Genomic DNA, 144179 nt, shown 5'->3' on the forward strand with positions numbered 1-144179 from the left:
AGAGCATTGAAATGGATGAAATAAAATTTACATTAATATATGGCTCTCTCTCTCTCTCTCTCTCTCTCTCTCTCTCTCTCTCTCTCTCTCTCTCTCTCTCTCTCTCTCTCTCTCTCTCTCTCTCTCTCTCTCTCTCTCTCTCTCTGTGGACTTAGTGATTGAGCCTTTAAAGTTCAAGGGAATATTAAGGGAACACATGCATATTAGTTTAGCAACAACTCAATCCTCTGCTTCATGCATCTCTTCATATGTAATATACTCACAACTACACAATACTAGCAAGGAATTAGAGATTCATTCTTGCGAAGCTCTTTGACATTGCCTTGATCCCATGTGAGGTTTAATATGCCACTTTGAAGCTCTTGATGACCAAGGCTGATTTTACCTTTCACATGTGTGAGGAATCTGATATTGTGCCATTACGAACACACATACACACACACACATCTCTCTCTCTCTCTCTCTCTCTCTCTCTCTCTCTCTCTCACACACACACACACATGTAGATGCACATGCACATGCACACACACACAGTGATTTATCCTTTAAATTCAAGGGAATATTATGGGATTGAATGTTACAAGTCCCTTAAAATTATACAATTATCTAGCCTGCATCAACAACCACCTTTCATGTATAATTCAATCATACAAATTTGAACATTCCATTGATTTATTTTATATTGTGCACATTGTGTGAGGTCAACATAGAAGAGACCCATGACATGTATATTTTGATATAATAATATGAAAGAGCATTGAAATGGATAAAATAAGATTTACATTAATATATGGACCTCTCTCTATCTCTCTCTCTCTCTCCCCCCTCAATGATTAAGCCTTTAAAATTAAAGGGAATAATAAGGGAAGACATGCAAATTAGTTATGTCTATCTTAGTAGCAACCCAACCCTCTGCTTCGTGCATCTCTTCATATATAATATACTCACACCTACACAAGACAAGCAAGGAATTCGAGATTCATTCTTGCAAAGCTCTTTGTTGCCTTGATCGGCCATGTCAAGCTTAATATACCACTTTCAATTTTGTAATAATCACCAAGGTGATTCACATTGAGTAGATTTAAAGTATTCACAAGGAGACTTTGAAACACAACTTGTTGATTTATTACAAGTATTCACAAGGAGACTTTGAAACACAAGTTGTTGATTTTCTACAATCATATCAAATTATTGACATACAAGTGCAAAGAATCCAAGTTTGGGATTGGGACAAAATCATCCCAAAGGCTCTTGAACCTCATAATATTACATGTCAAACCTTTCTTAACTCGAGAGAAAAGTTGGATATTTTGTCTTGGTCATTAAATTATATATGTATATATATACATAATTTTATATCATAGCATCTCGACACTTAGGCATCATGACATTGTAGGGATTAGTATTTTATTAAAGCTCTTGATGACCAAGACTAATTTTACCTTTTGCATGTAGTGTGAGGAATCTTAGATTGTGCCATTGTGCATGTACACACACACACACACAATTATACACCCTCCCATTGAGGATGGGACTAGGAAATACCTATTGTATAGGTATTTTACCAGCATAGAGGAATATGAGTAAAAATATCCTTCATACTAAATCCCGGATATGAGGAGTAGTGATGGAACCAAAAGTGTAGATGGTTAGAAGATTTATTCAGAGATGTATCAATTGAAGGTCTAGATATATGAATAAGGGAGTTGTGTGGTTATAGATTAATGCATCCATGCATATAATATTGGGGATATATTTATATTCACAATTATAGCTAAACAAATAGAATTAGATATATATAGACAATAAAGTGAATTTCATTGTAGGGATATAAAATTATTTTATGTTGCTATGGGTCATCCATGATATACCAATATGGAGATGTATCCTACTATTGAACTAGGTATCATCAACTGTAATAATATTGCTAAGGATTAACAAATGATAGTCACAAAGGAACTATACCATATAGAATAGCAAGGCTTAACCATTGGGAAGATATAGACTAGTTGATGGTAACCATGGAAGTAAAGTAATGGAATAGTTGATGAAGCCCTCTGATTCAAACCATCGAGGGGTCAAGAAATCCCTATCTACAGAGATGGAGACTTTAATAGCTCCATTCCAAATTATCCCCTAAGCCATAGAGGCGCACCTTAAGTGTATTAATGGGCAGTATGATACACAATGCTTGAGCTGAAAATAGGAGGTTTTGTGGCACTGGCAACGGAACTGGAGATGAGCAGTCATGAATTAATTTTGTGCAATACTGAGAGGCAGCACTGTAGAGTACGCATCATCCATTGCTTGCTAAGGGGGGTATCCAAGGCATATGCTGAGAAATGAGGCAAGAGACACTAATTGCATTGCATGTGAAGGACGAATCTCACAAGCGGGCTATCACAGTAGCTAAGGAACAAAGAGAGAGTGAGAGACTTTTGACCCAGAAATCAGAGCACCTGCACTCCATTCAATCCTCAAGTGTGAGATTTGATGGACTCCTCACACGTAAGCATGTGACCTTGTGAGGCTCACTAGGATTATAATGGTGGAAGTCTGCATTGTTAGAGTCCCCAGGCCAGTAGATTGCATGATGAAGAGATGTTGCTCACGCTCACGTTGATGGTTTTTTTCTCTATATTCATCGTGAACTACATATTAGCTACTATTAGTCTTGTTGCACAATGTTCAATCATTTTGCTCAATATTTTTGAATCTGGTAAACCAAAGAATGTATGGATTTTACTTGCTTGGAAGGGTGTGCTGCTCATGTATGATGATTCTTTCATGCTCCTTAGCAGTAGGAGTTTTGTTTATAAACTGGATGATGTCTCTTCTGAGCCCCTTAACAGTGGAAGTTTCATCTCTAAAATGAGGTATATCCACTATTAGTCTTGTTGTCATGAATATAGAGACTTACATGCCTTTCTTTCACATCGCTCAGATTTTCGGAGGCTGATAGACTAGAGAGCGAGTGTTTTACGTGTTTAAAAGGGAGTGCTACTCAAGTGCGATGATTTTTTTGAGCATCTCTGAACTGTGCGCTTTGGTCCAATGTATGGGTATATGGAGATATGAGTCCTCAATCATACAGGGCTGCCACCTTTTACGAAACGTTGATGCCCACTGGGGACTAACACTCAATAGCATGTGGAGTCCCACTATATATAATGAATAGACGAGGGAAGGACGCATATAGAAGAAGATCCTTGTTTAAATGGTGTTTTCATTTCTTACGCAAAGTCTAGTGCCCAATATGCAAATACACGGATGAGTTATGGATTACAAGAAGGTGAGCCCCTCTTTCACATGTGTATTACTGAGGGAGGAGCAAGGAAATGCTGTTACAACATAGTGAGCTCCTCTGTATAGACTGGCATTCTCTCTGTGTTAGACTCTGGCATTGGATACGAGCACACGAAGCACTATGATATGTGACACAAGAAAAGCGATACTAGTTGACGTCTATTACCAGTCATTTAAATACGTCAAAGATCATGAATTTCCTCTACTTCTCCGAATACATTATATCCTGACTTCTATCTGTGTATACCGCATGCTTAAGTACACTATCCAACAAGCTTATATGATTTACATTGATCAATGTTGACATATTATCGGTGATATTTGATAGTTTTCACGTGATACTCTATACGTGCTATTTGCAAGCTCAATGTGGAAGTACTAGGAAGACTGATAGATATTGTACATGGTTTAACGTCAAGCTACGATTTGATTATGGGCTCTATCTGTGAAGCTAGAAAGGTTATGGCGAGCATTAGTTTTCTCAAGGATCCCTTATCATTGTAAGCCACAAACATGATAATGATGAGATTTTACTAGAAACATGTTCTTTCGGATAAGTAAGCAAGGTCGCGGAGGGATGTATATAAGAATGAGACCCATGTGATGTATTTTGGGAGGCCTATGAATCTCTATCAGACTCCTTCTCCTTGTTATAAAAGAAGGAATTTGGTATGAAGTTGGCTAGCATCAACCACCAACAGTGCCCTTTACACCCCTGCACATCCCTTTTATGTATATATGAGGGCTTGTTTTGGTCATGAACGTGATGTGCGCCTCACTTTTGACCACCCATGCAAGTGGAAGATCAACTATCTAATAAGGAGTAGTGTTTGAGGTAGAAATAATGGTGGTGATGACAGCATAATGTTCACTACTCGATTGAGTAATTGAACGACTTTTTCTCTTACAAGATGTTCACTTTGAGTTCTCATTAAGGTGAACAAAGTTATTACTGCTCGCCTTGAATTTTTCTATTATTTCATTATTGTCCCAAGGGAAAGAATAAGGCGAACAACTTTATTACTATTTTTCTCCTCGAGTTTTTATGCTATGTTATTACTATTTGAACTTTTATACAGTTTCATTAATGTTCTAAGGGGAACAAGTTTATGAAGTTCCCAAAGTTTATAAGATAGGAAATCACTAACTTTTATCAGGGAGAAAAAGCAGGGACCATCATTGATGGGCACCTTTGGTATTGTTTTCAAGAAGCCTCTTCAAGGACCATATTCCATATCTATTTTTGAAGATCTCATAAATGTTTTATTTCTATAATTTAAGGCGGAAGAAGAATCCAAATAAGATGGATAAATATACATCTATTAACATTTTCTAATTTTTGAAGATTTAATTACCTATGGTAAATTTTGCGGTGACATGGATAACAACTGTGTGCCAGCATAGAGGTCTGCAGCCCTGTTAAATTACACAGTGCAGCGGAACAAAAACTAAACAAAGAATAGACAATACACAGCAAACTAGAGATGAAAAAAATTTTCCTTCAATATGGATGTAGTACAGATGATGGCTCCATCCACCCATGCGCTCCCACAGTGGAGCTTAAGATAGCAATCTAGATAGATACTAGGCGAAGAGCTACTAGCTGGAAGATCTTTGCTGGAAGATCTAATCTGGTACAATGGACTGAGGAGGTCGCCTCTTTATAGCTATGAGGGCGGTAGTCAGATCAACGTAGTTGGTGGAACCGACCAATCAACCTAGTCGGTGAAGCCGACCAGTCAACCTAGTCAACGGAACTGACTAGTCATCCATGGAATATTTAAAGAATATTCCCTATGGCCCCTAGGCCCCAGCAAGAATAAGGGGCTCCCACACAATCACCTTTCTACCATCAACGGTCTCATTGCTAGACCTCATCTGACATGTAAGTCACAATCCATCTAGTGTCCCAGGCTCACACATGGCTTCTCCTCATATGGGGCCCTTACAACTTGAGCACCTTGGGCCATTGGTGGTTATCAAGAGGGTGGGGCATTGAGCATATCTAACAAGTCCCACATTTAAAGGTTTTGGTTCTAACTTGTCCTTTGTGTGGATGGATGCAGGTGAATTGGCACGCTTCTCAACCAGATTTGCAGTCGACTATTTTTGAAAATAGGGGGAAGGGGACAGAAAATTAGGGGAAATTTTGGGTTAGTTAGGAGAGTTAGGAGAAACATGGTAAAATAGGGGAAGTAAAGGAAAAAAGGGGGGTTGAATTTGGAAAAAAAAATGAATAGAAGGATTTTAAGAAAGGAATTTAAATATGGAAAAGGGGGGTTTCTAAGGAGAGGAAATTAGGGGAAAATGAGAAAAATTTTTTAGGGGTTATTTTGGGGTAGTTAATGGATAGTTTAGTTGAGTTTTAGGGACTTTACACAAATAAATAAAGGAAATGAAAAGGACGTTGATGAATATAAAGGAAGAATGGAAGAGAGGTGAGAAAAGGATAGTGGATTAAAGAAAATAAGGAAATATATAAAGGGAAACATTAAAGAAAATTGGGGGGGCAAGGGGGGGGGAAGGGAGAAAATGTAAACTAAATGTAAAGGGGGGAAAGAATAGGAAGTGTGTGTGTGTGACACGTACATGCATATATATATATATATATATGTGTGTGTATGTATATGTATATGTATATGTATATATATATATGTATATATGTATATATATATGTATATGTATATGTATATGTATATATATATATGTATATGTATATGTATATATATATATATGTATATATGTATATATATGTATGTATATATGTATACATGTATGTATATATGTATACATGTATGTATATATGTATGTATGTATATATATATATATATATATATACATAAATTTATTTGATCTCTACAATGTCATGATGCCTGAGTGTCTAGATACAATTATATATATTATATATGTGTGTATAATATTAATGTCCAAGATAAAATATCCAAATTTTTCGCCTTTGATTCCAATTCCTGACCTCTTCATTGGATACCAAGAAAATAATTAAATCTAGGTGCATGCATGCAGTCAACCTTCTCTCCATAGATCTCGAATGGATGCTCTGATACCAGCTGTTAAACACTTATTCAATAATAACTACAACCTATTGAAACAATACTCAGCACCAAAGCAAGCTTTATTCATGAACGTAGTGAATGAAAGAAAGCTACATCTCGAGAATGCAAGAGTTCTGAAGCACATGAGCCACATGAAGTAGATATCTAGATTGATAACTGCTACAGAAAACATCACCACCAACAACCTCTTGAAGCCGCCCTAATCTTTGCATGTAGGTGTCCATGCATGAAGAAGTCAATGTGCCAAACTAACCATCCCCCCTCAAGACCATCAACTATGGCTTGGTTCCAACAAAACCTTTCTTGAGGGAGAAAAGTTAGATATTTTGTCTTGGACATTAATATTTTGTACACCCCCACACACACACACACCCCATAATATATCATAGTATCTAGACACTTAGGAATCATGACATTGTAGGGATCAGAATTTTATTAAAGCTAGAGTTGATGACCAAGACTGATTTTTCCTTTCACATATGTGAGGAATCTGAAGTCATGACATATAAGTACTAAAAGATTGATAATTGATATATTATATATACATATATACTACACATGTACGGATCAAGATTTTAAAGCCAATGATGACTAAGATTGATTTTACCTTGCATATGTGTGACGTTGACATTTAAGAGACCATGACATGTATTTAGATGTATAAAAGGAAAAAATTGATCAAATAAATAAATATATGTGTGTGTGTGTGTGTGTGTGTGTGTGTGTATCATATTACATACATCCATGCATGCATGATGAACACACACACACACACATGCACATATACGCACGCACATGCACACGCACACACACACACACACACATCTCTCTCTCTCTCTCTCTCTCTCTCTCTCTCTCTCTCTCTCTCAATGATTTAGCCTTTTAAATTCAAGGGAATATTAAGGGATTGAATATTACAGATCCCTAAAAATTATACAATTATCTAGGCATCAACAACAACATTTCTTGTATAATTTGATCATACATTGAACCCCCCTTCTACTCTATTTTCTGATTATTCCCTAATTTACCTTACTCTCCCCTATTTTCCCCTATTTTCCCTAATTCCCCCCCCCCTTTTTTCCCTTTCCTTCCTAATTTTCCCCTATTTACCTAAATCTCCCCTTATTTTTCTATTTTTAAGTAACCCCACCTGTGTGCTCACTTATTAGCTACAATGCTACTAATAACCCACACCCCTCCTTGTCCTTAGCATCCCTTGACTGCCCACCTTCCCAAAAAATCTAAACCTCCAACCTACCCGATGCTCTCGTCCTCGACTACCCCGCCCTCCTTTCGTATAAATAGACTACCTCTAAGCTATTATTATACCCCCGCAGTCTAGACTCCACAGACTCTCCACTACTCTGCCTCATGCCTTGTGCCCCAAAATTCCCCGCTGCTAGCTTTCGTTCTCTACGACTCTATGGCTGTCTGCCCTTGCCTTTCGACTACCTAAAGCTCTATACCTACGATCCCCTCTCCTCTAACCGTCGTTCCATGCTGTCCTTGCGATGGCTCTGCTCCCCTCCTCTTCGGTCAGTGCCATCACATCACCGTTCCCGTCAGCAGCTTCATGCTCCTCCACCTTACTATGGACTCTCAGGTTTCTCTAAAATCTCTTTATATTTGTTTAATCACCCCCCCCCTCTTTTTTATTTCCCCTCTCACGTGTTTATTGGCCCCTCTCTAATTGTTTTCTCCCTTCCTTTACTATAAGTTCTCCCTACCCTTTACCCTCCCTCCCCCCCCCCCTTCCCCCCTTTTTTCCTTCCCCCTTTACTCTATTTTTAAACCCCCTTCCCCCGCCTTTTCCCTCAATTTCTAGACACTTTTTAGCACGTGTCTGTAGTTTTTCTTATTCCTCCTCACCCTTAACTTTTTTGCAATTTCCCACGTTATTTCCTAACTTATCTTTCTAAATTCCCCCTCTATTTCTTACCATTTTCTCTCCCTCCTTACCCTCAATTTTTCTGCAAATCCCCCTCTAATTTCTTTTAAACCTAACTCTCTATTTCTTCCTAATCTTTCTATCTCCCTTAACCCACCCCCCCGACACACTATTTCTTTATGTTTTAAACTCTCTCTTTCCCACTTCTCCCCCCTCCTTCCCTCTTTAAACTCATTCCAAATTTCCCCCTCTTACTTATTTTCTTTCCCACCTATCACACATTCACCTAACCCCCCAATTCACTACCCTTCCCCTAAAAGTTTTCTAAATGTGCTCTCCTAACATTTTTTCCCTCCCTACGTTCTATATGCTCATAACGATATTTTTATTTATTAAACTTAGTTTCTCTTTCAGTTTGTGGATATGCTTCACTTCTAGTGATCATACCATTACTCCATACTAACTTTGCACTCATAATTTCTCTAACTTGCTTTGTAAGTCAGTTGTCAAGTGTTTATTTTTATTATGACTCCTATAACAAGGGAGGGGTGTTTATGACACACGTCTTCCTAACTAAGGTTTAACTGGTTCTCACCACATTTTTCTTATTGGATGGAGGTAGGTAGGCAGACTCCCCTCTTCAATAAAAGTGATGCTATCATCCACTCATCAAAGCTCTACTGCTCACATTTCCTCTTTTAGAAAAAATTGTTCATCCTTTAATGATGCTACTTCATTTTTTGTGGATATTTATTTCAAAAGTTTATCTATTAAACATTTCTCTTTCCTACTCCAAATTTGTCTACTCTTCACTATGGAAAGGGGTGTTGTAAATGTCTTCTACACACACACACACACACACACTATCCCTTCCTCCATTGGTTTTTGCCACTTGCTCATTAGAGCTCCCCTCGACAACCCCCCTTAATTTCCCTAATTTCTCTTCCCTCAAACTCCCTTATTCTCCGCTTAATTTCTCCCTAATTTTCCCCCCCTTTTTTTTAAAGTTTCCCTAATATTTGTCTTCTTTTATTTTTTATCATTTCTCCTATTACCTTTTTTCATTAAACCCCCTTTATTTTTTCTTGTTTTGCCTAATTATTTCTTGTTCTCCTTAATTGTCTCTTATTTTTTCCTTTTTTCCTTATTCCTTCCTTATTTTTTTTCATTTTCCTTAACTTTCCTTAAGATTTTCCTTATTTTTTCTTTGTTTTCCTTAATTTTTCCTTAAATCTCTATTTTTTTTTCCTTTTTGTTATTCTCTTTAATTCTTCCTTATTTCTTCATTTTTATCCTTAATGTTTTCTTAGTTTCCCCCTCATTAAACTCTTACCCCGACCTTTTCCTCCTTTTTCATAATTTTTCAATTTAGTCATATTTTATGCCCCCTCGCCTCTCTCTATCTATCTCTCTCTCTCTCTCTCTCCTGTTTTTCTTAATTTTTTCCTTATTGTCCCCTTAATTTTTCTTTGATTTTCCTTTTTCCCTTTTTATTTTCTTTAAATTATTAATCTTTTAAAATGTGTTATTACTATTCCCTCCCATTTTTCTTTTTTCCTCCAACCCCCTTTTCATTTCTTTACTATTGTTTTTAATTACTCCGGTCTGTCCTTATACTTTCTAATTATCATATTTCTTTCTTGATTAACTCTAGCTAATTAACTATAATATCTTATAAAGTCATGATTCCCTAACCTTATAAAATACTCAAGTAAACTATCTTTCCTTACTCTTTTTTTTTTTTTTACTTCTAGATTCTAACTTCATTTTTTAGCAAGGGCCCAACTTAGTGGCCTACCCTCAATCAGTTCCCCCTCCTCGCTTAAAGCTTTGGTCTAGTCACCCACTGACTACCCGCCATCTCACACTCTCATGCACTTTGGTGTAGAAGGACAATTTCCCCCTGTCTCCCAAGGTAGTCCCTAACTGCCCGCCTCTCAGCTCCCCGACTAAACCCCCCTGCCCCCTTATATATAATCTATTCTACCCTTTGTCAAAACCCACTTCATGCGCTACTCTCTGCCTACTTCTACCTCCCTTCCTTCTCCCCAAACACTACTGCAGGCTGCTGCGGCCACCCCTGCAGTCTATGCTCAGTCGTGCGACTTATGTACTTCCAAGTACTAGAGACACCCATCGCCCACCCATGCGACCTCAATCCTATCTACCTCTAGTACTCTAAATTCTCCCTTGCTTCCCATCTATTGAACTCCCCGGTCGCTTCGCGACGGCGGTCTGGCTCTTGGCATGACTCGCACGACTCTCGGTACCGCCCTTCACCATTATACTATACCTCGCCCTTTGAGCACCGATCCATTTAACTCTCACAAGTGTACTTAGTACACACACGTGTAACCTCCTTTCAAGTTTTTGTTACTTCATTTCCCCCCTTTTTTATGTGGATTTTTCTCGTCTTTTATTAAAAGCCCCCAAACCCCCCCCCCCGCCCCCCCTCCCTCTCCCTCTCCCTCTCCCTCTAGTTTAAAGAATCCCTTTGTATTTTCCCCTCCAAAGTTCCCCCCCCCTTTTTACCCCCCTCTTCAAAGTGTTGCTCTTTATCTCCCCTCTTTTGTCTATATATTTATTATTTCCCCTTTTAAATCTTAGTGTAATTAAACACTCTCATTACCACTTTAATCCTCGCTTTTCAAATTTTATTCTTAACCCTTCTTAAGATTTTATTTGATTATCCAGAAAAAGTTGTTTCTTATAATCCTTATCCCATCAAAGACCTTGCCCCCTCCCCCCCCCCCCTTTTTTTCATTTTCTTTACCTAATATTTTAAAATATTTCAGCTTCTTTAATTTTTTCTTCTCAGATTACCTTTACTTACATTAATTTTTTCTAACCCATTCCTTAACCATTCTTTCCCCATTACTTCTAAACTCCCCCCCCCCCTTTTTTTCAAAGGTTCATTATTTTCTCTCCTTAACCTCTAGACTGATCATGCTCCCCAAACAATTCTTATATTTACATTTAGCTTGATAAGTATATGACCAAGCATTGATTTTTATTGTGAATTTGATAACAAGGGAGGGGTGTTTATGACACCTGTCTTCCCAACTAAAGTTAAAATTGGTTCTCACTATTTTGCTTGTTGGATGGTGGCAGGTATGCAAACTCCCCTCTTCAATAAAAGTGATGCTTGCTAGGACTTATCTAAGCTCAACTTCTATACAGTTTCCACAAAGCCATTTCTACAAAAGTGCCCACTGCTACTTTCCTTTATAAACAAGGTTTCACTGACTTGTACAAACTTTTCTGTTACTTAGTCCTATTTCATTGTCTTTCTTCGCTCTTTTGTCTTTTCACTATGCAAAGGGGTGTTGTAAAGTCTTCCACACACACACACACACATGGCCAAGAGGACCTAGTTGACCACCTCAACTCTTGAGGCAAGATCCAACTTGGCTGAGCTCCAAAAAAGGAGCTTCCTTCTGATGCTCTCCAACACGGGAGCAAACTGCTGCATGGAAGAAATATGCAACCTGACCTGGCAGCCTATGCTCATGACAGAATTGTTGTGCAGGAGATGGCGAATGCGAGAAGGTGTATTGAGGCACATGGGAAGGACGAGGAAAGCGAGGAGTGCAAGGAGGAGTTGTTGTGGGCATATAGGGCTGCGAAAGAGTGTAAGCAGTTGGTGAGTAGAGTGTGTAATGAGATATGCAATAGTGCAATACACTGGCCATTCGATCGGTCTCCGCCTTCTATAGAGAGCTTTGTGGGATAATTGAGAGTTTGGAGATTTTTTGACTGTGGGTGTATTATCAATATATAATAAATTGTAACCGTTTATCAATATATACTCAATGTCTTCTTTTCCTTAGCTTGTCACTTTCCTTGATTGCTCCCTCTCTTCTCCTTAGCATGCATGTGCTTCACACGTGTTCATACTCTAACACCCCCATGGCTGCTTTTGTCTAGGTCTTGTCAGTTGAATAGGTCTCAAATTTCTCTGTTTTGACTACGTTGGTGAGGAGAATACAATTATTTGTAGAAAACAAGCTTCTGTTGCAAGTTGAGATAGATACAATAGATTCATAAGAAAAATGGAATCACCTTCAATACAATTCTAGTGCAAGGCGTTTGAGTTAATACGTAATTCCCATCTTAAACTGATTAGGGAAAGGGAGAATTGTGCGATTGAAAGCTAGGGACATGCGAAAGCTGTCGGGCTTTTCATTGTTTGTATGATGCCATGAGGAGTACCTTTGTCTTGTAACATGGACGGTGAGGCCTTAATTAGATTCAATGGAATTTTGCCAAATCACGTGTAAAAATTCATTGCTTTAGAACTTTTCTCTTGCTTCTATCTTCTCTTGTGTGTTCTATCGAATCAAACATCAACAACATTTCTTGTTTTTGATCATACATAGTGAAAGCTATATTCGATCAAAAATGGTCTTGAATTCAAAAGCTGGGGACATGTGAAAGTTGTTGGGCTTTTTTGTTTTTCATATGATGTAGTGAGGGGTATCTTTGTCTTGTAACATGGATAGTGAGGCCTTCCTTATCGCTGGGGTTTTGCTAGATCACGTGTAAAACTTCCTTGCTTTAGCCCTTTTCTCTCACTTTCTGTCTTCTCTTGTGTGTTCTGCCAAATCAGGCATCAACAATATTTCTTGTATTATGAACCTAGGGCTGAAATCTTGAAACAATAATTAGGTGTTACTATTCAAGAGCATAGTAAATTTATTGTTGTTTCATTGGTAATTATAACACAATAGTGACCATAAACTAAGATGCAGATATTAATCGAACATTTCAAAGTTTGCCTGATCCCTTAATAATACAAGTAGAAATATTATCATCTACATTCAATTTGGAATATAATTGCTTCAACATGTCACTCTATTGCAAACTATTTCTTAGTTGTAGTCCACCTTGATGCATAAACATGATGCAATGTAGTCCACCTCATAAAAGATATTATAAGTCATTGGACCATGACTTAGTACACCATCTAGGCTGAGCATTAAAGCATATAGCATTTCACCTTCATAAACTTCAATGATCGACCCTTAAATATTTTTTAGGAGCAAACTATAATCATTTGTATGAATTATTGAGCCAGTATACATAATAATATTTTCATGTTTTGAAGTAACTAATCTTTTATTTGGATTGACCCCTCGTAGCTCTCTATCTATTTGTCTGTCTATCTCTCTCTCTCAGCCAAGACAAGGCTGTATTGTAGAGCTTCAGAGATGAAACTAAAGACAAGCCAAGGCTAGAGATCATAATAAGGAATTGAAACAATTATATGAAGGCTCAATGCTACGTGCTATAATTGCACATTCCTAGAGCAATTACAACTAGATGATGTACTAGGTCTTGGTCCAATAACTTTATAGTTACTAGTACCCTTTATTGTAATAATGTCCTATAATAATGTATAATAGGGTTTAGGGTTTAGGCTATAGAGAATATTAGGGTAATATAGGGTTTAGGACATAAGGTTTGTGGTATAGGGTTTAGGGTTTACAATATAGGGTTTAGGGTTTTAGGGAAACTTAAGGTTTTAGTTTGAGGATAATATATGGTATATGACTAAGCATTTTGGTCTACATAAGAAGGTTTTTAGTTAGAGAGGATAGAGTATAGGTGTTTCAATTTGAGGACATAAGCTATCAATAACTTAACATTTTGGTCGAAATCAGACGAAAATTTATTCTAATTAATTATTTTTTTATGATTATAGTTTATGTATATAACTTTTATAGTTTGTATTTTAGTAATATATGAATAGAGTTTAAATATAGTTTATTTGTGATCATTTATATGTAAATTATACTAACTTATGATTATAGTTTAAAGTGAGCTCCAAGTGAGATTTTCTGAGTGAAGAAAAAACCGAGCAAAACCCTCCAATAGAAGTAAATTGAGTTTCCTTTCAAAGATATATGTACAAGAAGCACCAAAAAATGTGCAAGTATTGTTATAGCTCTAGAGTAATTGGGTTTGACATGCTAGAAGAATTACTTAAAAGTTCAACATCCTTAAACACTTGTGCTTGCACTCCCCCCAAATATTGTAGTATTGTTTGCAAACCTTTTTTATGAAAATGAAGCTATTATAGCATGTGGCACTGTTGCATGACAAGTACACAGCATGTAGGTTGACTTTCCTCTTTCAAATATTTTCATAACCATCTAAGCATACTCAAATAATGTGCATACATGGATTGAAATGATTGCAAAAGAAATATTCAGTGGCCTCGTGAATAACAGTTGCTTCCAATGGCTGGCCTTTCTCTCTGCTTTCAAAGAATTCCACACCTCATCTCACCTTCTCATCCTCCCAAGCCAACCATGTGGAGTCTTCTTTAAAGAATGTGATTCTTTAGATATATTGAAGCTATGATGATGGGAATATAGTAATTATGTGAACCATATCCCCAATCACTTTTATTCCAAACCTTTCATTCACTGATATTGAATTTGATTCTTTAGAGATATTGAATATCTGACTATGGGAATATAATAATTATGTCAACCATATCCCCAATCATTGTATGTGCTTGCAAGGTTTAGGGATTAGGATTTAGGGTTTTTAATCTCTTATTATTAAAATCAGTCAACAAAATATTACACATTTGTTGACTAGACTTGAAAATTTGGACTTGTTAGCTTGGTCCATCAATAACTGTAGCAACATGACAATATTATTACATTGTACATTCTTTAGTACAAATGATTACAATGTGCTCCTCATAAATATTTGATAGATCATTGAACATCAAGTTTGAGGTCCAATGCTACAAGTTCGTGCTTATTTGCAAAAGACCTCATTTACAAAATATCTCCTAGACTTACTCTAAAATCCAAAGAGATGCTCTTTGTATTCTTGGTGACGTCTGTTGGATAAGTGTCATTTCTGTCCCATGCAATAAATGATATGTTGGATGTATTATAGGGCATAAGATCTCCAAGTATTTCCATATCCCCACATTTATGCGTTACCTCAATATGTGCGCTAAGAATCTTCAATACAATAACTTCCACCATGTCTTTGCTAAGTCTTCTAGCATGATGAAGTGAATTTTGATCACTATCATGGATCTTAGGAAATGCAACTACTTCTCTTTTATAACTTAAAATCAACTCCATCCAAGAAACAAACCATGTAGCCATTTCCTTTGCGAGCTTCATTTTCTTTACAAGCTGTAGCAACAATAATAAAAAACATTAGTCTCTACTTAATAATCTATAAATTGGTTGAATTTTGGGTTTAGAGTATAGGGTTCAGGGTCTTAGGTATAGGGTTTAGGTATAGGGTATAGGGTATAGGGTATAGGGTTAAGGGTTTAGGGTCTTGGGTATAGGATTTAGGTCTATGGTATAGGGTTTTGGGTATAGGATTTAGGTGTAGGGTTGAGGGTTTAGCGTCTTGGGTATAGGATTTAGGTATATGGTGTAGGGTTCAAGGTATAGGGTTTAGGGTCTTGGGTATAGGCTTTAGGGTATCAAATTTAGGGTATAAGGTATAGGGTTTCTAGGGTTTAGCGTATAGGGTATAGGGTGTAGGGTTTTTGGTACTATAGTATATAGAGTTTAGGGTTTACAATATCACTTAGGTATGGGTTTTTGGGTCTTGGGTATGGGGTTTAGGGTTTAGGGTTTAGGGCTTTGGATCTAGGGTATACGCTTTAGGGTTTATAGTATAAGGTATAGTGTATAGGGTTTAGGGTCTTTGGTATAGGGTTTAAGGTACTATAGGATTTAGGGTATAGAATATAGTGTTGGAAGAAGATGGAGAGAGGAGTGAGACACAAGATTGCTCCCAATTCAGTAGTAGTGTATTCATGTAGCATGGACATATAAATAGTTGAGGATTAGGTTGAGTTAAGACGAGCTATATATAGCTCCAATACCCCAGCTCAAACTAGGCCCTCTGGCTACAGATGAAAAAACCCTTGCGGAGTACAAGGGAAAAACCCGAGACACTATATAAATATCCAAGTAAAATGTACAATAGTGGTCATAGACCTTGTTTGAGATATATATATAGTGCAGATTGTGAAGTACATCATGGTATAGTGCATATATATACAGTGCAATTTGTGAAGTGCATTGTCGTATAGTGGAGGTATATACAGTGCATATTGTGAAGTACATCATGGTACAGTCCAATTCCAATAGTGTTATGGTAGCCATAGTGTTGTAGTAGTTACCATGATCCAGATCTACAACCCTGAAAGAATTAGACAAATGGAGCAGGCATCCAAAATACCACAACATCCGAGCATCCAAAATACCAAAACATCTGGGCATTTGGAATACCACAAAATCCGAGCATCCGAAAAACCACCATATCCAGGAATCCGGATTACCAAAACATCTGGGCATACAGAATACCAAAACATTCGGGCATCCGTCGGGAACACAAGCATCTGAGTATCTGGAAGTATAGATTTTTTGGAAATCCAAAAACCCCTATTTTACCTTTTGAAAGAACTCGAACCTTCACTAAGACCTTTCCTAAAGGGCAGGCCAAAAATGGTGAGTGGTAGTAGTGTGGCAAGACGTATGGTGAAGGTAGTCGTGTGGCAAGACGTATGGTGAAGGACTTATGCTCCAAATTAATTGATTATCTTTGGCATGGGCAATGGGGCATTGCTAATAACTATCAATTATTGTTTTGTTTTATAACCGTTAGTCATATTTATGTTTGCTTTGTCATGGAGTTGTTGTCATTTTGGACATTTGTCCTTGCTTCTTAAACATACCCTTTTGTTGAAAAAAACAAAAGAAGGAAAAAGAAGATTAAATAGAGAGACGGAACCTTTGAATTTGGCCAACCTTTTTGTTAATATATGATCATAGAAGTGAGTTTCATTCAGGGAGCGGTTCCTTCTTGTAAGTTGTCATCAAGGCCACCAACAAGGAGGAAAGGCATGCTGACTCTCACGAATCACGAAGACTGTTGCTGTGTGTATGTGGAGAGTCCTGGAGTAACTCCCGCTAAGAACCGTCTTTCATAGGACCAGTCACCAGGTCATTATGGGTACACGACGACATGCAAGCGCATTTGATGCGTGCCGCGATAAGTGGAGCGAATGTTCCTTCGAAAGAGCTTTCACAAACGACGAGCAGCTGTCTATTTGCCTGAAATCGAGCGAATGAGGCGTTGTTATTTTTAAACCAGAATCTTCGGACTGTGGCCATGGCGGTACGATGGAATTGCTTCTAGCCGAAGCTTTTCAGCTTCTGTAGCGGTGGATCGATTGGCCGACCGCTAACAGCCCGAGTCTACAGAGATCTCCGATTCTCCTGGCCAGATGGATCACGAGTCAGTAGCTACTCCAGCCGATCCGAATGCGTGAGCTTCAATCTCGCTCATTGCCGGTTAGATATGCCAATACCAGCAGGCTTGCGTACTAGTCAAAACTCAGTTCGTTCCGTGGTGCCAGGGGCTTATCACACAGATGATTTGAGCATATAGAATTTGTGAAACGCACTATGCTATGGTTTACGCTTTCAACGGGGCACATGGCCATGTGACAATCACGGTGGCTATCTGACAATCACACTAAAGCATACATCGTTTGGGACGTCTTTATTGGAATATTTACCCATTTCTATCCGGCACATTTGCATAGAAGGGTAGTTAATGGTTAGGCTGATGAAGTTCACGGAGAGATCGCTTTATTTACCTACGCTCGTGGAAAAACGGCATGCTTTTCTTATTATATGTTTGGTTTTGCGATGGGAATGCGATCGACCTATTCCAGTGATCCTCCCCTCTTATTGAATACTTCCCATCACGAACATGGAGAGGTGAATTTGTTCATAGAGTCTCCTACTCCAGCACAAGCCGACTACGCACAACTCTATAATAAGGCAAACAAATTGGTACGCAATGCGTATACCGCTCGCTCTCGGTAAGCAATCAGGAAATATCCACATTCAACCTCCCGTTACACGAAGAAGGTGGACTAGGTTTCTTGTTCTCCATCTTGAAATATGATCTGTATCTTTGGATGCCTACTCGTTTTACATTGGTTGGTTCAAGAGGTTCCCTCGGTACAAGGTCTATGACCAAAGAGAAACAACGCACGTTAGAATCTTATTTGCAACAAATGCATACGAAATACATCTAAAGAAAGCTCGTTGACGTCTCGCATTCCGCGAAGAACATAGGCCATGTTTTGCTTGCTGATTATCATAACATCGCTGCATTGTGTACCTCCATCTTCTAGACATTTCGCAATCCGCCAAGAACATAAGCCAGTTTTGCTTAGTTCTCTCCAAATTTTGTGTTCATTCCTACTCCATCTTCTTGTGTGTTTTCCTTCTGTTCCATCTTCTTGTTTGGTCACGGTGTGTCGAATGAGGCCATTAAACTTGCAAAATTGACGAACGATGTTCGGGGCTCTCCCATTTGGAGACACCCTTTGAGAAAGTGTTCATCTGATCGTCTTTCGGCGCAAACGATAGGCAGGTGTGAGCCGCAATTCTAAACCGCTTCGTCTGCAGACTACCAAGGCTCAAGCAGTGTGCCCGCCGTGACCATAGTGCTTGCGAGCCATCAAACAGCTTTTACGTTTTTCACCAAAAGCTTGAAAATGCGCACGATCCTTACTGGGCCCGAGTCCCCAGGCCTGATTAGGCGAGGCGCCGCCATTTGCAAAATTGCTACTTGATAAGGGCCAAAATTCCTCTATCATATGGCGGGACGACTATAATACGAGACCAGGGATGAGAATGTGAGGAAGATGTGCGAGGCAGTAGGGGGGTGAGGGATGGAAGCAGCGGAAATCGAGGGAGGGACACGTGCTTGGAGGTGGTGTGGAGGGGGCGTGAAAAGGCAAAATGGAGCGTTTGGGGGGATGTGAATGGAGAGAGGGAGATAAAAGGGTTGACGAGGGGCGAAGAATTCTGCTGAAAGGGAGGGAGATAGAAGAGGGGAAGGAGAAGGAGTTAGAAGGAGGGGACTTCTGCTGAAACGGAGGTTAAAACGGTCGATGAAGAAGAAGAAGAAGCTGAAGACGAAGACGACAAGCAAATTTTGATAAATTACGGTTTGGACGTGTGTGGCGGCGGCGGGAACGTGGAGTTAGGTTTTTTCACGTGAAATTGTGTCTCATCACTGTGTGTCGTATTATTTACCGCCAAAAATGAAGGGGGTGGTGCTAATCTAGCGGCGAGCGTCAAAACTGGAGCTAACAGCCAAAAAACGAATTTGGCAGAGCATTGCGCTCCACATGGTGCTCCTCCATTTTCGCACCTACTCCTGCTGCGGCCTCTGGGGCCTCTAAAACCGCCAGCCTCCAGAGTGTATCAGGAGCCTCTGGGCTCATCATCTTCAACACAAGAACCTCTTCTTCCATACTCTTTTGGCCGACTTCTCTCTTTCTCTCGCTCTCTTTGTCTCTCTGTCAGTATCATCGCTCATCAGACTATACCTTCCCAGCACCACCCTCCTCTTCCTCGTCCACCCTCTCCCTAGATCTCCGGTAGCTCCCTCATCACTACCTATCCTCCTCGCTTCCTCTTCTCGCCTCCCTTTGCCGCCCTCCTCCCTCCTCCTCCTCCTCCTCCACCTTCCTTCTCCACCGCCATCCTTCTCCTCCTCCTTCACCCCCATCCTCCCTCACCCGCCACGCCTCCCCAACATGGTCCCCCCCCCCCCTCCCCCGCTTCCTTCCCCGCTCCATTTCCTACCAGCTCCGGAATCGATCCACCCAGGTCAGTTACCTCCCGGCCCCTCCCCCAGCTCTCTCCTTTCCTCAGATAATCACCTCGCCGTGTCTTACTCTTTCTGTTCTCAATCTACCGCTTCCAGTCGAGAGAGAAAGGAGTGATAGAAAGAAAGAGAGTGTTCATAGCCTGTCGTGATATCCACGACCTCTTGTTTTCACCAAGTTGCGTTCTTTGCTCTTTTGCAGTCGCTGTAAGATAGCCCTCTCCACTTTTCATCACACAGCTAGCGCGAGCAGCTCCGGCTGGCCGACAATACATCGGGTTTCCTCCATGTCTGATTCTGATTCCGACGAAGCACTGAGGCTCACTTTATCTCCGCCAGGATCGCATTCTTATCCCGACAGGCCAGAAAGCTCTCACCAAGGTCCGTCTGGATCACATTCCCTTTCTGACAGATCAGAAATTGCCCAACAGCCGTCTTTGACGGATGAATCCGAGCGCGGATATCGACGGCCAAGACGAGGTTCTGGCGATCGGTCCTCCACATTAAAGCAGAAGGAAGACCGTATTTCTCCTCCATATCCTTGGTCAACCGATAGGCGTGCTGTTGTGCAATCTCTAGATTGGATGATGGCCAACGGGATAACTCGCATTTATGGAGAGGTCACCTGCAAAAAGTGTGGCACACATATGGTCGACGTTGATCTCGAACCAACATTTTATCGATTGAGCACTTATTTTTTGGCGAATAGAGACACTATGCATGACCGGGCTCCAAGGCATTGGACAAATCCCCAGCTTCTGAGATGCCGTATCTGCCAACAGACCGACCACGTAAGGCCAGTCGTCAATGCGAAGAAAAGGAGTATCAATTGGCTGTTTCTGCTTCTCACAGAGACACTAGGTATCTGCACCTTGGAACAGTTGAAATATTTCTGCAAACATACGCGCAAACACAGAACTGGTGCAAAAGATAGAGTGCTGTATCTCACTTATGCAGGGTTGCTGAAGCAGTTGAATCCAGCTGGACCTTACGAATAACGGGATCGCGTCCCTTAAGAACTGGCAGGTCGGTTCAGCAGAGTCTAAGGTCGGATGTCCTACACTCCTCCTTTTCGAGTTCACGTCGATTTAGACAACTGTGTGCTTTATATTGTTTGGGGATTGAGTGCAGTATTTGCAGCTTTCGGTTTAGCATTTGTCTAGGGTTTCCTGCAAAATTTTTTGTATGGGCAAGGCGGTCTCTTGGTATGTTGGCTCTTATCATGTCTAGTTACTCACAGCCAACCACGTCAAACTTCAAAACTCACTGCCGAATTTGACTTTCTGTGACTAGCTCGAATCGGTGCCTTCTTAAATCCAGCAACGTTTCGATTAATCAATGATCAGTTCAAAATCGGGTAGGAAACGTCCCGGTATAATTTTCCACCAATAGAAATACGACCCCCTATTTCAGCACACAAATTTGAAATTGTTAGCTAGTGCTTTTGCAATCTATCTGTGTTTTCATAGAAATTCTGATTTCCATTATCTAATTGTCGTTAAGGAAAGTTTTACAGTTTCTCATCTGAACTATCATCGTCCATTTAGGTCTGTGTCTAGGTTTACATCTGGACTTGTATATATTGTTAGTTTTGTTGTCTTAGTATTGCAATGCAGTTAAGGTCATCCCTGATAAACGGTCGCTTTGTCGGTTTTGCCATTTAATCGTTCGCCCCCTTCTCCCTCCCTCTCCGCATGAGTGTGCATGGTTTTTTGCCGTACATGATTCTCCTTCGTTTATGAACTAAGTGTAACTTTCTCACTAGTAGGAAAAACCAGAATTCTGTTGAGATTTTATGCGCTTTACTATAGGGTGAGTGTTCTTTACAGTCAGTATGGTTCCCAGCTTTTTCTAGTTGCATATGCACACCTATTGTGTTGATATAAACTTCAAAGTTGTATCGTTGGACATTTTTTAATAAGCTTAGGTGGATAACGCACTTATCTTTTCTTCTCCCACTCCTTTTCTTGAGATGTGTAGCATGTTAATTTGCTCCTATCGCGAAAAGGGTTATGGGCATTTAATATATGGATGGTGGTTGATTGATCTAGAACTTTGCTAATTGTACTTAAAACTTTGATTTGAGAATGTTTACATGCATGCAAGTATGCATGTTTGTATTGCTGAATTTCATGGTGGATGTTGGGAGATTGAGATTGAGATGGAGATGGAGATGGAGATTGAGAGAGAGAGAGAGAGAGAGAGAGAGATTTACCTCATGGGTCTATGAGACAAGTACAAACACCGAAAAGTGACTTACTACATTTGGATAGCCATAGAATTAGGGGAGTACACAAGGCAGCTCCTTCCGAGTTATTGTAGGGCATAGCTACATTTTAATACTATCATAAGGGGGCCTATGCAACATCAGTTTAAGAGAGAGAGAGAGAGAGAGAGAGAGAGAGAGAGAGAGATTTAACATATGCAGAAGACCTCTATGAGACAACTACAAACACCAAAAAGTGACTTACTACATCTAGATAGCTAGAAAATGAGGGGAGTGCACAAGGCAGCTCCTCCCAAGTTATTATAGGGCATAGCTACATTTTAATACTATCATAAGGGGGCCTATGTAACATGAGAGAGAGAGAGAGAGAAGATTGCTCCCAAAGATCATTGTCCTATTATTTATCATAGGTTTATATAGGGGAGGCCTTAGATAGAGCCAGAGTGAGCTACATATAGCTTGAGTATATTCCCCCCAAATTAAGGTCTGTGGTGTGGATGAAAAGCCCTTGGGCAATATAATGGAAGCAGCTTATCCCCCTTATGTATCTATGATGACACTTATTTCCAATGATGGTCATAGGTCCAAGGCTTCAAGAAGGTGAACAATAGCATGTGTTGTGTATTGCACATAGCATGACATATATGCTATAAGATATGTACGTCAATGAATGAGATTGTGAAGATGGAATGAAGCGTGAAGTTTTTAAAAGTTAGGTTGATTTCTTTTGGCAAGATTAGACTCCATAGCTCCTGCACTTAGTGTGATGCAATTAAGGTGGATTGCAATTGACTTGTAGAAATTCAAGAGAGAGACTATGAGAGTGTGTTCATTGTGCTTGCTAAAGTGGTCATCTACTCCAATGTATTGCATGTTCGAATAAGGGTTTACTTCAACTACTTGACAATGAATGCGATTGTGAGAATGGAGTGATGGGTCAGCTTTTCAATATTTGTTTTTCTTGAGAAGTTATATTGGTTTCTTTTGGCAAGATTGCAGTCCATAGTTCCTGCATCTAGTGTGATGGGGTAAGGTGGACCACAATTGAGTCACAAGTATCTAAGATAGGAAGAATGCAAGAGAGTGAATGTTCATTGTACTTCGAAGATTTGCAAAATGTGGTTGATTGTTGTGTTTTGCTTAAAGGTTTACAACAACCACTAGGTAGTGAATCTGATCGTGAACATGGAGTGTTCACAATCACATTCATTGTCTTGAGAGGTTTCCAATATTTGTGAACAAGATGGGTGAGGTTTCCACTTGTAATTGGGAGCTACTTTTGGTAGTAGTGAGCCTACTATGAACAGTAAGAAAAAAATTTGTTGGTGGTAACAGTGGTAGTGCCTGTACTTGCTAGTGGTAGTCATGCCATTATCTATGGTAATCTATAATTTTAGGTAATTGCAACCAATCGAAGGTTTTTGTGTGCACCATTGTGCACGCCATTTCATGAAATATTCATATGCATAAATCATTCCATGGATGGGGCGATAGGGAGTGACTATTTTAAGATGTAATCCCCAATTACATTGGATTTCACAAATTTGTGAAATGGATTTGAGTCCAAGGTTGTGTTCCTTAACATATATCGCCAATGCATGCACCCTTACATGTATCGTTGACTAAGCAGACAAACTTTTGAACGGGGAAGATATGATAATTGTGAAGCCATTGGGATTGATGATTCATATTTTTGGTGGCACTAGAATCAATGCGGATGTGCCACCACTGCGAACAAGCAATGCTGATTAAATAAGTATGTAGTCCCTAATAACATTGGATTTCACAAATTTACAAAACACAACTTGGGATCTAAGTGGAAAGTTGTGTTCACAAATATCGATCACCAATGCCCATTACCTTAGGTATTGTATCATCTGCTAAGTGTAAGACAAACTTCTAAAAACCTCTAAATGGGCAAGCTATGAAAATTTTGAAACCATTGGATGACTTGATGAAACATATTTTTGGTGGCACCAAAATCAATCAGGAAAGTGGTGCCACTATGAACAAGCAACACTTGATCATCCAATGTAATGATGGACACAATTCACCTTCTTATGATGAATGTTCTTCATGTTGATAGTCGATAATATAGGATCCGCTTCATTGGTAATCATACTTTTTCTTCAAACACGGATTAACATCATGCTTTCTCGGCCACAATAGCTGCATGTCAAAATTTGGTTATCACTTGACTTCTTCTTGGATAAAGGAAGCCCATGGTTTTGATCATGTAACTTGGCATAAACAGTCAGATTCATAGTGCCAAATCTTGTGACAATAAGTCCTTCGGGCATGATTGTGAATCAAAATATCCACCATGATGAGATCAATGATCACCATGAAAGGAATGTGAAAAGAGACACTTTCTAGAAGAAATAGAAGCAACTTATGAGGATCCTAGGCCATGTGTAAGAAGAGCTATTCTAGAGTGTTCCATCCGATATTCATGATATTCATGACATTGGCGGCATGGTCTAAATCAATGCCATCTTCATTAGAGATAATGGTGACAATATTTTCATATTTATCATTCTTAATGGTGTGAAGAAATTGTGTGAAGAGTGGGGAGCATGCACTAGGAGCCCCGATGGTTGCTAGTTGATTGGAAATATACTTAAAAGCTTCAATGTGAGAGGTCATGGGGGTAGATTCTTGGGGGGTGCACCACTAAGAAATCCTAGGTATCACGTGCGTTCATGGGCTATTTAAAAAACCCCTCAACTAAAATTTCCCCCCCAATAAAACCACTCCTCTTTACTTATGAACTAACGGATTTTTTTCTAAAGTTGAGTTAAAAAGCCCCTTTTGTTATTGTAATACAGTTAAAATTTTCCCAAAAGTGGGATTAAAATACCCCTCCTTTTGAATGCATGTGGTACACTAAAATTTTTGGAGGTGAACCCCCGAGGGTGGATTTCTTATATTGTAACCTATCTAGCATGTTGCAAAGATGAAGCACTTTAGTAAAATTTTATTCTTAGTGGTCAAGACATCCAAATATCCTTAGATATTTAGAGATGGAATATGTCCGACATGATGAGTAGCTCTATCCCTCTAGGCTCTTTGTCCACTTTTCCAAGTGTGTTTGCCAAAAATCTAAAAGATGACATATGATGGCTAAACTACCGTCATCATGCATAGGCTACTTTAGCCATGTTGATGTTCCATGGACAATATCATAAAGGTCATCTTCTTCGCGCATCAGTATCATCCTCCCTTTCCAACAAGGGGAACCACGTGTCTAGAAAATAGAAATAGAATGTCGGTCAGAAGGATACTCATTGATAAGTACATTGTTTTCCATAATGAGGATAGTAATTTGAACTTGTAGAAAGTTTTGAAAGATCTCCATGAAGGAATGAAATACTTCCTTATGGATGGAGCTAATTATAGCAAAAGATCAAGTGGAATCATAATCACTATTAAAAAGAATATTAATCTTTGACATATTACAAGGCATAATCAATATTAATCTACCTCCATATTAATATGTGAGTACAAGAAAATCATTGTAGATTTATGAATATGGAGGTAATATACACATCTTTGAAGCAACATGTCTACAGTCGTGGAGAATACAAAAAGCAAACCTAGGTGTAAGTCAATGTGAGTATGTAAACATAATCATGTACTTCAGCACAGCATCATGTAAAGGATGACTGAAGCAAGGATATAACTAGAGTTCGCATGTATGTTTCATCTATATATATAACCTATGTGATATATAACCCATGTGATATATAACCTACGTGCAAAATAATAACCCATATGTACATGACTAAAGGAATGTGTAGAATAAGGCCCATGTGTAGATAACTTACCACAGAAAGCACCTACAGTCTTTCAAGTTGAGCATCTTGAGACAATTCAAAGTATAATCCACTATTAGAAAGTTTGACATAAGCTTCCCATTTCCTTATGTCAACATTGATTGTGTGTGCTCATAACTCGCATCAAATCTCTCTCACGAATGCAAACTTTTGTAGGGTAACTTATGTCAATAGTCAAGGATACAAGCAAAACTATATATACGTAATGATATCACTCATTTATGTGATGTGATTAGATCGTACATGATGATATTCTTGATGATCTATAACATGAACTTGCAAAACTCCATTTTCTCAATCAACATCAATCGCTTGAAGCTTGATCACGTATGCAATGCATACGCTCTAGCGATCCATCAATCATCCCTAGCTTTGTTACATGTTGAATTTCATGATGGAGGTCCAGGATTACACGAGAGAGCGAGACCGAGAGAGAGAGAGGATTGCTCCCAAAGATCATCATTCTAATATTGATTATCATAGGTGTATATAGGTGAGGCCTTATATAAATCTAGGGCAAGTTACATATAGCTCTAACATGTATGTATGTATCTATGTAGTGCATTTTAAGCTTGGGGGTGTTCACATCATAGAATGTTAGTGGACCACTTACATTCAAAAGGAGGGGTTTTTTAATTGTAAGTGAAAAAATTTAATGAGACTACAAGAATAAGAGGGATGTTTAACTTCAACTTTAGGAAAAAAATCCATTAAGTTTACAAATAAAGGGGAGTGGTTGTATTGGGGGGGAAAGGCCCCAATAAAAAATTAAATTTTAATGAGATTACAAAAACAAGGAGGGTTGTTTAAATTCAACTTTTAGAAAAAAAATTCCATTAGTTTTTATAAATAAAGAGGAGTGGCTTTATTGGGGGAGAAATTTAGGGGCTCTTCTGAGGTAGCAGCAATAACTCTCACAAGGATGGGGTGAGCTATTTGCATTCTCTTCATGGTTCTCGTCTATCAGCGTAGGCATTTCTCTTGTAGTAATTGCCAGCATACCACATGTAGTTGGTAGAAATTGGGACAGTCTATTAGACGGACCCAATAGAGAGTCTTGTATGTTCCAAATCAATCTATTCTCCTTAGAAGATCTCTTGCTCTATAATAAACTAGTGTGCAACCTGTGGCAAGCCACTGGCCACCATTCTTACATTATCCAAATTGTTCTCTGCTTCTCCATCCCCTTAGGTCGTATCGTATATATTTCTCCTCTTCATTCCAATCAAAGTTGCAACCCTATGTATTCATCACACATGCCTTTACGCACATACAAATTATTATCTGCCTACATTCTTTTCATTTAGGGCATATGCCAACAAAACCAATGTATTCCTACCAACCCATTAATTATGCCTGAAATTAGAATGACCATGTTCTGTCGTTTCAACCGCAGATCTATCATAGTCAAAGAAATCATATAATGTGCAAAGGAATTGCTGGCATTGTAGATAGGATCACGGGCGGAATTTCTTGCGTTCCATGGTGTCCATTCTTAGAGAAGACCCAAAGGAAATAGCATAGCTCTATTGACGGAAAGTTGAAGGGCTGGACCTTTCCATGGCAAAGAAAGCACTTCCTTCTTTCGCATCACAACATTGAACCTTTTCTTCATCTCTCCCGTGTACTGGGGTTCCCAGAATGACCATCTTCCGCTAGGAACGACCATCTTCCGTTGTTCTTTTTGTTCTTCTTCTCTATTTGTGTGTGTTTTTCCTGGGACCAATGGGCAACTTCCGTTTGCATCCTTCGCCATTACGCCCACCGTAGGTTGCATCTGCATGCCCTCTAACAATAGGATTCACAGCAATGCTGCCCTTCAGACTCACCAAATTTGGCAGAGCGGAATTAGTTATGACCCTACGCCCCTAATACAAAACAACCTGCCCCTGATCGTGGGGGAGAATTTGTTTTCTCTGTAGCTGAGCAAAATGCCTATGAAACTTTCCAGGGCTTGCTTGCGTTAGCCAACCTTACCGGCTCCAATGCAGACGAGGCTCGCGGCTCTTGTAAGAAATGTGGCAGGGTTGGGCATCTCACCTTTCAGTGTCGTAATTTTTTGACCGTCAAGGAGGAAGTTGTAGGAGCTATTGTGGCTTTGATGGAATCAGAGGGAAGCTTGAAGAAGGACAAAGCAGACGACAGATCAACGAGTCCTTCATAAGAAAAAGAGTTCCAACAAAGAAAGTGATCTCTTCGATAGCACAGTTCTGAAGAAGAAGTTAGAAGATCTAAGAAGCATTCTAAAGGCATAAAAAAGTTGCTAAGAAAGTTTCCTCTTTGGATGAGAGCTTCAACGGGTGCGACGTTAGTGCAACAAACAATTGCCACCCAATTGCTTCAAAAAGATCGAATTGCGTGTATTCAATCTTCACGATCCAATGAACAAAATGTCTCCAATCGTCCTCCCTCAAACCTCTCCTTAAGAGAGAAAAAGATGTCCTGAAAGTCACATTTCTCATGTAACTAGCTCGGTACTGCAACTTTTGTACGATACCTCTAAGCACCCTACCTTTCAAGACTACAATGCCTCCTTCCTCATCTTTTTAAACTTTCTCCTCTACCAAGATTCCAAAAACCATGGCTAACTTCTTCTCCCAACTCTCAATTATGGGGCTCTTCTTGTCTGATAGTAGGACTTTAGTTTTACACATAGCCCATATTGCATCCCATGGCTAATGATGGTTCTCTAGTACATGTTTGCTCAAACCGTTCGTGGCATTCCCAAGTTGGGATTCAAGTCAAAGAAATGACCTGTTGGTACACATTTGCTCAAATCGTACATGGACATTGCCAATTTGGGATTCAATCCACATACAAATTCCAATTTACTAGGCCACAAGCTCACGGGTTTGAGCATCTTCAATCTAGCGTCCTCTTCATGTCGTGTATAACCTCGGTCTTGAAATTGTGGAGCCTCTCTGTGCTCTCTATTACAGTCTACATCGCTCCTGCAAGCTATTTATTTGACCTAGTAATTGCTCTCTAAGAACATAGTTAACTTGCTTGTTTTGCTTTGTAGTAAATTATACTTGCACTTAGTGCTACTAGAACCTTATATCTCATTGAAAATTGTGTGAATGTTTGAATTGGAGAGGAATTGGATAATAATATCTGCAAATGCAAAATCTAAGTTAGTGTAGCATGTGGGGTGATACAGTGTATGATACAGAATTTATACAAAAACAAAAGCAACAAAAAACACCTACCCCTTCGAGAGAGTCCAGGGTCCTAATACTAGCAGTGGTCCCATCTAGCTCTTATGCCTTATGACACAGCATCCAAGAACTATTGTGCAAGCTACGCCTTGGCAGGAGGCTAATGATAGGAGAGGAGAAAGTACCACCAATAATAAACCACTTATTGGTGATAACTCAATTACTACTGGCAATAAAAAGAATATGTATCACTGGACCTAATCTTGATGGTACCACTGGGCCAATTCACATCCAATTTACCTACCAATAGTAATGCCTTTAGTGGTGGTAGTGGAGTGGTAGTGCCCAATTTCTTGATAGTTTTATGCAAGTTACAAATGGAATTTTATCACCGGTAGGTAGCCAGTTTTCTTTTTTTAGACCAGTAAGATTTTCTCATCATTACATGCATGAGTTTATGAAAACAATGTTCATGTTCGTAAATCACGCACAAAGTGCACATGATTATGTGAATATAAAATCTTGGTAAGAATAATATCATGTTTCACATTCTTAATGGTGTGAAGAACTTGTGTGACAAGCTCAGACCATACAATAGGAGCCCCAACAACAACAAGTTCATTGGCAATATCTTTAAAAGCTTCAATGTGAGACTTCATGGAGGTAGGTGTCTTATATTCTAATCCATCCATCATGTTGTGATGATGAAGGACTTCAATACTAGATTCCTTCTCAAAGTTAGACAATAGCTACATCCAAATATCTTTAGACGTTGAGAGATGGAATACTTGTAACATGATTGAATCATTAAGGGTGGAAGCGTATCCTATCCTTCTTTTTCCATTTTGCAAAGAGTATCTTCCAATCATTAAAACGCTTACCTAAAATGAACCAATGATGGTGTCATGGATAGGTTGCTTCATGCATGCTCAGGGATTTGCTACAGTATTAAAACTTAAAATTTTGTATTAAAATGTTTTGAACGTTTTTTAATTCACCCTGGGGCGTTTTAAAACAGTCCAGTTGCGAATTTAAACCAAGACCGGCTCTAGCCGGCTACCGTGCGGAAAATCCATATACCGATCGGTATATCAAGACAACATCGTGCGGTAAGCCATGATACCACTCGGTGTTATGTACATCATGCGGTGTGCCAATACACTACACAGTATAATCTGATACACTGCGGGGTGTTGTTAATCATATATAAACCAGCGCCGCACTGGTACTATTCACATAATCAAGATTCCTAGAATTCCATGGAGTCTTGGGAAAGACAAGAAGCATAAGAAAGAAGGATAAACAAAGCTACAAAGAAATTTGTAAGTTTTGTTAGTCCTTGTAAGTACAAAATAGTATCTGGTGACGGTGGTGGGCTCTCTTTTTTCAGTCGAAATCCACTTGCACTTAGATACTAATTGAAGAATTAGCATTTACATACTATTAGGTAAAGAGTAAGTTAGTTGCATGTGACATTGTACGTGTCTTTGGAAATATAGATGATTTTAATTTTTTACATGAAGTATTTAAGTTGTAACTTGTCTTGACTCTTTAAAAAGACTTAGGATTAGGTAAAGAGTTTGTTAGTTGCATGGCTTAAAATTTTAGTTTAGTTGCATGACTTAAGATTTCAATCTAGTTGCGTGAAATATCCTTGGCACTAGGAAGCTTTGGAAAAATGGAAAAGTAGACATTACAAGTTGCATGAAGTGATTCACTTTTGGAAAAGCTTAGGGTTTTAATTGTGGTTGGATGAGTATTTGTGTGTATGTTTTTCTTTATTTTAGCATATGTATTTATTTATAATCATGTAGCTATAGCCTATAACTATATTTCAAAAAAAGGTCAATGATCCGGTTGGAGGTTTGCATAAGCCGACTTGGTACAACTCATTCATTGATGAATAATATTATAATACGTGCCGGTTGGGGGTTCGCTTAGGCCAACCTGGAACATCTCGCATGTGGTTAAAAATTTCTACTATATATTAGCAAAACTCTATAACTAGGATTTAAGAGTGATGAGGAAATATTTGAATTCGGGCCGGTTGTGAGCTCACTTATGCCGGCCGTTTGCGTCTCACTCGAAATCTAGCCGATTGTGGAGCTCGCAATTGCCGGTAAGTAATGCTAGCTACTGCATTAGTGTGTGTGAAATACCGACATCCCTCTCAATAGAGCATGATGTTGTGGATGATCATGGTGCAGTTCTCACAATCATGCAACTACGTCGAGAGGGGGCAAGACAGTTCGATGATTTCTCTCTCTTGAGGTCTAGCAACCTTGCATGGGGTACTCTAAGTTAGTGTCCCAAATAGCCACATTGATTTTTGGATGTAGAACTACAAACGAATCCAAATATTGTTATGTGTCCTAAAAGCTAAATGATATGGTAGAAACCAAAACATGAAAATTTACATGAATGCACGTATTACTTATATAAAATTTTGTGTGTTTCTCTTACAGCCTTCATTGCAAGCATGGCTCCAAAAAAACGAGGAAGCAACCCAACAAAGGCCTGCGATTATGGTTTGATGTTGCCCAATAAGAAGTGGAAAAGCAATTTTTGTCATGAGGAGTACTCAGGCTCTGCCACAAGAATGCAAAAGCACTTCTTGGGTGAGGCCAACAAACAAATTGGAAAATGCAAGGGGCCAGCAGTTGAGAGTTCTAGCCAATCCCACCCTCGTGAATCCATGCCCGATGATGTACTCACACCTCAAGCTAGTCAATCTGTAGATGTGCCACCTCAAAGTAGTGGTGTGGCCTCGATGACATAGACGACAAGCTGCTCTATGATGTATATGGAGAGTGGACAAGGTAGTGATGTGGCTTGTTCGCAATCGTGTGCGCGTCCACAACAAAGATCTTTGGAAGCGTCATTCAAACAACAACATATAGAGAAAGTGCAACAAGACGTTTTTGAGGCTATTTGTTGCACTGGGTATCCACTAAGCATGGTTCAAAATCCGCATTGGAAAAGAGCCATGGCGTATGTAGCAAGGGCGGGTCTAGGTTCTACGATGCTAAGTTACATTACTCTTCGCAACAACTACTTGGATGCATACTATGAGAGGATGAAACAAGAGATGCAGCAAGTAGTATATGATGGTTTTGAGAGAACAGGCTGCACTATTGTTAGTGATGGATGGAAAAATGTCACCAAGAGGCCTTTGATCAATATCATGGTCGTGACATTTAAGGGAGAGGCCTTTCATCAATCCGTTGGCACAAGTGGCCATGCCAAGATAGGTGAATACATTGCTGAACAATTGAAGGCAATAATTATGGGTGTTGGGCAGCATAATTTGTGGACATTTTGCGCATGGCAAGGCCAACAAAATCGCAGTTGATTGGCGAGACTATGCCTCCTTGTTCGATATGTTGCAAGGTGGCTTGTGTGTCATGCACCTGTTGGGAATAGTTAATTGTTATTAGGCACATCTCTGCATATGCATTGTTGATATCAAGTCGTTGTTTGGTTTGAGATAACAGTGCATGCAATCGTTCATTGTCACTTTTCACCCGCTCAAGTTCTTGCAGCACCCGTCGATGCTCCATAGTTTCATCTCCACATAAACACTGGCATTGCCAAGGATCCCAATGTGAAATTGGGGTCTCTCAACCAAAGTCCAATAGCAAAGTGGCCATAGGCATTCTATCCATTACCATGCATTATAGCTCCCGTCAATGACACAGGTAATTGCATTGCATGACCCAATGATTTTGGAATATGTTTTAGCTGTCGAATGCATGTCTTTTGTTGATCCATCTTATCATGAATGTTGCACAAATATTGTTTTGGATTTAGCTTAGAGCATATTTTCCAACCATAGTAAACATTTTGATGGCTCATTTGTTGTAGCATGTGCACTCTTCTTTTCATTAGACATTTTTCATGCTCCTCTCGACTTTTCATGCATTCCAATTCCAATTTGATGGATGTGCAAATATCACACTTGGAAAATGTGCTAAGTGCTTGTCTTAGCCAAATTCACAAGGATGACACCAAACATGCTCAACTACAAAAAACTATTGAATTCCTCCATGAGCAAGACACCTATTACAAACCTCTATTGTTGACAGTCCCTCCCATTACACCTCTGAACCTCACGGAACTTCACCTTAGATGTATTAATGTGAAGACAAGATTGGATGAGAGTTTACATATGGATGGAACAAGAACCATCTTCACATGCTATTCCACCAAGTTTTGATCTTTAAAATATTGGGGCCGCGTCGCATTAGGTTTTTGTAGCAATCAGCTTTTGTTCCCAGCTTAATTCTATCTAGAGAGCTCAGTATTACGAGCGCCCATTGGCCGAATCTGGTCATGCACTACTAGTTTTAAAAAGGGATGTTTCATACGTTTGGAATAACAACACAATGTTATGTACCCAAATTTTATATGGGCAAAAAAAGCATTGGACTAAACGTAGCCAAGCAAAATAAATGACTTTTTTTTCCCTACCCTGCGGTGTGTGTGGGTTCAATCCTTATGTGCGCAAAAAATTCTGCTAGCTATATTGCCACGATGCAAAACTTATACTCTCAGGCAAGGGTTGGCAGGAGGGCGATATCCATTAGAAATGCAGGACCATGCTTGTCTTGCCTATCGAAAATCACCCTTGATTCCAATTACATCCAACAGGAAACTGCCTTGACGGAATACCACATATATGCCCAAGAAAATATAAAGAATAAATAAAGAAATAACTGGAACCTATGTGATGTCCTACTCCTGGGGCGCCAACTCCCTTTAGTAAGAATGCCTATCAAAATAGAGTATGAAATGAATTTAACAATATGCCATGACTAGAAATTAGTCAAATTATCATGGTTGTGTTCTACATTAAAAGAGCTTCAAATATGTCTTTACAACTTCAAATTCAGGTAGCACATGAAAAAGTTACACTAATTTGAAAGGAGATGGGTTTTCATATTTTAGTGTATTTTTTGTTTTACCCCCCCCATCCACAAGACCCCCCCTTGGGCCTCACATATTATGAAAAATATGTACAAATCTTAAAATCTTGCATATTTTTCAAGGTATATATCTTATATTTGGTGGGAGGGGGGACATGAGATTTGCATATTTTTCCCTTGCATATTTGAAAATTTTAAAGGAAATCCATGCATATTCTATAAGGACCTTGTCCCCCACATACCCTGGATTTTGGACGAGGGTAGTAACATAGTACATATTGGGTTGGTGCCCTAGGGTCCTACTCCATCAGCAGGCTAAAGTGGATGAGGACAGCGCAGCTCCAAACGTGGGCAGAGATGTACAGTAGGCTGTAGTATCATATGGAAGGTGGAGCATAGCAGAGTTCGATGAGGTGCAACCGCAAGGGTGGACGGAATGGTACAGCTGTAAAAAGGCTAGCTAGTGATCCAAGGGAGGTACGATGGAACAAAACGATGGGAGGTATGAGGTACAATGGCAATGATAAGATGTTATGGACCCATCCGACGATCACACTTTCTGGAACAGAGTGATGGAAGTTCACGGAACAGCTCACGACTGCAGGTTCGTTTGAAGTTACTTGTGAAGTCTTCTGAAAATTCCCCCCCCAATGATTTGAAATGAAAAATATTTTCAAAAAGGCTGACATGCACAGTCTTTAATTGAGATTCCCCCTAAGATTTTTGTAATTGGATTGTTCCCCCCCCTCTCTTTGTCTCTCATCTATTGTATTAACCAATGTACAATATAATAATTTTATCCTGTTGCTCTCTCTCTCTCTCTCGTATTTAAAAATTGGAACATAACATTATTTATTACACCACGACTTAGTACATCATCTAGCCATAAAATTAGGAACCTTGAGCAACAATTATAGCACGAAGTTAAAACTATAATATGTACTTTCTCTCTAATCATAGTTCAAATAAATATGCACTAAAATCATAGAAATAAACTCTGGGCTACATATATTTACACAAAACATTATAAATGTATTTATGCATATTAAGATAAAGTCTAGTAATATAGTCATTTTTCATTGTCTACTCTATGTTCTCTTCTCGTATCTCCTTTGTCCTTCTCCGTTCCTTTCTTCTTCTTATTCTCTTTTTTTTCCTTTTCTTCTTTTTTCGAAGGTATTTCCTTGGGAGTGTGTCCATATCCAATCAACAACTGCATAGACTCGATAGAATTGACCAAATTTCTTTCCAAAGACATTTAAGTATTAACATGGAAGCAAGTCGACACAAAATCAGGTATTATGAGCACCAAAGATCATGGATGATGGTAGTCCTAGAAAGTCCACAAGTCTATTTTCAAAAATACGGCAACTTTTTGCAACTCAAGGAAATTCCAAGCTTCTAACTATCTTATCAACCTCTCTATAGCAAGCATCTCCCAGCTCTTTAGGCCAATTTGATGAGCTATCACAAGTCACCTCATTACACACTCGGACTATCAACTGCTTGCTTTCCTCTATCGACTTGTATGCCCATAGTAACTCCTCCTTTCGTACGGGGTCCTCTTCATCGTGGTATTGGCACTCTATACAACTTCATACCGCCATCATATCTTGCCAAAAGAAACGTACGTCATTGGCTTGACAAGTACCGCCATCATATCTTGTCTTGAAAGAAACCTATATCATTAGCTTGACAAGTACCTTAGCACAATCTAGTAACTTGAAATCTAATGTACATAGCCCTCATTAGGGTGGACCAATCATCTTTGACATTATTAGGTAGAATTTCATACCAATTTAACATAGGGTACAAGGGTAGCATTTTGAGCCAAAAGTTTGCCCTATCCAATACCCCATGCACCGTGCAATATCGTTTGAATCCTCTGATGTAATATTTGACATCTTGTTGGTCAAGACCCACGAACACTTGGAATGTGACCATACTTGTGGGTCTTTTGAGTGTCTATCTAGCTTGTCTAGCTACTAACTCTTGGATCCCTAGAGCATCAATTGCCCATATAGCTAGAATTTTTCCTTTGCAATACATAGATAAGAAGCCTATTCCAATAGTTATCCTTAACATAACCTAGTTACTTCTCAAGGGCAAGATAGACCTCCTTCTCAGTATTCTAAGGCTGATCAAGGTGGGATTACTCATGCACAATTGTCCCAAGAATACAAATTTTGCTTTCCAACCAAATTTGAAAAGTATGCAAAATAATATTTCACTATTCTAGGTATATTCTAGCACCAATGTGAAAGTAAAGATAAATTTGCTAATGGAGGATCAAGAAAGAATCACAATCCTTGCCTAAAATCTTGTTAGTATTGCTGCTAAGATTGTTGATGTGCCATCAAACTATTGAGGGGAAAACATGATAGAGCTAAGATAAGCACCACTAGATGTAAAACTTGGGTATCCCCTTCAACTTCTTCCAGTTCTTGTAGATGCCAAGAGATTTCCTTGGGGGCCATATGTTTTTGGCATCCTAACGTATGCCTAAAATGTAGGAAGCTTCCTTGGCCAAATAATTAACTAGGAAATTGGAGAAGCATGAAATATGTTCAATGCCAAAAGACAATATTGAGTGGAGGTGACAAGTTCAAAACAAAAGTCCAAACGAAGCAAGAAAGTCCAAACGAAGCAAGAAAGTCAAAACAAAAGTCCAAACGAAGCAAGAATATTGTGTTTAAATAAATCTGATTGTCATAGACCATTTGGAGGTGGGGATATTATTGAGTATGTGGGACCAGAAGAGTTGGATTGTATGATTTCAGTTGACCTTAAAGACTTGAGGAGAAAGCTTTTATCTAAACACTTCAATCCCAACAATGAGCTACACCCTTTGCGTATATTTGGGATTGGAGATCATTCATACCATTTGCAAATTATTAACATAGCACTAGGATGATGCTCCAAGCACAAAGGCATGGAAAACAAGTAATACGATACTATACCATTGGCTTGCATGCAATAGGTGATAGGTGCTACTAAATTTTGCTCTACACCCAAAAGCCTTTAGTAAGTTTGAGGATTGCATGCTTTCTTAATGATGAAAAAGTTGAAGTTGCCATCCTTGCAACCGGACTGAATGTTTCTTCATAATCAATGCCATATGTCTGTGCATACCACTTGACAACTAATCTTGCCTTGTATCTATTCACAGAACCATCTACATTGTGCTTCACCTTATAAACCCACTTGCAGCCAATTGCATTCTTGTCTTTAGGCAAAGGCACCGATTCCCATGTAGCATTTGCTTCCAAGGCATCCATTTCTTCATCCATGGCTTTCTCCCATTTTTCTTTTCACATGGCTTGCTCAAAAGAAGTGGGTTTTGGTTCATGTATCACTTTGACCATATAGGCATAGTGAATGGCTATAAATCCATCATATTTTAACCTATCGACAGGATACTTAGCTATGGTAGACCTGTGCAAAATAGGCTCACTACTAGGTGCTCTCAAAACATCCCTTGTCTTCCTTACTCCAAGTGTAACAACACAAGGAATACCCAATTCATCATCAAGGCTCTGTTCTGAGCCACTGGATTCACCATCCACATAAGAGTGACCTGCATTCACATCAACCATGGGCTGATCAAACTCAAAAATGACCAAAATGAAGAGAAGAGAAGAGAAGCTTGAAAAGAGAACATCCATCTTCTTTTTTCATTCTCACATGAGAATAGAAGAGGAGAGAAGCATGAAAAGAGAAAAGAAAGGAGTTGTTTCTACTTCAACTTCTTTCTCAATCTTCCCACATGACAAGAGAATATGAGAGAAGAATGAAAAGAATTGAGGAGAGGACTTTTTTCTCCCTCTTTCTCCATCTTCTTCTTTCATTATTGCATAAGAAGCGAAGAGGAGATAAATGGAAAGAGACGAGGAGAGACTTGTTCTACCTTTTTCTTCATCTTCTTCTTTCATTCTTACATGAGAAGAGAAGAGGAGAGAAGCATGAAAAAACATGAGGAGAGGATTTTTTCCTACCTTTCTTTAGCCTATTGTCCTGTGGAAGATGAAGCCATTTTGTAATGGGTCCCTTGGCAACCCAAGATTGTCACACAAGAGATTGATTGACTGGAGGAGGTACTTAGTGTTCCACACCATTGACCCGAGATTATCATTGAGAAGATGGATCGATTGCAGGAGGAATAGTGGGAAAGCCTTCAATATTATAAGGACCCACAGTTTGCAAAGTACGTTGCTAAAGGCTCCCACTGTGCTCTATGTCATGCCACTGTCCTGAATAATTTGCCCTTTTTTTTTTAAATTAAATATTCTTACGAATAACGTGGTATTCATATGAATAACTTTATTCATATGAATAACTACATTGTATTAGTATCAATAAATGAAGTATAAAAATAGGACCCACTCCCATTTTTTGTATTCTACGAAAACTGCCACTTGCCTTCCTTGCCTACCTCCTACTTGCTTACGTTACCTACTAGATTACCTTATCTACTAGCTCACCCACCCTCATAGGTAACTTCTTCTCTTTTCTCTAAGACTGGCACTCATATCTCCTATGAAAGTTGTGTGTTCTAGTATTTTTTTATTAATTAATGTTTGTTTTGTTTTGTGTTTTAGAATTGCACTCATCTCTCTTGCAAGAGTTGTGTGCTATAGTCTTTTTTTATTAATTAATGTTTGGTTTGTATTGTGTTTTAGACTTGTACTCTCCTCTCTTGTGAGAGTTGTGTGCTTCAATCTTTTTTTACTTATTAATGTTTATTTTATTTTGTGTTTTAGACACTTGCACTCATCCCTCTTGTGAGACTTGTGTGTTGCAGTCTTTTTTTATTTATTAAAGTTTGTTTTGTTTTGTGTTTGAGACTGGCACTCATCTCTCCTATGAGAGTTGTGTGTTGTAGTTTCAGTTTCTATATAAAGATTTGTTTTTTATTTGAGGCTGGCACTCATCTCTCTTGAGAGAGTTGTATGTTGCAGTCTTTATTTTGATAAACGTGTTTGTTTGTAGGATCTCTTAGTCTGGCACTCATCTCTCTTACGAGAGATGTGTGATGTAGTCTAAGCTTAGCGATGTTTTCATAAATGCTTATTCTAGCACTCATCTCTCTCTTGAGAGTTGTGTGATGCAATCTAAGTTTAGGGATGTTTTCATAGACACTTATTTTGGCACTCATCTCTCTCTTGAGAGTTGTGTGATGTAGTCGAAGTTTGATATCATGCAATGTGCTCATAGACATTTAGTTTGGCACTCAACTATCCCTTGATAGTTGTGTGTTGCGATTGAAGCCTAGTGTTAGATGTGAAGAAATGGTTAGTTAGTGTTACACACTCAGTGTCACACAATAACTAGATGATTTGAGTCACTGTAGTTTGTCACATGAGTTGAGTTTAAGTTGAGAGGTTATACCTAGGCCATTTTTTGAATTTCTTTCATTGTTAATTGTCATTGCTTGATTTTCTATCATACCTGGCACTAAATTCTTTTTTGAATTTTGTTTTGCAATTTGTTGCATACTAGATGGCTCACGTGGGTAAGAAGAGAAAGTATCAACATCCTAATCTCGATCGAGAGCTCAAAAGAAGGTGCTGAAAAATGAGAATGTGCACTTCTTAATGAATGTCGATCACGACATCATTGAGATAGCTTTTAACAATGGTAAAAGCAGTGTACAAAATCTTTCTAGGACTATGGTAGAGCGTGCCTATGTGAATGACTTCTAGATGTTTTTCCAGCAAAATATGTAGATCAATTCATGCACCACTTCACATGTCGATGATGTCTTGGTCAAATAGATTGAGACATCACCTCTTGCAACACAAAGTGGGAGCATCCCATTGTAGAAGCCACGGTCGCATACTTTAAGAATGCGTGGCAAGGTTTCAAAGGAAAAGAAGATGCCTCGTCCTCCCTTCCATCAATGCACCCATGCCCCCAAGTATTGATGTAGCCACAAGTGTCACTACAGCCACAAGCATCATTGTATCCACCATAGCCACAAGCATCACTACAACCATGTCATCCACATGCACCAATGCATCCACCACAACCCATCCTCTCCCATATACATTTCCCTAAAGTTTTCATGTACACGGTCTCCCCTATACAACCCCATCATATCCATACCCACAAGAAATTCCTCCACTTATTCCACGTCTCCCATCACATTCACGTCCAAATTTCACAACTTCTTTTGCATGTTTGTTTGTGCATCCTGTTGCATGCGCTAACCAATTTTCCTCTCCTTCATACTCGCCTGCATCAGGAATGAACAATCCTACTGCACATGTTGATAGGATTCCCTCTCCATACATCTTGCCTTCATACTCGCATGCACAAGCACCACCAACAGCACCCGGACTTGCATGAACGTGCACAAGTGGCAACACCCATGTGACCCACACTACTTCAACAACATGACATTCGATTCACACCCAATGCACCTGTGGGCACAGGTACATGTGGAGCTTTCAGCATGGTCAATCTTTGCCCAGTAATTCTCATTACATTGGCTTCTCTTGCCGCCCTAGCTGTAACATTGAACGCTTTCAACAATCGTAGATTCCCAAAGCAAAAGACTAAATCTGCCGCTCTTGATGGCTTTAAACAATTGCGTCTCTTTTAATGAATAAAATTGTATGCACTCCAATTTCGTTCACATGCACCCAATGATGTAGCAACAGAGAGCACACGCATTGGTTACAACATGTTATGACTCCAATGTCTCTCCACCATATTCCTTCCACCAAGGTGGTGCAATCATCATCTTAGTAGCATCAAGATTCCATGGATCTCCAAAAGAGCCTTCATGGTTTGTATACCTCACTTGTTCTTGGTAGGCCAATTTTCCTTGATCTCTTGGAAGCAAGTTCTTACAAACCTCTCCAAGTTCCTTATGACTTATGGATTCTATGGTTGAGCATGAATCTGATATTGTGGATGTATTGCAAAGGGGTGTGCATTTTCTTTCAACTCTTATCCGCCAAATATAACACCTGTTGCTTTTCCCTAGGTGCAAAGCACACAAATTCTTTAACTTGTCCTATTGCTTTAGACATCTTCCACTACACTTTACCCATAACAAAGGCATCAGAATCAACCATCCTCAACATTGTCACAAATGGCTCTACACCTTCTTTTATTCTTACATTTTTCCAGAATGCTTTTGATTGTACAAGATGTACACATTTACTACCCAGTATTGTGTATTGTGTCTTTTTCTCGAGCCAATTTGCCCATTGTTTATTAACAATAGTCTCGACTAAAGCTTGATGCACTTCCAACAATCTAGCAAGAACCAAAAAAGAAGTGGCAAATCTAGTTTGACAAAACTACCTTAGTCACTTCATAGAGTGCTCTCTGAATATTGCATGCAAGTATTGATGGCTCTTTATTAAACTAACTACAATGTTAGCATCTTGTAGCACTGGTTGCACAAATGGCAATTGTCCAATATCTTTCAACAATAAGTTGAGAGTATGAGCACCACATGGCACCCATGTCAAAGTGGGATACTTTGCCATGATCATCTCACTCGCAGTCTTATAATTTGATGCATTATCTATTACTAACACAGTAACATTTTCACTGCCACCAACTTTATAAATTGCTCTTTCGTATATTTTTAAAATATATGCTAAAGTTTCTTCTTTTAGAGACGTATCAATTCTTTCCAAAAGCATTGTTCACTTGGGAGTAATGCACATTACATTTATCAAGAGTCTAGCCTGCTTGCTAGTCCATCCATCAAAAGCAAGAGTGCACCTATATGTGGGAATAAATTCCAATATCTTTTTCTTTAACTAGTCTGCCACAGTCTTTTTAACTCTATCAAGATTATCTGTATGCGTCTCATCTCTCATGACATTGAATGGTATGCCATTTTTTACAAATGCTTCTGTCCATCTTAAGTGCTCTTTGTGAACTTGTTGTTGAAGAAAACCATCCTCCATAGATGATTGCTCTCCCCTTTTTCTCTTCTTTACCTGATTGACATTAGTCACATCAAAAATCACATGTGAACCGCTTGCTAGTAAATCTACATTCCCTTCATGTACTGATGCATGCCTCACATTTAAAGGTGCTTCTCCCTCAACGATCTCATCAGCCTCAGCGCTCACATAAGGACTTGGATGATTCCTTATCAAGGTAGAATTAACCAACTTTTTTCACTTTCTCTAAATATGATTTGCATAACGGAAGAACATCAGATAGAGTGCATGAGCAAGCTTCAACATCACTGCAAATTCCTAGAAAATGTTTCTTGATGCAAGTAGAACTACTTGTGAAGTTGTGTCCACAATATTTACACTACACAAAAGAGACTGAGGAATGTAGTTTCTGTATCTCTACCACATATGACCAAATCTTGCCATGCACCATGCTTTTGAAGTTGCAAGGAAAAACATAAACCAAAAAAATTAATTCGCGTATGTAAAAGAAACATATTGCAATGCATATTATGTCGAAAGCAACAAATATGCTTTCAAAATCACTTTCAAGAATGCAATATATTAATTTTCATTCATTCATGTATCATAATCAAAAAATAATATTATTTTCATTCATCAAAAATTATATTTCATTCACATAAGATTATATCCTTATGTGATAATGATATTTCATTTTTTACACCATCGATTGAAATTTTGCTCATGCTGTGATCAAGCTTTCTATTTTCCAGTTCGAGCTATCATAGGAGGCCACCTATTATTTTGCAGTTGAAGCTATAGCATGCACGTCGACAAGAGGTGAATTGTTATCTCTCTCTCTCTCTCTCTCTCTCTCTCTCTCTCTCTCTCTCTCTCTCTCTCTCTCTCTCTCTCTCACTACATTGTTTGTTTTAAACTTTTTTCCCATTTCATTTGATTGCATACAATCTTTCTTGTCTCATGTTCATGTAACTTTGTTTGTGGACAGTTTTTTTTTTTTGGCAAAGAATGTTTGTGGACAGTTGAGCAAGCATGTCTCCGAAGAAAACCTTAAGATCTCTAGGAAAAAAGTTCCCGAAGAAGAAATTTAGATCACCACAAAATAGAGAAGAAGAAGATTCAGTTCCAATCTCCAAGAAAACTATCTGTCATGAAGGAAAAGGGAAAGTCAAAGGCCATTTGCATTCCAATTGGGGTGAAGCCTGGCTTCAAATGTTTCCTTAAAGTAAAGCCAAAAGTGTTTGAAGCCACAGAGCTATGGATGCAAGACACATGGGTCACCCAAGACAAAGCCAACCATTGTGGATACCACATCGCAAGCTTAAAAAAGGATTTATATGATGACTTTATTTATGTCTACAGAAGGATATACCAGACAAAATCAGTCTTGAACAATGAGGTTGGCACAATCCTAGCTCGTGCATATGCTGCAGCCCAACATGGCATTGAGCTAGATTGGGATGACTTTGCCCACCACTGTGAAACTAATATGAGAAGTGGTAGCCAAGATAACACTTGCATGAAGTAGGAACATGCACTGCCAGCAATGCCATTGGGAAAATATGAAAAAGTACCCTCATGTCAAAGTAGAGTTGGGTGGTTCATTCAGCAAAACATTAAGTTTAGAGGGAAAAAATGTAATTTCTGTTTGGAACACGAAGGTGCTTGAATAGAGGAATGTCTTACTTTCAGGATTAGAGGAGGCTACTATGGCTGAAAACAAGGCCTTAAAACATTGTGACTCTATTAAACATACCATCTCTTGGGTTCGTGGGAAATTACAAGCTGCCACTACTACGATATGAGAAGAGTTGACAATGGACTTGGAAAAGTTGGAAGTGGAACTCCAATTTGCCATGAAAGAGATGGAGAATGCAAGTATGCATCATACCTTGATGGTTGAATTATTGGATGTAGAAAGTGGGTTTGTATACCATACACAACATATAGTAGGGAGGCTTACAAATCATGGATTGCACAATCTGATCCCTGTACCAGTAGAGCATCCAACATGTTGTGAATCAATTCTAGTGCGTATTAAACAAGAAGATTCCATTAACATAGTCTAGAAATGTTTTTATCTCAGTTTTAGATAAGGTCCTTTCAAGTATTTAGTGTACATGCTAATATTCATGTGTGTTTCAACACATATGCAGGTGTGTTTTGTGTGGCCTCGGATTTACAATCGACTCCTTGGATGTTATATTCACTCCCTGCTTGCTCACATATCATATGTTGTGTGCAATAGTACACTTTTTTGAGCATAAGGGGTGCATGTTGATCATCTTGCAAGAAGTTTGTTTTAGAGGACTGGGTTGCAACAATGGGATTCAAAAAACCAAGTAAGTTCATTTGGAGTTTCACTTATTCACATTTGTACTTATAACAGAGTACTAGTATAGTGCTTATATAGTACTAAATTGTTTCAATACCAAGATAGTACTATATAACAGTACTACAAACCTATTGCTATTATAGTACTATTATCATAGTACTAAAATAGCATGACATTAGTACATACAGAGCACTATTATAGTATTAAAAGTACTATTATAATGTACTCTGTTATAGAACTACAAACATAGTACTATTATAGTACTAAGTAGTATTACTACTAATGCAGTACTTTGTTACAAAACTGCCAACACAGTACAATACTACATACTAAGATAGTACTCCCTTATAGTACTAATATAGAGCACTCTATTTCAGAGTACTATCATACAGTACTAAGACAAAGTTATTATCTTATAGTACTAAGACAGTACTATCTAGGAGTACTATATCTTACAGAGTTACGAACTAAGATAGAGCACTATGTTATAGAGTACTATCTTATAGTACTAATATAGCACAATAGTATTAAGTTACAATAATAAGATAGAGTACTCTCTTAAAGTACTAATATAGCAAAATAATACTAGCTTACAGTAGTAAGCTAGAGTACTCTATTACAATAATTAGTACTACTAGTACTACTAATATAGTACTTTGCTACAGGACTATTATAGGTACTACTATAGTACTCTCTTAGAGTACTAAAATATTGCAAGAAAGTACTAAGATAGTACTCTCTTACAGTACTAAGATACATGTCTCTCTTACAGTACTAAGATATTAGTACTCTAAGATAGCACTCTCTTACAATACTAATATAGGGCTTTTATTACAATACAAAGATAGTACTATATTATAGTACTACAAACTATTATCACAGTACTATGATAGCACATAGTACTCGGTTACATAACTACAAACATAGTACTGTTAATACTACTAAGTAGTACCACTATTAGTACTCTCTTACAATACTACAAGCATAGTAGTGATATATAGATTGTAATGATACACAAATTAGCATAATATTTATTATCTTGTGCTATATGCCAGTGGTTTTATAGGTGGCCCACGCTCTAAAATAGAATATTATGAGAAGTTTAAGAATATTGAAAGTGAAAATTTTAAAACTCCACGCACTAGAAAGGAGTCTCTAGATGATTGTGTGGACCAGCACAGATCATCACATGCTTCCTACTCTAAAGACAAAAATGAGGTCCTAGAGAAAAGTTTGTAATTGCACAACTATCCATTTGTTTCACAAGAGAGGCATAAAAGCAAGTGGATTGATTTGATCCCATCACAATGCCTTGTCTTCTAAGCTCTTTGCCAACCTCCCCTGTTGCTCTATTTTTTGCATACTCTTCCTTATCCATAGCTTCCTTTATTTCAGAAAATACTCCCATGTTGCTCTATTTTCTGCAATGAAGAAGCTTCCTCATCCATAGCTTCCCATGTTGCTCTATTTTTAGCATACTTTGCCCACTTTGCTTCCTCCCTCTGGAGGCCAAAGGTGATGAGGGAAAGGCAAGCGTGGAATGAATGAAATGGAGAAGTATACATTTGTTGGCCTCCCCTCATAGGAAGGTCTAATTGGAGGTTCTAGTTCGAGATGAGAAAAAGAAGTATTTTTGTAGCATCAAACAAAGACTTATGTCTCTTGAATTGTCTTTGACTTGTGCAATAGAAAAAAAAACTGAATTTGGATTTTCATGATTGGGCACACTTGCTATTTGCATCCCATCTTTTTCTCCTCCTGTCTCTCTCTCTTAGTTAGTCTCTCTTTCTCTTGCTATTTGGATCCCATCTTTTTCTTCCCCCCCCTCTCTCTCTCTCTCTCTCTCTCTCTCACAGAGTTCTTTCGGCCAGATCACATGGACCCCCATGAGACGAGGCCTCAACATGATCGTGACCCAAAGCCAATGACTCGACAACTCAGACAAAGGATTCATGCATAGATTACACTTGGGGATATCCCCTCCTTGTTCAAAGTAGGAACCTGGCCAATAGGGGTTACCATAGCCCTTGTCAGGTGCAAAGCTATGACCATGAGACGTCACAGGGCCGCACCCTTGAGTGGCCGACAACACTCTATCGCCGATTTCATGCCTCCATTGCCTCATCCACCCTGATGTGATGATGATGATGATGTTGATAATGAGATTGATATATAGTCGACCACCGACATGACTATGTTGTACTTAGTACTTATTAGTACTACCATTCTGCATTTTTTGCATTTTGCATATTGGTGTGGATGCTCGTTTAGTAGCTCCACCCTCACAGCTCGTTTGTACCAAGATTTTCACACTCTCATAGGCCCATCGGCCTTCAGAATACTTTAATAAACTCTCTCTCTCTCTCTCTCTCTCTCTCTCTCTCTCTCTCTCTCTCTCTCTCTCTCTCTCTCTCTCTCTCTCTCTTTTCTCATCAAAGTTAGTGGGGCTCAGAGGGATGATCTAAGCCGCTCGATTAAGTCCCTTTAATTTCCCATAAAATGGTGGGTGCTATGACATGGCTGCCATGTCAAGAACTTCAGGAAAAGAAGTGTATGTCATCAAATGGTTGGACCAGTAAGTGTACAATGTTCCCATTAGTTGGTTTTCATTTTACTTGTGTGTGTTTGTCCAAATTTGATCCAATGTAGAACCATGTATTGTGGTTGGGTCATTTATTAGTTGTTGCATATTTTGATTTTTCATGTGCATGAATAGTTTTTGCATGTTTGTTGTTTTTACTCTATAGTCTATGTTGAAGTCTCCGATGATGTATGTTGGAATGTTGGAGCTCAAGTAATGGGCAATGTGGTTTAGTAATTGTATTAATGTATTTATATGTTCTTTTGGGGACTTGTAAATGTTTACGATAGCTGTTGCTTTGAATTTTGGAGATTTCAAAATTGTTAGTAGGCATTTGGTGCCCTTCTCAAAGAAATATTGCTTGTCTAAGAGTTCTACTTCATTTTTGTAATAAGTTGAGATGCCAAGACCTTGTGTTCCATTTATTTGTTGATAGTTTGGGATGTTTGTATGATGGTATTATTGACGATGTGTTTCTTGAAAGCAAATAATGTGTGCGGCGAGTATGTTATTATTGCAAAGGATGTTTTCTTTGTGTGTGTGGAACTCTATCGTGTTCAAGGATAGCAAAATTGTGATTTGGGCTATGCTCTTGAAGGTCTTTTGACTCGAAGGTCCACGGACAATTTGACTGGAGCCTATTGATTTCTTAAAGAACTGATGTGTCTACTTTGATGTGCTTCATTTCCAATGGTTTTATGATGTACAAATTTGTAGGATCACGCACGCCTGATAGTGCTATGTAAGCCAACCCATGTGACTTAATGCCTGTGGGGTCGAAACCAAGGTAGTCCATGGAAAGGCCTTGGGAGCAATGAATCGTTCTGACAACAGTAGGCTAAAGGGGAAATTGATGTCTACCAACTGTGTTCAGCTAATTCTTCCCTATTTGGAATTCACATGTGACTTGAAATATTGGCATCCAAGATGGGCATGTTGTACTTGTGTAGAATATAGAGTTCTCTGCTCTAGTTTTGGCACCAATTTTGGCTGTTGTGAATTGTACCCATGCAATGAACGGTTTTTTATTTATGGTGGAGTTCATGAATTTTGCATCTGCACCGTTAACTAGACCATCAGCAATGTTCAAGTTGCCTGAACAAAGTTCTACAAGCATACCAAGTTTTAGATGTAGTTCTGTGTGAAGGTCTCCTATGTTCTTAGGGTCACTTGGAAGCTGGATTGTCCTACTGCATGTTTTTTTATGTCTGTGGCTTCAAGGAAGTGGGATTCTATAGTTAGGATGGAGAAGATTTCTTGGCTACGCTTGTCCTTTGCTGCGTTTGTGTAGAGTAGGTGTGGAATTTCATGTTTGTTTATGGACACACGATGATAAAGCCCATTCAAAAACATCAAAGCTTGTTGTGTTTGACTCCCAATTCTTATGTTATTTAGAGCTTCTAAGAATTTGATGTTGTTTTGTCGCATAGGCTTTTTCAGTTCATAGTATTTTATGTAGTCTTTCCAAATGCAAGGTAGCATGGACAACGTTGAAGGCTTTTCTAAAAAGATCCATGCGTCCTTCATTGGGCTTGCTTGGCATAAATCCCCACAAAGTATTACATCTAATCCACCGAAGCGTTCTAAGTGATTGTATTTTATTTCACGCAAACGCATGTCTGCTGCAATGAAAGTGTTTGGCCCAATGAGGGAAACCTCATAAAAAACTACTAAGTCTAGGTTCTTGTAAAGCAATGAGAGTATTTGTAGTGTTTCTGCAAAAAGGTTTTTATACGTGCATGTCATGAGTGGTAAGTGAAGAGCATAGTGTATAGTTGTGCTGCCAACATTAAATGCTACCTTTCTTGTGTATGAAGGCACTAGAATTCTTGGGAGACTATAGTCTGACATGTCACTATGGTAGTAGTGCCTAAGCAAAGCTTGGACTATCACAAGCAATGTGAATGGTTTGCCTGTCCATGCGTTACCATACAAGAACATGTGGATTGGTGTTGCAGTACGTAGTCATTTTTTGAGCAAGATGTATTTGACTATGGCTATGGCTCGTTGCTCAGAATTCATCATACGAATAGACTCATGGTATTGTTCATTCGTTTGTGCCTTGTAAGTAAGGTGAGCATATTGAATGAGTTGATTCTGCTTGGGAGTTTTAGATAATTCTAGATGCAAGTCGAATTCATCTTTTTTGCTAACATTGTTGCAAGAGAACTTTGTTGATGAGTCAGATACTTTCAAGCTAGAGGTTGTTGCCTTGAATAACAATGGCTTATGAAGTGTGCTTTGTTTGTTTCTATTAAGTCCTTGCTCATTTTGTAGAGTTCATGCCATGTTGGGATGTTAAAGCTAAGTGAGTGTTCGTGCCTAAAGAAAGGCCAGTAAAGCAAGCAGAGTTCTCTGAAATGGTTTTCGATATCTTTTGATGAGCTATAGTTATTAAAACGGATAATTCTTGGATGTTTGCGTTTTTAGTGGCGTATTTGTTGCCTTTGTAATCGCTCACGAAAGAAGCCAAGCAAACTTTGCCAAGTGAGGATTTGCGTAGTGTATATTTTGTGACAACATCAGCAAAGAAGATGTCATTGTTGATGTCAAGGTCTAGCTTTTCTAATTGGCCACAGTGTTTCAATAAGAGAGGTCATTCCTCTATTGGACTAGTGTTGATGTAGGAGAAGTCTTTGGTGCTTGTTGTTGAAGGTAGAGAGAGGCATAAATAAGCTGCTTGCTGCGCACTTATGTGTTGTGTGTTTAACATGGCATTTCCAACTTTGTGTATGCACTCATTGGTAGGTGCTTTTGTCTCAATGCAATCTTCAAAAGCTTTTTTAATGGCCGCTGAAATTTCTTTGTCTATTTTAGTCATATAAGATGTGCAATATGATGCAACTCCATGGGGATTCAAAATGAATTGCAAGTCTATATTTGCTTCCCACAATTTTGACAACGTTGGGTTGAAGTTGTTTGTGAATATATCCTTAGGCTGACTTGTAAGAACATTATGGCTTGACCAATGCTTGAACGCAATGTTGTTATGTATTCTTCTTCATTAAGGCCAAGTTTTTTAATGTACTCTTTGAAAGTTAGTTGCAAGGTACACAAGTCAGAGGCTAGGATTTTCAAGACATGTTTCATTTGCACTTCATATTTGATGTTTGTTTCAGTTTTGACTTAGAGGAGTTAGAAGCTTAGTTGTTCACATAGGGGGTCGTGGGAAACCAAAACGGCTTGCTTTTCCTCTTTTTTTACAAGTTTTTTTATGTTTATGGCATTGGATGTGTGGTTTTGGGAGATCAAGCTTTGAAATGTCACAAGTGATGTATTTGTCAACAAAGTTCTCTATTTCAATGTTTGTGGAGACTCCATATATCGGTGATTGTTCAACCCAAGGCAAACCATGACCATGTTGGCTACCACGATTTTGAAATTCACTGACAAAGTAGAAGTCTTGTACTTTGCCTACAATTGAAGGGTCTTGTTTCAAGAGATGCTTGAGCACTTGGGATCTATGCATGTAGTATTGTGCCATTGTTATTGGGTCTTGCCGAATCAAGTTTCTTTTTTTTTGTTATTCATTGTATTTGTCTTTAGTGATAGATTTATGCTCAATTGCTTCCAAGCATTGAATCAAAGGTGCCCATTGTTTTTTTGCAACACCAGCGGCAGCTGCTGATAGAGTTATGAAGAATATGGGAGGGCCTAATTGGCAAACCATGGCAAAGAGGTTTTTTTTAAGTTTCAATTTGTAGTCTAATGATGTTCCTAGATAGGCAAAGTCATGGTACCCAATGTTTGAATGAAGGAGGCGCTCTATATTCATGTTCTCAAGGGCATCTCTTGCTTTCAATGTATGACCACGCAATTGTGCTTTGCGCATACATACCCATGTTGAAGACAAAATTTGGCGTACCATCATCTTCATTGTTTTAAAGAAAATGTTTTCAATTGACATTACGAATCTTCGATCTTTGTTAGTGAGTTCCAAGTGCGCTATTTCTTGGTATGAAGTACGCTGTAGTAAATTGTATTTGTGTGCACGGCCATAGAAGATATTTGGAAAAGGTAGTTTTTCGCAATACTTATCTTTGAAAATGCCTAGAGGAGAGAATCCTTCTAAAGGTGCAATAACAATGGCTCGATCTTCGACGTCAATTACTTATTGTCCCATATAAAGACCACGTACAAGCATGTCAGTTTCAATGTCATTAACATTTTCTTGTGAATTGTCTAGGGCAATGTAGCCTTCATTTACAATGTCTGTTTGCAAAGAATGAATGTGCTCCAACCACATAGAATTCATTTGAATATTATTATGTTCATACAATAGAGCTTGCAAGAGTTCTTTCAAAGAACGCATTGTTAGTGTGGGTCGTTCCAAGCCAATCATGAAATTATGTGTGTATTCCAATTTTCTTTTTATGGCAACTATAGCTGTAGCACCATTGGTGATGAATCTTGGAAGAACTTGTGCTCTATCAACATCTGCAAATACATTCACAACGCTACCTTTAAGGCCATACTGACCATCAAAGCTAAGCTCTCGTATTTGTGCGAATGAAATTTGTATTGATAATAGACGTGCTTAAATGTCATTCAAGGAAGTGATGGGTGTGCTACCAGAGTACTAGTGAGGAGCTGAGCGGGTGGACTCCCCCTCCGTCTGTGGACCTATGGCCTGGCTGCCCCGTTGCTTCTTGGCTACCCTGCTGCCTCGTTACTCCTTCGTCCCACCCCTTTCACCGTTTCGTTTCCCCCTTCGTCGCCCTTTCGCCGCCCCGCTGCTCCTCCACCCTCCTTAATCCCCCTCTAGCAACTACACCCCCCGCTAGTGCAGCCCCGTGCCATCTCACCCCCTCCATCATCTTTCCCCTCCGCCTCCTCGTCCTCTTCTGCCCCCTTCTCCACCCCTCCTTCCTTCCCCACAGGCTCTCTTACCCCGCCTCCTCTCTACTCTTTCACTCCCTCCTTCTCTCCTTCTCTTCTCCCTCTCTCTCCTTCCCTTTCTTCCTCTTGCCTTCCCTTCTGCCCTCTCCACGTCTCCCCTTCGCCTCTTCACCTCACCTTCGCCTTCGCCTCCACCTCGGACATCCTTCTTCCTCACCCCCCCCCTTTTCTTCTTCCTCCCTGCAACAGGAGCATTTGAGCTTATTAAGGCGAAAGAAAATCTTGGTGGTGACCCTTGGTCTGCTGGCCAGAGGGGCAGCACCCTCGAATCCCACAGCCATCAAGGTTCTTCTTTCCCCAGCTGACAAGCAGCAGGTACAGCAGTAGGCAGTTCAGTCCTTCCAAGACAAGGCACTCATGGGTAGAATTGTGGGCCTCATGCCTACACGGAGACAGGTGCGAGAGTGGATCCAGGCGAGCTTGACATTAGAGGGTGACCACATCCAGGAGGTCACCATCTATGGAAAAGGCATATTACTAATCCAGTTGAGCTCCCCCGACACTGCCTCGACACTTGTGGAGCAGAGCCCCATCCTCCTTGGTAGGCATCTAGTGTACCTCTTTCCTTGGTACCATGGCTTTACAGTGGAGGACATGGACACAACACACCATGTTCCCCGATTTTCGGTTACGCTCCACTTCCCAGGGCTCCTAAAGGAGTATCGAGCCATCCTCCCTTCCATTGGTCGGGCATTTGGCACCGTGCTTGAGTGTCCCGCCTCTCAGTTGTAGTCTCAGTTGTAGCAGACAGATGACGAGGTCCCCAAGATCCAGACTGGTGGTTGAGAGCCCAGAGTCCCTCCCAGAGTTTTGATCCTCTTAGAGACCCTCCAAGGAGGCACACTTCGAAAGCAAGTGGAGATTTCTAGGTTACTAGGCCAATGTCTTCGGTGCAAATGGATGGGTCACCTAGCCAGAGATTGCCCCCGTGGCCATGGTCGAGCGCCTCTCCCCTCGCAGAGCAGGCAGAGCTAGTAGACCAGAGTCCCACACCCCCACAAATAGGAGCAATAGGAGTCTCAGACCCCCTTGGGTGACCCCCCCTCAGAAGGGGACTAGACCCAGGTTAAAAAGAAAAAGAAACCAAGCAAACAGGTTCGCAAGCACCACAGGCAAAGGGCCAAATGGAGAGAGAGAGATACGGTTGTCCGCGAGGCACCTGAGGAGGAGGAGGAGCAACAGCAGCCCTTATGCAGGGATCCACCTTTAGTAGAAGGGGCCATCACCCAACCAGATGATCCTCACGTGATGGAGGTTCAGCATCCGCATCCAGCCTTGCATCAGTAGCGAGCCCCAGAAGTTGTAGATGAGGCGATGGCAGACGTTAGCCAGACAGTGGCGACTGAGGAGGAGCGGATCCAGAGCCCCGACGAGCCTGATCAGTAGGGGGAGCCTGTGATCGCCCCTATTCCCCCCTTCCCCTCCACTTCCCCCCCTTGGGTTCCCCCCGCCCCTCCTACTATGATCATTCTCACCACCCGCCCCCTTCCCTCCCCCCCTCGCCCCCTATCGCCCCCCTCTTCACCTCCGTAGCAAGTTCGTCAACCTCTCTCCCTCCCCATTGTAGTCTAATGATGTTCATAGATAGGCAAAGTCATGGTACCCAATGTTTGAATGAAGGAGGCGCTCTGTATTAGTGTTCTCAAGGGCATCTCTTGCTTTCAATGTACGACCACGCAATTGTGCTTTGCGCATACGTACCCATGTTGAAGGCCAAATTTGGCATACCATTATCTTCATTGTTTTAAAGAAAATGTTTTCAATTGACATTGAGAATCTCTTTGTTAGTGAGTTCCAAGTGCGCTATTTCTTGGTATGAAGTACGCTATAGTAAATTGTATTTGTGTGCGGCCATAGAAGAAATTTGGAAAAGGTAGTTCTTCGCAATACTTATCTTTGAAAATGCCTAGAGGAGAGAATCTTTCTAAAGGTGCAATAGCAATGGCTCAATCTTCGACGTCAATTACTTATTGTCCCGTATAAAGACCACGTACAAGCGTGTCAGTTTCAATGTCATCAACGTTTTCTTGTGAATTGTCTAGGGCGATGTAGCCTTCATTTACAATGTCTGTTTGCAAAGAATGAATGTGCTCCAACCACATAGAATTCATTTGAATATTATTATGTTCATACAATGGAGCTTGCAAGAGTTCTTTCAAAGCACGCATTGTTAGTGTGGGTCGTTCCAATCATGAAATTATATGTGTATTCCAATTTTCTTTTTATGGCAACTATAGCTGTAGCACCATCGGTGATGAATCTTGGAAGAACTTGTTGTGCTCTATCAACATCTGCAAATACATTCACAACGCTACCTTTAAGGCCATACTGACCATCAAAGCTAAGCTCTCGTATTTGTGTGAATGGAATTCGTATTGATATTAGACGTGCTTAAATGTCATTCAAGGAAGTGATGGGTGCTACCAGAGTACTAGTGAGGAGCTGAGCGGGTGAGCTCCCTGTTCATTTGTGGACCTATGGCTTGGCTGCCCCGTTACTTCCTGGCTACCCGCCTGCCTCGCTACTCCTCCGCCCCACCCCTTCTGCCCTTTCGTTTCCCCCTTCGTCGCCCTTTCACCGCCCCGTTGCTCCTCCACCCTCCTTCCTCCCCCTCTAGCAACTACACCCCCCGCTAGTGCAGCCCCGTGCCATCTCACCCCCTCCGTCATCTTTCCCCTCTGCCTCCTCGTCCTCTTCTGCCCCCTTCTCCACCCCTCCTTCCTTCCCCACAGGCTCTCTTCCCCCGCCTCCTCTCTACTCTTTCACTCTCTCCTTCTCTTCTCCCTCTTTCTCTCCTTCCCTTTCTTCCTCTTGCCTTCCCTTCTGCCCTCTCCACCTCTCCCCTCTGCCTATTCACCTCACCTTTGCCTTCGCCTCCACCTCAGACATCCTTCTTCCTCACCCCCCCCCCCCTTTTCTTCTTCCTCCCTGCAGCGGGAGCATTTGAGCTTATTAAGGCAAAAGAAAATCTTGGTGGTGACCCTTGGTCTAGCCAGAGGGGCAGCACCCTCGAATCCCACAGCCATCAAGGTTCTTCTTTCCCCAGCTGACAAGCATCAAGTACAGCAGCAGGCAGTTCAGTCCTTCGAAGACAAGGCACTCATGGGCAGAATTGTGGGCCTCATGCCTACACGGAGACAAGTGCGAGAGTGGATCCAGGCGAGCTTGACATTTGAGGGTGACCACATCCAGGAGGTCACCATCTATGGAAGAGGCATATTACTAATCCAGCTGAGCTCCCTCGACATTGTGGAGTAGAGCCCCATCCTCCTTGGCCCGCATCTAGTGTACCTCTTTCCTTGGTACCATGGCTTTACAGTGGAGGACATGGACACGACACACCATGTTCCCCGATTTTCAATTACGCTCCACTTCCCAGGGCTCCTAAAGGAGTATCGGGCCATCCTCCCTTCCATTGGTCGGGCATTTGGCACCGTGCTTGAGTGTCCCCGCCTCTCAGTTGTAGCAGACAGATGACAAGGTTCCCAGGATCCAGACTGGTGGTTGAGAGCCCAGAGTCCCTCCCAGAGTTTTGATCCTCTTAGAGACCCTCCAAGGAGGCACACTTCGAAAGCAAGTGGAGATTTCTAGGTTACCAAGCCAATGTCTTCGGTGCAGACGAATGGGTCACCTAGCCATAGATTGCCCCTGTGGCCATGGCCGAGCACCTCCCCCCCCGCAGAGCAGGCAAAGCTAGTAGACCAGAGTCCCGCACCCTCACAAACAGGAGCAATAGGAGTCTCAGACCCCTTGGGTGACCCCCTCGGGGGGACCGGACCCAGGTTAACCCAGGTTAAAAAGAAAAACAAACCAAGTTAACAAGTTCGCAAGCGCCACAGGCAAAGGTCCAGCAGATGCAGCGAGAGAGATACGGTTGTCTGCGAGGCACCTGAGGGGAGGAGCAGCAGCAGCAGCCCTTATGCGGGGATCCACCTCCCTCAGTAGAAGGGGCCATCACCCAACCAGATGACCCTCACGTGATGGAGGTTCAGCATCCGCATCCAGCCTTGCATCAGCAGCGAGCCCCAGAAGTTCTAGATGAGGCGATGGCAGACGTTAGCCAGACAGTGGCAGCTGAGGAGGAGCGAATCCAGAGCCCTGGCGAACCTGATCAGTAGGGGAAGCCTGTGATCACCCCTATTCCCCCCTTCCCCTCCACTTCCCCCCCTTGGGTTCCCCCTGCCCCTCCCACTATGATCATTCTCACCCCCCTTCCCTCCACCCCTCGCCCCCTATCGCCCCCCTCTGCACCTCCGTAGCAAGTTCCTCAAGCTCCCTCCCCTCCCCTGTTGCAACACCCCTGCTAGCAGGTAAGATGACGTCCCCTTCTACTCCCTCATCGCTACATCAGGCCCATTCGAGGAGGGAGCTAGAGGGGCAAGGCTCGTCCTCTAGGTCAGCAACTGGCCACCTATAGCCTGTACCATGGGACTTTTGGAGGTTGGGACCCTGGAACTACCTGGAGATCCTAGACTCCTATCCTTTACTGCTGGAGGTAATGCTTATGATCTTGTAGCCACAAAAGGGGGGTTTGATCAATGCTGTGGACTCTCAGAGACACCCCATTTGGAGTTTCCAGTTTGCCTCCACATGGTTGGAGAAGTGGACCCCAGAGGTGTTTGATGCTATTATGGGAGATTAGATTTCACGCATGATGGACGAGTGGATGGGAGCACGGGGACTGGATCTTTGGTACGCCTATGGTGCGGAGGTGAATTTTCAGCTGAGCTTCACGTGAGAGGAGACGACATGTGGTTTGGCGATAGGAGTTATTAGATTGCCGCTTGAGGCAAAGGTGGATCATGCATACTACTGGCCCCTCCAAAAGTGTGCGGAGTGGTTCGGGGTGGAAGTCTCCTTCATGATGAATTGGGCACGGAAGATTGGCATTGAGCTGGTATCCCTAGTACATCGTCGCACAGACACGGACTATTCGCCCTCCAAACCCTCGACAAAGTCACATAAGGCAATCTTTCTGGAGCACGCACCCACTCAAAGGAGAGCCTTGTTCTATGCACCCCCATCCTCATGAGCTGGACCATAGTGAGTTGGAACGTGCACATGCTCCATGACCGTGGTTATGAACCCATCTTTCTGACATCATCCACAACACACAAATGGGGTTCGTCTAGGAGCGCAGCATCCTAGACAACATCTTCACATTCTGGGAGGTAATGGATTGGTCCAGGGAGGAGTCACAATCATTAACTGTCCTTCTCTTGGATTTTGAGAAGGCTTACGACAAGGTGGAGTGGTCCATCCTAGAGGGCACTATGCAGAGATTGGGTTTCTCAGACAGATGGGTCAGAGGAGGTTCTGCACTTTATGCGGGGAGCTCTAGCCACTCTGGAGAATGGGACCCATACCTTAAGTTCACCTTCAATGACCAAATCTCGAAAATCCCTTCCGCAGAAGAGCGTCAAGAGAACTCGCCCCAAACCAAAGTGCGCAAGCATGCAAGTGAACAAAATCTCTGGAGCACAGCCCCATGGCCTCTATGTACACACACACACTCTCTCTCTCTCTCTCCCTCGTCTGCGAGGCCACATGAATGAAATTCATGTTGTTTCACAACTAGAGGCACAAAACTAAGATTGATATGATTCCTTTAAAGTTTACTAGGGGGACATAGTCGAGTTGAAGAAGACACAACAAAATGCCTACTCTTGTAAGCTCTTTGCCAGCCTCCCATGTTGCTCTCTCTTCTTCTTCTTCATCCTCCATAGCTTCCTTCTTCTCCCCCACTTTGATCACTGCTCCCTTTCATTGCTTCTGCAGAAATGGCACCTCTCTGCCCTCCTCCAGGCTTTGCTTCTCCCCTTCTTCCCCCTCCCATTTCACCACCCGACCCCGCACTGCTTTCGCTTGCAGCAACAATAGCTCCAGCTCTGAGCTGCCCAACAGCAAATTTGAGGTGGGTTTTCCTCTCTCCATCTGTTGCATGATTTGAGGGTGTCTTCTGAGCAACAGAGAATTTGAGCTGCGCACAATTTCCATGCCATGCGACCATACAGGTCACTCGAAAGATATATTCCTTCTATCCGAAGGTATATATTTTTATTACGGAGCGGTCTGACATATAGTTTTTTTGTTTTTCCAGTTCCGCGATGATGGTCCTGACATAGAATTACGTCTGCGATTGCCCGATGGAAAATCCAACGTTAGTGCTTCGGATATCTTTGTGGATTCCCAAGATACGTCTCTTTCAGTCGTATTGGGATTACCGACGGGCTTTATAAATTTATTTCCTGCCACGCGTTTGTATGGTCGTATCAAGGCAGCAGAGACCGTGTGGTAAAGTTTCATCGCTTCGCTATCGCTCTGGTTTGTTTCGTTCAATGCTGTCCGTGTTGAGCTTTATATTGTTAATAGTATTCCGATGTAAGATAAAGGTTTAGAGGTCTATAACTGTGGCAACAGGTTCGTCGACGAGGGGGAAATTGTTCTTAGTTTGAAGAAGCTCGATCCAGAAAGTGTCTGGCCAGGCCTTTTCGAAGAATGGGAGGCTTTAACGAAAGGCGTGGCAAAGCTGCTGAAGGGCGTCTCTGTTTACGTTGTGGGAGAATCGACGAACATAAATTGGGCAGTGGCCAAACAACTTGCAGAGGGTTTGGCGTACATTCTAATACTCTCTATTGTGCTGTTCCCAGATTTCTTCCTTCTGTAATGTTTCTAGGGAGATAAATCTGACTCAATTGATGATAGTTTAAAGGATGCAAAGTTCGAGATAGCCCTGGGCTTTTCTGGCCTTTTATGGATCTCTTTCTGCTACATTGCTGTTGAAATTTTCATCCAAATGGTCGCTGCACCTTTACGCAATTTCCTTTTTTAAAATACAAATGGCTCCTTTCGTCCCAACGGCCGTGCAAGAAGAAAGGTGGTCATACGGGACTTTAGACAGGCTTAGATAGTTAACAAGATCCTCCAGCACCACCCCCTGGAGAACTCTGTTGTTGAAGCCCATTAGCCTATGTTGGCCAATTGTGGATGTGGGCCTTGAGATGCAATACTAGGTTCAGATGTTTTATAACAGAGACACAGGAAGGACAAGGTGGATCCTGAATGTGAAGGTGGTTCCAACTCCCAACCCTCTTGCCCTCTTTTAAGAGAGCCAATACAAGCACGAGTATGTATTTTGGAGTGGCAGGCTGCGATTTGCTAAACTATTGATAGGAAGGATGGTTGCATAGGTCTACCCTTGATCCCCTAGCTTCTCACCATGCTCCCTAAATACTAATGCTTACAATTGGCTCTTAATGGATTGCCATGTGCTAGTCAATGGGCAAGAAACGTGCGTACAAATGAATGGCAAATGGACCGTATCTAGTTCTTTCTTCTATTACAGCCAGGCCTTTCCAGTGAAAGTTACATAGAGGCGTCAAGCCATGAATGCAGTCTTTGAAGAGATGGGGATGCTCCTGTACAATGTTCTTTGGTTGCCACTAATTATCGTCTCATGGCAGGCCCTTTCATTTGATGAGGTAAACTGGTCAAGCAGTCAATTGTTTAGTGCGATGGCCGAGCACTGAATAACCCAGTCTCTGATACCCATTACGTACTCAAGAATGTGGAGGCCATGCCCAATCATTGTGCATGGTTTGTAACATTGTATACGCATATGAAGATCAATGCATTGTTTGTAACTTTGGGATCAAACTTGGTGGGCTTTAGACTATGCCAACTAAGCATAGACCTACCTAATCCCAGCTACCCATATGTGTGTATCTTCTCACAAATATTAGGGGCTGTGGAACACAAGGATGAGACCTACCTAATCCCAGCTACCCATATGTGTGTATCTTCTCACAAATATTAGGGGCTATGGAACACAAGGATGACTAACTAGGGTTAGGGGTTGCCATATGGTTATGTTATAATTTAAGTAACAACTACCCAAAAACGATTTTGTATGATGAAATGCTGCTTCCATGTGGAAGCCTTTGAGATGACACAATAGGGTTAAATTAACCCAGGCCATGAGGTTTGGAGTTGTGGCCAAGGTAAGTGGTGCATCAGAGGTGCTATTTCGGATAGAGTTCCAATAACATTGCAAAACAAGTGCGAGGTATTGTGTGAGATGCAGGATACTCATGTGACGTGGCCAAGTGCACCCCCCTAATCTGGTAAATTATTCCAGAAATAGTAAATTACGATCCTGATGATTGCACTAAAATGTTGTATGGCTAACCGGTAAAGTTTTGCCTCTCAGCCAAAAAGGATATATGATAGGGAGGGCAAGGCTAGCAATAAGGACTCAATCAACTCATGAGATCAACCGGGTGTACTACCTAAGTGCGCTTAAGAAGATCACCATTGGATCTAGGTGTCTGATCAAGACTCTTGGTGTGACATGAAGCAAGTACAAAAGGTCTTCCAAGCATCAAAACAACCAATGCTTGCTTGAATATTGACATTCCCACAGCAGCTCACTTTCTATATATTATCTTTATTTGCAAAGTGTCCACTCTCTTCTGCTCTCAGGCTGCCTTCCCTCTTGCCTCAGTCTCCTCCTTCCTCGTTCTCTCAAGCTCTTCTCTTGTAGCTGAGGCACCCCTTTGCAGGGGCACTTGCGGCAGCCCTACTCCATAGCTGTATCTCTAGCTCAACACCCTGCTGGTGTTTCAAAACAGGCATCACGAGATGATCATTGGCTGACACTGGATTTGGTGAAAGCTGGTGTTGTCAAGACCAGAAGTCAATGGTAGGATGATGCTGATGCTCAACTTGGGCAGGTTTTCCCAAGGTTGACCATTAGATCATGTGAGTGTGAAGTGCATCCAAATGTTGTTGGAGATACTCAGTAGAGGAGGAGAGTAACCAATATCATCTGGAATCTGGATACAGGAGAATCGGGACCACGGAACAGATTAGGAATAGTGGATCCTGCCTAAAATGTTGTGATGAATAACTCAAGCTCATCAATGTGCAGCCCTTCGGGCAACCTTGTTGTAACCCGATCGTGTTCATGATCTCCTCTGTTCATCCACTTGCTGTTCAGATACTGCTTGATATCCACTCATAGAGTGTCATGACTGCCCAAATGATGTCCCAACTGTACCCTGATTCCTATAGATGCTTGAGTAGTCAAAGCTTGTGGCACTATGTCAAAAGCCTTGCTGAAATCCACAAGGCAACAATAAACCCTCTTGTTCTGTGCCCTGGCCTCTTAAATGACACCTCAAGGTGAAGAGGTGCAAGGAAAATTGCTGCAAACCAATTCGTTAAATAGATTTGCTAAGATTGGGGCTAGAGTAATCAGTCCATATGCAACACACTTAGTGCATAGCCCCGCTCATGATTTTTGGCTCAGCCACTCTGTAATTTTATTGCTGCGTGTTTGATATCACCAGTGGTCAATATTGAACAAGAGATAGGGTGGGGTAGCTATAAGAGGTTGGTGTAAGAAATCCTAGATTTACTATATTTAGAAATGTGCTAAGGAACAGAAAGGAGACTGAGATAGCAGAGAACAAGGAATAATTCTATTGCTTGAATGTCTGTAGGGTATCCGTTGTGTGTCATCCATACAATTGGGCCTCTCTTATATAGAGAGTGAAGAGTCACACATGAAAAGGTGTGTACTCCAAAGGGTGTGTGCATGAAGAGGTGTGTACCCCTTGTGAAGGGTGTGACCCTTGATGAGAGGGTACATTACAATAGAAATGTCTCTTCAATAGAGTGTCTCTTGTGAAGGGTTGTGCCTCATAGGAAGTGTCCCGTCGAAAGGGCAAGGGTTGTGCCTCATAGGAAGTGTCCCATCGAAAGGGCATACCCTTCCACAAGTGTCCATTCATCAAACCATCCATAAGTCTAGAAATAGAGAAAGGAATACGTCACAGATCGTGACATCCCCTCCCACTCAAAATAAGACCCTGGTGGAGATAGTGAACTGATGTAGAAAATATCACTGTAAATTCTGAAAATAATGCTGTAAGTCTTCATCAGATTGCCAAGTAGCGTCGGAGTCGTCCAGATCTCGCCAAAGAACAAGGAATTCGGAATTCGGTGATAAGTCGATGTCGAGACTCTCGTTGTCGATGGTCCAGAATACGCTCAGGAATAAGGAGAACATAATTGTCTTCGATTTCTGGGACATAATCACCTGCAGGAGGAACTACTTCATCGCCTGGAATGTACGTCTTTAGCCAAGAAATATGAAATGTTGGATGGATTTTACCCCATGATGGTGGTAATTCCAATTTGTAACTTAAAGGTGAATTTTTCTTGACGATCCGGAAAGGTCCATAGTATCTTGGTCGCAACTTAGGAAACACAGACTTAACCGTCTTATAGCGATGTGGGGCTACAAATAATGGCACCATGTCACCAGTGTCAAATTCCAGGTGACGTCTATGTTTGTTGGCAGACCGTTGATACCGCTCTTGCGCTTTTCGCATATGATCCCTGACTTGGAGTAGAATGCCTTGCATTTCTTGAACCAGTTGATCAACTAGGGCCACTCGATGTTGAAGTACAAAATTCGTTGGTACAATCGGAGTGTGTCTATAAGCTATTTGGAATGGAGTCATGCTGATGGCACTATGGAAAGAGTTATTATAAGCAAACTCAAGGAGTGGTAGATACTCTTCCCAAGCTGCTAGGCGTGACTGAATATAATGTCGAAGCATTTCTTCCAGAACTTGGTTGACTCTTTCAGTCTGGCCATCTGATTCTGGGTGGTAGGCTGAACTGAACAGTAGAGTTGTACCCAAAGATTCGAACAGTGAAATCCAAAAGTGACTGGTAAACTTAGGATCTCTGTCGGATATGATATTCTTGGGCAATCCATGGTGTCGGAAGATTTGTTATATAAAGAGTTTGGCTATGTCCGGAGCCTGTGCACTACTTTTGCAAGCAACAAAGTGTGCCATTTTGGACAATCAATCAACAATTACCATAATCTGAGTGTTACCTCTGGAGGATCGTGGTAGTGTTGTAATGAAATCCATGGAAATACTTTCCCACCTTTCAGTTGGAACTGGAAGAGGCTGAAGAAGTCCTGTTGGAAGTCGTCGGCTTGCTTTCATTTGTTGACAAGATAAGCAAGATGTAACCATTTTGATGACGTCGCTTTTCATTTGAGGTCAGTAGTATGTTGCACTGAGTAATCGATAAGTCTTGTACTACATGATGCTCTTTTAACAAAAGACATCAAACATCCTTGTCATGTGGTACACAGACGCGTCTTGATAGTACAGAAGGTCGTCCGTATAAGAATAGGATGAGAAAATCTTCTGTTCGGAAGTCGAAGGGTGATCATTTGAAAGAACTTGTACTGCTGTGCCGAAGTCTTTATCATTGAAATACTTTCCTTTGAATGAATTCGGAACATCCACAGATAATGTAGAGATTACCATAGCTGATGCTAGAGGTAACCTGCTGAGAGCATCTGCAACTACATTGCGTAGTCCTGGAATGTACTCAATGGTCATGTGAAAGTTAGCCAGAAACTCAACCCAGCGTGCTTGTCGAGCGTTCATGACTGGCTGAGTAAAGATATACTTTAAAGAGTGATGGTCTGTTTTGACCACAGAGTCGGCTCCCATGAGATAATGTTTCCAAGAGCGATAAGCCTGTACAACAGCAAGAAACTCCTTATCATAAACCGGGTATCGGGTTTGGATATCAGAATGTTTATGGCTGTCAAAAGCAATAACTCTGCCTTCTTGCATCAAGACTGCTCCTGTAGCGATGTCAGAAGCGTCGGTCATGACCTCAAACGGAAGGTTTGGGTCAGCAATAGCCATAACTGGTGTGATAGTGAGTGCTTGCTTGAGTTGTTGGAAACTATACTCTGTTTCGGGAAGCCACTGAAAAATTGTTGTGCTTTTCAATAATTCGGACATAGGAGCTGCGATTTCAGAAAACTGATAGACCTTTGTATGGTAGAAGTTTGCCAATCCAAGAAAAGAGCGGACATCATGAACATTCTTAGGAGTAGGCCAGTTTCGGATTACCTCGACCTTCTTGGGATCCACAGAGATGCCTTGAGCGGAAATAACATGTCCCAAATATTCGAGTTGGGTCTTAAAGAACTCACTCTTCTCAATGTTGATGTAGAGAGAATTTGCACGTAGAACTTCAAAAACTTGGTGAAGATGTTGTTTGTGCTCATGTAGGGATCTGCTGAAAACGAGGATGTCATCGAGGTAAACGATGAAAAATTTATCGAGGAGAGGCCTGAAGATGTCATTCATTAGTGTCATGAATGTGGCCAGGGCATTGTTTAACCCAAAGGGCATGACCAAACATTCATAGTGTCCATACTTTGTTCGAAAAGCTGTCTTGTACTCATCGCCTTCTCGTATGCGAATTTGATGATAACTTGAACGAAGATCAATCTTTGAGAATTGTGTTGCATGTAGAAGTTGATCAAAGAGGTCATCGATGCAAGGCAATGGATACTTGTTTTTGATAGTGAGCTTGTTGAGGGCTCTGTAGTCGATGCAGAGGCGCATTGATTTATTCTTTTTTTCCACAAGTAGTATAGGAGATCCGAAAGGGTTGCGATTGGGCCGAATGTGACCTTTGTCGAGTAGTTCGGTGACCTGTTTTTGGATTTCTTCATTTTGAGTGTAAGAAACCTGATAAGGAGGTTTCGACGGTGGATTACTGCCAGGAATAAGTTCGATTGGGTGATCCACTGGTCGTCGAGGTGGTAACTGCTTTGGCAATTCCTGTGGAAAAATATCCAGGTAAGGCTGGAAAAAAGGTTGGTTGAGGTATTCAGGAGAATCCTTTGTTGGTGTCTCCTCTACTGCCGTAACCAACAGAAGTGAAGTCTTTACTTGACGTTTACGAACCCACTTCTTTACTTGTAGGGTAGAGGCAACTGGGGTTAAAGGAGAGTCCCTAGAACGAGTTAGCTCAATAAGTTTTCCCTGATGGACAAACTGGATAGTATGGCTGCGAAAACTGATTGATGGATCATAGTCGTAGAGCCACTGTTGTCCAAGTATGACATCGTACCGAGAAAGAGGCATGATGTCGAAGTTCAACTTATCCGTATAATGTTGGATGCAAAAAGACAAGTTTTTGATCCTGGTGTTGCACAAGAAAGTAGTTCCATTTGCGAGTTCAATCTGATAGTCCATGAGACTAGGACTGGTGGTCAACCGAAGTTTGTCGACCATAGAACTAGCGAGAAAGTTATGAGAACAGCCACTGTCGATGAGGATAGTGACCGTTGTTCCACGAATCGATCCTTGAACACAAAGTACTTGAGTGGCCAGGGAAGGTTCGGGATTGCTGGCAAGGCTTAGGTGGATGGTATTTGCCATTCGATCAGCTTTGCCTTTCTTGTCTTGTGCTGGGGTAGCATCATCTGTTTGGGAAGTGCTAGGTTTCATATTGGAATTTTGCTTTGGTCGCTTGGGACAATCGAACCATCTATGGTCACCTGTACAGATGGTACAAAGTCCTTTTGTGCTGGAGTTGTTCTTCTTGTCAGTGGCCGCACCTTTATGTTGGGGATGTCGGTAATGACTTTGTGAAGAAGAAGAGGCGCGATCCTTGGAGGAGTGCTTCTGTTGAAATCCAGCTTATGATTTCTGAGTCTTCTGGGGATCTTGAGACTATCGCTGACCTTGATTACCGGAGTTTTTTCGAAACCTGGTGTTATCTTGAGGGCGAGAACCTTTGGCCATAGTAGAGTTCTGTGTGCGATTAGCACTCTGCTTCCCTGTGTTTTGGAAATCTGTAATGCGCTCTGCGCAAGCAATAGCGCCAGCTGTGGTGGTGATGTTTGCTTTAAGGACATCAATGCGTAACGAGGGATTTAGGCGTGAGATGAAAGCATGAAGGCGATCATCCTCAGTAAAACCATCAATCTCCAGCACCAATGTGGTGAACAGAGAGATGTAGGAAGACAGGGAGCCCGTTTGCTCCAACTGTCGGAGTTTTGAACGTGCTTGGAAGTCCGCATTGGCAGGTATGAACTGCTTACGGAGCACGTGTTCAAAACGTTTCCATGTTAACACACTTTTGCCGTCCTTTAAGCGTCTTTGCCACCATAGAAAAGCTGTATCCTTGAGGAGGGAGGTTGCCAAGGCGATCTTTTTGCCTTCAGTGAGGTCAACAGTATCAAAATACATGCGTATTTTTGCGAGCCATTGGTCAACTGTTCGGCGATTGCGTTGACCAGTGTAGGCTTCCAGAAGTTTGATGTCAAGTCTTTTAGTTTTGGAAGCTTGAAGTAAATGGTAGAGGGCACGTAGTTCAGTGTTTTCTACCTCTAGTGGGAATGAATCCGCATAGTCGTCTGGTTGCGTCACGTCATTCTTTGTATGTGTGGTACTTCGAGAATCTTGAAGTTGTTGAACTTTTGGACCAAGTCGGAGATGCTGTCCTGAAGCTGGGAAATTTGAAGTTGCAATAGTGATTCGCCTTGTACGTTGACTTCAGGGGTCTTTTTTGGACTTGAGTCTTTGATCTCTGGAGAGGCTTCACGCGAGCATTGCGACATATCAGAGATCCATGTGAGAAAAGCGCGAACTTGCACTCTAGTTTGTACCATTCCTGGAAGAGGATTCGGGCTGCTCCTTGAGGTTGCTCATGTTGGGGGGGGCAGGCGAGGCAGGATGGAACCACCCGTGGAAATGTGGTAAAGGAGGTCCTGTCTGAGGTAACACTGGTGATGCCAAAAGTGGTGTTACTGCTCGTGAGAGGACAGGAGTAGGTTGCAGAGTCCACGGATCTGAGAAGGGATAAGAAGCTGCTGTCGGAAGTGGAGGATATCCAGGAGAAGGGGTGCCTTCAGAGTGTAAATACTGTCTTCGAGAAGGTACAACCTGTAGAGGAGGATATCTGGGAGCTGAAGGAGGTGGAGAGTACCCTGGAGATGCCGAAGGTGAGGGGTAAAATTCTTCAAAGCTGTAATTTGATAATGACTAGAGAATCCTTAAAAGCAGAATGGAAAGACTCCACCTGGCAAGGAGAGCAGGCTATCAATGACACAACAGGCTGCAGGTACCCGATTCTGGATCGCAGTAGGGGCTGGCGCACCAGGCTGCTGCTGTCATGGCGAAAATCTGTTTGCAGGCTGTTTTGCGACCGAAGGGCTGGCTGGTGCTGTGCTCACGTTGCAGGCTGGAAAGGAGCAGGGCTGCAAGGGCAAGGAAACTGGCAGTGAAAAAGGCGAGGGGCTGGCAGCGAAAAAGGCAAAGGGCTGGCAGCGTGATGGCGCGTGAAGGCTGCAGCAGGTGGCGTGGGCTGGCAGCGAGATGGCGAGGCCAAGGCGGGCAGCGAATCTAAGAGGGCTGGCAGCGAGATGGTGAGGCCAAGGCGGGCAGCGAATCTGAGAGGGCTGGCATCGAGATGGCGAGGGCTGAGGCGGGCAGACCCTGCGCGGGCTGGCAGTGAGATGGCGAGGGCTGAAGGCGGGCAGACCCTGCGTGGGCTGCCAGCGAAATGGCGATGGCTGAGGCGGCTGCTGCTGCGTGGAAATCCGTACGGAACGTCAAAGAGGTGTGCCTCTTTTTCGTTGGGGGCTGCCTAAGGTTGGGTAGTTGCCCAAAAAATTAATTGGGGGGTCTAATTAACCCTAGGGTAGCTAGGGTAAACCTAAGGTTAGGGGTTGGGTTTTTTCCATTTTAACCCCTCTAGGTACCCTTTTATAGGTGCTTGGTGCCTAAAAGGTGTGCCTATTAAAAGGGGTGTGACCCTTGGAATAGGTGCACCTTTTTATGAAGGGGTGTGTCCCTGTTTTTAAAAGGGGTGTCCCTACATGAATAGGTGTGTCCTTTTGTCCACGATGGGGTGTGTCCCTTGAGTGAGGAGTCGAGACTCTTCATCAAAAGGTGTGTCCGATGGTGGAAAAGGTGCGTCCCTTGGTTTTGGGACAGCCCAAGCACCTGAAAAGACACGATTTTTGTCGTGTCCATTCACATCAACTCGTGATGTGTGGGAGATGGAGAGGCCATAGATGACTTTAGGCAGGGTCGGCGTGAAAAATTTTTACGCTCATCCTCTCCATCTCTTCCATGCACAATGTGCATGGATATCCTTCTAGCGGAAAAGATGTATCAGATCGGCGCTAGAAGGTGGGGGGCATTTCCTACAGGCAGGAGCGAATTTTGCTCTGATACCACTGTAAGAAATCCTAGATTTACTATATTTAGAAATGTGCTAAGGAACAGAAAGGAGACTGAGATAGCAGAGAACAAGGAATAATTGTATTGCTTGAATGTCTGTAGGGTATCTGTTGTGTGTCATCCATACAATTGGGCCTCTCTTATATAGAGAGTGAAGAGTCACACATGAAAAGGTGTGTACTCCAAAGGGTGTGTGCATGAAGAGGTGTGTACCCCTTGTGAAGGGTGTGACCCTTGATGAGAGGGTACATTACAATAGAAATGTCTCTTCAACAGAGTGTCTCTTGTGAAGGGTTGTGCCTCATAGGAAGTGTCCCGTCGAAAGGGCAAGGGTTGTGCCTCATAGGAAGTGTCTCGTCGAAAGGGCATACCCTTCCACAAGTGTCCATTCATCAAACCATCCATAAGTCTAGAAATAGAGAAAGGAATACGTCACAGATCATGACAGTTGGAGTCGGTTGATGAGGGATGCCATAAAGTGTGCATGCATGAGTGCCAGATGGTTGGTTAGTAAGGGGTGACAGTGAGCTCTGCTCGAGAAACTTTGGCCAAAGGTCCTTGGAGTTATGGCTAAAGAGCATGTTTAGTAATTCCTCCTCATTCACACGGATGAAATCCCCTCTTCTTCTAGTGGACCGTACATGGTCTCGAACCTGACTTGATGGCACAATGCCTTAAACTCATTATCATATCAGCTATTGCAGGGGACCAATCCAATGGGTGGTGGGCAGGTGGGATTTGGCGGCATAGGGAAAATTGAAGAGCAGCATTTATCAAAGAAGTAGCAAGGGTGTCATCAATATCAGCAAGCAAAGTTGAGAAGCGAGCGGCATAGGTAGAAGCTATCTTGTGGTCAAAGTGGATCTCTTAATAGGCGATGTGTGTGTGAGGGGATGTGCTTGGTGTAGAGTGTGATGTGGACAATCCAAAGAGGCTTGCTTATCTGTGGGGATTCGTCGGGATCCACCAGCCAGGCCTGAGTTATCTTATCGAACATATTCTAAATTGAGAAAGGGAAAGAAGGATAGCAAAGTGTGGAACAGTTTTTGTCTGTACAACTACCCGTGAGTGTTCATGAAACTTTTTCTAATGGTCAATTCTGAAAACTATTTTTTCTAATTCACTGATCCAAGCTTGAATATGAACTCTTGGCCCTCCTCTTGGTGGGAGGTAATCCCTCATTAGAGTCGTGACTTGTATGGAATAACACTTCCAGGGCTGGCATGAAAATTTATATCAGCTATTTGGATGTTTTTTGTCATACCTGCCACCCAGTTACCAAGTTTGAATTGTGGCTTATTTAGCTGTAATGATCTTTTGTGTTGAGGGCTTCCCTGCAAAGATTCCTTGACAACAGAGGACATGATCAAGCTTTTCAGAAAGCTCTGTATCTATTGGCTGGATTTTCTAGGGTGAGCTCCACAATCACTTGCTGTGGAGTTTTTTCTACAATTTTGTCCCTTGAGCTTAATTTTTCATATTGTTTACTGCAAGGATCCAGGTTCATCAAGGACCACAATTTTCATAGAGTTGGCTTGATATAAGGTTTCAACTATAAAACGTGAAAACTCTGTTCATTGTATGATTGACCGTTAATTGGAGCCTCATAACCACCTCATTAAAAGGCTTGGCGGATGAAGGATCCAGACCTCTAGAATGACCACGTTGGGCTACTATGGCATCCCTCCCAAATGGTTTCACGAGCGAAGAACTATCTTGTAATCAATACCAGCATCTGGCAGAAGTGGTGATAAACTTTAAAGACTTTAAGAATGTGCCAAAAGATACATAAAATTATGTCCAACAATAAAGGATCAGAACACATAGCTGAGAAACCTTCATCTACCCAACTTTCATATGAAGCTCAAGTGATCTTTTTAAGAAAATTTATTGCAAAATTTCAGACTTTTTTCAATGCGTTGTAAACAGGTTTATCTATCGACGTTATGCTTTGATAAAATTAATGAAGTATGAATCCATATGGCTGGACAAAGTAACTGTCAAGATAATCTTGATTTACTTGCCATGTACAAGGAAGTGAAACTCTTGAACATAAGTGCATCATAAGCAGGAGGAGATGTTGCATAATTGTACTTGTCCATGCATGTGGCTATCCATGCTATGCCAGTCATCAACAGAAGATCTATATTGGGAGAAATGAGGCAATAAGGGAAGCAGAAATGGATTGACCCAAGTGTATATCTGTTGGATAAGCATCTGGCTTCAGTGTCACATAATTATTAAAAGGTTGTCGAGTAATGGTCCTGTTCATTTATTGCGATCTTCCAAGTTGCTTTGTGTATTGGGAGATCATTGTGATTGCTCTGCGGAATTGTTTTAGAGAAAAGGATAAAAGGATTTCTGCAATGTGAAGTTTTTTTGTACCATTATGGTGTCAGCTTCCTAAAGCGGTCCTCATTCTATGCAGCTATGTGCCCTTGCGGACAAGTGAGCTACTGGAACAAGCGGCAAATAAGTCGTTGGAAAATTGTAAGTTTGTGCATCTCTCAACATTGATCAGGCTCAGGTTGAAAGCATTTCTAAGGCTTGCAATCTATTTGAGAGTGTAGGCTGTACCAAAAAAAATGGTTGTATAAGTTCAGGCTCAGGTTGGAAAGCATTTCTAAGGCTTATAATCTATCGGGCTGAATGGTTGTATAAGTTCAGACTTTTCATCTCATTTGACAAAAATTGACCCTTGCTAGGATTTAAATGCATATATGATCTGTCTAATGTATTTTGGCGGCTGGAGCTGCACAAAGTAGCAACATACCATGCACACAAAATCAAATAAGGACAAAGGGGACCTAGTTTCAGTTGGGAAACTGATATAAATGGAATATCCAAAGTGACCAGAAAAGAGGACAATCTTCCCTACAAACAAACTTTGGGACACTAAGACAGGCTATGGACAGTTGCCGATTATAATTTCTGTACCTAAACTACCCTTTGGTTAAAAGAATTCACACGATGATGCTTTCTCTGGATATTATCTGCTAAGGAAAATGTACAACTGTATAGCATGGGAATACAGTCTGGATAGAAGAGACCTGCAGAGAACACAAAAAGGGTTTGGAAAATCAAGCACCATCCACTTCAAGTGCTTCAAATTTAGTAATAACCTTACTCACATAAATTGCAGGATAATTTTAGTTTCCAGGATAGCTGTCCAAAGTTGTGATTCAAAAAAGAGGTGTCGAAGTGTCTTCCAAAGTTGCAATTTGATTAAAAGGTGTCCATAGGTCTTCTAAAATTGCAATTCTCTGGTTTCCAAGTCCAGGTGCCATAGTTTGATGAATTCGAATTGAAAAATGGGGGAGAAAATTGCAATTCAAAGTTGAAGTTCCAGGACATTTCCAAATTTTCTGTTTGCATGAATTGTTAGAGATTAACATCGAATGGGATTTCCAACCAAACCCAAACGAGACTTTGACCTAGTCCGGCAAGCTTTTAATGACTTGAGATTTGGTCGTGTTGGAGCATGCTCCATGGAGATAGATGCCCATGTCTCGCAGATGAATGCACAGTTTGTAGGCCACTTGATCCTCGTCATGTGTTACAAGGGAGGCCAAGTTTGGTACCATAAGGCTCTTTGTGGAAGCCAATGGTTTGTCCAAAGGAAGACTCTGAGTGGCATCACATTGAATGCATTCATAGCGCTTGCATGCATTGTAGTTTGAAGAAGAAGCAATTTGATGTCTGTCCAAATGAAATGAGGGAAAACAACCCTGTTGCCCTAAAATAGAGGAGATTTGAACATGTTAATGTTAAATGATCGAAGAAAAAGAGATGGATACTATTGTGCACTCAACTGAGGGAGCTTATAGATCACTATGTGCGTTCAACAGTGAATGGACTTGCTTCCCGGCCAAACGCAAACCACTATGCGCTATGGAAAATATATTAGCCCATAGGATACTTGCTGCTATTGGATCCTACTTTTAATGTATGGACACAAGCATGCATAAAACTTCATGCTCGGATCTAGACAAAGACATATTGCATGCGCGCGCAAGAGAGAGAGAGAGAGAGAGAGAGAGAGAGAGAGAGAGAGAGAGAGGGGGGGGGGGGGTCTTTGGAAGGCTTCATGGGCCTTTGAGACAAAGAACATCCAAATAATATCTCATACTAGCCGCCATGGCCTAAAGCAAGGCTCACTAGGGTCCTTGCTGAGTGTTGTACTAAGAAACTCAAAAAAACTAGCTAGAAGACTGAAAAGCTTGAGAGAGAGTAGGACATGCGACCAACTATTTATCATGGTGCCACGGTAGTCCTCCGAGGATCTGCCTCTGGGTCGTCTCTCATTGTGGTTGGGGGCATGGCCTTCGTGGTCTCTATATCCTGTGGGCCATCTCAAGAGTGATACTAAGGCTTTGATAGTTCCCTCGAGTAGAGCCAAGAGAGGCTGAACCTCCATTGTGCGTGCTCTGGTTGTCTTTGCCCTGTGTGAGGTCTTTGTGGCTCTAGCTCTATAGCTCCTCATTGCCTTTTCTGCTAACCCACTCTGCTAATCCTCCTCCTCCTCCTTCTCCTCCTCCCCCACTCCACTGTGTCTTAGTGTCAACTCAAATGTGCAGAGGTCTATGGCATGTCATTCTAGTTAGCTCAATCTCCCTTGTCACCGTCACCTCCTGTTGTCTGATAAGTCTCTCTATGTTGCCGTATCTCAATCAGGTAGAGAGTGATACGAATAAGTCTCTCTATGTTGCCGTATCTCAATCAGGTAGAGAGTGATACGAATCATAGTGGACTCGGCATGTCCATACGTAGTGCACTTTTGTCTCAACCGCCTCCAATGTGCATAGCATCCAGATTTGTTGCTCTCTATGCGTGCTTGTGGTTTTCCGTGTCTCAATCCTTAGTTGGTTTGAGAAGACCCATAGTTGCCTAATGGCAATCCTCGGTGCATGTGAGATTTGTCTGTCCTCTAGATACTTAGGGTTCAATAATCACTCTATTCTAGGATACTGTTAGGAAGTGATCATGATAGAATTTGGCCTTGGTGGTGAGCTCCTAATTCCCTCCCAAGTCTACGATGTATAGAGTTGGAGTAGATCCACTCGTAAGATATGGTTGATTCTTGTCTTGTGCGATTTCAGAAGGTGGAAACTCGTCCCCCCCCTCGTCTGTGACATATAAATAGGAGTAGAACCAAGCGTATGATGTGCATGCATACCTATCGTGCTAAGCCCTCTACTAGATAGTTTTCTAGATGACTCTAGTGCCAATCTCGTTAGTCTCCAGCTAGGCAAGGCCCAAATCCGATGGCAGTATGTCACTATCTAAAAAGCAGCATTGATATGGAGTGGTGTCGTGGTAAACTCTGCGTGTACTATCTAATGAGGGAGTGAAGGCTTACTCCAAATCATCTGAGATCCCATAATCACCTGCAGCATCTCATGTCTCCACCACTCAGTCACCGAGAGACCATCCCCAGAAGGGTACTGGATATATGGCTATTGGCCTAACCAAGGTATCAATCAACCATCCCTTTGTTGAGGGATCCCAGAAATGTGCTTGAAAGCACTATCGCTCTAGTCGAGTTAGAGCCTCTTGACCTCTCATAAGATGTGCCCTAGCTGCACGAGTCATGTAAAAACTGGTCTTGCGAAAATCGCCCCCAGGTAAGTGGAGGATTGCACGATCTCCAAGCGGCCCCCCCCCGGTAAGTGAAGCTATGTCAATACTATACTGCCCATGAGGTGTCGAAAATCATGACCATGGTCTTACCAAGATTGACTATCAAGTCTCTCTCCTTGCAAAACATTTATTGGGCCTCTAGATGTCATTGCAAGCCTACTGCTGATCATGCCAGTGAGCAATGACCCTAAATCTCATTTGCATTAAAGGTTTTTCCCAAATTGTGTGGAACCCATGTGGTAATTTTATTGTTTATTACATCTCAAAATGCTTGTTGAATACAAAAGATTTCACATTCTTCAGGCTGATCCTTTTGTCCCAATCACCTGAATTTACATAAACTTTCTAAGACTGTAAAAAGATGATGATGAATTTGCCAAAACAGAAAGAAATTTAAAATTTTTTGAGGAGGAGAACAGGAAAGCTTGATGGCTGATTGTAGTTGATGTGCAGCTTCTCCTTTTATCAGCTCCACTCCACGATCAAAAGGAGTTGCCAATCAGATAGTTCTTCTCAGCTATAGCTCCAAATCTCGTCTTGAGCATCTTGATATCATGTCGGGACCAAAAGTAAGCAAGTGAATGGAGAAACAAGCCGGATTTCATTAACTTTTTCTCACAATTTCGATAGTGACAGCATGCACAAATTGTGTGGAAGGAATACAAAGGACTAGAGACAACTAGACCTTTGTAGTACAATTTTTGATAATGTAGCAGGGCCATGCTGCAAGTCACAAATATTTATGGTGGATGAACCGAGAGACAAGCAGCATTGCCATTTGTTAAATTATTCCCAGTAGAAAAGATCTTCACCTATTCTTACAGTGTGGAAAGTTTTGCCATGCTTGTGAACTCATGTGAGTCTTTTAGTTGCTTATACTTTGTGTTTGATACTTATCTAATGATGTTTCTTTGTTTTTTGTAGTGCTTGCTGAAGAGGGAGCAAATGCCGTGGCAGATGCAGAGTCTGAGATTATGGGCAGCTTGAACACGTATGGCTTGTAAAATTGGGTTAAAAAAAGTTATGAGTCATTTTCTAATTTCAATTAAAGAACCTTGAAAGTTGATGTCGTGTTTAGTGTGGCAGGCATGTGCGTTTGGTGGTTGCAACGCTAGGAGGAAGTTATGGAGCAGCTTCAAGGAAAGGGAAGTGGAGCAAGTTACATGCTGGTATCTCAATTTGGTTGTCACAAAGCAAAGCCATAGGTAAGAGTGCTTTCTTCCTTATATTTGAGTTTTATAGCATCAATATTGTGATTACAAGGCTTAGTTGAACCATACGAATGACCTTTGTCTGTACCTACTTACGTATTGCTTTGTGCATGTTTCTATATGATTGGAAAAGTTGTATGGGCCATTGTTGTTGTGCTATTGGTAGGAGAGTATACGGTGTGAGAAGAATCTGGATTCTACAATGAGACAGAGTAAGGGTGTATCTAGGGAGAAATGGCTGTCTCTGGCAAGCCAGGTGTTCACCAGAGTATTCTTGAATAGAGTTGCAACTTTTAGCAAGGAAGTTTTATACAATTATGGTATTGGATCAATGCCCTTTAAAAGTCCAGAAAGCAGCCGTGTTGGGCCTTCTCTACGAGGGGTGAAGATGCGATCCATGTGGATTGATCTCGTCTGGAACTTGTCCACCCAATCACTCCCATGCCTGCACTATGTGCATTATCACAGATGTGTATCTGAAGAGCTGATCCATAAACCTTGGCCATCCAATGACCATCCATGATGATCTAGTCGGTACCTGCATCCATGGGATCCCCTACGAAACAGGGTTCTTGATAGGACGTGGATCTCCTTTCTGGAAGCTTTGTCCAAAACTCTTTAGAGATATTGCTATGGAGGATACTTACAGGTTTTGTTCATTTTCTTCTATTGCACTAACAACAATCCTCTTTTCTAGTCTGTTCCTAAGCAGGGTGTCCTTGTTTGGTCTTGATGCCTATGCACTCGTCAGCATACGCTATATCTACCTCATATTGAAGGTCCCCATATGCTGTCCATTCCCTTTTGTCTCTTTGCTCAAGTAGGGGTAGAGGCATATATGGTTGGTTTTTTGGGGTTTTAAAATTCCAATTTATTGTGTTTGTTGTGTTGTGGGTTTGGTTGAGTAGAAATAGAAGGTGAAAATCGTGATGCTTTGCTAGGATGGTGAAAGGTCACCCTTGTCAAAGGAATGCATCAGTAGTCAAATGAGAAATAAAGTGTCAAATCATGACAGTTCATGGCTGATGACTTCGTTGTCTAGTTGTCATAGTTTTTGTTGTTGCACTTGGGTCATAGTTTTTGTTGTTTGGGTTGGGATCTTATAGCTTGAAGCCAGGGTCCACTGGAGTAGAGATTGGCTTGCAATCCTCAAACAGAAAACGTTCGAGGAGCTGTAAAAAAAAAGGACTGTGTGATCATAATACCCCTCTCAACATGAGCAAACTGAATGCCCAAATAATAGTGCAGCTGTCCCATGTTTGACATTTCAAAAGCTTGCTGCAAATCAGCCTTGAAAGCTGCAATATGCTGAGTATCAGGGCCAGTGATCAGCATGTCATCCACATATAAAATCAGCACTAAAAAATCAGATCCACTCCCACGGACATAAAGAGTGGGCTCTGTTGGGCTATTCTGAAAACCAAGGGACAGTAAGTGTGCATGAATTTTAGCATACCATGCCTTGGGGGCCTGCTTCAAACTATAAAGGGCTTTTCTCAGCCGGCATACCTTGTTTTCAGAGCCAACAACCTCAAAGCCAAGAGGTTGTGTCACATAAACTTCTTCCTGCAGATCCCCATGAAGAAAGGCAGTCTTGATGTCAAGCTGGTGCACTTGCCAATGGTGATGGGTTGCAATGGCAATGACACATCTGATAGTAGTAATCCTGGAAGTAGGAGCAAAGGTCTCCTCAAAGTCAATGCCTTGTTGTTGGGCATACCCTTTTGCAACAAGACGGGCTTCTTCCTGCAGATCCCCATGAAGAAAGGCAGTCTTGATGTCAAGCTGGTGTACTTGCCAATGGTGATGGGTTGCAATGGCAATGACACATCTGATAGTAGTAATCCTGGAAGTGGGAGCAAAGGTCTCCTCAAAGTCAATGCCTTGTTGTTGGGCATACCCTTTTGCAACAAGACGGGCTTTATGTCGATCTATGCTGCCATCAGATTTCCTTTTTAATTTGTAGACCCACTAGGTACCAATGGCATGCTTGCCAAGAGGTAGATCTACTAATTCCCGTGTGTCATTTTTGGCAATAGATTTTAGCTCAGCTCTCATTGCATCGATCCACTCTTTGCTGTCAAAAGCATCTTTATGGCATAAAGGCTCTTCATTGCAAGCTGTAGCAAGGAGTGTAAAATCAAGAAAGTGACCATGCATCTGTCTATTCCTTGATCTTGTCCGTGTCACGATCTGTGACGTAAACCTTTCTCTATATCTTAGACTTATGGATGGTTTGATGAATGGACTTGTGGAAGCATATGCCCTTTCGACGGGACACTTCCTATGAGGCACAACCCTTCACAAGAGACATTCTATTGAAGAGACACTCCCATTGTAATGTACCCTCTCATCAAGGGTCACATCCTTCACAAGGGGTACGCACCTCTTCATACACATACACTTTGGAGTACACACCTTTTCATGTGTGACTCTTCACTCTCTATATAAGAGAGGCCCAACTATATGGATGACACACTACAAACACTCAAGCAATACAAATATTCCTTGTTCTCTGCTATTTTCAGTCTTCTTTCTGTTCCTTAGCACATTTCTAAATATAGTAAATCTAGGATTTCTTACAGTGGTGTCAGAGCAAATTTCGCTCCTGCCTATAGGAAATGCCCCCCACCTTCTAGCGCCTATCTCATACATCTTTTTCCGCTAGAAGGATATCCACGCACGTTGTGCATGGAAGAGATGGAGAGAATGAGCGTAAAATTTTTTAGCACCAACCCCACCTAAAGTCATCAGTGGCCTCTCCGTCTCTCTCACATCACGAGTTGATGTGAATGGAAACGACAAAAATCGTGTCTTTTGATGTGCTTGGGCTGTCCCAAAACCAAGGGACGCACCTTTTCCACCATCCGACACACCTTTTGATGAAGAGTTTCTGACTCCTCACCCAAGGGACACACCCCATCGTGGAAAAAAGGACATCTTTTCGTGTGGGGACACCCCTTTTTAAAACAGGGTAACACCCCTTCATAAAAAGATACACCTATTCCAAGGGTCACACCCCTTAGAATAGGTACACCCTTTGGCACCAAGCACCACCCTACAAAAGGGTACCTAGAGGGCCTAAAAAGGGCAACCAGCCCTAAACCTAAGGCCCAACTCAAGACTAATCTTACGTTCAAGTAACCCAGCCTTTATTTTTTGGGAAAAGCAATGCCTAGTAGTTATTGCAACCTTCGTAAATCGGTTCTTGGCGTCTCGTAAGTCGCGCCTTCTTCTCGAAAGTCGCGCCTGCTGTTCCATACAGTCTATTATGTTGATTCTGCCCCTCCCTTGCCGATTTCTTCTTGCCAGCCCACGCCAAGCCCACTTCAAGCTTGCCGTTTTCTGTTTGCAGCCTTGTGCTCAGCCTTTGGCGGCCTTCCATAGTCACGCCAATCATGCCCTCAACCTTCTATCTATTGCCAGCCTCTGCCTCAGCCCTGGATGCGTTCCATCGCCCTGAAGAGTGAAAGCCTGACGCCCATCTCTGCACAGCCTGCTAGATCTCTTCACCTCGCCATCTCAGCCTGCGAACAGAGGCCTTGTTGTTCAGCAAATTCCCTCAGCCAGCCCCTCTTGTACAAGAAAACCTCGCCTCTACACAACAGATCGAGATCCTGTGTGGTTCGTGGTTTTGCTGGCAACATCTTTCTGCCCACAACCGGACTGTTTGGTCACTGAATTGCCTCCCTCTACAGCAAACCCTAATCTCGAAACTTGAAGCCTGACATCAGGACCTCCTTCAACTCGCAATTGATGCTATACTTTTTCCAGCCCGAAGCCCACCGCTGGTACACGCTTTTCAGCAGAGTCGGGCAGCTCTAATCTATTTCAGGTGGACTCTTTCCATTCTATTTCTAAGGATTCTCTTTCATATTGTTATTTGCCGCTCATTATCAAATTACAGCAAATGAAAGCCTCCTCCTTAAAGCATGGAAACCCCTGGTAATGCCCCAGTCCCTTAAAGGACACCTGAGGCATCATCTATCACACAATATCGTGTTCAGATTGCACAACCAGCCCATTTCGGAGCTTTTGCATCGTGGGTCTTCTGTGTCACGTGCCCTTCCAGTGACTTTGACCCCATCCTATACCTTCTTTATGAGGCACCTCAATTACATTACTTCCTCAGCACAGTCTAGGTTGTGTTTCACGAGACACGTAGATACCCAGAACCGGATATTCCTCACGAGTTTTCCTCAGCACAGTCTAGGTTGTGTTTCACGAGACACGTAGATACCCAGAACCGGAATTCCTCACGAGTTTGCTGTCCATATTTGGAGAGACTTTTATCCCTTAGCTTCAGCATCTCTAGGGTACTCTCCACCTCCTTCAGCTCCCAGATATCCTCCTGCACAGGTTGTACCTTCCCCAAGACAGTATTTACACTCTGAAGGTACTCCTTATCCTAGATATCCTCCACTCCCGACAGCAGCTCCTTATCCCTTCTGAAATCCGTGGACTCTGCAACCTACCCCTGTACTCTCACGAGTAGTAACACCCACTTCAGCATCACCAGTATTACCTCAGACAGGACCTCCTTTACCAGATTTCCACGGGTGGTTCCATCCTGCCTCGCCTGCCCCCTCCAACATGAGCAACCTCAGGGAGGAGCCTGGATCTTCTTCCAAGAATGGTACAAACTAGAGCGCAGGTTTGTGCTCTTCTCACAGGGACCTCAAATATGTCGCAACGCTCGCATGCAACCTCTCCGGAGATCAGCGACTCAAGTCCAAAAAAGACCCCTAAAGTCAACTTACAAGGCGAAGCACTACTTCAACTTCAAATTTCCCAGCTTCAGGACAGCATCTCCGACTTGGTCCAGAAAGTCTAACAACTCCAAGATTCTCACAGTACCACACATACAGAGGATGACGTGACGCCACCAGACAACTATGTGGACTCGCTCCCACCTGAGGTAGAAAACACTGAACTCCGTGCCCTCTACCGCTTACTCCAAGAACTAAAAGACTTGACATTAAACTTCCGGAAGCCTACATTGGTCAACGAAATCGCCGAACAGTTGACCAATGGCTCGCAAAACTGCGCATGTACTTTGATACTGTTGACCTCACTGAAGGCAAAAAGATTGCCTTGGCAGCATCCCTCCTCAAGGATACAGCTTTCCTATGGTGGCAACGACGCTTAAAGGACGGCAAAAGTGTCTTAACTTAGGAACGTTTTGAACACGTGCTCCGTAAGCAATTCATACCTGTCAATGCGGACTTCCAAGCACGTTCAAAACTCAGACAGTTGGAGCAAACATGCTTCCTATCTTTCGACATCTCTCAGTTCACCACATTGGTGCTGGAGATTGATGGTTTAACTGATGATGATTGCCTTCATGCTTTCATCTCAGGCCTAAACTCCTCGTTACGCATTGATGTCCTCAAAGAAACATCACCACCACAGCTAGCGCTATTGCTTATGCAGAGCGCATTACCAATTTCCAAAACACAGGGAAGCATAGTGCTAATAGAACACGGAACTCTACTATGGCCAAAGGTGCTCGCCCTCAAGATAACCCCAAGTTTAGAAAACACTCGAGTAATCAAGGTCAGCAACAGTCTCAAGGTCCCCATAAGTCTTAGAAATCGTATGCTGGATCCCAACAGAAGCACTCCTCCAAGGATTGCGCCTCTTCTTCTTCACAAAGTCATGACGGTCATCCCCAACATAAAGGTGCAGCCACTGACAAGAAGAACAACTCCAGCACAAAAGGACTTTGTACCATCTGTACAGGCGACCATAGATGGTTCGATTGTCCCAAGCGACCAAAGCAAAATTCCAATATGGAACCTAACACTTCCCAAACAAAAGATGCTACCCCAACATAAGACAAGAAAGGCAAAGCTGTTCGAATGGCAAATACCATCCACATGAGCCTTGCCAACAACCCCGAACCTTCCTTGGCCACTCCAGTACTTTGTGTCCAAGGATCGATTCGTGGAACAACGGTCACTATCCTCATCGACATTGGTTGCTCTCATAACTTCCTAGCTAGTTCTATGGTCAACAAACTTCGGTTGACCACCAGTCCTAGTCTCATGGACTATCAGATTGAACTCACAAATGGAACTACCTTCTTGTGCAACACCAAGATCAAAAACTTGTCTTTTCGCATCCAACATTATACGGACAAGTTGAACTTCGACATCATGCCTCTTTCTTGGTACGATGTCATACTTGGACAACAGTGGCTCTACGACTATGATCCATCAATTAGTTTTCGGAGCCATACTATCCAGTTTGTCCACCAGGGAAAACTTATTGAGCTAACTGATTCTAGGGACTCTCCTTCAACACCAGTTGCCTTTGCCCTACAAGTAAAGAAGTGGGTTCGTAAACGTCAAGTAAAGACTTCACTTCTGTTGGTTACGGTAGTAGAGGAGACACCAACAAAGGATCCTCCTGAATACCTCAACCAATCTTTTTTTCAGCCCTACCTGGATATTTTTCCACGGGAATTGCCAAAGCAATTACCACCTCGACGACCAATGGATCACCCAATCGAACTTATTCCTTGCAGTAATCCACCGTCGAAACCTCCTTATCGGGTTTCTTACACTCAAAGTAAAGAAATCCAAAGACAAGTGATCGAACTACTCGACAAAGGTCACATTCGGCCCAGTCGCAACCCTTTCGGATCTCCTGTACTACTTGTGGAAAAAAAGAATAAGTGAATGCGCCTCTGCATCGTCTACCGAGCCCTCAACAAGCTCACTATCAAAAACAAGTATCCATTGCCTCGCATCGATGATCTCTTCAATCAACTTCTACATGCAACACAATTCTCAAAGATTGATATTCGTTCAGGTTATCATTAAATTCGCATACGAGAAGGCGATGAGTACAAGACAGCTTTTCGAACAAAGTATGGACACTATGAATGTTTGGTCATGCCTTTTGGGTTAAAAAATGCCCCAGCCACATTCATGACACTAATCAGGCCTTTCCTCGATAAGTTCGTCATCGTTTACCTCGATGACATCCTCGTTTTCAGCAGATCCCTACATGAGCACAAACAACATCTTCACCAAGTTTTTGAAGTCTCCACGCAAATTCTCTCTACATCAATGTTGAGAAGAGTGAGTTCTTCAAGACACTCGAATATTTGGGACATGTTATTTCAGCTCAAGGCATCCCTGTGGATCCCAAGAAGGTCGAGGTAATCCGAAACTGGCCTACTCCTAAGAATGTTCATGGTGTCCGCTCTTTTCTCGGATTGGCAAACTTCTACCATACAAAGGTCTATCAGTTTTCCGAAATCGTAGCTCCTATGTCCGAATTATTGAAAAGCACATCAGTTTTTCAATGGCTTCCCGAAACAAAGTATAGTTTCCAACAACTCAAGCAAGTACTCACTACCACGCCAATTATGGCTATTGCTGACCCAAACCTTCCATTTGAGGTCACGACCGACGCTTCGGACATCGCTACAGGAGCAGTCTTGATGCAAGAAGGCAGAGTTATTGCTTTTGACAGCCATAAACATTCCGATATCCAAACCCGATACCCGGTTTATGATAAGGAGTTTCTTGCCGTTGTACATGCTTATCGCTCTTGGAAACATTATCTCATGGGAGCCGACTCGGTGGTCAAGACAGACCATCACTCTCTAAAGTATATCTTTACTCAGCCAGTCATGAACGCTCGACAAGCACGCTGGGTTGAGTTCTGGCCAACTTTCTCTCATTTCCAGCCCTCCTTTGCTCGCATTCAAAGCCTTTCATTGCTGTCCTTTCGGGCTACATCATTGGGTAAGCCATTGTTGCATTGGCTTTTTCCAATTTCTGCTTCGTTTGCATTTTGGAAAGGCCTCGTGTTGCCTTTGGGGATTTTTCTTGCAACAGGTACACCTTGGGACAGCAGAGTCTTTTGCAGACAAGCTTTGAAGCTTGGGCAGATTTTTGGCACTTGATTCTAAGAGGTTGCCTTTCTCCCATTTACTTTGCCAGTTGGTGCATTTGCCTTGTATTTCAGCTACCATGTCTGGTGGCAAAGATGATTTGTTTGGGCTGATTGGGGCCGATGACAAGCTTGATGGCACCAACTATCCCATATGGTCATACATGATGGAACATGTTTTGGTTGCCAAGAATCTATGGCATATTGTTTCAGGTTCTGAGGCCAGGCCTACACGCACTATTACTGGTGCTACACCTGCAGCCTCTGCTTCTTCAAGTGATGGTTCTACTGCTACAGCCAGGACTCGTGCACCTCCTGCTCTAGGTGCTTTGCCTCCTTCAGAGGAGCAAATTCAGTGGGATGGTCATCATGCCAAAGCACATGCCTTGATTGCTCTCTCAGTGAAACGGCTTATTATCTCTCATATTCGGTCTTGCAAGACAGCTAAGCAAGCATGGGATCAGCTTGCATCTTTGTATCATATGCGGAATGAGGCAAGGGTTGCCTATCTCCGCAGGCAGTTGAAAGAGTTAAAGCTTGATGAGGATGGTAACATGGATGCCTATCTCACTAATGTGAAGGATTTGAAAGAGCAGTTGGCCAACAGTGATGAGATTATGCCTGATTCTCAGCTGGTTTCTAAAACCCTTGATGGGTTGCCTGATCAAGGCTTTGCTACTACATTGAGGTTGGTTGTAGGAGGTGATGCCAATCATTTCTCATCTGACCAGCTTATTGCTCTTCTCCTTCAGAAGGAGCAAAGTCATATGAATGGCAATGCCACTATGGCTAGTAATCAAGCATTTGCTGCCCATCATAAACACAAAGGTAAAGGCAAGGTTTCAGTTGGAAAGCCCTCTCATTCCCATGTTGATCATTCACATGGTGCAAGAAGCGCATAGCATCTGAAAAGAAAAAGAAAGAGTCTGGTCTTACAGTATTTGGTTCTTCTAGTGCAGAAGATCGACATGAGTCCGCTAATTTCGCACAAGATTACCATTGGGCTTTCTTGGTTACATGTCAGTATAATCTTGATGTTCATGATGCGTGTATGGCAGTTTCAGATGGTCGTGATGCTTGGTTCTTTGATAGTGGTGCTAGCAAGCGCATCACTTCCTGCAGGAAGTTATTCAGCTCATTGGAGCTTGCATCTAAGGGGGGTAGTGTCACATGTGCCAATAATGCATCATATACCGTGAAAGGTACTGGGCAAGTTGCTCTTACTTCTGTCTCTGGTGGTATTGTCACTCTAGAGAATGTGCTTTATGCTCCAGGCATTCGTAAGAACCTCATTTCTATTTCAGCCATTGCTACATGTGGCTTTCATGTTATTTTTATGGTGTGAGATGTGCAGTGTATGATGTTACACATGCCTTTACCCTGGTTTTGACTGACACATTGTCTAGCGATCATTATAGACTTGATGCTTATGACAGATGTTCAAATGATGATGCTGCACTTGCCGATGCACATGCCTTTGCAATTGATTCTACCATGGCAGATACTCATTTGTGGCATGAGAGGTTTGGACACCTCAATTTTGGAGCCTTGGTGAAGTTATATAAGAAAGATATTGTTGTGGATCTTCCCAAAATGCATATGCCTACCAAACATGTTTGTGAACCATGCTTACTTGGTAAGATGCACCGTGCTGCATTTCCCAAGGATGGGAGAGCTGGTGCTTCACGTAAGCTTTATCTGGTTCATAGTGATGTTTGTGGATCCATGAGGGTTGCAGCTCTTGGGGGGTTCTACGATTTTGTTACTTTTATTGATGATTTCACCAGGTATACTTGGATTTTTGCATTGAAATCCAAGTCTGATGTTTCTTCATGCTTCAAGCACTTTATTGCCTTGGCTGAGAATGAGAGTGGGCTGCACATTGCTCACATTAATACAGACAGGGGGGGTGAATACACGTCGAAGGAGTTTGCTGTTTTTTTGGCTTCCCGTGGCATTAATCATCAATGCACTGTGCCTTATACTCCTCAACAGAATCCCGTGGCTGAGCGGAAGAATAGATCAACGATGGAAATGGCCAGATGCATGTTGAAAGGTAAACATTTGCCTAATAAGTTGTGGTTGGATGCGGTCATGTGTGCAAATTACATCTTGAATAGATGTCCTACAAAGGCATTGTAGACTATCACACCTTATGAGGCTTGGACGGGTCGTAAGCTTCACATTTCCCACATGAGGACTTTTGGATGCTTACCTTATGCTCATGTGCCTTCACAGAGATGCACTAAGTTGGATGATAAAGCTGTTAAATGCATTTTTCTTGGGTATAGTTTAGAGAGCAGGGGCTATAAGCTATATCAGCCCCGCACGGGCAAGTGTTTTGTCAGTCGGGATGTTGTGTTTGATGAATCTTCCACTATGTCTTTGCTGGACTGTCAAAAACAGCCCGTTGTTGATGCCCCATACATATTTGACAGCTTGATGCCTTTGTTTCCATCCGGTGCTCGGGATGATGTTCCATTTGAGGTTGTCCCTCCTCCATCTGTTGGTTATTTACAGCCACATGTGCATGCAGAAATTCAGCCTGATATGCCTATCATTGATCAGGATCATTTGCACAGGGCTCTTGACCAGGAAAGAGCAGAAATTCAGGAGCCTAAAAAGGTACCCCGTTGGCTCCTTGACACGTTAAAAGACAGCACACAAGACACTCCTCTGCCAGCCCGTACGAGAGCAGCTGTCCAGAAAGAGCATGCTAGTTTTGTTGCTTATGCTTTGGTTGCTACAGCATGCAATGAAGAGCCATTATGTCATAGAGATGCCTTTCAGAATGATTGTTGGATGAAGGCCATGCAAGCTGAATTGGATTCTATCCATCAGAATGACACTTGGAAGTTGTGTGATTTGCCTTATGGCAAGAATGTCATTGGAACTAAGTGGGTTTACAAGATCAAACAGAAAGCTAATGGTTGAGTGGACCGTTACAAAGCCCGTCTTGTTGCTAAGGGCTATGCTCAGCAGCATGGCATTGACTTTGAGGAGACTTTTGCTCCCACTTTGTTATTGCCTTTGCTGCCCACTTTCATTGGCAGATATATTAGCTTGATATTAAGACAACTTTCCTTTATGGGCATTTGCAGGAAGAGGTCTATGTTTCCCAACCTCCTGGCTTTGAGGTTGAAGGTTCTGAAAGCAAGGTATGCCACTTGAAAAAGGCTCTCTATGGATTGAAGCAGGCACCTCGGGCTTGGTATTCGAGAATTCATTTTCATTTGCTCACCCTTGGCTTTCAGAACAGCCCTACAAAGGCGTGGGACAAATTTGCTGATTTTAGTCCTTTATGTGGATGACATACTGATGTCACAATCCAAGTACCTTGGACAGCTTTTGCAGCGTTTTCAATTTGAGGATTGCAAGCTAGTATCCACACCATTAGAGACTGGTTTTCACTTCTCTTCTGAGGATGGCAACAGTATATGTGATGTCACTCTCTATCAACAGGCAGTTGGTTGTTTGATTCACCTATGCCATACGAGACTTGATCTACAATATGCTATCTCACAGTTGAGCAGATATATGCACAGCCCATCTATGCACCATTGGCATGCCGTGAAGCGTGTTTTCAGATATCTTAAAGACACTCAACATTTAGGCCTTCTTTATAGGGCTGATACTTCACTTGTCATGCATGGATTCACTGATGGTGATTGGGCTAGTTGTTCTGACACTCGTGTGTCACATAGTGGCAACCTATTTTATGCTTGGTACTTCATGTGTTTCTTGGTTTAGCAAGAAGTAGAGTACAGTTGCTACTTCTAGCTGTGAAGCTTAGTACGGAGCGGCTTTTACAGCTACAGTGGAGTGTGTTTGGCTTAGGAAGCTACTTGCAGATCTTTGTGCATGTCAGACTGCTCCTACCGTCATCTTCACTGATAGTCAAAGTGCTTTGGCTGTCGCGCAGAATCCAGTTTTCCATGCTCGCACAAAGCACATTGAGGTTCACTATCACTATGTGAGAGAGCGATAATCAGCAGGTGATATTGAGTTGTCTTATGTTCCCACTGAAGCCAACTTGGCAGATCTTTTTACGAAGGCTCTACCTCGACCTAAGTTTGAGGCTTTTCGGCAAGCTTTAAACTTAGTACCTTTTGTAACTTGATTTGTTGTACTGTGTATAGGCATAGGTTGCAACCATGACACTAGATATTTAGGTATCCTGAGCCATGTCGAGGATACTTCAGCCCATACCATGGAGGAGGGTTTGTAGGCTATCTCATGGGCTATCCATAGATGCCACTTATATCTTGGTATGAGCCTTGTAGGCCTAGTTATAGTCAGTTAGGACTATTGGTACAGTTAGTTTATGTACCATCTAGGTCTCAGTTAGGGTAGCTAGCCCTAGGGTTTTGTTATGTTGGCTCTCCCTTGAGCCTCCACACTTCAGTTTTGCAGCAATCTATTACAACATCTCGTTTTTCTCCATTGTGCTTCCATTTTTGAGCTTCCATTGCTTCCAACACCCAACACTGTGAATGTAACTTGGCAAAAGCTCTATAATTTAGATGACCCATTCTCTCATGCCAAAGATGAGTTTCAACAAGCTGTGAATTTGAAATAGCAAATGCTTCAATAGAAAGTGCATTTGAGTGATAATCAAGGCGATAAAGCCCCTTTTTCAAAGTGCCAGTGAGAACTATGGCATTGTCATCATGAAGATCATATACTAGGCATTTGTATCCATCAAAAATCATTCTGAAACCTGAAGTGGCAATTGCTGAAATTGAAATCAAGTTGACTTCAATTCTAGGCACAAAAAAAACATTTGTCAAAGTGACAGGATGGCTTGAAATGGATGTGAGCTGCACATCTCCAATTCCTTTTACAGCATAGGAAGCATTATTAGCACATGTGACAGTCCCCCCTCGAGGTGCATTAGCCAAGGAATGAAACAACTATCTGCAAGAGCTTACGTGCTTGGAAGCACCACTATCAAAATACCAAGACTTAGCATCGTTAGCAAAAAAGAATGCATCAACTTTGGAGGGATCAAAAGAGCAATGGACAGCCCATGCCCAATCATCATGGAGAGCATGTGCATGTGAGGCATCTGCTGGCTCATGGGATTCAATTGCATGTGAGGCATTTATTGTCAATCCTGCTTTCTTCTTCTCCGAAGCAATGCGCTTCCTGTATTCTGAAATTTCATGCCCTGGCTTGTGATAATAGTTGCATCTTTTCTTCTTTGACTTATCTGCTGTATTTTGAGATACATTGGAGGAATTGCTACTGTTAGGCACATATTTAGGCTTGCCCATAGGCTTGGAAGCCTTGCCTTTTCCTTCCTACTATGAAGCAAATGCATGATCATGAATAGTAGCTTGCCTATTAGCTCGACTTTGCTCTTCTTGCAAAAGCAACGTGACTAACTAATCAAATGAGTAGTGATCAGGATTTCCATTGGCCACAAGTCTAAGGGTTGTAGCAAACCCTTGATATGTGTCTGGCAGTCCATTCAATGTAGTGCTAACAAGCTGAGAATTAGGCACCACTTCATCAATATTTACAAGTTGCTCCATGAGGTCCTTGACCTTTGTTAAATATGTGTCCATTGAGTCACTTTCCTGCATGCTGAGTTCCTGCAATTGTCTTCTCAAATATGCAACCCATGCTTCATTGCGAACCTAATAAAGAGAAGCTAGCTTATCCCAAGCAGCTTTGCTGTCTTGCATGACGATGTGTGGAATAATGATTCTCTTGCATGATAAAGCAATACATGAGTGTGCATTTGCATTTCTGGAGTCCCATCTGATTTGATCCTAAGTAGGAGTAGTGACAGGAGTACTGGGGAAAGAAGAATCAAGAGGATTCCCCCTTGGAGGAGTGCTAGCAGTAGGGGCAGCCACTTGAGCATTGGCTGGCCTCAAATCAATACCTGAAACAATATTCCAAAAGTTTCTTGCAACTAGAATATGCTTCATGAGGTAGGGTAGTTGGTGCCATCCAACTTATCATCTTCACAAAGAACGCCAAACAAATCATTATTGTTGCCAGCCATAGTGCCAAAAAATGCAAAGCAAAGAGCACAAACTAACAATATCCAATACAAGTGCAAAACTGTCCACAAGCCTCAAGGCTTTCAACTGCAAAGTGCTTGGAATCAGCTGTCCACAAAGGTGCACTATCTGAAGGTATATTCCTGCAAATAAAAAATATCCAAGGCAACACAAGGCCTTCCAAGGGCAGCACAGGACCTTGCTTTGTTTGCAATGAACGAGAATTGCCCAAAAAAGAGAGGATAGTGTGCAGGAGTAATTTACCTCAGAAAAATAGTCAAGAGAGAAACCAAGGATGAGCTGGCAATGGAAAGTACACAGCTTGTGTGAAATCAACTGTAGAGCTGTCCCGAGCTTTGGAAAATGCAATAGAGAGCTTCAAACAGCCAAGGGAGTCAAAGGGTGTCAAAAGCCCTTTGATTTTATACAGATTTCAGTGAATTGCAGCTGAAGTACTTGAAATGTGGCAAAAGCCCCTTGTTGGAAAGACCTTTGAAGAAGTCAGGAATGTCTGGATTTTGACAATGGACAGCAGCAGCTGCAGCTCCCGCGTAGGTATGGACAGGTCTGTACAGATGTACGGCAGTACGACAGACTAGAGCAATGTCATACAGTTGTACGGCGAACTAGAAATCTGCTAGAGGCGGCTTTCTTGACGTCGACTTGCAGTTAGGGGGCAGTCCCGAAATTAAGTCGCCAATGTAGGCCATCTTTTGGTGGTTCTAGTGATGCCCTATAGGCCATGGTATGTGCCTTGTAGGCATAAGTGTAGGCACTTATAGTGTTAGTGCCTTCTATGCCACATAGGACACTTAGTCCTATGTGACACCTAGGACACTTAGTCGTAGGCCTAGGTACAAGTACTTTGTACTTGTGTTTTTCAACCTTATCTAAGTTTGACGCGACTTCTCTTTCGACTCGTCTTGTACCTGCACTCTCTCTCTCTCTTTGACTCGTACCTTCAGTGGTATCAGAGCGGGTATTGCTCTAGCTTTTCAGCTCTCCTCAGCCCCGAGTCCTCTATTGCTCATCGGAGAGTTTTCTGCCCTGCTGGTCGACACATTCCCATATTTGGTTCGAGGCCCTTCAGCGCTATGTGCTCCGTCGTACCTTCCGTGTCGTACATACCTTCAGTGCTACGTACATTCAGTTCGTACCTGCGCATTGAGGGTCGCCGTAATGAAATCGCCGTACGTATACTGAAGTCGTGCATCACAGTACACTTCGCCGTACCTTCAGTGGGTCGCCGTACTGAAATCGCCGTACGCCGTACTCGTACTCTGCGCCGTACTCTGCACTCTTCCGTACGGTCGTATCTACAGTGGTACCAACCTACAGATCAGCCGTACCAGCTTCCTGTACATACGTACCTTCACCACAGGTTCTGTACCTGTTTTAGCATTGGCTGGAATCAGGTCCTTGGTCTCACTGTAGTCATCTACAGACATTTGCAGATTTGGGGCTTTTGCAAGACATTGGAAAATTTGGGGTTTTCATTTTTTTCACCTCCTTTAATTGCAATTTCTTGCAAGAAATTGGAGTTTTGGGACTTGTTCTGCAATTTCTTGTTTAGATTGCAATACATTGGGTCAGATTGCAGGACATTCAGTTACATTTGCAGGACATTGAGTCAGATTTGCATACATTGGGTCACACTTGCAAAATTTCAGCAAAATTTGGGGCTTTTCTGAATTTGCCCTCTTTTTGGCCTATTTGCCCTCAATAAATTTGGGGCTTTTGCCAAATTTGCTTTTTTTGCAGTGAACAAGGTTATTACAGTTGCTATGGCTGGGAACAATCAAGATTTATTTGGAGTTCTTTGTGAAGATGATAAGTTGGATGGCACCAACTATCCGATGTGGTCTTATCTCATGAAACATATTCTTGTTGCAAAGCATTTGTGGAATATTGTTTCTGGGGCTGATAGGAGGCCAGCCAATGCTACAGTGGTTGGTTCTACTGCTGCACCTTCTGCAGGTGGTACTCCTCCTGATGCCTCTTCCTCTAGCACTCCTGCTGCTGTTCTTCCAACTCAAGAACAGTCAAGATGGGATGCAAGAGATGCAAATGCACATTCATGCATTGCTTTATCATGCAAGAGAATCATTATTCCATACATCTGGTCTTGCAAGACAGCAAAGGATGCTTGGGATAAATTGGCTTCTCTATATCAGATTCGCAATGAAGCTCGTGTTGCATATTTGAGAAGGCAATTACAAGAAGTGAATATGAATGAAGGTGAGTCAATGGATGCATATTTGACAAAGGTCAAGGACCTCATGGAACAGCTTGCCAGAGCTTGTCAGTACTACATTGAATGGACTACCAGATACATATCAAGGGTTTGCTACAACCCTTCGATTAGTGGCCATGGGTAATCCAGACCACTATTCTTTTGATCAGCTAGTTACTTTGCTTTTGCAGGAAGAGCAAAGTAGAGCTAACAGACAAGCCATTATTCCTGATCATGCATTTGCTTCACAGCAAATAGGAAGAGGCAAGGCTTCCAAGCCTATGGGCAAGCCAAAATCTGCGCACAGCAGCTGCAATTCCTCTACGCATAGCAGCTGCAATTCCTCCCATGCATCTAAAAATACAGCAGATGAGGGAAAGAATAAAAGATGCAACTATTGTCGCAAGCCTGGACATGACATTTAAGAATGCAGGAAGCGCATTGCTTCGGAGAAAAAGAAAGCAGGATTGACAGTTATTGCCTCACATGCCATTGAATCCCATGAGCCAGCAGATGCTTCACATGCACATGCTCTTCAGGATGATTGGGCATGGGCTGTCCATTGCTCATTTGATCCCTCCAAAGCTGATGCACTTTTTACTGCTAATGATGCTCAGTCGTGGTACTTTGATAGTGGTGCTTCCAAGCATGTCACATCTTGCAGACAGTTGTTTCATTCTCTAGCTGATGCACCTCGAGGGGGGACTGTTACATGTGCCAATAATGCTTCATATGCTGTAAAAGGAGTTGGAGATGTGCAGCTCACATCCATTTCCAGTCATCCTGTCACTCTGACAAATGTTCTTTTTGTGCCTGGCATTGAAGTCAACTTGATTTCAATTTCAGCAATTGCTACTTCAGGTTTCAGAGTAATTTTTTCTGGCTACAGATGCCTAGTATATGATCTTCGTGATGACAATGCCATAGTTCTCACTGGCACTTTGCAAAAAGGGCTTTATCACCTTGATCATCATTCAGCTGCACTTTCTATTGGAGCATTGGCTATTTCAGATTCACAGCTTGCTGAAACTCATCTTTGGCATGAGAGAATGGGCCATCTCAATTATAGAGCTCTTGCAAAGCTACATTCACAACAGATGGCAAATCATGTACCTCAGACTCACACAGTTTCTAAACATGTGTGTGAGGGTTGTCTTTTGGGTAAGATGCATCGATTTCCTTTTCAAAAGAATTGTCCAAAACTCTCACAAAGGAAATTGCAGCTACAACATAGTGATGTCTGTGGCCCAATGAGGACAAATGCCATTGGATGATACAAGTATTTCATGACTCTCATTGATGATTTCACAAGGTATTGCTGGGTATATCCTTTAAAGGCCAAATCTGAAGTTTTCTTATGCTTTCAGAGATGGCTGAATATGATTGAGAATGAATCAGGATGCAAGCTTGTCACCCTCAACACAGATAGGGGGGGTGAGTATATGTCAAAGGAGTTTGATGCATTTCTATCCTCACGGGGCATTATTCACTCATGCACTACTCCTTACACTCCTCAGCAGAATCCTGTTTCTGAAAGGAAAAACAGGTCCACAATGGAGATGGCTAGATGCATGCTTAAGGCCAAGTCTTTGCCCAATAAATTTTGGCTTGATGCAGTAATGTGTGCCAACTATGTGCTGAATAGATCACCTATGCGGGCATTAAAGACTATTACACCTTATGAAGCATGGAAAGGCAAGAAGCCTTGACTTTCACACGTGAAAGTTTTTGGGTCTCTTGCATATGTTCATGTACCATCTCAGCTGAGACATAAGCTTGATGACAAGGCAATCAAATGCATATTCATTGGTTACAGCCAAGAGAGCAGAGGGTATTGGTTATATCAACCAAATACTGGGAAGATTATTGTCAGTAGAGATGTGATCTTTGCTGAACATTCAGCTTCTCCTCTTGTGGACTGCAAAGCAAAGTCAGATATTGACATGTTTGATGCCTTTGAATCTTGGTTACCTCTACCATCATCAAAAGAGGATTTTCAGCAGCAACACGAGCCTCCTGCAGGCCCTCCACTAAGCAATAATCAGCCACCACCTCATGCTGATTTGCAGGTTTCTCTTCCGGCACAAAATGATCCCACTACTCATGATGCAGTCATTGAAGAAAGAGCTGTCAATAGACAGCAAAGGCAAGTTCCCAGATGGCTTCTTGACACATTGAGGGACAGCAAACAAGATCAGCCTTTTGTTGCCCAGACAAGATCAGGGAATAGACAGCATGGTCACTTTCTTGAGTTTGCACTCCTTGCTACAGCTTGCAATGAAGAGCCTTTGTGCCATAAAGATGCTTTTGACAGCAAAGAGTGGATGGATGCAATGAAAGCTGAGTTACAATCTATTGCCAAAAATGACACTTGGGAATTAGTAGATCTCCCACCTGGCAAGCATGCCATTGAAACGCGGTGGGTCTACAAATTAAAAAGGAAATTTGATGGCAGCATAGATCGATACAAAGCCCGTCTTGTTGCAAAAGGGTATGCCCAACAACAAGGCATTGACTTTGAGGAGACATTTGCTCCCACATCCAGGATTACTACCATTCAATGTGTCATTGCCATTGCAGCCCATCATCATTGGCAAGTGCACCAACTTGACATCAAGAGTGCCTTTCTTCATGGGGATCTGCAGGAAGAAGTCTATGTCACACAACCTCCTGGCTTTGAGGTTGTTAATTCTGAAAATAAGGTATGCCGGCTTAGAAAAGCCCTTTATGGTTTGAAGCAGGCACCCAGGGCATGGTATGCCAAAATTCATGCACACTTACTATCCCTTGGTTTTTAGAAAAGTCCCACAGAACCCACTCTTTATTTCCATGGGAGTGGATCTGATTTTTTAGTGCTGATTTTATATGTGGATGATATGCTTATCACGGGCCCAGATACTCAGCAAATTGCAGCTTTCAAGGCTGATTTGCAGCAGATTTTTGACATGTCAGACATGGGACAGCTCCATTATTATTTGGTCATTCAGTTTGCTCATGTTGAGGGGGGTATCATGATGTCTCAGTCCAAGTATATTGGACAGCTCCTTGATCGTTTTCAGTTTGAGGATTGCAAGCCAATCTCTACTCCAGTGGACCCCGGCTTCAAATTCTCAGCTCATGATGGGAGCCCACCATGTGATATCACTCTTTATCAGCAGGCTGTTGGGTGCCTTATTTATTTATGTCACACCAGACCTGACTTGCAGTATGCAGTATCTCAGCTCAGCAGATTCATGCACATGCCCAGTTCACAGCATTGGCAGGCAGTGAAGAGAATCTTCAGATATCTTAGAGGCACTCAAGATTTAGCCCTCTTCTATGGTGATCAGGGTTCACTAACCATCATGCATGCTTATGTGAAGATCCACACTTTTCGAAAATGCAAATGTGTGCAATGCATGCAGAATTTGAATGCCGATTGGCCCTCCAATGGGGAAGAGCGCCCACGTGAGAGTACTTGTTTCTTTTTCGACCTACATGCAAGGTGGGAGAGAGATCACGGATGAATGCAATGTGGTAGAAAGAATGCTACGTGAGATTCACAATGAAGGGTGATACCCTTTCATTAATGTCCCTTGAGATCACTCAAGTTCCATTTTCCCATTTACACCTACCCTTAGCCTATGACCCATGCACCTACCATTCAATGCACTCTAATGCACCCTTTCCCTTTCCTATTGCCCCTAGGACCTAGACACGTGTGTGCACATCTTTATTACTAATCATTGGCCAATGTTACATAGTTTTGGCGGACTATTTACACCGCTTGATCGATCATAAATACAAACATATAACCGCACCATCAAATTGGCGCCTAACAATAATAAAGTTCTAATGACTATTAATTAACTAAATAATCATTTCTCTTGTCATGACACTCCCTCCTGCTTGAATGAGCAGAAGTCCTCTTCTGGATTATTGCTTGTCTCTTCCTCTTACGTGCACTTTCTCTTGTTACTTCTGCCATTGCATCGCCTCTTTGTAATCTGCGAGTATCTGTGGAAAATCTGTAAAGAACTCTTCTTCCATCCATTGTGCATCACTAGCTGGCTGGTTTTAAACTTCAGTAAATACATATATCTCTTCTTTCCACGAGTACTCTTCTCTTTATGGTACACGATCTGTTCCGGAGTAAGAACTTCAGTCCCATCTTCAAGTTCAGGTTCTTCTTGATGCTGAGTATCCAAAAATGCAGAAGTATCGCCATGGTATCTCTTCAAATTGCTCACATGAAAGATGTTCTTCATACGCTAGTGGGCTGGTAACTTCAGCTCATACGTCTGGATCCTTCTTCTGGATATAAAGCTGCTGAAATCTGAAATGGACCATAAAACTTCAGTGCTAGCTTGACATGTTTGGTACTTGCTCTCACTGACTTGATTCTTCTTTTATCAATCTTCAATAAAACCCAATCATCCTCCTTGTAATAAACTTATTTTCTTTTTTTATTGGCTGCCTTGGATTGTTGAACCTGGGCCTTCTTAATATGTTCTTTTACCTGCTCAATAACCTGTGACATATCCTCAGCAAACTGGTCAGCAGCAAAAATTCGCTCCCCCAAGTGTGTTATTGGAGTGGGTAAACATTGCCCATAGATGATTTCAAATGGGGCTTTCTTGGTGGAAGTATGTACTGTGTTATTATAAGCAAACTCTAACATGGGTAAGAACTCTGGCCACCTTCTAGGTTGGTCATGGACATAAGCTCGAAGTAAAGTAATTATGGTTTGATTGGCATTCTCACTTTGTCCATCTCCTTGAGGATGGAAGGCTGTAGTAAATTTCAGTTTGGTTCCGAGATTCTCTAATAGAGCTGTCCAAAAGTTGCTAATGAAACGGCCATCATTATCGGATACAATGGATTTTGGTAACCCATGTAACCTGAAGATTTCCCTAATGAATAACCTTGCTGTTTCAGGAGCAGACAACTCTTTTTTACAGGGAATAAAATGAGCTTGTTTACTCAGCCTATCTATAACAGTGAAAATCTGCTCAAACTGACCAACCTTGGGGAAACCAGACACAAAATCCATTGTAATGTGTTCCCACCTTTCCGAAGGAATAGGCAAAGGCTGCAAAAGACCAGCAGTCTTACTTGTGTCAGATTTAATGCGCTGACATACGTCACATTGTTGAACAAAGGTCGAAACTTCTTTGCGAAGTTTAGGCCAATGGAAGTATCTCTCAATATTGTCAACGGTCCCTCTAATGCTTCTATGTCCAGAATATGGACTCGCATGTAACTCACTCATGACTAGATACCGAAATGTTTTGGGTATACATATGGCACGTCCCAAAAATAAGTATCCCTCCACGATGGAATAAGCCTCTAAATCCCCGACCTCATTACGCTGAATCTTCCCATAAATGTCAGCGAAGTCCTCATCTAAAGGATAAGCTTCAACCATTGCTCCTAATGATTTCTCCTTAATCACAGAAACGTGATTAACTTGGGGCCGTCTACTCAAAGCATCAGCTACTAAATTCTCCTTTCCTGGCTGATATTCGATATTTGGTTGCCCAAAGGATTGAATATATTCAGCCCATTTGATTTGCCTTGAAGAGACAATGGGTTTTGAAAACAAGTGCTTGATACTTTGATGGTTAGTCTTAATCTTGAAAGCAGAACCATATAAGTAATGCTTCCATAACTTTAGAGCATGAATGACTACCAATAACTCCTTCTCATACGTGATATATTTCAATTCAGCCCTTGAAGTTTTCTACTCTCATAAGCAATGGGATGCCCTCCTTGCATCAACACTACCCCAATCGAGGTACCACTTGCATCCGTACATACAACAAAGAACTCTTTGTCCATGTCCGTAAGTGTTAACACTGGTGCAGTCACTAATGTTCTCTTAAGCTTCTCAAAAGCTACTTGGTGAACCTCTCCCCACTCATACAAGGAATGCTTCTTCAACAAATCTGTTAGTGGGGAAGCAAGATGTGCAAAATTCTTAATGAATCTACGATAATAACTACACATCCCTAGAAAGGATCTCAGCTCATGTATGTTTTTGGGTATTGGCCATTCAATTATGGCCTTGACCTTTTTAGGGTCAACCCGAATTCCCTCGGCAGACACAATGTGTCCCAAATACTCTATTTCTGTCTTGAAGAACTCACTCTTCTTGGTATTTAGGAACAATCGATCCTTCCTTAGGAGCTCCATCACCTTAGCAAGGTGATCCTTATGCTCTTCCTCATTCTGGCTGAACACTAAAATGTCATAAAAAAAGACTATGACAAATTTTCCCAAGTAGGGTCGCAAAACCCTTCTCATCAGCCTACTAAAAGTGGCTGGAGTATTAGTTAGGCCAAAAGGCATGACCAAAAACTCATAATGTCCAGTGAGAGTGCGAAAAGCAGTCTTATGTTCATCCCCAGCTTTCATACGAAGTTGATGATAACCAGATTTCAAATCCAATTTGCTAAAAACTTTAGCACCTTTAAGCATATCCAATAAATCATCCACTCTTGGAATCGGATACCGGTTCTTAATCGTAAGTTTATTCAAAGCACGGTAATCTATACACATACGATATGATTCATCCTTCTTCTTAACCAATAATTGAGGCTCCAAATGGAGAACTGCTTGGTCGAATCATGCCTTTTTGCAACAGATCTTCAACTTGTTTTTCTACCTCCTCCATTTCTATCCTATTCATCCTATATGGGGCTCTACATGGAGGAGAAGCTCCTGGCTCTAAGTCTATGGCATGATCATCTTCTCTCTCCATGGGCAATTTGAATGAGTCATCTCTTGAAAAAAGCTCTAAGGAACTCATTTCTCTTCCGATCTTCTTTTGAGATATGAAGATCTCGTGAATCCCGTATATACACAAGATTACAATCTACCCCTCTTTTTACCAACCTTTTCGCTTGGGTAGGAGTAATCAATGGAATTGTATACACGTCCCGATCCCCTACGATCCTTATGTTTTCATCCTTATGTACAAAGCAACAATGATGAGTATGCGGATGAATAGCAGGGTTAAAATCATACCGCCATGGTTTACCTAGAATCATGTCAACGTCTTGTAAAGGGGCTACTAGAAAATCCCTTCGATCTCTATATTTTTGTATACGAAAAGGAATATTTCGTACTATGGATGTGTCTTCTTTATTGTGTCCCCTAAAAGCTCTCGAAAGCGACATGTTTTTTATAGGTTCTGGTTTAAGATGGAGTAATTTTGCCAATCTATCACTTACTAAGTCATAATTACATCCATCATCTAGGAGAACCACTATTCTCTGTCCATTCACGAATCCATACACCTTAAAAAGATCATGAGGCCCAAAGGTATTGGCTGAATGGACAGCATTCACTATTGGCTCAATAGTCACAGTAGATTTCGAGGGTGACAAGGTAGAAGCCTCACCCTCCTGCTTGGATGCCTTGGCTTTCCCTTTACTGAATTCGTCTTGGCAATCTTAGCCAAGAGAACGGGACACTTATGCCATACGTGCCCTGGCTTATGTTTCTTACAACCGAAACATTTTCCTTACTTAATCAACTTCCTCTTCTCTTCGTCAGTCATAGAAGGAAATGGCACCCATCCAGGACGTGATTGGCTGTTCACATTCCTTACAAGAGCTTTACCCTTCCCTTTATTATTCTTAAACCGGTTTGGTTTCCTAAAAGTGGGTATATTGTTGGTCTTAGATGATGAACCATACTCCTTATTGAAGGGTTTATGAGGATTCAATTTTCTCTCGGCTATTTCAGCCAGCTTAGTGAGGTCCTTAAGCGTGGTCGGGTTAAACATTTCAACCTCGTACCTTACTTTTGGGCTTAAAGCTGCTAAATACTTCTTTCTCCTATCTTCCTCACTCTTTTCGGGTAACTCTAGAGAGAGTTTCCAAAATCTGGCTGTAAAATCTGCATTACTCTCATTATCGAACTGCCTAAACCTCTCCCAACGAAAGGTTAGGTTCTCTTCATGCCTCGGTGGCATGAAAGTGGTTTTCAGTTGCTCCACAAATTTAGCCCATTCATGAATAGGCTCTTTTCCTGTTTGTTACAAGGACCACCACATTAGAGCATCCTTCTGCAGATGCAATGTGGCAAGAGCAAGCTTCTCTTGCTCGGTCTTGTCTTGATGGGCAAAGTATAGCTCAAAATGACGAATCCAATTGAGGATTTTGTCAGCCTCCCTTGCCCCATCATATTTGGGGAACTCAATTCTCTCTCGCGGTTGGAATTTGAACCTCTTAGAAGGGTTACTCAACTCTTCATCCCCGAAATTTAAAGTCCTCTTAGTCCCTAATCTTGTCATAATGGACTGCTCAATCATATTGCTAAGCTGGAAAACCAGCTTATCAACAGGAGTCTCCTCTCTTCCTCTTGCACTTGGATTATAATCCATGTGTATTGGGTTTTGAGTTGAAGGCGTGAACTCATCACCTTGTTCTTGGCTGGTCTCATTTCTTCTTTCATTACGAAAGGAGAACTCCCTATCAGTAGGTTCTTGAAGGAGAGACTGCTGTAAATCTATTTGTGGGTTATCATACTCAAGATGTGTATAACTGTCACCTAATCCATCCTCTTCAAGAGGGAGTGAAGGTGTTCTTTCTCTCTCTCCTTGGGGTAATGGAGGAAAAGGAATAAGTTCATTGTTATATGTCCCTTCCCCTTCCATTCTTTCCTTTTAGTAATACAAGAGAGAAAATGTCTTGCTGTAATTTCAAAAAAAAGAAGGTTTATTTTACAGCAAACTTCAAGTGTTGTTGTAGAGGTGGTGGTACTTATCCGACTCCCGCTTCGTTTGTGTTGAGAAGACACTTAAAATGACCTCCTTTCCCTTCTCTTTCAAGCTTTTCTTCTTGTATTTCTGCTGTAAACTGGTACGCTCCCTTTCCTATTGCCCCTAGGACCTAGACACGTGTGTGCACATCTTTATTACTAATCATTGGCCAATGTTACATAGTTTTGGCGGTACTATTTACACCGCTTGATCGATCATAAATACAAACATATAACCGCACCATCAAATTGGCGCCTAACAATAATAAAGTTCTAATGACTATTAATTAACTAAATAATCATTTCTCTTGTCATGACAGCTTACACGGATAGTGATTGGGGAAGATGTTTCGACACCAGAGTGTCACATACTGGCAATTGTTTTTTGCTTGGCAATTCATGTATTTCTTGGCTCAGCAAGAAGCAACCGACAGTTGCCACGTCTAGTTGTGAGACTGAATACAGGGCAGCCTTCACCGCTACAGTAGAGTGTGTTTGGCTTCGACAGCTACTTACAGATCTTGGTATTTGCCAGACATCCTCCACTATTATCTACACTGACAGCCAGAGTACTTTGGCCATTGCGCGTAACCCAGTGTTTCATGCACATACCAAGCATATTGAAGTTCACTATCATTATGTTCGAGAGCGGTTGTCAGCAGGAGACATAGAGTTGTCCTATCTTCCCACAGAGGACAACATCGCAGATATGTTTACAAAGTCACTTCCTCGTCCCAAGTTCAAAGTCTTCCGACAGGCTTTACACTTGGTTCCCTTTGTTACATGATCTGACATTCCTTGTACATTCATAGGTGGCTATATCCTTTTGGATGAACATGTGCCCCCATGACCAGAAACTACCAGGTATTCTGAGACGTTTCCAGAGTACTTCAGCCCATCCCATGGAGGGGGGTTTGTAGGCCATCTTTTGGTGGTTCTAGTGATGCCCTATAGGCCATGGTATGTGCCTTGTAGGCATAAGTGTAGGCACTTATAGTGTTAGTGCCTTCTATGCCACATAGGACACTTAGTCCTATGTGACACCTAGGACACTTAGTCCTAGGCCTAGGTACAAGTACTTTGTACTTGTGTTTTTCAACCTTATCTAAGTTTGACGTGACTTCTCTTTCGACTCATGTTGTATCTGCACTCTCTCTCTCTCTTTGACTCGTACCTTCAGCCAAGGCCACGTAGATACCCCGAACTGTAGAGGCTGCTACGAACTTGCTGGAAACAGGTTCTAGAGCAGTCGCCTGTTCTTGAACAGCAAATAAGTAGTCTTTTCGTCGATGAAAGGCCGTAGGGTGATTGGCAAAGCTCCCACAGATAGGCACCTAGCTGGAAAAGAGCTCAAATAGCCACGAACTACAGGAACAGCAGTCGAACTTGCTGAAAATCCCTTCTTGAGTAGTCGCCCCAACTAGAACAGCTACTAGAGGCAATACTTGGCGATGAAGAGCCTCGAAATTGGTCGTAGCAGCTCACACGTGTGGCGACGAGCTGTAGAAGATAGGCGACCAGCAGATTTGCAGCTGTTTTGAGGTCGTCGAAAGCTCAGAGAAGTTGGAAATGGCTGGAATCAATGGAGAAGTCTAGCTCTGATACAACTGTAGGCTCAAGGAAGCGGAAGGAGGTACAAACGTGGAGCAAAGAGCTGAAAGCCGTCACATCAACAACTAACGAATGAAGTGCAAAGTACAAATAAAAGGGGAACCCTAGGACAATGTCCTAGTGGTACCACTAGTACTAGGTGTCATAAGCCACTAAAAGTACTAGGTATCCTAAGTGCCAACAACTAAAGCTACATGGCACATACTAGGGCCCAGAGGGCATCAATATGACCGGGAGATGATGGCCTACGTTTCTTGCTTGACCAAGAAATGCATGAGTGTCTAAGGAAGAAACAATTACCATTGGTTGACTACCTAGTATCAAAGTCACGAGCCCAATCCAAATCGCTGGAAGCATGTAAATGCAAGTCACCCCCTTCGGAAATAGCAAACCAAGAGATTGTATACCTTGCAGGTATTGGAACACACGCTTCACAGCCTACCAATGAGAAGCCTTAGGGCTGTGCATAAATCTGCTTAGCTAGGATATTGCATCCTTAATGTTGGGCTAGGTATGACACAAGTACATGAGGCATCCCAAAGCCTGGTTGTAAACATTGGCATTAAACGGTCATGAATGGACGAGCTTAAGCCCTAGCTCCATTTGATTGGGCGCTGATGAGGTCAGTGGGGATGCCATAGTAGCTAGTCCCTTCTATGCGTGATGGAGTTTATGGTTTTGAATCTTATGAGTGACTATCGTGGGATTGAAACTGCACTATGTTGTGTTTTTAGAGGATGAGTTTGGGAATGTTCCTGGATTCATCTAGGTATATAAGCCCTAGCTCCATAGGAGTTGAAAGGGGCTTGCAATTTTGAATGTGATATGTTCCAATAGTTTCTCAATATATTTGGGCTGCAATAAACTAATGCCTCTATCATCCAGCACAAATTGAATGCCCAAATAATAATGAAGCAGCCCCAAATCTGACATTTCAAATGTCAGGTTGGGGTTCTCTCATGTGGACTATTATGCATCCCTTGGCTGGTTAAAGAGGGATCGATTTTGGCATACCAAGCTATAGGAGCCTACTTCAAACCATACAAGGGTTGAACCTGCATACCTTGTCTCTTTTTCCAAGTACCACAAAACCAATGGGCTGAGAAACATAATCCTCTTCCTAGAAGTCACCATTTAAGAATGCAGTTTTAATGTCCAGCTGATGGATATTCCATCCATAAAAGGCATCTAATGCAACTAGACACGCGATGGTGGTCATACAGAAAGTGGGAGCATAGAGGAAAGGCATGTGCTTTAATGGGACACCTATTCAAAATATGATTGGAGCACATGATGATTGCTTCCATCTAGAACTTATGTGCCAGTCCTTTGGCCTTCAACATGCATCTCCCCATCTCCTTGAGTGACCTATTTTTCTGTTCAGGCACTCCATTTATGATGAGTATACCAAAGCGTGCATTGATGTTTGATGTCTTTCTCAGCCAAAAATTTGATTATTGCCTTGGACGTATACTCTACCCCTTGATCTAAACGTTGAGTCTATATTCTGCATTCAGATTAATCCTCCACCAAGGCAACAAAGTGCTTAATCATACACAACCTCTAACTAAGGTTTGGGAAAAAAACCTTGTGAAGGGAAAAAGTGCCAGTAGCCCCTTATTACATTGGCCAATACCTTAGAGATGTGAATATTTCTAATAATATTCTAGCCTTATGAAGATATACGCACATCGCAAATGGGGGATAGATTTAGAATGTCTTGTATATTTTCGAGCGAGTGCCTAGATCTCTGCCTAGGTTGCAAGGGACTCCCATATTGGTCTTTAAGTTTTGCCTGTTAATATTTTTTGAGGAAGGTGCTTTCAGCTGTGCAGGAACTTCCAAGTTGACTTCTTGAGTATAGTCGTGCCATGCGAACAGCATCTAGAGTACCTTTTTGTCGCGAAATGGCATTTGGATGGTCTTAAAACCCTGCAGTCACACAGCAAAGTCATTGCACATTTGCAAATATGATTATGGGTTTAAGAGTTACATGCATTTGTGATCTGCATTTGGAGGAGATTGTGCTACATGCTTTGTTATGTACCGTACTTCAATTATTGCACACTAGCCCCTGTTCGGAGATGCTCACATTCAAATAGGATTTTGCAAACAGGTGCCATAAGTTGAAATTACACTCTGGTTATGTACAAAGGTCATCTTGACATTGGTTGTTTCTTGAATCTAGGCTTTGGATACCTTCAGGTTAATCATTTCAGAAACAAGAGATTCTGGAATCTTTCGAGATCACATGGCAGCTTACGCTTGGTTACTGATGAGAACAGAAGAGTGGCTTTTCTTAATAAGTTATTATTATTTTTTATTTTTCATATTTACTCCTGCTCATAGTTGCTCAAACTCTTTCTTTCCTTCTTTCTTTCACTTGTTCTATACAAAATTTTAATTTGTAAGATTGGACATATTCTAGTCTTATGAAGGTATAAAAAATGCTTCTTTTGTTTGTTTCTCTCAGTTGTTCTACAAACAATTTTAAATTGTAAGATTGGATATATACTAGTCTTATGGAAGCATATAAATCTTTCTGTAAATAAGAGTGATGGACACTGAATGCTAAACTCCTCTTGTCCATTCTCTGCAGATGAAGCTTCTGCTGAAGAAGAGGCAGTGAAGGCAAAACAGGAGGGAAATCAGGCCTACTCTAATGCAGAAGTGGTTGTTGCGCTCTCTGGATGGGAGGAAAGCTCTGCTCGTCCTGCTGCAGAAGGTTGTCTGAAAGCAGTGAAATACCTTCTTGAGTCAGAGAAGGACCTACCAGGTATGAAGAGTTTGAACTGGATGCTTTTTGTCCTTTTGCTCATTCAAAAGGCTGTCTTCGGTTTCTGTGGAAGGTCAGCTTTGAAGATCTATTAACTCATTGATAAGGCTTTCTTCAGCTGCCTTTTTTTTTTGGGGGGGGGGGGGAGAGAAAGAAAGGTAGAAAGACCTATTAACTTTTGTGGGAGACAAAATGATCTATATGACCAACAGGCGTGTGGTGAAAACCAAAATCCATCATTGGAATGCCTAAGGCATTCCTACTTTCCAATGTTTGTACAAAGACATCATTACTCTGCTCCTCAATTTCCTTCAAAGATGTGCTCTTTAGCTCAAAAACTCCCACATTCTGCTTGTATGCCTTGGGAAATGGGTGAGAATCAGCTTGACTGATGCTGCCGCTGCATAAGACTTGCTGGGTGTAGATGCTTTATCATGTCTTCCCATGCCTGCTTTCCCCACCTATGATTTGTTTCTAGGTATCTTTTCGAATTACTTTCGGGGAGTTTTTTGGAGCTCCTCAAAATGCTGAAACGGTTTTTCTCTTAAGAACCTTCTCTTCTTCCTTCTTACTAGCTGCTTGTATGCTCTTTCCCTTGTTTCTCTTCGTGCTGTGTTTATTGTTTAGCTGTGTTGCATTCCTCGTCATACCAGCTGGTGCAAAGCATCCCTTTTCTTCTTTCTTTGCTCTTTGTGAACATTTGCAGGCTATTTTCGCATGATTTCTGTCATGCATTTATAGGTATGGGGCACCCTGCATTGGGATATTGCTTTGTCTATCTCTTGCTCATATATTAGTCCATGAGAGAGAGAGAGAGAGAGAGAGAGAGAGAGAGTTTATTAACGTTTACGAAAGACCAAAAGGTCTATAAGACTGAAAGAGCTCAGATAACTAATGAAAGTTAAGGGGGCGGGCCACTAAATGGGCACCCATACCCATGACTGATGTCTATGACAAGAAAACAAATGCATTGCGTTGTCGCTGTGAGAGTTCTATGTATGCTATGTGTGGGACCAACCGCTTGCAGCTGAAGATAGACAAGATGAGCTCATCTAACAACGGCTCTTGGTCTAGTGAGGGTTGGCATCGTCAAGGAAGGAAATCAGTGATGGATTGCTGCTGCTAATCCTTAGCAATCAGTCAGTCAACGTACCTTCTTCCTCCTCTGTAATGTCCGTGACATAGCCCGTCGTCTGACAAGTGCTACCGTTACCCGGGGTAGAGAGGAGATGCCTGCAATCTGTCCACCCGGGGTCGAGTCTATCAAGTCATGCACTCTGTGTCTCTACTACGTCTAGTCCCCTGTTGCCATAAGCTTGGTCCACTGGAGAAAAAGTCAGTGAGCATCCTCTGACTGGGCTCTAATGGTCTCTCCTATGCTCTCCTCTATGTTCGCATGAGCTGATCTCTATGTCTTGGGCCAAAGCGGGGACCGATGGCTTGCTTTGGATCATCCTGGCAAGAAGCTGAATGTGTAGTCTCTCTATGCAGGATTAGTTTGTCTCTGATAAAGCTATCCCCCTAAAGGCACCACCATACATTTTTGTTGGATGGACGAGTGAGTCAAAGAGAAGAGACTTGGTTCTAGGGTCCTAGAATGTGCATGCAAGCACAGACACTCGAGTTTGGCTAGTGTGACATAACGAGACCCCTAGGTGTGTAGAATGCAACAATCTCCACTGGAGTCCCGTCGAAGGTTAAAAGCATTGTGAATCCTCCAATGATCCGATAGCCTATAAGGTACATCACTTAACTTTTTTGAAACTTGAAAAGGCCCATAATATCTCATGCTGAGCTTAGGAAACAACCGGTGTCACGGGGGTGTGAAATTCTTAGTACTTTAATGTACTACAAGATTGTGACAACTTTGGTTTTAAAGCCAAGCGTGGGCTTAATAATGTGTAATTAAACGTGGCATGGTGCCTAGCACATAAGCGTAATTAATCCCTAGGTCCAAAGGCATTCCAAGGAATTGAAAGAGTGGTTGTTGGGAAATGATGACGTGGCATTTTTAGTGGACCCCTAGAGGGCCATGTACCTTCAGTGGCCCCCCTAGAGTTCCAGGTGGCTCTAGTACCTTCTATATGCTCCTTTGCCATTCCTAGACCTTCCTGGGCCTTCTAAACTTCACATGTGTGGTTTTCTCTCTCATCTTCTCCCTTTGTTGAGATTTTGGACTGGTTTTATAGCCTCCTTCAGCTGAATTCCGTTTTTCTTCATAGCTCCTCACACGTTTGGATTCCTCGACTTACGTTTGGCCCGAGGGCTTCCCCTCTGCCTCCCCTTCGCAGTGATATGCTTTTCCCTCCGTGCGTTTGGTAGAACGGGCAAAGCTGAGCATTTCTTTTGCTGGTCGAATCTGTAAAAGTGGCTTTTTTTGGACCTTTTTGCTTCTACAACCTCATGGGTCTCTCCTCTTGCAAAGCTACAGCTTTCTGGTGAATTTAAAGTGGTCCCACGCATTGGTTGACTGGTTTTTCTCAGTTTTGGAGAACTTTCCAGCGATGAAACGTCTCCAAAACCTTCTCAATGCATTCCTCTCTGAAGCATGCTTCTTTTGAGCCCAAGAACTCCCACTTCTTCGCGATAGAAGTGCTTCTTTTCACATTTTTCAGTGGAATTCTTGCTGGTCGGCTCTTGTAAATGCTCTTTCTTCATGCCTTTGCACTCCTCTTTGGCTGAGAATGCAATTGGGCATTGGCTACTATGTCCTCTTGGCGATTGAGGACTTGATTCGAGTTTTCAGGCCTTGGTGAGTTGTGATTTTGTTGCTGCAATTTCTTTTTTCCATAAGCTATTGGTTGGCCTCGTGTGCCGCCTCTTTCTTGGTTCATAGGTGCCCAGGCAGTGCTACATGAGTCATTCTTTGGTTGGGTACTTTGCTAACTTTATTTTGGAGCTTTGAAAAGCTTTGTGAATGCCATCTGGAAACCACTTAAAGAGAGTGCAGCTGGGGTGCAGTGTGATTGCATCTGGACAGCCAAGAATTGCACTTGGAAAAGAGAATGCCTTTGGATTGAGCCTACGGGTTAAGTGCACTTATGTGATGGTGTTCTATGCTTGAAAGCCTTGCGAAGGCTCAGTGAATTGGGGCTGTGTGCTCAGTTGCAAGAAAGGTCTCCGAGATGCAACTTGTAATCATTTCACTGTGAAATATAAAGAAATACCGAAAGGGGCACCATGGTGTTTGGGGCCAATCGGGTGCACTTGTCTATGTTTGTTGAGTAGGGGCATTCTAGCCTCCATCCCTTTTTCAGTGGTTTTGTTTGTGAACAAATGGGTAAATGCCAAATGGTGATCATGCAATGGTTAATGGTTGTGATATATGCTTTGTGAGCTGTAAATAAGTGCTGAAGTGATTAAAGGTTTAGTTCCACTGCCCTTTGAGTGATTAGAGGCCGGTTTCAACCGGTCTTTGCCCCTCTTCTTCTTCAGCCTTGCCTTTTCAAAGCGCAAAAGAACCCAATCACCCTCATTAAATATTTATTCACGACGGTGACGATCAGCTGCCTTCTTTTGCTTTGCCCGAGTCTTTTGGAGAGCCTGTATAGTCCAAAGGCCATCCTTCCTTGTAGGTGTCCTAGAAAGAAATCCATGGTAATGCTCTCCCACGATGTATCTAGGATTAGCAATGGCTGCAACAATCCAAGTGTCTTCTACTTGTCAATCTTGACCTTCTGGTAGATGATGCGTGTTCTGACAAAGGCATCTGCATCCCATCTCAAAGCTAGCCAATAGAAAAAGGGCTCCACTTCTTTCACCGTGGCATCAATGCCTCTATGCCTTGCATACGGTGGAGCATAACTTTCTATCATAACCTTTGACCTTAAGTGCTTTGTGGCATAAAGGCGTCCATGCATCATAATAAAGCCATCTTTGAGAGTATAATGATCATGCCGCTCATTATTAGATAGATCCTGGAGAAATCCTCATCTTAAGCATTTGGGTCCTTCGTTGCATCCAACTCACTGTGGTAAGCAATGGTTATTGCGGAAACCTGCGGCTTCCTTGATAATGCATCGGCCACTACGTTCTTTTTACCTTCCACATGTACTATCTAGAAGTGACATATACATAAGAAATTGGCCCAATGCATATGCTTCTCAGATAATTTCGTTTGAGTGAGGAAATATCTTAGTTGCTAATGATCTATTTACATTGAGAAATCAGCCCCAAGTAAATAGTGCTTCCATGTAGCAAGGGCTTGAATTACAGGCAGCAATTCCTTTTCATAAATGCCCAGATGTCTCTCATCGTCTTGCAAAATTCTACTCTCATAGGCCACTACCCATCCTTCCTGCATAATGACCACTCCAAGGTCATTCTTTCCACATGCATCAGCTTGGACATGATAAGCTTTTCAAAGATCTGGTAAGATCAACATTGGATCTGTGGTAAGCTTTTCTTTTCGCATCTCAAATGCTGCAATCTGATTCTCAACCCATACGAAGGATGCTCCCTTCTTCTGCATAGCATAAAGAGGTGAAGCAATTTTAGTGAGATGGCGTATGAATCGCCTGTAATACGAGCATAAGCCCAAAAAGCTTCGTACTTCATGCAAATTCTTCAGCTATGGCGAGTTGCAAATAGCTTCAATCTTACGGGATCCATGCACACTCCATCCTTAGAGACAATGTGTCCCGGAAAGTGAATCTCAGGCATAAAGAATTCACTCTTTTTTGTATTTACAATCATCCTATGCTTGCTGAGTTCTGCAAATACTATTGCCGGATGCTTCCTGTGCTCTACCTCATCTTTTGATTATCAAAGAAAGTACCCACAGAAGACCTATGCTCAAGGAACATTCTGTCCATCATCCGATTAAAGTGGCGGGAGCATTCGTAAGCCTAAATGGCATAACCAAGAACTCATACAACCCAAAGCTGGTCCTGAAGGTTGTCTTGGACATATCCTCTAGATGAATGCTTATCTAGTGATACCCACTCTTAAGATCTATGCGACTGAAAATGGCTGACCCTTACAATCTACTATCCAAGAGATCATCTATTCTTGGAATAAAAAATCTGTATTCAAATGGACATTTTCCAACAACCATCACTCTGTTGCACTTATAGAATTGGTGAATAGTAAGGGGAAGAATTGGGCTGAATCAGCCCCTTCTCTAAAAGATCCTTTACCCGGGCTCATGGTTTCTTCTTGCTGAGCTGCTCTCACCCTATAAGTTGCCCTGTTTGGTGGAATATTACCTGGCTCTATATCAATTGCATGATCCCCAGGCCTCTCAGGTGGAAGTTCGCTTGACAATGAGTCAGAAGAACACTCTCCAAACTGATTAAGAAAATCTGTCCGCTCTTTATCGAGTTATAAATTGTGGATCGTCAGACTTAGTATCCTTTGCAAACCCTAAATACACAGAAATATGATGTTTTATTACTGAGCATATAGCTGAAGCAGATACAACAAGTTGTCAGGGACCGACTGTCCCTTAAGCTTGACATCCAATACATGTTTCTTCCCTCTATGCTCCAGGGAGATTTTCCGATTGTAAGTATTCACCAAAGCATGAACTCTATGACACTAAGGCATACCCAACAAAACATCACAGCCCTCAAGAGGCATTATATACAATTCCTCGCTGTCCACAAAGCTCTGTATGTGCAAGCAGAGCTTTCCAATGATAGGGGTAACCGACGTGCTAAACCCAGAACAAGACAAGTGTGCCTCACTCAAAGACCCCATCTTCTCTGCATGGATTCCAAGTTTGCCTACCAACTCCAAAGCGATAAAATTTGCACGAGCCTTTGGGTCAAAGAAGATTAATGTCATCTCATCCCTCACTTTTCCCCATGCCCTGCAAAGCTCCGTAGCATCGCCATTAGGCTGCTCACTGATAACATCAGGCATTAACTCTGCAGATGGTTTAGGCTTCTTGCCTTTTGCTCTTCCCTATCATCCCCCTTTAAGCTTGCATTTTGGGCAATCCTGTGCCACATGGCCCTCTTCTTTGTAGTGAAAGCATTTGCTAGCCTCCATCAAGGCTTTCCTTTCCTCACGTGACAGCCAATTGGAGCATCACGCTTCTTTCCTTTGGTAAAAGGAGGCTTAGGAGCATTCCCTGGCTACCTTGCCATACCAAACATACCTGTAGGAGCTCCAAAGGTCCATGACCTTCCGCTTTGCATTCGTGGCTGCATGCCAATTTGCCATACATCACGGTAGGCATTGCAGGCTGAATATCCGTAGATACATTGCCTTGCATCCCTAGCTGAAAACCAACAAGGTAACTCCCAAGCATTCCTTGACCATTATTAGCTTGACCAGCCATTGCTTGAAATACTAAACCTCCACCAAAATACCCTAGATGCAAAAAGGGTTGGGGAAAAGCTTGCTGCCCTTGATTTAAATTCTGAAAATCAGTCTCTTGGCCATGCATAGCCATTCGAGGACCTTGAAAGGGCTGCTGCCCTGGAACTTCCTGTACATTTGGCATTACTGGAGGCTGTCCATCCAATGGATTCACACCAACTGGCTGTTTTTGAACCCCACTAGGCTCCTTTGCATGAGAATGCTTCTTTCTCTCCTTAGATCAAGGAGTTTGCATAAACTCAAAGAACCTTGGGTCCTGCGTGAGTTGCGTGAGTGTTCCCACCATAGCACTTATTAACTGTGCCTTAAATATAGCATGAGCATCCTTTGCATCCTCATCCTCTTTTGACTGAGAGGCACTCAAATCAAAAGGATTTACAGCTTGCTGTGCCTCAACATTTTGGTCATCCTGGGAGGCTCCCTCATGCATAGATTGCTCTTCTTGCTCATCTTGGGAGGACTGCCCCTCCATATCCCAATCATTGTCTATCAGAGACATATTTGCTGATTTTCTCCTCGCTGTAATCCAATTACAGTAGGCAACACTTCACTAGAGACAATCATAGGCTCCCTCCTTAAGAAAGATGGTGATGTCCCGGCAACGGAACCATGAAACGAGCCTCAAGGACAACAAGAGGGTAGTAAAACAACTAACCAGCCAAAAGCCTTCACAATAAAATATTCAGCAAATACTTCAAACACAAATTGGGGGAGCTAGAGTGCTTCTGCTGAAATATAAGGAGACAGTCTGGCCTCAAAGCCGTGGTGCCCCTTTCGGTATTTCTTTATCGATTGGAGAGTCCAGCAAATAGAATACACAATGAGTTCAATCCCACTTGCATTCAGTGCTCTTCCCACTCTCAATAGGCATTAGTATCTCAAACATTAGCCCCGCTGGGCTCTGCTCTCACACCCGAATGACAATAGGCATCCATTTCAGTGTAAACATCTGCATAAGACTTGGAATTGTAACTAGCAGCCCATTCAGGGTCACACAACTCCCCTCTCTGCCACAGGTCTACACAAATTCACTGAAACACCCAAGCAACGGGTGAGAGCATGAGTGAACTGCCCACAATGCTCAGGATTCCACGGTGATCCACTTTGCCGACTAGGCTTCTCCAAAACAGCTCACAACTAAAGGCATTCATAACAAGACTTGTGTCTCCTCTTCACCAGTCCAGAGCTCAGTCAAGCTCATTCATGAGCTAATGCACACCATTCAGGAACTCAATATACGCCCTGCCAAGCTGAAAGTCTTCTCACTCAGCCACTTTGGCAGCAGGCCATACCAAATGCAATGAATGAGCATTGAACAGCTTGTACAACCTTGCAATATCTTGCAGCCCATGGTTGTCAAACAGCCTGCACTGCAGCAGGGAGTCTCTTCCGTACAGCCCGTACAGTAGTACATGGCTCCTTCCGTACAGCCCATACCAGAACACAATAACTCAGGGTGTACGAACTGTCTGTACAATCCGTATGACTGTTTGTACAATCTGTACGGTTGTCTGAATCCCTCGTTTGCTAGTCCATACTCACAACCTGGTTCCGTACGAAGGCTGTACTACCAATGGCGGAGCTCCTTGCACCGTTTTCTTTCACCCTGCGTCATTTTTCTTCTCCAAGGCATGCACGCCATCCTTCACGCCCGTCGGCTGGTCCACGTTTTTCCCAAAGCTTCCTTTTCTTTTTGGTTTGCATGGGCATGCCACATGACAACACACGTTTTGGTTTGCTCCTAGTCGTAGCTCTACGTCTAACCAGGGCTACTGTAACCCCCGTCGGTCGGCGGGCTCCGACTCTAAACAGGGAGGGGATGTCCCTAAGTGTAATCTGTGTGTCAACCCTCTATCTGAGCTGTCGGGTCACAAGCTTCGGGTCACGGTCATGTCGAGGCCTCATCTTGTGGGGGTCTATGTGATCTGGCTAAAAGAATTCTGTGATAGAGCTTTGAGAGGGATCAGCCAAGGAAAAAGTCTGCTCGTGTCTCCGTGCTTGGAGTATCCTCTCGCGGTGTCTGAGTACCTCATGAATGAATCCTCCAAACACCGCTGGTCTAGGTAGGAGAGGGATCGGGCCAGAATCCTATAGCTATCTCTATGGAGGTAGTAGAAACGTTCTCGGATCTCATAGTAAATAGGACATCGGAAGATGAAGTGCTCCTCTGTCTCAACCTCCTGCATGTCACACAATGTGCATATGCGCCTCTTTCTGGGTAGTCGCTCTACTCTATGTGAAGAGACCCAGAATTGCCTAAGAGAGATTCTCAGTGAGTGGAGTAGGTAAATTTGCGTGTATCCCGGTGGGTCAATGAAACCCTCCACTGTGATATGTAAGAAGTGATCTGTGTAGAAGCTAAGCTTCACTCGGTCCCAACTAGGTCCGAAATGTGTGTAGCTGTAATAGATCTTCACGGATAACCTGGTTGACCTCGTGTGATAGGAGGGAAGAAAACGGAGCATCCATGCTGTACTGGAAGGGAGGTAGTCTTTCCATGTGGAGCCCCAATCAAAGTTGCTACACCCAGAGGTGTAATCCCCATACTCCCTGTCTCGGTACAGATACGTGATGACCTGAAATGCAGCATCGAGCTATAAAAGGGGGTGACCCAAACTCCACCTGAATGATTTGGTGAGGAACGGATGGCTTACCACGAATCATTCGTGATAACATGAGAACCTGTAGCCGCTCCACACATGCCCACTCTGTATCCGACAACTCTGGCCCCCAACATGGGCTGCTGTACATCCCCACTGGGCGGACCAAGGAGTCAAAAAGCAACCCCTTGGTCCGTGGATCCTGAAAGTGCAAACTGAACTAAGGGCGCTCCATTCCCCACGTAAGTCAGTTTCCATTCTAATCAGAATCTGCGGACATCCGGACACGGGAATAGAATCAAACTCTTAATCGGAGTGGTTCTTTCACCGACCAAGAGAGAGGAAGATAAATGGAATGTCTCTTGTGGGGGAACCAGTTGAATAACACAAACAATCAGATGGATTTCTTGTCACCAATTTCTCACCAATATCATTTTGGGATGTACGAGGAACAATAGGGATGACATGATTTGGACCTGCGACATTTTGTACCCAAGATTGGCTTTGAGAGAGAGAGAGAGAGAGAGAGAGAGAGAGAGCTAGACAAGATTGGCTTTGAGAAAACATACATGGTTTGATCCCAACAACGATGGGAAATGCAAAACACATCTTCCTTTTGATACAAAAAACAACTAAAATAAATGTTTGTGGTTTAGTATGCATGAGATTGTATCTTGGTGAAGGGGATATGTACATATACTAATTGTTTGGAGATGGAGGGTTCAAACACCTAGCAATTCTGTTGAGAAAGACCATACATCCACACTTGAACCTTTAAAATGATCTATGTCTTGCAGAAACTGGTTTTTCGGGATGCAATTGGTCTATCAAACTTTCTTTGTTATCCGTCATTGAAATATTGGGGTATTTTTTGTAGCCACAAGCATTCATAAGAATGCTGTAATTGGTGTTGTACATGATGCCCCTTTGGCATCTATGGCTCACTGATCTTGCTCTCCTTTAGTTTTCATGTTGATGGCTCATTTGTATATGTTGTGCTAAAAATGAGGGAGTGCATATATCAAGATGGGGGACCCTTGTCTGACGCATGTGACGGAGTCCTGAGTGTTGCAGAGGTGCTAGTGTTGCCCATTTGCTGCATAGTACAAGGGCATTTGAGTAGGAATTGTGTCTGACTTGACCTTGCTTAAATGACATGGATCACGCCTGTTACCCCTCGTGTTATCTTTAAAGCTCAATGGGTGTTGGAAGTTACTGCCTCATCTGTGAGTCCCCACACAAGGACATAGGGGCAAGTAGACTTTAGGTAGAAACCTAGCAGAGGGTGTGTGCATATGCCCTCAGTATGGCTGTCATGTTGCAGTGTTTTTACGGGTAGGGCATAAGGCCTTCATACAGGCCACTTTTTGGGGCCAGATCTGGCTGACCAGTCAGGCATTATGGTTGGCTAGTTACAACCAGTCAGGTCATAACAGATCCTAGATCTGTCCATCTTGGGTCCATTGACCCCCCTGCTGCAGGCGGTTGACTAAGGGGGAAGAATTGCTATAAAGTAGGGCTCTTTGTAGCACTTCTCAACATGCCCACGTCATTCTCTACAACTAGGCCTGCTGGAGAAGGCCAGCCTTTAGATCCCTAGCATAATCGGATCTCAGCTTGAAGGATTTTCCCAGCCCTTGTTGGATGTTTGTAGCATGTCTTGATTCATTCTTGCCCATGTTTGGTAGAGCTATTCAGTGAGAGATTTTGGCCGTTGTACCTCCCTGCTCTCTTTCCAGGTCTGAGATTGTTTCTTTGACTACTTGTGTGTGTGAGATTTGGAGAGAGTTGTAAAATTTGCCTTTTCTTGTATTCCACTGTGGGCTTTGGCTATAGCATACTGCCCTTTACTTGCTGACATGGAATCCGAGGCAACAACACTACTCTCATGATGTGCTCCCAATATGTGAAGGAAGGAGCCTCTTTGCAAGAAGGGAGGACCCTTTGCAAGAAGGAAGGAAATATTTTCAGCTAATTGCTCTAGTGATCCATTTGGCTCAGTGTGTTTGACTTTCCAGTTATCTTTTGCTTGCTATGGCTTCTAGCATTCCTATCCCCAACTTTGGTGAAGTAGGTGAACTATATGGAATTAACTCTCCTCATGGAAGGTCAAGGTTGGGAGTCAGATTGTTGCAAGAAAAGTTTGAAGGTTACCCTAGGGATGGAATTGAAGCTCAAAGCTACAGTTGATGCTACAGGCAAGATGGCTACTTTAGTAGATTCAAGCAACCTGAGGACAAGGATGCTGAAGGAATGCCTATGCTCATTGGCACGGCATTGGGCTCGTCACTCCTATATATTCAGCTTGCGGAGGTGGGTGTTGGTACAGATCATCTCACAAAAGTGACGATAGTCAAGCACCAGCTACTTGAAAGATTGGCTTTTTTACGAATATAATAGTGGCAAAGCACACTAAGCCACGCATTTTTCAATAGGTCCGAGTAATGCTACTGTAGGAGGAACCGAAAGGGAAGATGTTTGATGTTTGATGCAGGGATCATAAGGCCTTCTTTGCTACTAGCAAATACAATAAATAGGGTTAGGACAAGGATTTGAGGTCTTCGTTCTCAAATGGTTCAGGTCATTTCTAGATAGCTTTGCTGATGTGGAGGCTTATTATTCAGTGTAAGAATGAAATTCATTCAGAGAAAATTCTGGGCACCAGAGAAAATTTATCAAGACTTACAGTGGTGATGGATTACTACATCAACCTGGCCTACAAAATGATGAAGCTACGTCGCAATCAGAAAATTATATTCAGCAACATCCCTACCTCACGGAACAGTGAAAGCAGATTTTGAGGGCAAAATCTTGTTTGCATTGACCCCAATAAAGGTACATACTGTTAGAGGTCAACATCTCCTGATGTCACATAGGTTAGGTTAGGTTGAATGGGCCTTTGTTGTCCCCTGTGAGGGTAGAGTAGGGTAGGGCTGAGGGCAGGTCTGCCCACTGTGGAGGCCCCACCTCCTGTTGGTTGTCACACCAAGCAATCTGCAAAGCCATACTGCCTCACACGTAGCTGAACAAGTAGCTGTTGGGATATCTCAAGGTGTATGCCTCAGGCACACCTTATGTTTCTATGTGTGAGTGCCAGAGGCACAATTAGGTGCCCACAAGCACATTTAGGTGGTGGAAAGCCACATAGGATGATTGAGAGAATCTAGGAGCAGATTGAGGAGATGATTGTGGAGCTCTGAAGTCATCAGTGATGTCAGTGAGCATGTATGAGGTGCCTACTTAAGGACCTCACTCTTCTTCATTCTACAACCAAGTAATGCAAGTATTCTGAGTTTGTGTCCACTCTTTCCTTTCCTTTCAGCCTTCCAACATGGTATCAGAGCCCTTTGATCCCCCTTGAGCCCATTTTTGCCACATCATCATCTTCTTCTTCTCCATTTTCCTCTTTCTTCCCAAAATCTTTGAGAGCTTGGTTCTCCACCTACAAACGACCATTGCCCAAACCCTTTGAGCTGGAAACTCCTCTAGTATGGGCGAACTTCCACCTGCAAGCAATTGAAGAAAAAACGTCTGTGGTGGCTGCCATTCTCCAAACAGCGAATTTCTTCTGTTGCTCAATACTCCCTGCCTACTCCGCCATTGCCTGAGCCCTCTTAGGAGTAGATGGGCGACCTCAAGACGAAGATTTTGAGCCATTTTTCAGGTCATTTGGTTCAGTAACGAGGGAGAAATCATCAAAACTCAGTTTCAGCCTGTAGCAACTCTCCCGGGCAAAAGTGCGCACCATTTCGTCCAACCTCTGTGCTGGACCCTCTCTGGTATATGAGCTTTCTTTTGCTTCAGAAAGCCCTCTTTTCCTTGCTTTGAAGAGTGAGCTACAAGCCCTCCAAGTTCAGCTTTTCAGTTTTGACAGTTTTGGACAAGTTTTTGAAGATGATGCTACATAAAATGCTACTCTAGCATTTCTGGTTTTTTGAAGCTTTCAATAACTTCAGTACAAGTGTGGCTTCAGTTTTGTTTTGAATTACTAGACCTGGTTTTGATTGGAAAGTATTTATTTCACCCACTTCTATGAAGCATGTAAGAAGAAGCATCATTGTTTGAATATTGGTCACTAGTCTTTGCTACATCAAGTGCTCATATTTTGGAAATCTTTCAGTTATTTTTTCCTTGTAAGAGAGATAGACACTGCTCAATATTTGGGTTAGACCCTCTCATGGCTACCCTATTTAATCTCGAGAAGTTCAATGGAAAGGGCTTCCACACATGGCAGATGAAGGTGAAATTTGCATTGATGAGGGAGAACTTATGGGGACTTGTCAAACCGACTCCTACCGCTTCTTCTACGGCCTCCAATGCTAGAGAATCCTCAACTCCGACACGACCGGCAAGGGATCCAGCTAGAGAAGAAAAAGCATACGGTATTATTGCTCTTGCTTTAGGAGATGATTATATACACCATATCTCTGACTTGGAGTCTCCTTCGGAAGCTTGGCAGAAGCTTGACATGATTTTTGGTGCTAGCTCTCACATCTCTAAACTATCACTTAAAATCTCTTTCTTTGAATTGAAGATGACTAGTGGTACTACTTTAGCAGCTCATGTCAACTATATGCGGAGTCTTATGACTCAATTAGCTTCTATCAACTCTTCTATTTCTCCAGATGATGCTATGGCAGTGTTACTTAAGAGCATGCCTGAAGATTATGATCACATAGTTACCACTTTGAAAAATCTTCCTAATCCTAATCTTGAAGGTATTATCTCTGCTCTCCAAGAAGAAGAAAGGCATATGGAGCTCAGGAAAGGCAATGACACTGCTTATGCTGTAAAAGTCCAGAAGGGCAAGTATACTCCTTGCAATCACTGTGGAAAGACAAATCACCTTTCAAAGGACTGCTTCAAAATTAATCCATGCAAGCACTGTGGCAAGAACAACCATAATGAGAAGTTTTGCAGAGCCAAAGCAAAGAAAGAAAATGCAAATCTACTTTCAGTTGGGCCTCCACAAGATGAGGCATCCCATGAAGATTATGCATTTTAATCATCTCTATGTATGCTCCAGATCTCTCTTTTTTATGTCAAGGTACTCAGCCTGGATAGTCCTCCAAAATGAATGAAATAAACTATTGTGTTTTGTGTGTTTTGTAAACACCTCTGGTCACCTTATGATGTAGGCCATGTGTATGTTTTGCTCCATGGTACCTCCTGCAGACATTGTGTGCATGTACATGTAGGGGAGATAACCATTGGAAGGTCTTTTTGTATCCCTTTTTGTTTACTTTACACCCATGGGAACCCTTGCTAGCATGAGAACCTAGCCATAGATTTATCCTTGACCACCATGAGATGGCATGAGAAACTATGAGACTAGATGTATCCTTGACATAGCCTGAGGCATTCCCTTGAGGGGGGGTTTGTTGGGATATCTCAAGGTGTATGCCTCAGGCACACCTTATGTTTCTATGTGTGAGTGCTAGAGGCACAATTAGGTGTCCACAAGCACAATTAGGTGATGGAAAGCCACATAGGATGATTGAGAGAATCTAGGAGCAGATTGAGGAGATGATTGTGGAGCTCTGAAGTCATCAGTGATGTCAGTGAGCATGTATGAGGTGCCTACTTAAGGACCTCACTCTTCTTCATTCTACAACCAAGTAAAGCAAGTATTCTGAGTTTGTGTCCACTCTTTGCTTTCCTTTCAGCTTTCCAACAGTAGCTCGGTACTCAGGCTCTGTAGAAGATAAGGCCATAGTGGGTAATTCCTGCTGACCTGAGAGTAAAACAATAGCCTGTGGTCGATCGCCGAGTGTCTGGATCACTGCCTCAATCAGAATCACTCCAAGTAACAAAAGGAGTATAAGCAAAGGAGATGGACAGTGTTGGGGCCTGTGTGGCTGCCCCTGGAGCTGCAGTCCCGCCCTTTAGGAGGCCTTTATAGGCTGAGGTGGCCGACCGCTGGTTGCCCACCTTGCCTTGGTGGCCGGCCTGGTAGGAGGGGTCCACCCCCTCTATATGGCTGCATGGCAGTCCATGAGGGGGCTGGAGGGGGTCGGCCCTTGTAGCAGCCCAGTCGGGTAGAGATGCAGGGGTACAGCCGCTTACAGGGCTGTGTGGGCCGTGTGGCAGCCCCTATAGACTGTAGGGGGGCTCGGCCCTAGGGTAGGCCCACCTCAGGCCTGCTGGTCGGTCTAGTAGACCAGCGGACTGGGGGGGTGGTCTTCCCTCACTTGTAGCATCTCAATGTGGAGCACAGTTGTGCCTATATATAGCAGAGGTTTTCCCTGCAGTTCAGGGGTTTTTCCTGAGATCCCTTGCGGTCTCTTTTGGCTTTTCTCTCCTCTCCAGTTTTGTTTCTAAGTGGTTCTCTCTCTCTCTCTCTCTCTCTCTCTCTCTCTCTCTCTCTCCATTTTCTGTTCAGATCCGCTGCACTTGTCACACATACACCATGCAGTCAAAAATTGTTTCTGCTGAATCCTATTGAATTGACTTGTGAGGAATAGTAATTTGTATGCGCCAGGTGTGAACTAAAGGATTATTCATACAAGTAAATGTATGGATCGATTGCCTTTGTACGGTTAGGCATAGATCCAATCAGGAGTGCATTCTGTCTACAGCTTGAAGTAATGTAAATATGAACAATTTAAGGGGCTCAAGGAGAGTAATCGTATGAAGTAGAGCCATAGATGGATTTGTGAATCTGCTAGGAAGGCCGTACACAGTGATACACTAGCTCTTTTTCTTGTCATGGATTGAAACTTTCTACTGCTCTTGGATTGGATTGGCTCTAAGGTTAAGGCATAGATTCAGTGATGACTACATTTTGTGTATGGCTTGACGTTATGTAAATATGAACAATTAATGGGTTCACGGAGAGTCATTGTACAACGCGAGTCTAGAAGGGCTGTACATAGTGATACACAAGTCTTCTCCTGGCTATGGATAGAAATCATTCCCTTTCTTACATAATGATTCTTGCATGCTTTAGACCAGTGTCCAATTATCCATCATGTCACCCAAGCCTTCATATAAGATCAAGCTTCTGAAGCTCATTCGTAAGTTTGCCTTGCTACACATTGTAGGTTTGATGGAGAAAAAGATTTGGAATGTTAAAACTCCTAGAGGAAATGCAAGACCAAAATTTTGAAACAATTTATATGAACTTTAAAAAATATAGTGGAGTGCAAAGGTCCGAAGTGTGGCATATTGTATGCCTTTTTATTCTCAATTGTTTGGGAGTGTAATAAGTCAAATCGGATTTATTAGTCAATGTCAAGACCATTACCTGAGTAGCATGCTAGATGACTCCTTTTGTGTTTTGTTTTAACAAAGATGCTCTTGGATTATGTTAGACATTGTGATGTTATAACTGATATTTGAACACCACATAAGTTTTCACTGTGTTTTACAGGCAAGAAAGGTCTGTATGTGAGGCTTGGTTGTCGTGGTGATTGGCCTAACATTATGCCTCCTGGCTGGGATCCTTCCGGAGGAGAAAGCAAAACAGCTAAGGTCATGGCTCTGTGATTCCCTCATTTTTGGGGGTTTTAGTCCTGGGTTTAGTTGTATGGCATTTTCCTTTAAAAGTGGAGAAGTCCATGTTTATGTGTGGGGGTTTATCTGGTACGCTCGTGAGGGTTGTGGCAGTTGGCAGTCATCTAACAAGGAGGTGCAAGTAAAAGGAAGGCCATTCCATTAATAAATGAAATCTATTTGCAGCATTATTCTATTGCCATCTCTTAATAGACTGCCTCTGTACAGATGCTCTGTACAGTTCAGGCCTAGATTCAGTATTGAGTACATCCCTTTGTGCACCTTATTGCTTCTCGTGTAAGGTATGAATCGGATTATAGGAAGATAAATCCACTAGTCAGATGAATATGACGCTTAAAATCATGACCTTCTTAGGATACATGCAGGGTTTCTTTGCTATGTAAGCCTTTCTTTACATTGTTTTAGTAGTTTAAAGGGTCAATGTCTTAACTAACTTTTGAATTGCCTGTACAAAAAGCCAGCGTCTTATTGGTGTAGAGATGAACTATGAGATGAGATATCTTTCTTTAACCTATGCACACCTTTTTCCTAATAATAGAAACATTTGTATAGTTAAGATGAAGATGCAAAAGAGGGGGAAATTATATCGTAGTTAACAACCCGTGGAGAGATCAAAAGAGCAAGCAGGATAGCTAGACTAGAACAACTTGAAGCTAACGAAATAGTTGAAGGGTTCAGCTACAAGGAGGGGGCAAAGCTTAGTGAAAATTTTCATAGGAAGTGGAATCCTCAGGCTTGAAAATGATCATGAGACTGCATTTTGAGCAAATAATGGCAAATCGGTAGTCCCATTCCTCACAGCTTTGGAATTTCTGCAGGTGCACTCTTGTACTCACCTCACAATAATTGTGATTTTATTCAAAAACACTAACTAATGACTAATCTCACTACCTCAAGATCCTAGTTGAGTTGTACTGTAATGAAGAGCTCACTCATACTTAATGTCACGTCTCAACCTCAAGTGCACACAAATACTCTTGAATCACTGCGAAGATGTATTGAGGGCCTTGTGCACACAAATAGTCTTGAATCACCGCAAAGATGTGGATAGTGCTCTCTCATACGAGGTTGATTTCGATGAGGAAAACGTCAGCGGTCGTTTATGCTCCCTCTTGCTTGTACATATCTTCTATTGCAATCAAGCGCGTTTTAGCGACCGTTTGGCACTCCATTTAGTTACCGTCTTGCAAGTAACGTCATGATGCCATCTTGTGGGTTGTGATCTTGTGATAAACGTTGAAACGCACGCACGGGAAAGAAAAACGTGGGAAGGGTAGAGTGCACGTGAAAGTGAGTGGGGAACGGTGAGGGCCATGTTTGTTCTCCATATCATTGTACAAACCGTGAACTGTTGGGTATCAAGCCGAGACTCGAGGTAAGCTCGAAGGGGTCAAGCGTGCCGACCTACGTAAAGGTCGCCAACCAAGAAGGAAACGTGGGCTGATCAGGACGTTGCACGGTGGATGTTCCTAGGGTCTTGGTGACCCGTGTGACTCTGAGGACCGAAGACCATGAAGCCTAAGGGCTTGCCCAGTGAGACGTGGTGCAATGGGATACTCGGTGGTCGGCTCATGCCAGGGGTTGTGTTTGGCTAACGCTGCACATAAGGGGATTGTGGTATCAGAATCGAGACATTAAGGGAGGTTAGGACTCGGCAATGGGTCCGATGTGAGGTGCCACGACTTGGAGACTAAGTCCGAGACGTTGGTCCCAAGGCCCTCAATACATCTTTGCAGTGATTCAAGACTATTTGTGTGCACAAGGCCCTCAATACATCTTTGCAGTGATTCAAGAGTTTGTGTGCACTTGAGGTTGAGACGTGACGTTAAGTATGAGTGAGCTCTTCATTACAGTACAACTCAACTAGGATCTTGAGGTAGTGAGATTAGTCATTAGTTAGTGTTTTTGAATAAAATCACAATTATTGTGAGGTGAGTGATGGCTTGTGACTAGTAGTTGTAATGCATGCCATGTGTGTCAACCCTACTAGTGTGTTGGATTGTGGCCAGTGATGGCTTGCGACTAGTAGTTGTAATGCATGCCAACCGTGCTAGTCGCTTTTGAAGCTTGGGACCAAGGCCCTCAATACATCTTTGCACTGAAATGAGGAGTTGATGTGAGGGATTCAACGAGCTTTTCACACCTTAGTATACCTTTCTCTTTGACCTCTTAACTTCAACTTTAGACTCACACAATGACTCAAGGTTTCATAATGCTTCTCCACAAAGCATCTGGTAGAATCAACACTTTGTTAACCCAGCTCGTATGTATAGCTCATAATTGAGGGGGATGAAAGGCCCCATTGCCTTAAAAGATTAGATTTGGTGTCATCTTTGGATGGGAGAAGACTAAGGTAGAAACTCTCACAATAAGAGGACACACGAGAGAGGGGGATGTTGTACAATGCCCAAGATCCCTCTTTAATTATATATGACGATGGTTATATTAAAATTATAGTGTAGTTATCAACTCTATGGATTGCCCTATTGCACATTAGTTCCTACATAATTGTAAAATTCAAGAGGTTTCCCATGTAAGAAGCTCTTCAAGCCTCAAGAAATGACTAATTTGCACCCTTTGACCCTCATGAGGATATCAAGATGCCAAGTCACCAACATTTGTCACACCATTTTCTACTTGTTGGTCACACTTGTGATTGAGATTCCCATATGTATCTAGAAATGGTTATCTCCCTTGGTAGTGGCCATGATTTGGAGGTTCAAAGCCATGTATTGTAAAGCTAATGTCATATCAAAGTCATGATATGGTAAATTCAAGTCTCTCATATTCTTAAGGAAATTGCATAATGCTCTAAAATTGATTACATTGATGTATGATGATGCCCAAATATTTACACAAACTACCAAGTATCTATGTAGAGGCCATTGATATTGCTCATGGTGCATTCCCAATTACACCAACGTTGCTATATGGGAACCCAACTATCAAAAGCTCTTATGTAATGGCCAAATAGGGCCCCCCAGTTGGTGAAAAATACCATTAATTAGTGTGGAGGAAGTAAGAGGGGTGAAAAGGAAGAGCTCATTAACCCAAGGCACTTCCAAAAATTAAAGAAGTTCTTGTATGGAGGTCGAAGGCTCATTAAAAGATATGCAGCGATGCCTCTTCTCCGTGTAATTTACTGTCTCCCTCGCTCAATGGCGGAACTATGGCTGGATCGATTGCTGCAGAAGAAATTGCTATGAGCTATGGCATCCAACAGTTTGGCTTGTTGCTTATTCATTGCCCTTGCCCTCCTTTCCATCGCCCTCTACTCCCCTACTCTCTCATATGTTACGCCCGTTCTCCCCTTATCGTTTGGCGTTCCTCTAGCTCCTTCATCGAGGCCTCCCTGGCATCAAGCATGGTGACTTGGCTCTTGCATCTGCTTGCGTATCCCAGGTGTCTTCCACTTGCAAAACATTCACAAATTTGCAAACTCCTTTTGCATCAAGGTTGAAGCGCTTGCGCATAGCTCGATGCCAAGCTCTCAAAAAGTTGGTGTTTGTTTCCATGGGAATGAATCATTGGAATGAAGGCATTGCCTCTTTTCTAAAATTTCTTACCACCTTGTCAGAAGGAAAGCACAGTCATGAACATGTAGTCAAAATAGGGCTAGAGCGAGAGCTATACATGGGTAACTTCCTCATTTGCATGTAGCAGGTGTGGGGCTCTGAAGGATGAATGATCATGTTGGTAAATCAAGCGGCTGGTTGAGGGGGTTAAACTTACCCTAGTGTGTCTAGCTTCAAGGATCTTGTGCTTGATAGATTGTCTAGTTAATGATTTTAACCTAATAGTAGAGAATGGATTTCACCCCAAAAAAACAAATGTTCCTCGTTATCACACCAATGTTCCCTCAATCAAGTGATGGCTAAAGTTTCTCAATAAACCATATAATAGTCTAGCTTCAAGGATCTTGTGCTTGATAGATTGTCTAGTTGATTGTGTTGTAGGGTTGTGGTAGAGATCAATGCCTTCTATCAAAGAATCTCAACTGGCTAAAGCCCTTTCTTCAGTATACGGGTTCTTCTGCCTAAGTGTCCTTTTTCATGCCCTTGTCCATCTAGCGTTATTCAAATTTGATATCCATTTTATTAGGGCTCTGAAGGATGAACGATCATGTTGGTAAATCAAGCGGCTGGTTGAGGGGGTTAAACTTACCCTAGAGTATCTAGCTTCAAGGTCCTTGTGCTTGATAGATTGTCTATAGAGTTAATGATTTTAACCTAATAGTAGAGAATGGATTTCACCCCAAAAAAACAAATGTTCCTCGTTGTCACACCAATGTTCCCTCAATCAAGTGATGGCTAAAGTTTCTCAATAAACCATATAATAGTCTAGCTCAAGGATCTTGTGCTTGATAGATTGTCTAGTTGATTGTGTTGTAGGGTTGTGGTAGAGATCAATGCCTTCTATCAAAGAATCTCAACTGGCTGAAGCCCTTTCTTCAGTATACGGGTTCTTCTGCCTAAGTGTCCTTTTTCATGCCCTTGTCCATCTAGCGTTATTCAAATTTGATATCCATTTTATTAGGGTTAAAAGATCATATCTAAATTTGTTGAGGTTTTTCTGTAGTAGCAAGCTTCGGCTGTTAAATAATTTATTTGAACTGATGAGAACATTTGGCTTGCATAGTAGATTGGAAAATCCAAGTTCCCTTTAGGCTGAGCAAAGATAGACATGATGCCCACTCTAGATGCATCAACATGCACATGGAAAATTTTGTTCCAATCTCAGGCTTCTGTAGGATCTATGCCTTGATTGCCATTTCTTGTAGCATCTTGAATGCTTTGTCTCGCTCTCTGCTCCATTTGAACTTCATATCTCCTCTTGTAAGCTGATGCAATTGTTTCATAATACCCACGAACTTCTTGATGAATCGTCGGTAGAAGCTGAGGTATCCCACAAATGTGCCAATTCCTCATTGGTCGGCTCAAAAATCGAACAGAAGCCTCCACCAATGGTGGATTCTTTGATGAATAGTGGATGAGGCAATCTTGATCATTACTGCTAAAATCAAGAAGCAACACATACCAAAGAGTCAATGTGGATGGTGGCTTAGGAGTCAATATCATTTCAAAAACTATGGTTAAGCGGCTCAAGGTTAGGAATTCAAAGCCTTCTCCATTCCATGTGCATATGGTGAATCAAAGACCAATAGGACCCAAGTACATGCTCTTTGAGTTGCCATCACAATTGGAGTACACAATATTATAATTGTGAGTACGCAATACTATAAGTTTGATTGTCATTCTCTTTCATTGCTATGGAAATGAATGCCTACCCTTTTTTGTTAGTCAAGCCATGGTCAAAAAGTGCAAAAGTATTGCATGATTGGGGATCCAAAATGATGACAATAAAAACCAATGATATTAAGCTTACACCAATTTAAGCAAGGTACCAAGCAACTATCGACCCAAGGACTTGGAGGTTGATGATCAATTTCCATAGGATGTAGAGTCATGGCTAATGGAGATGAATATGTTGCCTATGGGTGACGTAGACATTTTCCATTTAGTTGTTGAAATCAAACACGATATCAAAGAAGAGAAACTAGAAGTGCAGAACATCAGTATCTTGACAACTTCACTGAAGATGTTACTGGGGAAAGAGGATTAGTCGAGCCAAAGACAACCATTACTTGGCTTGGCTTGGTTTCAAAACCAACCCAAGAATTGAATTTGGAAAACACAGAGGAACCACACACTGTCTTGGTAAGTACAAATGTTATTGATGATCAACTTTATGCTGTGAGAAACCTCCTTTTATAGTATAGAGATGGGTTTGCTTGGAGCTATACTAATTTATGAGGTTTTCCACTAAAGCTGTCCTCTGATACCTAATGCCAAACTAGTTCGTCAACAAAGATACCAAACGAATTCAAATCATGCCAACCAAGTCAAGGTTGATCTTGATCAACTAATACAAGCAGGCTTCATCTAGGCAATCAATTGGAGCGATTGGCTATTTCCAATCATGGTTGTGCCCAAGAAGAATGGGAAGCTCTGCGTATGTGTTGATTACAAGAAATTAAGATAGTGCTGGATCCATTTCCGACAACTCGGCCAGCCAAGTCCATCTATGAATTTGTTATTTGCAGGTGTGGTTGTCCCATTGAGTTTGTCAATGACCAAGGGCTGCATTTCATGAATGAAGTTTTACATCTCTGACAACTAAGTTCATGGTTATACACTAAGTGACAACCACTTATTATCCTCACCATAATGGCCAAGGTCAGTCAACCAACAAAGTAGTCAAGTCTATTCTCACAAAAGTGGTCAAGACTCAACACACATCATAGAGACTGGGATACCAAGTTGCATGCTGCATTATTGGCATATAAAGTGACTAGAAACTTAACTCCATTTTGGATGGAATTTGGACTTCCCTTTTTCGAGTCTCTAAGTAGCCATCGAGACGAAAGCACTCAAGAAGAGACTACAACTCATAGAGCTGCATGAACTATGAATTCGAGTAGCTTGGTTATAACAAGTTATTCAATGGAGAAGGAAGCTTGGCATGACACGCACATTGTTCCCAAGAACTTGAAGAAAGGGATGCTCATTCTATTGTATAACACCAAGTTGGTTCCCTCAAGCCCAATCTTAAATACAGTTGGAATGGATCCTACAAGCTCATTGAAGTCTTCAACAGCAATTCAGTGCAACTGGCAATTTACAAGGTTAAGTGAAGCCTTTCCAAGCAACAACATGTTTGATCATAGTGCATAGAGCCTGTTTGCATGAGCAAACCCCATGTCAATTGATTGGTCTAAATCAAGGCATCACTACGAGAGATCATGGTGATGATGTGTCGTTCAATAGCTCCAAAGCTTTACATGCATTGTTTACTTTATCAACACAGAGTTCTCAATGACCTGTTTGCCATGCTGAGCCAAAAGGGAGTGCACTACCGATTGTAACTCACCGATCAACCTTATCTTTGCTTTTGCACTTCCATCGACATCTTTATTTTTGTCGACTCCATCTTCATCTAGCCCTCACTTCCACCTTATCAACTATGGCGTCCTCTAATTCTAACCCATCCTGATGTTTGATGATCGTGCCTCTTTTCACATATCCTCATCTCATGGAGAGGATGTTGAGGATGAAGTCCTTTCTGAAGCATAACCATCTCTATCAATTAACAAAGCTTCCATGGGCAGAAGATTGGGATCTTGCAGCAATAGACAACATCATGGAAACGAATCTTGCAGCAGTAGACAACATCATGGAAATGTATACTTATGTCAATCATGGCTTATTGATCGACAACCAATATGTTTTACTCACCAAATAGTTGTATCAACAAGTGTTCTTATTGTTTCCAAGTTTGAAAAGTCCTCCTATGCCTAGCAATGAACATTGCAACTCGTATTTCCAAGAGCAAAGCTATTTGACCTCCTAAGGTTATTTGATTGATAAGTGTTGGATGCGGAGATCTGACCTTTCTTTGGTTTTTTGTCCAAGTTCATAGGGCTAAAGAAGAGCATAGGTAACATTACCTGAACCTTGCCCTTGCAACTTGGGAAGATGACCAACTAGTCGGTTGGCTTGGCATTTTTGCCAACGTTGGATCTCAGCTCTATAGACCTTCTACAATGGACAAGCATACTATAAGCGTGGGCCCCATCTTTGCATGATCATGTATCGATTCTACATTGGGGATATTATCTTGGTGTACTTTCTCTCAGCATTCGATTAACCAACCTATCCCTTTTGTGCCTTTCCTCCAACACCTTGTCCTAAACTATTGATAACATCTCCAATAGGCTCGTAATAAAGAAGTGGGAACTTGACTAGGACAAATATGTAACCCTCAACCACCAAGTCTACCCCTTTGCATATGCCTACAAAGTGTAACAATAACTATGTGGCAATGAGGGTACCTACAAGAAGGTGCATGCAGAGAAAGCTACTATCAAGTAGCTAGGTGATGAAGAATGAGCTACCTTTGAGTAGCACAATAAAGAGAAGATTGCTTCCTAGTAGCAAAGTGAACAAGAAAAGGTTGCTATTGAGCAACCAAGAGAAGATGACAAGGCTGCTTTTTAGCTAAATAAAGACTAGGGGACCCATAGCCTCAATCAGGGTATGGCAAAATGTTAGACCCAGAAGGACATCACAGCAGTCCTCGGCCTCAACCTTAGCCACAAAAACGTCATGCTAAGAAAGCCTCATAGTTTCCCCCACCCAATACTCTAGAATAGGAAGGAGTGTCTAAATTATTTTACTTTGATGAAGTAGGGATGCCTCTAGAATAGGTATGTGACAACTACCACATGGTTAGGAATGAAGGGGTCACATCCCTTCAAACTTTGCATCATATTGTCAAGCATTGGATTACACCCCAATCGATCCACCACTCCAACCTGAAGAACTAGGAGCATGAGCAATGATTAATTTCTCATTATACAACCTAGGACACCTCAATTCAAGTAGAATTCAATAAGCTTCAAGTGGAATATGATGCACTAAAGATAGTCTTTACCGTGTTCACAACAAATCACAAGAGCAGAGCATGTGGCTCTTGCACTTCATAATCAGATGGCCTTGGAGACTATTGAAGGAGAGGCACAAGAAGGTCAAGGTGCAACAGTAGCGTTTAACAAGTTGCAAGATGAAAATATTGCTCTCTAGGACCAACTGTGCACCCTAGATCAAATCTCTAGGACCAACGGTGCACCCTAGAGCGGCTGAAAACTTCAATGAGGATACACTAGGTGCCTGATGAACACCCAAGCAAATTGCCACACCAATGTGGACCAAATGATCAAGACAATCTAGCAAGCCAAGGCCAATAAGCTTCACAGCCACCCTCTGAGTTCCACATGCCAACACGTCTACCTAGATGATTAGTTCCAAGACGGCTTCCTTAAAAGGCAATAAAGTAGCAAGGTCCAAGCAACAAGTAGATACTGGGCCCACAAAAAAGTTCTTACCTCCACAACCATGGCGGGTCGATAGCTTGAGCACTATTATTGCTAGACTCTAATCCTCACTCGTCCCAAGTTTCACCTAGTCCCCCATTCTTTCCAATAGGATCTTGCTTGCTAGGATCTTCTTGGCCTAACCTCCCATTTTGCAAACCACTTCCCCTTGCCAAGGATGTTTTTCCCTCAGCTCTTTTTCCTCTAATGGTTATTTTGAGAGCTATCCCCAGCAAGGACTATTTTTGAATTTCATATTATACCATGGCTTTGGCATTGGAAAAAGTCTATGGAGGAGAAGCCTCAGCTTCCCACTCTCACATGTACCAACCACCATCCCGAGTAATCCCCATGGATTGCCTCTCGATAGGAATCTCCCTTTATGATCGTGCTGACCACAAATTTGACTTGACGTTAAAGGAGAAGGCCAAATAGCAATGACACAGCTTACAAGGCAGAGCAATAGGCCATGATGCTCAAGGTGAACTTCCTAGGCAACCATGCAGACCCTACATGTTTACTATGTTGAGCTACGTGTCATTTAGTAGCTCCTAGCAGTTGCCATTATTGAAGCCACCTCCATGTGTTATCATTCTCTTGAAGTCTACAAAAGGCTAATCACCAAGTGGATCGAGCAACAAGTGCAACAAAAAAGGTATAAGAATAAATGCATGCATCTGGGCTCTTTGTAGATCTAGATGTGGTGCAAATGGTTGAATAGTGGAACGAATAATGGCACTTGCACTGAATGCCCTTTATCCTTGGTCTTTGATACCGGCACGAGGGGATGAGGAGCCAATTGGGTCCTATGTTTTGGAAGATCCAAATAATGTGCCCTACACCTCCAGAGCTTATCCACCTCACCCAAAACCCGTTTCCATCAACCCCCAAACATCAGAGGTGCCCCTGTGCAACACATGGTTGACATTCCTAATCAGTTGGCCACCAAGTATTGAAACCAAATCTTTTGTTCCAACGATGACTTTGTTTTACATCCCTAAGGACATGGACAACCATGAGCTAAGGCAAAATGTGGCCTTGAGTCAATACGATTTTTGTTTAATTTAGGGATGTTTTTATTGAAGCTATGCTTATATATTAATATAAAATCTTGGCGAAAGTTTTCAAGCTCATTTCTTTAGTTTCAAAATATTGGTAGAATGTAGTACTTTTTTTATATTTTTTCTTTTGAATCTTGAAGGAATAAATGTAAATCCTAGCGAAACTTTAAAGTTTTTTGCATAAAAGTTTCAAATCTTGGCAAATATTTCAAACATTTATTTTTATTAGGGCATACAAACTTTCGATGCTAATATAAAATTTCAACTTCTTAACAAAACTAACTTGAAAAAAACATCCATGGAACTTTGATTGTCCAACCCGAGTTCCAAGTAACCAAGCATTAGGGTTCGGCCAACCAAGCATCCAAGGGGCAAGTCTCTAAGCACTAAGGATAAATAGGAGGAAACCGTGCAAGAATCCAATCGGTGGGTTCTTAGAGGTTCTCGAGAAGGTTTTGGAAGTCAGTTCACAAAACCGCCAAGTCTAGAAGAGTCATAGATTTGTTGAAGTGTGTAACCTGTTGTAGATTAGATTATAACAAGTTGTCTAGTTCTTGACTGTTATCTAAGTAGAGTCCTACAAGTTTTCAAGCAAATGTTGCTCAACTGTCTCAAAGTGAGTGTAAGGGTCATCGCACCAACACCTTGTTGCACAAGCAAAGCACGAGGACCTCTTTGCAACTACGATTGGTTGTAGTTGGCTCCATAGATTGCAAGCTATTGTTCCAAGAGGGATCGATAGAAATGCATTATCAAAGACTATATGGAAGGTGCTTTGATAGCCAAGATGCACAGTATGTAGTTCAAAGACAAGAAGCCTTGGAAGAATGCATAGCATAGAGGGAATTCTTAGTGTAATCCTAAATTGGACAAGAAAAATCAAAGTTAGAAGAGATAGTAGTCTTATGCCAAGTAACTAGCTACAACAAGCCTAAAGGTGGGCGAGGCAATAAAGGAATGGAACCATTTTGGGTACACAAAAACTATGCTTTAGAATGGTCATATAGAGTTGAAATGTCTCTTAAAATGTGTTATACAATGGCTACAAGGCCAATTGAACTAGATAGACCATGCAAAGATCTACAATATCTCAAGGACATCAAATTATAGGTTGGTTAAGTTTTTCCACCACCCTATGGCCTTCTTCTAATGAGGACTCTTAGCTCACTCTTAGCTGGAAAATCTAGGGCTTGGGTGGGGTACCATGTCATCGCCTAACACACCTTCTAGAGATGATTGTAGACATAGAGTTTGTCGGCGTATTCCAGCATTGTTCAAACTAGGCATGAGAGCCATACCTTTCCATAGTGTACTTAAGTGCATCACACATCCGCTGCAAATATGGTTCCATTGATTATGCAAGCATTAATTTAGTCAAGGCAACTCCAGATGCTCATCTAGGAGAAAATCATCCACAATCAAGTAGATAGGTGGTACATTAATTTAGTTTCCAAATGGAGAAATTAAGTCATTTGTGATGTGTTATATGTGTTGCGATGATTTGCCACCATGAATCTAGTACAGTTATACAATGTGTGGACTAAAAAATATGGGTTCTCTTTGATGACAAGGAGGTGATCTTGTCCACAAAGGAAGACTTCATCACTTAAACCCTTTAGATAGATAACATAGATTTTTTACAAGTTGCTAGTTACACCCCTAGTCAGAGAGCATGCATGATTGCACATGTTGCTTCTCAAAACTATGGCATCAAATATTCATGTCTTCATGTAAGAGCCATGTAGATGCTGGAACATAAAGACATGGTTAAAGGACTTCCAATTCCGAAGGAGAGGGATTTATGTGAAGGATGCCATTATGAAAATAGCATAGAGAGCCTTTCCTGGGAATCAAGCCCCAAAGTGCATGGTAACATTGCAAGGTGCATGATGGATATGCCATCAATCACTAGTAGCACATATTTTATCACCTTTAGTGATGACTACATGCATACCAAGAAAGTATTTTTTAACCATGAAATAGAGGTCTAAATTATGTAATAGATTTCAGGAGTTCAAGATTAGTATAAGCACAGTTAGATTGTCAAATCAAATAGCATGCCAACATGGTTATGAAGTAATCAAATGGTAGAGAAAATCGCTGATTAAGTTGAGAACAATGTCAACGGTGCAAAATTACAAAAATCCATAGAGTATGGAATATTTGACACCATGCCATCTAGCATGAGTAGAAGTAGTCATCAAAATGGGGGAGTGCCTTGAGTGCTTTGCAAATTCTCAATTAGAGAGTGCATCTTATGGCTAGCATGCCCACAAGACCACATCATCTAATCTAAAGCCAGAATGGGAAAAAATATTGGTGGATGAGGCAGAAGACCTTATCAAGGACATGAAGCCTAGAAGACAACAAGCAATATATATGGCACAAGTTAGTGAGCTCGTTAGCTCCCAAGAGCTAATACAATTTGAATAATGGATACATGTAATGGAAGAAGAACATAATGGCATTCAAAATAATGATGCTTGGTCCCAATTGATAAAAGCACCCAAGGGGAATAATTTTGTTGGCTACAATCCATCTATAAGGTAAAGCGCATTGGCATCCACTACCATTTGATTTGATAATAGGTGCAAGAGACAGCTATCCAGCTAGCTCACTATTTCCTTGAAAATCAGTAATAAATCTATTCACGAAAGCCTTAACTTGAGAAAAAATTGAAATTTTCAATAACTATCTATTCATGATATGGATACCAGCCATTAATAGGGGAATGATGAAGTATAGGTCAGGTCTCTATGCTGTACATTTGATGGAACATATGGTGTACGTGGTTGTATACATTAAATGATTGTAGGATGTAAAGAACTCTAGAAGGGACCTAAGTCGTAGTCCTTATGGACTTTGCACAACTCACTTATACATTTGTATAGTCAACAACTAGTGTCTCTTCCCTCTTCACCATGGATGTGTAGAGTATACGTGTTCGTTATGTATTCACTTTAATAAGGATACCAAATCTGTGGTTTCCAACACCCTAGCCAAAAGCCCATCAAAATCAAAATCTTTTTGAACTAGAATGTTGGGCAAAACTTGTACTACATGATGGAGAGAAGGAGGAGAACAATGCCAACAAGAGAGGGCTACACACACACACACACACACACAGGGGGAGGGGGGGGGAAATATCCAACCTAATCAACAAAGAAACTTCAAGGCAAGACTTTTAGTTGTGGAGAAGAGAATGGTTAAACTAAGGGGGAGGTAAAATAAAATAGTGACCACCTAGAAGACAAAAGCCATAATTTAATAGTAACTAATTAGAAGAGAATATGCAAGAGGGAAACACTCTCAATAGGAAGGATATGCTTTGATACCATGTTGGAAGATAGGAATGAGAAGACAAGAGTGCACAACACAAGATGACTAAGAGTATATTGGTAATAGCTCCAAATTAAGTTAGTTGAAGGCACCCTTCTAAAATGTAATAGCTCCAAAGTTGAAGGCACCCTTGTAAAATGTAATAGCTCCAAAGGAAGTTGAATATTATCGTATTGAGCCGTGGACATTTTGTACCTCAAAACTACCTAGGAGTCAACATGGCTTCGACATTGATTTAAACACAAAAAGTACTTACCATGAGCCACTAATCAGGAATCCAACAGTAAGCATTCTCGGGGCGCCTCCTCATCAGCCTCCAATAATCGTGGCTGTCTTGCCTCACAGAGAGCTCATGGATTTGCTGTCCTCACCCCTCTGGTGCATGCAGCTTGGCACAATGTGCTCCAACAGCGTTTCGACAGTACGTCGTCTTATGTCCATTTTGACATGGTTAATTGTTCTGGCTTTAAGCAGCGGCAATTGTTTTGCATCCTTTTGCTTGGAACACCTTCCAGGTTTTCTGAAGGCATGCCTAAAAGCTTTGGAAGTAGTATATAATGCGCAGCAAAGTGCAGTTGAAAGAAAAACTGAGGTTCTGTGTAATAGTTTTAAGCCTCGACCTTTGTTTTCTATTCTGTAAACTTTCAAAGAGTAACGCCGCACTACATATAAACCGGTCGTTTAACTCTTGTCGAGCAGATATTGTAATTAAATGCAGGACACCATGATATTTCAACTCGAACTCCGGTTCCTGACTGAGAAACATAGGTGGGTCGATCTCTGAGTGAGAAGTTATAACTGCATAAAGGCCCGCGGTTCAAAGAAGTACATTATGCCAAGCCTCTGCACCGAAGGAGCCAGACATCCAGATTGGGTACAACGAGACGGGTGAGTGAAAGTGGCACTGAATTCAAAGCGAGCAAGCTTTAAGAAAACGAACTGTCTGCAGTTGGGAGCTGTGATCGATGAAGCGGATGCACTTGGGATTGCCTGCAGGTTCGAGCTCTGAACGATGAAGTGAATGCAAAAGCGACAAGGGCAGCGAAGTTTACCAGGACTCGAGGGTAAGATCAGGAGCAGACTCCAGAGACGTAGGCGACCTAACGAATGAGGATAGCTAGACGCAGGAATGGTGGGGAGCTGCCTGGCATCCTCGGGATTGATGGAGAGCGGCGGATGTGATAAGTTGTAGTTCGTGATACCGCCAAGACATTCTCCTTAGAGAACAAGGTGATAAGAACTATGTGTGTGTGAGTGCAAATTTGGCTAGACTGAGAAACTTAGGTCCCCTTGGCATGGTTCATCTCCAATTGATAAGATTTGGTTGTAGACATTGAAAGGCAAACAAGAGAGAGATGACACTTTGTTTTTTAAGCCTCAAGAAGTATGTTATGGCAAGCATGTTAGAGGCCAAGGTGATAAGTAGGATGTATGTATGTTGTGTGCAACATTTCTCACATTGGCTAGGCATGTTAGAAGCCAAGGTGATAAGTAGGTTGTATGTGTGTTGTGTGCACATTGGCTAGGCCGAGAAACTGAGAAACTTAGGTCCCCTTGGCATGGTTCATCTCCATTTGATAACATTGCCACACAACCACGCTATGCTATAAGATTGAATTGTAAGTTGATGAGTAGGGTCCGTGTGTTTGCAACATTTCACACAGTGGCTAGAGTGAGAAACTGAGGTCCCTTGGGCATAATTCATATCCAATTCATAACCTCACCACCCTCTTGCCACTCAACCACACTATGCTATCAAGATGTGGTTGGCACTTTCAAAGGAACACTCCACGATGACTCACATTATTGTCCTCTTGCCTAGCCAAGGACATAGTTAAGCCCTACTAACATGGTGGGGGAATGGTTTTTATTAGAAACCAAATCCCCATGTTAAATATTATAATGTTTGGTGAAAAGTGGATTTTATGTCATTTTAAACCCTCAAATGCTTCATGAATTCTTTTCTCCCACAAAACCATTGACCTTAAAAGCTCACTAATTTTTTAGAGGAAAAAATGGGATAACCTGTGTCTAGACAGAGGAGTGTACCTAGGCAGCCGACACAGCTAGAGAGCACACCACAAATGACTAATTGTACACTAGATTTAGTTGAAAAAATAGAATATATACAAACCCATTTATGGTTAGGGTTAGGGTTAGGGGATCTAACCTTTCCTTTATAGCACTCTATAAGGTTAGTGCTATGCACATATGATCACATGATGGTGCTATGCACACATGATCACATGATGTTGAGCGTGAACTCTTAACACATTTCCTCAAGATCAACATCATGAAGTAGGCCTTCCCTCAAGATGATGATTCTGGGGAATCAAAGAAGGACTGAGCATTACATTCCATCACACCCCTTTAATGGGAATGTCCTTCCTCTGTGTCAAACCAAGAGCTAGTCGGTGTTTCTCGAATAGCTCTTTACCGAGTGGTTTGATAAAGATGTTTGCAACATTCTCTTTGCTATCACAATGCTGCAGTGTGATGTCACCAAGTAACACTCTTTCTCTGATGAAGTGCTCTCTGACATCAATGTGCTTTGTCCTGGAGTGATATACTAGATTCTTCCGATTGATTATCACAGTATATTGTTGTTGGCTTTGACTCATCAAAGTAATCTGTTTCTGACAATAGTCTTCTAAGACATATAGCCTCACATGCACCTGTAGTGAGTGCTCTATATTCTACTTCAGTCGAAGATAAAGAAACAGTTGGCTGTTTGTTTGACAACCATGATATAGCACCTTGACCAAGGAAAAATGCATATCTCTGTGTCGATCTCCTGTTCTCATGATCTCCGGCCTCTCTCCGGCATAGTCACTATCATAGTATCCATGCGATCGTGGATGACTTTCTTTGTATTCTATCCCAACCTATCTTGTACCTCTGATGTATCTCAAGACACTTTTGGTTGCATTCCAGTGAGACTTTTTTGGATTTGCCATAAACTGTGCTAGTGAGCTTACTGCATAACAAATATGTGGCCGAGTGATAGTCAGATATATAAGAGATCTGATGAGTTGCATGTAGTACCTGTGATTGACTGTAGGCTTTTCTGAATCTTTAGTAAGTTTCAAACTCTGTTCCATGGGAGTGGCTGTAATCTTGCAATCTGCCATATGAAACTTCTTCAAGAGACTATCAACATACTTAAGTTGACTCATGAATGTGCTATCTGAATCTCTCTAGAACTCAATTCCAAGGCAATAGTGCATAAGTCCAAGATCTTTCATGTCGAACTCTGTAAATAAGTCTTGTTTTAGTTTTTTGATGAAGCTATCCTAGCTTCCTGTCACAATCAGATCATCTACGTACAAAAGTGCAATAGTAATGTCTTCCCCTTGAACTTTGTAATAGAGAGTATGGTCTCCATCTAGGCAAGGCCTACTTCAGATTACCCTTGTTATTGACTTAATTATTGTTAACATTGTGTTCCAAGTTAAATTTGAGAAGTTTAGGATTAGGTGTATATCACTCACCACAACTTAATGCTTATATTCACGTTAAATTTTCCTCTTTCTTTAAATCACATGTTCCAGCTCATAGGAAATTCTTTCTTATTATCCTTTCATTTGACTTGCATGGACCAATGAAGAACAAAGAAGCGCCACAAAAAATGAAACACCTAAAGTAGGTTTGCTTAACCTAATGCTATTTCCTCCTTAAAATTCCATTAAACTAATGAATCAGATTTGTGCATGATACTTTCCTTTAGACTAGTGCCACTAGCCCACTCTCCTATGCTACATCTAGGCCACCTTTAAAAAATAAAAGGATATGAATATTTATACTATTACAATACAAGAGTATCTTACACCTTTCACTTCACCCTCTCTTTTGTACTATCGATTAATTTTATGTGAATAACTATTTTTTCATTTTGGGCATATACTTTGTTCACTTTCATTTTAAATTATTTTTAAATTCTTCTTGTTTAAAATTCTCTCTCTCTCTCTCTCTCTCTCTCTCTCTCTCTCTTTCTAGAAGAAGAACAATGAGAGAGAGAGAGAGAGAAGAAGGAGTAAAAGAGAACAATGAGAGCTGAGAAAGAGAGATATGCTTAAAATCCATGTTCCAAATTCTATAAAACGTTGATTTTTGCACCTCCTTATACCTCAGAGTCTTCATGGCCAGATTGATCTCATGCACGATGTCCACTTGTTTGTACATATCCGGAATTATGAGCTGGGTTTCTCTCTTACCATTCATTGTTGTTTGAGATTTATGAGGCATCCTTTTAGCATTATTGTTCACAAATTCAAGCTCCACATGATCCCATCCTTTCCTAATGATTCCTTTGTTTCCATGCACGGATTTTGTGCATCTAGCATTATATTGTTCTCGATACATGTAGTATGAAGTTTTAGAAACTCCATGCAATTTATACCATGCCCTCCAACATATTTCCTTCCCATCACAGCTAAATGAGTGTGACGCCCTTTGAATAGATCCATATAGCATTAGTGAGTTATTGAAGACATAGTCATTTGATTGTCCATGTTCATGTTCCAAAACTACAATCTTATTTGCAAAACCAAACCACAATTTGCAATCTGGCAACACCTCAACTTGTAACAATCTATAAGTGCCACTTTTTGAATATCGTTGTACATACACTTCTTCTTCCAATTGCATTCAATGTTGTCCCTAGGCTTGCAATTGACCATATGATTGCTTCATTTTGTGTGAAGTGGTTTGATAGTCAGCCAACTACCAGTACTCCCATCTTTTGCTTTGGAATTTTCTATTAATTCTTCCATGTGCGATTCATAAACCAAGGGTTGTAACATTGATCCATCCTCAAGATGCAAAAACCAGAGCAAAATCAAACAGTTTGGACTTCCCTTGTCCAAGCAATTCTCTTACTCATATTGAATCAGTAACTCTGACCCTCAAGTGTTAATCACTATGATGTTTTCTAGTGCGACACAAAAGACTTTACAGCAAACATTCCCAGATGTGGCTACAAGTTAGCCATAGTCAACATTCCCTATGGCTTCAAGCTAAAGGGAAGTGTCAATGATATTGCTCTAGGACATAAGCAAATTGATGCGATGGTTTCAACATTTAAATCTTATAACACAGCTCCAGTCTGGAGCTTCATTATTTTTCATTCTTCCACCCAAGCAGCATCAATTGCAAAAGCTCTCATGGATCATTGCCATTCTTGGGAGAATATGATATGGTAAGTTTTTATAGTACTTTGCTCAATAGTTTTCTTCATACTAAGATTTATTTTGTCACATTTGAATATATTATAATGTTTACTTTCATTGATTTGATTAACAGGGTGAAGACCAATCTAAAGCATGTTCCCAGAAATAAGATGATCCATGCTTTTGAGATGATGTCTATTGGCTACATCTCTACATTTGAGAAGTCCAAATTATCCACATAGGAATCTCAATAATGTATTTCATTTTCCTGTTGTGAGGAAGCTTAGGTACAGTGATGGTAACAAATCCATCGTCAACCCATACCAGAAGCCTCAACGTTTGATTAATGAGCTTCTAGATTTGTTTACAGTTCAAGATGATTGAGTTTGTGACTTCTTTGTAGGGACATGAACAACCACTGTGTGTGCTCTTCAAAAGAAGAGGAACTATGTTGCTATAGAGAAAGACCCTTTGCAAGCTGCATTCATCTTGCAAAGGGTCTGCGCCATCAATGATCTTTTTGATGCTGATTAGAAAGTTGGCGCTAAATCTTGTACAGACAATGCAGTAGTAGAGATGGCCTTTGGAGAGCCCTAGCCAGCCTTTAATACTGAAGAATCTAAGTTGGTGGATCTGTTTAAGAATGCAGCACCCGCAAGTTGAGCCAAACCTATAAAGGAAATAACCATAGAATCATGTGATAGACCTGATCGATAGTTATTGGATATTTGAGATGTTGATCTTTGAATTGATGTAATACCAATCTAATGTAATGACATTTCTCTTTTATTTCATATGAACTTTCTTTTCTTTATTTCATAGTATGCAATTGTCATGGAAATTGTTTTAAGAATTATTATTTTTCTTTAATTTATAATGTTTATGTGTTATTACAATTTATTATTTTTACAAATCTGGATTATTGAAAATTTACTTATTTTATTATAATATTTTAAATTTATTTTGTTATCATGTTTTGAAATAGTTAATTGAAGTATGTTTATTAAAACATTATTTAGCAAGCTTATTATATACTTTTAAATATTATAATTACGTAAATAAGAAAATATCATCTTTGTTCAACATGTTTAGATAGGAGGCCTCCTCTTTAAACATAATTTAGTTTTTTTGGGTTTAAGGCTCATAGTTAAAATATCTACTTCACGAGGGCTTCCAAATGTAGTGTATAAAGTTTCAAATTTCAAAGATTTAAATAAAATTAATATAATCAACTCTCTTTGTAGGAGGGAGAAGAGATCAAGGTAGTATTGCGAGATTAATTAAATGAAGAACACCCTTGAAACATATAGTGGTTCTCATCTCTAAGAGAGTCTCCCTTTGAGAATATTAAATGTAGATTGTCTTACTATATAGTTCTATATTCATTAAAGTGTTCATCATACCTTATATGGTAAGCCATGAATTTCATGAAAATAGGAAACAATCTTGCCACCTATCCAAAGTCACAGATATTGATCTATAAAAAATAAGCATGCATCACAAAGTGCATCTTATCAATATTTTGATTGATTAAATTGTCAAGTATTCTATTTCTTTGTAAAGAGTTCATTTTAAAAATCAATGCTCTTTTAAATTTAGACTTTCCAAAATTATCCCCAAAACAAAAATCTATTTAAAACTTGTGTTTTTAAATGGATAGGTGTATTTCACCTCAATTTCAAATTTTAGTTAAATTTTGACACCATTTTGAGGGAATCTTAAAAGTGGGTAACATGCAATGGTTCTCACTTAATACGCAATAGTGTTATGCGTGTGTGCATATGTGTTTCATACGTGTGTCTATGTGCATGCACGTGTGTGCATGCGTGTGTTTAGATTCAAAAGTCCCATCAATAATTGAGCCATACAATTAATTCCATCAATTAGATTAAAAGTAAAAAAAGAGAAACATATAAGAAAAAAAGGTTTGAGATGTCTAAGTTGAAAAATGCAACAACTAGAGTTTGCAAAAACTTCGACCAAAATTACATTTTTTTAAATAATATTGAGTTTGACAAGCACAATATTGAAAAAAAATGTCAAATCCTAAGGCAGTCTAAGTTCCGAGGTCGGGGTCCACTTACCTGCCACCATCTAAACAAACTAGGTGTTAGAACATCATAGTTACATTTGGGTATACAGGTAATGCCTATTTTCCCTGGCTTGTTATCGCTTTACCTAGGAATATAGACAACCATATGGATTCTTAGATAATTAAAAAAAGTCTAAGTCACAAGTGAAGTTCAAGTCACACGAGGAGTAAAGAGTGAATGAGTGCATGGGTTAAGAAGAGATTAGAAGAGGTATGGAAGGATTACTAGGCTTGGTGTGTGGGGTGGTTAAAAAGAGAGTGTAAAGGGAAGATTTCACGGGGGGTACATAAAAGAATAATTCAAAGTTGGGGAAGTATACATGTGTGTGTGTGTGTGTGTGTGTGTGTGTGTGTGTGTGTGTGTGTGTGTTTGTGGTGAGAGGAGGAGACTAGCTTGCAACTAGCATCCTGCACGCCCCTTCCTGCTCCTTTTCTTGGTTTTCGCGCCAGCCCTCATGCTCCCATGCTATGGGTGCTTGTCCGTACGTTTTCACATCAGCCCATCTGTACATCCGTCTATACGTCAGGAAAAAAAATGAACAGCCATCCTGTACATCCGTACAGAATTCCATACTGTCAAAAAATTCCGTACAAAAAATTCCATACAAAATCCATACTGTGAGAAATTTTTCATGTAGATTTTCATACAAAAGTCCGTACAGCTTTTGTACTTTCAGAAAAAATCCGTACTATCAGATATTTCCGTACATTTCATACTGTCAGAATAAATCCATCATATATTTTTATACATTCTATATTTCCGTACATTTCATACTGTCAGAATAAATCCATCATATATTTTACAACGCATGCCTGTTGTAGCAGATGTGGGAAATTGGCTCACCAAGACTTTGGGTGGTTGTTTTGTTCAAAAAGTGCATTATGCTACTCGGGGGTTTTTTGAGGTTATTATGACAGATGCTCCTTGAACACTCCCCTTTGTTTTATGGGCAGCAGATGGTGCATGTTTTGCCCTGGTCGCCCACCAAGGATTATCAAGCTTTAATTCACCATCGTTGTCCGGTATGGGCAGAAGTGGTTGACTTCGCTTAGTGCTTGGCTTCTCTCTTACCCAAAATTGCAGCATCGTTGGGTAAGGTGGTGTGCCCTCCACGGCCAAATGGGAACTCCAACTGATTTTGCATCGTGTGGGATACTGATCATCCAACTCCTGACTCCTATTCTGTTACGGTGAATCAAGTGGATATGGGCAGTGCTTTTTACAAGCTCAAGTGGGGCCTATTTGCAGGTGCATGCTTTGAATGTAAGAAGTTTGGCCACATGGCTTCTCAGTGCCCTCTTGTTATGCACAAAAGGCCTTTGGAAAATATGCCTTCTCAGATGCCTGCTACTAAAGAAATGATGGGTCAGCCCGTTTTCGAACAGAAGGGTGTCAAGCCTCTTACTCCAGCTCAAGAAAAAGGAAAGACACCTGTTGTGTCCAATGGGGATGCCTCTCCCTCTATGCCTTCCACCTCTCAGCCCAAAGGGAAAGACAAAACTTTGCAGGAGGTTTGGTAGACTCTGAGGAAAACTGTCATTGCTAGATGACCTTTACCTTCTTGGAATGGTGCATCCTTGACTAGTCGTACTCTTGAAGAAAATTCAGGAGTGGGTGTTACATGGGCATGTTGAGAGTTAAGGTGCCATAAGCACATATAGAGCAAAGGTATGAGCAAAGGATAAGCTGCCACATGGCATGGAGGAGATATCCCACATGTGAGCAAGCAAAATGGATGTAAGTACCCTCACCTATAAAAGGGAGGTTCATTTGAAGGAATATCAATCAAGCACTTTGCACTATCTCAAGATTCTCTTTATGAGTCCAAGTTAATCTATCTTGGAACCTAATTGACTTGAGATACATGTCATGAGCACTCTCTTCATCATGCTTGCACTTAGGTTGCATCCTCCGTAGATTAGTGTTGTATTAGGATGTAGTCTTAGTGACTAGGAGAGTAGGATCCTCACTTTGTCATGGTATCAGAGCTTAGGTCTAGTCTCCTAGATTAGTTGTAGGTTGCATTAGGAGCACAAGTTTTCTCCTAGGTTAGTTTTAGTTTTTTAGATTGAGAGCAAATTTCGGTCCATTGATTCCTTCCATGGCATTGAGGGAATTCCGTCATTGAGAGAGATTTTCCATCCCCATTGTTCTTATGAGAAAAAGATAGGGAGAGAGGATTAGAAATCTGATTTTGAGAGAAAGGTAGGCTTTAGAGGATTCAATCAAGGAGAGCAGTACCTTGACGAAACGGCCTTCTAAGCTATGCCTACAACGACTACACGAGCAGCCCATGCTCACGCTCCATAGTCTTCAACAGCGCTCCTCTACGCTAGCAACGACCTAGCCACAGTGGACTGGCAGCTCCATTCAGCGCACCTCGAGCAACTAAACGAATGCTCAAAGCTTCATATGCCTTGCAACAAACGTTTCTGCAGCAGCGCGGCCTCTCTCTATCTGCCTTCTACACAGTGTTGGTCGACCAACGACCTCCACCGACGAAACCTCTGCATCGATCTCCAGAAGCTCCCTGCAGCCAGTCACCAACACACTACCTACAACCACGACCCTGCAACAGCCACGGCCGAACTACACCATCAGCACGACGAGCTTCTGCCATAGCTGCCAAGCGTCGCCATAGCCATCTTCAGCGTCGCAACGCACACGCAGCTCACTCCGTCCGCAGCTCGCAGCTTCTGAGTCTTTTCCGTCGCCGTCGTCGCAGAAGCTTCAGAGATCTCTTTCTTTCTCCAAGGTTTCATTGATTGACACGTGTCAAGATAGGACTTAACTGTGGTTACCTTAATGATCACCATGGTTAGGTTTAGTTGTGTGGACCATGGTTAAGTTAATCTAGACTTGGGTTAGAAGGTTGCCACATGGCACAAGGCTACCTAAGCACACAGCCCCTTTCTAAGCACAGTCCTGAATGCAGCATGTGAATGCCTGAGCCACATCATCAAGGCCCCCTTTTCTTCACAAAAGCTTCAACAAGCCATAACTTGCAATCCAGGAAGAATTTGCACACGCTCCAAAAAGGAAAAGTGATCGTCTTTTCGAGCTCTACGCGCCTGTCTGT

General features: G+C 41.8%; 2 protein-coding genes across 2 annotated transcripts; both read left to right on the top strand.

Annotated features, from left to right (window-relative positions):
- The first annotated feature begins 20249 nt into the window (after positions 1–20249).
- Positions 20250–20960, top strand: LOC147901751 (uncharacterized). The gene has a single exon (XM_087374304.1). The coding sequence runs from the start codon at positions 20250–20252 to the stop codon at positions 20958–20960; it is 711 nt and encodes a 236-aa protein (XP_087230430.1).
- Positions 20961–57390: 36430 nt separating this feature from the next.
- Positions 57391–120677, top strand: SKL2 (shikimate kinase like 2). The gene is made up of 8 exons (XM_087375093.1): positions 57391–57747; positions 57934–58127; positions 58254–58448; positions 70353–70414; positions 74489–74555; positions 74651–74769; positions 103889–104065; positions 120365–120677. Exons 1-8 carry the CDS (start codon positions 57490–57492, stop codon positions 120478–120480), a joined length of 1188 nt encoding a protein of 395 aa, XP_087231219.1. The 5' UTR covers positions 57391–57489; the 3' UTR covers positions 120481–120677.
- Positions 120678–144179: the final 23502 nt, after the last annotated feature.

The sequence above is a fragment of the Dipteris shenzhenensis genome, chromosome 5 (assembly GCF_047967505.1).
Source record: "Dipteris shenzhenensis isolate YYH24624 ecotype China chromosome 5, Dip_SZ_1.0, whole genome shotgun sequence".
Lineage (NCBI taxonomy): Eukaryota > Viridiplantae > Streptophyta > Polypodiopsida > Gleicheniales > Dipteridaceae > Dipteris > Dipteris shenzhenensis.

Bases quoted from the DNA above. Each gene is read 5' to 3' on its own strand.
- LOC147901751 (XM_087374304.1), top strand. From the start codon at position 20,250: ATGTCTGATTCTGATTCCGACGAAGCACTGAGGCTCACTTTATCTCCG.
- SKL2 (XM_087375093.1), top strand. From the start codon at position 57,490: ATGCCTACTCTTGTAAGCTCTTTGCCAGCCTCCCATGTTGCTCTCTCT. The intron at 57,748-57,933 runs GTGGGTTTTCCT...TTGTTTTTCCAG, and splicing joins TGCCCAACAGCAAATTTGAG to TTCCGCGATGATGGTCCTGA. The intron at 58,128-58,253 runs GTAAAGTTTCAT...CTGTGGCAACAG, and splicing joins AAGGCAGCAGAGACCGTGTG to GTTCGTCGACGAGGGGGAAA.